This window comes from Thermobia domestica, chromosome 17 (assembly GCF_964235325.1).
Source record: "Thermobia domestica chromosome 17, izTheDome1.hap1.1, whole genome shotgun sequence".
In the NCBI taxonomy this organism is placed as follows: Eukaryota; Metazoa; Arthropoda; class Insecta; order Zygentoma; family Lepismatidae; genus Thermobia; species Thermobia domestica.
This window is the reverse complement of record NC_137470.1, coordinates 176,893,312-177,028,644: the sequence shown is the minus strand read 5'-3', so window position 1 is coordinate 177,028,644 and position 135,333 is coordinate 176,893,312. Positions and strand designations below refer to the sequence as shown.

Genomic DNA, 135,333 nt, shown 5'->3' with positions numbered 1-135,333 from the left:
TTACTTTGGAAAAAATGTAACGCGTTACTAGGAAACGTTACTTAAAAAGTAACGCGTTACAAGTAACGCGTTACTTGCGTTACGTTACTTCCCAAGACTGCTGAATACTATTTCATGTAAAGAGTCTGCAGAAAAATCCACGGCTATGATACTACTGGCACCGTAGATTTATGAGGGTTCGAAAGTTTAAGTTTGTGATTTTGATGCCATTTTTGGGGCGTAATATCTCAGGAGGGCAATGTGCTAAAAATTGCTTCTTATGCCACAAAGTAATTCTGTGTGTGAATAAACTATTGCAAAAAAAAAAAAACAAAAAAAAAAAATCAGGACTGATATTACACGGAGAAAATAGTGAGAACATGGTAAAAAGGAGAAGAAAGGACGTGCATGACGATGGTTGTAGACCGGAAAAGTTAAATGTTTGGATATGTTTCATGCACCCTATTCAGACTTAATAGTGGTGGATTACTAATGATAAAGATACATGTTACTGCTCGAGGATGCATATGGTATTTGTATACACATGCAGCTACATTAATACACTAATTGACATTTAGAACTTTATCTCTACTACAATTCTTGATACTGAGGTGGTACGGTTACAGAGAAACGTATTTTTAAAGAAAGAAAGAAAAAAAAACTCATCAAGAGCAAGAAAAGAAGTTGCTCCTTAATTTGATTTGATCTATATTTTGTGGGCTGTTCTATTAGCTATGGCCTAGCCCATCACGACTAGGAAATGGCGTCATTCAGTGACCACAGTAACCCAAAAACGATTAGTAAAGGAAACAGCCTGAGCCTAATGAAGAAGCCTGGGCTTGCAACTAAGGTTTCATCCCAGCATTTGACTAATGTTACACATAATTAAAGGACAAACTTCAATCAAGACGACTGCTTTTAAAAAGATTTACTACCTTCTGGATCGAGTGTTTTCACTAGAATTGAATTTGACAGCGAGATTGCTCTTATTAAAGTCGACAGTGTTAGTCAATCAAATTTGGAGTAACTATGAAATTATGAAGGCACGAAAACCAAATATCAACAGAATGAAGAGAACGCAAGGCCGTCACTTGATCACATACCACAAGTGTCTTAAAATCTTATTTTAAGCATAGGATTGAAAATCACGTCAATGTCAATGATTTCGAAAATTTTGCTGATTCGGAACTTCCGAATCCGGATCCGAAATTTTCTGACACGGAATTTCGGATCCGGATCTGCATTTTCGGATCCGTATCCTAGATCCGAGTTTTCGGATCAGGATCCAATATACGAAATTTCGGATCCGGAGTTTCGTATCCGGATCCAAGATCCGGATGCAATATCCGAAATTTCGGATCTGGATCCAGGTCTGGAAATATAAATACCAAAAGATCCGGATCTGGCCATCCCTACTCTTAACGCTCGTAATTCAAATACGTTTGCGATAGAGGATTTCTCCGTTTATGTAATTATTTCATATGTAAAAAGGAGTCAATTGGGCATAGTATCGAGAAGTCAGAGTAACAACCCGCGCCCTTTCTTAGTTAGCCCTGAAAACTCATACCACAAAATTAATGAGCAGCTGTGGTCACTTCTAGACTTCAGAATCACGAGCAGATATATTTCAGATTCCTTGCTGATGTAATTGAATGCTGAACTGTGATACAGTATTCCTCTAGAAATCTGTCACGATTTTCATACCTTCATTCCGTGACAAATCAAAGTTTTTCTGTAGGCTGACGTTGGCCTCATGCAGTGTTAAGCAGGTAAATTTGATTTTCTTCATACGCATGTCTCCATTATGTTGATAGTGTCGCGTAGTACACAAGGAAAGCAAACCATAAATCATTTTACTCTTAATGAAACCATAAATCGTTTTACTGTATCAAGTGATATTGGTAACAAATTAATACGGCATTTTCAGTTCAAAATGGTAAGAAAAAAGAACTAAACACATGCATCGATAAGACGTCTTTAAAAAGTGAGTTTTTGTTACCTTTATAATAGCTATAGGTCTTCCCGTTTGAGGCAAAGTCATATTTGTTCTTCGTGGTCTTGGTTGATCTAAAAACAAACAACAAAATCACTGTTAGTACTTGTATTGAGCTCTGAAACACAGGATGGACATACATTTCGTATAGCTACAAAAATCATTAGGTAGAGGTGCATGTAAGGGGCCCACACACGCAGATACATACATGAAGAAATTTTCCAACATGCATGAAAAATTATAAAACCACAGGCAAGTTGATCGTGTATGGCCTTGTTCATGCATGTTGAAAGTTTTCAAAATCTTCTGTAAAACTCTATGATGGTTTTGCTGTTCTTCAAGCATGTTTACCGTGTATGTGCTCGTTCATGCAATTTGGTTGTTTTATATTTAGGTCCGTCAATCACGACAGCGGAAGAAATCACGAGTCTATTTCCTCCGATTCATTCTTCTACTAAGTTGGTACGTGTGTGGGCAAAACAATTCTTCCAACACACACAATGAAACAAATTTTTCATGCATGTTGGTCATCCAAGTGTGTGCATATATGGCCCTCTTAAACTTGCCATTTAAATGAAATCATAACCCGCTTGTGTGTTGCAAGATGCTGACTGAGGGAAAAAGCAAGAGTACTAAATACATATAATTGAGAATAAATATATTTTTAACATGAAATAAACTGTATTCAAGCGATATACAGATACTTACCAAGTTTATGGAGACATCTCGACTTGGAAACACCACATATGTCTGCGTTGAGAACAATCAGGTGGCGATCATAGCATCTGGTGTTGATGTGTTAGACTTGGAAATAACATTGTGCTACGTGATAGTCCCACGGTTATGCCGGCTGGGCTAAAGGAGACGGTGAAATGAATGCATTGGTAGAATGAATAAAATGGGAGGAAACGGGAAAACCCTGTAAAAACTCACGGACACGGTATTTCTCCACCACAAAGTCGACTTGGCGCCAGCTGGGATCGAACCAGGGATACCAAACACCAGAAGTGAACGCTCTACGACTGAGCTACTGCCTTCCCCTACAAAATTTAAAGTGAACTCTTTGCTAAATATTTTTATTAATTGGAAAAATTGCAAGACACACTTGAAGATGACTAACAAAACCAAGAGATGTAATTGAACTATTTGACCGATCGGGCTTATACTGCACATTATAATTAAGCATAGTGGTGCCATCTTACAGCAGAAAAATATACAGAATATGTTTGGCGATTTTTTTAAATGAGAAATTCCGGATTGTTTTAGGCAGAATGTATACTTCTGTATAACCGCACTTTTCTTAATAAGTTTATGGGATCAGTCAACTTTGAACTAATATTTCTCGGCAAGCAGATGTACGAATTATTCTGCTATGATTTTTACCCATTTACATTTCACTTTGTCTTGTATGTACGGTATAGAGTGGGCTTTTAAGCCTTACACTCACTAGTCAGTAGTATGTATTGCATATTACATTTACATATATTTGTTACAATCATATTTGTTCAATACTGTTTGTGTACACTTATTTAACACTTCGCTTACCTTTTCAACACAGCTTAGCAATTTTTTTAGTGCTAAATTTGACCTCCTTCAAATTTCCATAACATCGTCACTCCCAGTAAGAAACAAAACCTTATCCACCTAAATTTCAGTAAATGCTTCCGAAATATATTCTTTCAATTTATCCACTGTGTGCGTATTTCTCTCGTAAACTTACTATTTACTATACCTCTCCAAAAAGAAACCCACAGACTTAGTTAAGGTGAAAGTGGTGGCCAATCCATGCTGATTCTTCTCCTGAAACAACGCTGTAAAATGTTTTGTTAAGATAGTTCCTTATTACCAAAGCACAATGCACAGGTGCTCTTTCTCGTTGAAAGAACAGATGGACAAAATTAGCTCTGGTGCCGGGTTGTAGCGCTACCAGGTCTTGAAACGTTTCTAGATAATCTGTCCCATCCACATTTCCATCAGAGAAAACTACTGTTGTCATGAAACGAGACCAGATTCTTTCGCCTCGTCTTGTATATACAAAGCACGTATAGTCTTGCGTCTCGTCTCGAAAAGGTATACTCGTCTCGTGTCGTATCTCATCTCGAATGGTTCTCTCTCGTCTCGTAAACGATACGAGACACGAGAGAAATATCTCGTGTCGTGGCAAAACAAGAGCGACTGAGGCCCACAAAAACAGATGTTATGCCAAGTTTTTAAAATTACAACTTTTAACAAAGTTTGGTTTGGTTAACAGAGCACCACACAAAACACGACTACAGCATTCCAACAACGACTGCTTACTTTCGAGTGAACCAGTAATGAATTACTACGACAGGAATATTTGTCAATATCGTCGGTACAGTCGGAAGGTAAGCCTTCTCCACTTATTCTGAAATCCTTTTCTCAGAACCACTTCAACAAACAAGGAGGCCCATGTAACTTTCCAATTTCAAAAATGGCTTAGGTTCGAATAACACCATAAAACTATATATATATATATATATATATATATATATATATATATATATATATATATATTGTTGTCAAACCAGCATCCTTTCTAAACTCAGTACCCCGAAAAGGGCTGACGTTCCTGTCTTTGTTCGGAACGAGAAAGACCATGAAACAACGGTTAAAATTGCCATTAAGAGAACTTATGCTTCTATAACAGGACTTTTATACATAAATATCTCCATCTGCCTCCGGACTGAAATCTTCTGAAACATTGATTGATCTTGATGAATGCTTTAACATTGTACTTTAATCTGGGGTAGTCTCACGAAATAATTAAACTTGAAAGGATTGAAAATGGAAACGAAAGCTGTTTGTAAGAACCATATATATATATATATATATATATATATATATATATATATATATATATATATATATATATATATATATATTCAGGGTGTTAAAGAATTATACCGACAAACTGTAAGAGCTCATACCTCAAATCAAGATAAGATAAAAAGTTCATATGGACCTATGGCGAAAAGTGCATAGTTTCATAGCTAGGGCTGTCCAAAATCGTGAAAAGATCAAATTTCGAGAGACCATATTTCGAATTCCAGACACTGTGGAGGGTGGTGATTATCAGCGTAAAGGGTGGTGATGATTATCAATGCATACTCAATTCAAAAGTGCGTATTCCGTCAATTTTCAATAGGTGTACAGGGTATTCCCTACAGGGTGTAATTCTCAGGTATGTTCTCAATAGAGGTTTCACATATACCCTGATTTCAAAGAGGGTCCAAAGCAGGCAGGAGGTAAGCCTTAACAACAATTGACATCCAGTGATTCGGAGGAAAGTCGAAAGTGTTAGGCACCGGCAACTTAATGATTTTTTGTGTGTGTGTGTGTGTGTGTTCGGAATAATGTGTGATGTGATGTATTTCTTCACGTTATATTTCACGTTTTCTTCATTTATAAGCGTAAAAGAAAACATCGCAGTATGCGTTTTCCAGAGTACGAGAGACCGACATCATTAACGCTTCCAACATTTCGCCAAAGAATTCCGTGTTCACTGCTATCAATGCTTATTGCTTTTCTACTTTAGAACAATCATAAAGTCAGAGCATATCTCAAAATTCGGTTGATGGCATGTCTGAGAATTTTTCCCTGCATATAATACTCTGTACACCCATTGAACTTTAATGAAATATGCATTTTTGGATTGCGTATGCGTGACTTCCTTTACGCTGATAAGGACCACCATACACAGTTTCTCGAATTCGAAATAGAGCTACTTGGAATTTGGCTATTTCGCGATTTTGGACAGCCCTAGCTCTGAAACTATGCACTTTTGCCCACAGGTATATATGAACTTTTTCTCTCATTTCGATGTGAGGAATCACCTCTTACAATTTGCTGTTATAGTACATTAGCATCCTATATATATATATATATCCAGTGGCGGATCCAGAATATGATCAAGGGAGGGGCTAAACCATAGTTTGCAGTTTTATCCAATGTAAAGTCCAATTTATTCCGAGTTAATAAATTTTTAAACAAATTGAAAAACTGTTTTTGCATTTTCGAGACACGGGAGGAAACGAAACATTTCACGAGACGTATCCTTTCGCGTCTCGTCCCAAAAACAAGACAAGTAGTCTGTCTCGTCTCGTGTCTTGTCTCAAAGGGTTCTGTTTCTTCTCGTTTACGAGACTAGACGAGACGAGGAGTGTCTCGTCTCGTGGAAACACTAGAGAAAACTATGAGAAACACCAGAGTATGACTGCAGGAGACCCAGGTTCGATTCCCGGCGCGAGTCTGTGTGGTTCGGATTCCACTTTAATCAGTAGGTCCACGTCTCATATAGCCTCGCTGCTGAACAGGTCGTTAAATCCTAAATCAAATCAAAATCAAATCAACTAGAGTAACACTTCCGGCAACACCTCCACTGGACCGTACACCTCACACTATGATGCCTAGGTTGTTAAGGTGGAAAATGATGGTAACATGAGAATTGTCATCAGTCCAATACACACAGTTATGCCCGTACACCTGACCTAACAATTTGAAAGAAACCTCATCTGGCTATATGATCTTATTCAGAAGGCTCCACACCAATTTGATTAAGCATCAAGAAATGTAATAGAATTCAAAACCAATACATGAGTAAATAGTATTACTACAACCTAGGTAAAGAATATAGAATAATGGTTTGGAACTATTATTTGGAAGTGTTACATCTAAGACGTGATTACTTTTGGTCCTCTCAATAATAGGTGTAATAAAAAAAATGTGGAGTTACTAGGAAACAATACATCACAGCAGGCGTTATTCCGAAGATGAGTAACCATTCAGGTCGCACATCCTAACATTTTCGACTTTTGTCGACGTGTTATGTATTACTGTTGTCAAGGATTATATTTTCCCACTTAGTATCCACCTTTAACCCTTCGAACAAGGAGTTAAATACCCAACAACCGTTGCGAAAGGCGGCAATTTTAAATCACCAAAACAGCAATTTTTACGTAATGTCATAAAATTAAACATATATTAAAGACCATTCGCTCAATTACAATGAAGTTTTCAGAACTTGTAAACGAAACTTTACGCTACATAAAAATGTGTAAATAGTCACATTTACAATAGTAACAAAAATATTAATACAAATAAAACCATGCATGTTGCCTACAAAATATTCCTTCTGTTTCGTGCTCTTGTTAGTTTAGAAGTCCTACTTTGAATTATACAGATTGAGAAACCAACACATGGCAACACATTGCACTGTACTCTTGAGTGACATACGTTTCCGTTCATGGGGAAAAGCAACGGGTGCAGAATATGCATCATTTGTTCACTACTACACGAGACGTATACGAGTACGGCGAACCGCCTCTAGAGGCGTTATGAGAGTCCGTACACGTGTATGTCGAACCCGCTTGAAGAGTTAATTCAGAGCACATCCGAGAATTTTGTTGGGAACATGTCTGGGAATTATTTTGTATAGGGAATCCTTTTCGTGCTCATTAAACATTGATGAAAAGTTACATTTGCATCCATTCCTTCCTTTACGATGATATGGACGACCCTCCACGTTGAAATAAAATATGTTGAACTGTTCAATTCAACAAACATCGCAAATCAGAAGATATTACAATGACTTGTGACGTCGTAAATAAAATAGCGCGATACTTGAAATCACCTTTGAAATCAGATTTATTGATATTCGAGTCTTGATGTGCATAGTTTTCGCATTGATGTAGATTAACTGTCTTGGAACAACGATCTAGTTATTAAGAAATATTGACATTTTCATTGTTAGCATAGCACCAATATTGTAACGCGCTGAGGCTAAGATGACAATGTGATGGGTGACAGCGGAAAACGGAAAACCCGAAGTACCCTCCTCCACACATAAAATATTTGTCCATCATAAACTTTACTTCGCGAGGGCGGATCAAGCTAGGGATCCCATACATCAGACGTGAGAGCTTTTCCACTGAGCTACCGAGCAGACCAACATAGCACCAGAGCGAAGCAAAGTCAGCACGCTATGCTTCTTTCTAACCAAGATAGACCGAAAAACCTGATGAACTTTCAAAGATTATGAGCTTTCTAGGGTACAACCACTTACTGTCAATACAACGGTGACAGCAATAATGACATTGAATTTTGCACCTGTAATTGTGACGGCCGCAGCAGTCAAAGGGTGAAAGAAATATGCAATGAATAGTCTTACCTGGACATATGGACGTCTCCAGAAGTGAAAGACGATTTGATTTTTCTTCTTTTTGTTATCCTAAGTGACTTGTTTTGCGCACACTTGAAGAAATAGATGTAAATTAATAAATATTTCAGATTGCTCCACACAAATTTTATATTTAAAAAAAGAATCAGTGTTCAAGCTTAGCGATTGTTTTGAAACCTGTTTTAACAGAGATGCCCGTTTTAGATTCACACACGTCCATAACTTATCTCCAGCAATTCCAAAAGCAATTAAAATATGCATTTTACCTACGACTAGCAAAAATGGTCATTCCAACACTTGGTGAGGATTGAGCACTGGTTACGGGTCAATTATTGCTCAATAAAAAAATGAATGGATTTCTTATCTTGAACGTTTATAGAAAGTGCGTCAGCCAAACAAGCATTTACTGTAGAAGTAATATTAAAATATCGTTGTATGCTCCGCGAAGACTACTGTTCATTTTGAATTCACGCTTCCGGAATTAGATTTTAAGTGGTAATGTTATGTTCAAGTGCGAGTGTTTTAGCTGCATTGTTTAGTGTCACTCTCTTTGGACTCACAAACCAAAAAGTATATTTTAATGGTAAGTGTTCTGCCTGCAAAAGGATTTAAGTATATTCATTATTATATGCATCAAACATTAATTAATGAAATAGGGCACGATCAGTGCACAAAGTGTTAAGTCTACGACTTCATCTTGTACATAATTCATCTTAAGAATCTTTATCTGAAACTCCTTTCAGAGCTGAAAAACATTCATCTCCAGACATTGTAAATAACTCAATTAATCTGGGCCAGTATGCCGCCCCATGTAGTGGCATCATTTGCCGCATCTTCCTTCAGAAAGAACAAATCTTAAAAGCCAGGATTTTAAATATGCTACCCCATAATTAATAACGAAGGAGAAAAGTGCACCCGCACTCAGAAAGGTCTAAACACTGCCAAACAATCTCGTTGTGTCTGTTTATTTTGCTTTCAATAATAAGCTATTATGTTAGTGAAAATATACCCGCAGATCAAAGAGGTAATTCCTTTTATAGAATTCAATATCGAGCTTCAATCTCAATATATCAGTTTGCAGTTCCAGTGCAACTAGTTCTTTTATCCTTATTTGTTGATCTTTCTGCCACATCTGTTATTTTTTTTAAAGTTTCCCCTTTAATGATAAGGAACTTGTTTGTGACAAAGACAAGACTAGTTTTCATATCAAAACTGTGATAACTAACTAAATGGAACAGGTGTTCGCTACTGTTGGAGAACTGAGTTCTTGTATTTGACAACAATTAAGCAATTCATGCTGCGATATGTTTGACAAATTTGCTTTAGCATTGTCCATTTGACCATAAAATGACTAAAGGTCTCAAAACGACTAATATTTTAGCGTCTGACTTGTAAAACCAAGAAAGAGTCCGGTGTTGCAGTTCACACAGGTTAGGTGTTACAAGTTTGACACAGAGCCAGTGAGGAAATGACGGTGTTAAAGGAATAAATGAATGAGCGATGGAATGCGGAAATAGGAACTGCATCATGGTGTATAACTCTGTAATGTTCATAATAGCGGGACCACATGATAACCGCTAGCCGTTAAAGTAATAATATTGATAGCAATATTATCATCAAAAATGAAGCAAGGGGGCTCAGTGGTAGGGTATTTATGTCTGATGCGTGGAGTCCCTGATACGATCCCCCAACCAAATAAGGTTGTGGTGGACAACTTCGTGTCCGTGTGTTTTCTCTAAGAAAGTCTAAGAAATACTAAATTAAATTTCTAGTACTACAGCCAAAAGCTACGGACTGCAAGACCTTTCATGTTCAACTGGGTGAAGAGTGGCCAGCTCATTGGTTCCTAGGCGCCGTTATCTCTGGCTTTCTGAATCGGAGAGTGGCCAGCTCATTGGTTCCTATGCGCCGTTATCTCTGGCTTTCTGAATCGGAGAGTGGCCAGCTCATTGGTTCCTAGGCGCCGTTATCTCTGGCTTTCTGAATCGGAGAGTGGCCAGCTCATTGGTTCCTAGGCGCCGTTATCTCTGGCTTTCTGAATCGGAGAGTGGCCAGCTCATTGGTTCCTAGACGCCGTTATCTCTGGCTTTCTGAATCGGAGAGTGGCCAGCTCATTGGTTTCTAGGCGCCGTTATCTCTGGCTTTCTGAATCGGAGGGTGGCCAGCTCATTGGTTCCTAGGCGCCGTTATCTCTGGCTTTCTGAATCGGAGAGTGGCCAGCTCATTGGTTCCTAGGCGCCGTTGTCTCTGGCTTTCTGAATCGGAGAGTGGCCAGCTCATTGGTTCCTAGGCGCCGTTATCTCTGGCTTTCTGAATCGGAGAGTGGCCAGCTCATTGGTTCCTAGGCGCCGTTATCTCTGGCTTTCTGAATCGGAAAGTGGCCAGCTCATTGGTTCCTAGGCGCCGTTATCTCTGGCTTTCTGAATCGGAGAGTGGCCAGCTCATTGGTTCCTAGGCGCCGTTATCTCTGGCTTTCTGAATCGGTGGGTGGCCAGCTCATTGGTTCCTAGGCGCCGTTATCTCTGGCTTTCTGAATCGGAGGGTGGCCAGCTCATTGGTTCCTAGGCGCCGTTATCTCTGGCTTTCTGAATCGGAGAGTGGCCAGCTCATTGGTTCCTAGGCGCCGTTATCTCTGGCTTTCTGAATCGGAGAGTGGCCAGCTCATTGGTTCCTAGGCGCCGTTATCTCTGGCTTTCTGAATTGGAGAGTGGCCAGCTCATTGGTTCCTAGGCGCCATTATATCTGGCCTTCTGAATCGGAGAGTGGCCAGCTCATTGGTTCCTAGGCGCCGTTATCTCTGGCTTTCTGAATCGGAGAGTGGCCAGCTCATTCGTTCCTAGGCGCCATTATATCTGGCCTTCTGAATCGGAGAGTGGCCAGCTCATTGGTTCCTAGGCGCCGTTATCTCTGGCTTTCTGAATCGGAGAGTGACCAGCTCATTGGTTCCTAGGCGCCATTATATCTGGCCTTCTGAATCGGAGAGTGGCCAGCTCATTGGTTCCTAGGCGCCGTTATCTCTGGCTTTCTGAATCGGAGAGTGACCAGCTCATTCGTTCCTAGGCGCCGTTATCTCTGGCTTTCTGAATCGGAGAGTGACCAGCTCATTGGTTCCTAGGCGCCATTATATCTGGCCTTCTGAATCGGAGAGTGGCCAGCTCATTGGTTCCTAGGCGCCGTTATCTCTGGCTTTCTGAATCGGAGAGTGGTCCAGCTCATTGGTTCCTAGGCGCCGTTATCTCTGTTCTCTATTCACGCCCACAGATCGTAAATTTTGATACATATGGTGAAGAAAAGGAGGTGAAAAAGATGAAAAATAAAATCTTTAAGTTTTACATCCCACGTTATGTTTTACGTCCCAATTTTCGGCGTCCACCCAGTGTCGTGAGGTAAACTGCGGAGTCACGTGAATAAAACACGTGACTGCCACCAGGTCTAGAAAACTCCTGATGCGTCTGTTTGGGACGGAGTCGCAGCGCACTGACCACGTGCTCGCCGGCCGCTAGGCGAGACGTAGTTCAGCCAGTCGCTAGCAGATGGCGCTGGAGTAGGCTTAGGTTCACCAGGGGGCTGTTATGCCTAGTGGTTTGGTTTTTACTATACTATTGCATAACAATATCTGAAAGTGAACTTATTTTTCTTCATTTTTTCTCCATTTTTTACGTATATAAAAGTTATCAAACAAATGGGTTTCCCAAAACATTTTTTCTTGTGAATAGTTTATTGGCACTATCTATGATTCCTGTGATTCTACAACCTGTGATTCTAAGTTTGCAGTGAGTTTAGGACTTGATGAGTGTGCAATAGCAATCCATGTTTCAACTACTACTACTACTACTACTACTAATAATAATAATAATAATAATAATTTGCTTTTGATAGATAGTTTAGACATCATGCGCTATTAATTACAATCTCTGTTCACAAAGTTCGGTGAATGTGTCTACATTTGGAATGGATTGTTGTTATACCTGAAACGGCAGTTACTGTCCTTCGAAGTAGTTTCTGTTGATGGTAACGCACTTGTAGAAATGACTGTACAAGCAGTGGCGTATACTGAAAGTTTATTCTTGTATCTTCTTAACTGTACAGATAATATCTTAACTGTACAGTCAGAAATAATATTAAGTATAGCTTGAAGCTATCATTTCTTATACCTCCAACCTATACTTAATATTGTGGCTGACTGTAGAACATCATTTCTCACTGTATTCCATATTTCTGAGCATCTTAAGTATATACTTACACAAGAACTGTATTCGCAATGTACAGTATATGCTAGTTATAACTTAGTTTATGTTAGGCCCGGTATCAAATAAATAAAGAGCCGCGGCGAATCAGTGGTAGAGCGCTCCCCTCTGGTGTGTGGAGTTCTTGGTTCAATCCCGCCCGATAAGTTGGCTATGTGCTGGACCAGCATTGTGTGTTTTTTTTCAGGGATTTCACGTTTCCTCCCACTTTCTTCATTCCATCATTTGTTTATTATCAGCTTCACTATCTCTTTTAGCCTCGGTGCATAAACATTCGACATGAAATACAAAAGTAAGTACAGTCATGACCAAAATTATTATCGCATATCTATAACTGTCTTGCTGCAGAAATATAATTTGATAATGATTTTGTAAGGTACTCTTAATATTGTTCCTATGTGTATAGTCAGGAAAATGTATATTTGTGGTAAATTGCATAGGAAAAGAATTATAAATACGAAGATTACAATGAGTAAAACAAAATGTTACTAAATGGACAAGCAAGTTTTACTTTCGTTTTATTGTTCTTATTTACTGCTATTTTCACATGAAATTTATCAAATACGTGTCTTAGCTGATTATAGGCTACATATACTACACAGAGAAAAATTCCGTTCTCCGGACAGCGGAATATTGTACAAATATACGGTATCCTGTTGCTTACTATAGAAATCAGTACGAAGCATACGTTATCTGTATGCTACATATGCGGTGCCCTTAGATGTTGCATCATGCCGTTGCAGGATGTCTGACATCTAACAGTTTTCCGTATATCACATGCATATACTTATGTTATATTCCTCAGTTATATGTTATATACGTCCATTTGTATCTGAGATCCTGACCGCCTACATTGTTTCATACGGAAAGTACGTATAGATGGAACACTTACACAGAAAGTATTATAAAACATGCGTTTTCAGTTATACGTCTGCTGTACGTTAAGTCCAAAAATTACAGGAATTACGCATGTAACCTATCTTTTTAAGTACGTCACCTACAATTTTTTCTCAGTGTAACACTATAAGAAATGCCGGACGAAATAGTTATCAAATTATATTCCAACAACAACATATTTATAGACATGCGACAATCATTTTGGACATGACTGTACATAAAATGAAATACTGGTTATTTACTGGTAGACATAATAAAACAGTTAATAACTTACCATTCAACTATGAAGTCTGTTTCCCCTTACTTTCGTGTAATCACTTGCAATTGAACACAAACTCTAATCTCCTGGTGGGGGATCGCGCTGGCTCAGTGGTAGAGCATTCACCTCTGGTGCATGGAGTCCTTAGTTCGATCCCAGCTCGCGCCAAGTGAGCTTTGAGATGGACAAACACCATGGGCGTGGGCTTTCTCCGGGTTCTCCTGTTTCCTTCCACTTTCTCTATTCTTGCATTTCATTAACTTATCATCACAGTCTTCTTTAGCGTAGTCGGCATAAGCGTGGGACGTAAAACTCAAAGATTTCATTTCATTTTTCCCATCTCCTGCTCTTTTTTCTAAAGATTGACGTCCCTTTCAGCAGCGAGACTACATGTAAAGTCCGTAATAATACCATCGTAAATTTCGAAGCGTACGTTTTGTCTCATTCCACACAGCATTCTATTTGTTTTTCGATGAAAATCAAAGCTAAGAAATTGAGTTTTTTCCTGTCCTTGCGGATCGACAACAAGTCTTGGTTCTTTATAGTGAGGAGAAGGAACGTTCTACAGAGGCTGTCGTGAATCAGAATCACAATCTACGATGCACTTCGAAGATCTACAGTTTTGTTTAGGACAAAAAAAGGACGAGCATAGTTAAATTTACATCGAAGTTACACCATCCGGTCGTGACGTAATGTCACGTAGTAATTAGGAAACTTTCTACACACAAATTTATTTATTTATTTTCTTTAATAAAGAGTGATTTTCGTACGCTACGGAACATACCTGAGCGAGCGTGAGAGAACGAACGGGGTTATCAGAAGCCTCGCAAGGCTCGTTTTATTCCACCTTTGCTCCCATGATAATACCACGTGACATTACGTCACGCTCGGGGGCTGCAACTTCGATGTAAATCTAACCTCACCCACCACGCAATCATCACCGAAGCTTACAATCAACAAAATGCTACTCTACTGTAGTTTCTTTTGTTGCTTTTTCTTCTTTTCGCACCTTGATCCTTCCGTCCCACCTGTTCTATTTTGAAGGAGGCTAATGCCCCAGGAGGAACCCAGAGTAATATAGAAAAAATATATGAGTGAGTTTATAAAAACAATTTGGTTGACAGTTTTCTTATTTATTTGTTTTATATATTTTTCATTTTAACTGTTTATTTTTGCAGCTTTCAAAATACACATAACGGAAAACATGAGGGGAAATGTCCGCTCCAATCTTGGAACTGGGGGGACTGTCTCCCCCAATAATCCGATTTGAAGTGTGGTTTTTGGGGAGAAATGTGTGATGATTTGTGTCCGATTGCCACAAAGGAAAGTAGATGGAATTGATGTCATCCCAGAATAAGCTTCAAATCTGTCCGCCTCCCAATGTTGAAAGCAACTATGCTTCCTTCCTTGATCCTCTACAGCATTGTTTTACAACTTCATAAATATTTTGAACATCGCTTATATATATATATATATATATATATATATATATATATATATATATATATATATATATATATATATATAATATGGGAAAGGTCTTACCCGTCCCCGTCCCCCAATGTTCAAGACAGATTTGCGCCGCTGGTGCTAAATACTCTTATAATTATTTGCTTTGTGTAGAAGGAAGGAGCGGATTTGTCGTCGTCTGCTGCTAAGTACAAGTGTATTCATGAGATGTCGTGACAATCACTGAAACCTCTTCCCCCCCCCCCCCCCGCAAGGATTGCAGCAGAAGCCTTAGGTTCTCGCAAGTTTCAGTGATTAACTTCATCGCCAATCCCAGGGCAGCCCCATGCGCCAAGATGTTGCTTTCCGTTCTGCTTACAAGGGACATCACCCAATTGTCCGGCTCCGATTTCAATGAAATTTTTCTAGCTGATAGAGGACATATATACAGAGTGTTTAATAAGTAATGGTCATAAATTAAACCGTAGATAGTACACGCCAAAACTAACAAAAAAGTCTTAGTAAACATGTGTCCGCAAACGCTTCGTAAAGGAGATAGGGGGTGTTGAAAGTATGGGAAAATGAAGTTTAGAGACGAATATCTCAAAAAGTATGAATCGGACAGAGGGCGGTCGAATGAATGACTATCGAAATCAGACCTGCGCTATGCAGAAATGCATGGTTGATAACTCTGCAATGCGCGCGAAAGGGATTCCCCAAAGAAACGGAGGAATTCCCGGAAAATTGTCCAAGGAAAGGGTGCTCGAGATGAACATCGAGGGCGAGTCTATCCACCAGTAATTCATAAGTCGTGTTACCAGGTCGAAAGCTTGAAACGATACAAAATGGCGGACAACGTTTACGTGCCGTGTGTGGTTGCATAACCAGCAGAAAATGAGAGAGGCAATCGAAGAAAGGTGGTGGTGCCTGTTGTGAACTACTTCAGAGCACATTCCTAAGACGAGTTATCAACGATGCATTTCTGCATAGCGCAGGTCTGACTTCGATAGTCATTCATTGGACCGCCCCCTGTCCGATTCATACTTTTTGAGATATTCATCTCTAAACTTCATTTTTCCACACTTTCGACAGCCCCTATCTCCGTTACGAAGCGTTTGCGGACACATGTTTACTAAGACTTTTTTGTTAGTTTTGGCGTGTACTATCTACGGTTTAATTTATGACCATTACTTATTAAACACCCTATATATATATATTATTTGTGATGACAGAAATTTTTGCCATGGTGCATGCTTTCCATTTTTTTATAATTTTTAAAAGTTGTGATGTGGTTATTAGAGATTACTGCAGAAGTCCCTTACTAACCTTTGTAAACGTAGCGTTAATGAAAGAACAACCATGTAGATACATATAAGGCCTAGGGTGAAGTTGTATGGTAGGTATGACCTTGACGGTAGCCATCTTGAAATCCGAAATTTTGAATTAAGGTCAAGTTTTTAAAATAGGAATAGGGAAATGTGAGACATAATTTCGGGCTAGAATTTAATCAGAAAGACAATGGTGAAGCTGGTTTTGAGATATACTCATTTGGGGAAAAGTTACAGGCATTTAATTGTTCACTTATCACGTGCGAAAGTCCCTTACATCCGCTTCTAACCCGCGTATTATTGATAATAAGTAGATAAAAGCTTCGGTAATACATATTATGCCTAGAGGGAAGTGATACGGTAAGGGCATCCTTGACGGCAGCCATCTTGAAATCCGCCAGTTTGAATTAAAGTAAAGTTTGAAAAATGAAAACCATAGAATGTGACATTAATTTTAATAGCAAATTTTCCCAAAAAAGCAATGGTATGCTTATTTTTGTTCTATAATTAACCAGTGTGTATTTAGGACTGCTTCTAATGTGCACGAAACGTCCATTATTCGATCTTTCAAATTAACAACACTCCTAATTTTCACCGTATGTTTTAAGATTCCAACTATCACTCTGCAATTGTTGCCATGGTTCATGTTTTCTAAATTTATTACATTTTTAAGAGTTGCGATTTGTCAGTTCGATAAACAAATAAATAAATATACAATAAAGAAATAACTTTAAAACAAAACAAAAGACCCTTGATTTACACAACAATCATATTTCGTTTTCCTTTTCGTAGTGAATTTTCATTTGATTTTTCGTCTCATCTACTACACAAGCTACGTCTTCGGTATTACCTGAATGCAAAGTTGGAGTTGTTTCGTTATGCGATGATTCATGTTAGTAAACGCGTTTTTGAAGGGCATGTTTAGGAAATAAATAATTACATGGCAAGTCTTCAAAATTCAGAAAGATTGCTGGATACTTATCCCAACACTGTTCATGAACTTACAAATCATAACTCTTAAAAAATGTAATAAATTTAGAAAACACGAGCTATGGCAACAACTGCAAAGTGACAGTTGAAATCTTAAAACATGCGGTGAAAGTTAGGAGTGTTGCCAATTTGAAAGATCGAATAATGGACGTTTGGTGCTCATTAGAAGCAGTCCTAAATTCACACTGGTTAATTATAGAACAAAAATAAGCATCCCATTGCTTTTTTGGGAAAATTTACTATTAAAATGAGGTGTCACATGCTATGGTTTTCATTTTTCAAACTTTACTTTAATTCAAAATGACGGATTTGAAGATGGTTGCCGTCAAGGATACCCTTACCGTATCACTTCCCTTTAGGTATAATATGTATTACCGGAGCTTTTATCCACTTATTATCATTAATATGCGAGTTAGATGCGAAGGTAAGGGATTTTCGCACGTAGTAAGTGAACAATTAAATGCCTGTATCTTTTCCCCAAATGAGTATATCTCAAAACCAGCTTCACCATTGTCTTTCTGATTAAGTTCTAGCCCGAAATTATGTCTCACATTACCCTATTCCCGTTTTAAAAACTTGACCTTAATTCAAAATGGCGGATTTCAAGATGGCTACCGTCAAGGTCATACCTACCATACAACTTCTCCCTGGGCCTTATATGTATCTACATTGTTGTTCTTCATTAACGCTACGTTTACAAAGGTTAGTAAGGGACTTCTGCAGTAATCTCTAATAACCACATCACAACTCTTAAAAATTATAACAAAATAGAAAACATGCACCATGGCAAAAATTTCTGTCATCGCAAATAATACATATATGTCCTCTATCAGCTAGAAAAATTTCATTGAAATCGGAGCCTGACAATTGGGTGATGTCCCTTGTCAGTGTGATGTATGCTGACAAGTAGGTGTTCGTTGCTCTCTACTTCCTCTGGTAAACTCAACAGTTTTTTGTTGTATCCACTACGGTGCGCTCGTGTTTCATCTAGTACTAAAGTTCAGTGAAAAGACATATAGTTAATGCCACGAGACACTTGGAGTGAACCAAAATTAAAACCACTAACATTACGCTGATTGTCCGAAAACCACTGGGTCTTCAGGACTGATTTGAATTTGGAGAACAAGAAAAGTCCGGGGTGGATGACTAAGTAACACAACTCCCCTGTTTCCAAAAACTGCTGCACTAGAAAGGCAGTCTGTGGCCGGGCATTGTTGTGAAGGAGAGGAGGTGATAAAGTAGGATAATCAGTTGTTGACAGTGCATGAGTTGTCAAGTATCCAGGAGTAGTATGCCTACAAAACGGTCGGCTACGCTATCGATATTCTTGTTTATCTCTCATCACTGTACCTAATGGAACGTCAGGCGACATCCCAGCACCTTCTCTTCTTCATGTCGCTTACTACGAAGGGAAGCAGCAAACTGTGACGTCTCAGAGTATTTACTTAGAAATTACTGTTTTAGGTCTTAGTTGAATTTAGATAGTGCTTCTCCAACCAATACAATCTTTGGAAATAGTTCTTTTGTTTCTTTCATTCATTTCTTTTGTTCTTAGTTTGCAAATTACACTACATTTATCATAGACAAAAGTATGTACAGGATGGTGCAGAGAAACGGGAAATTTTGAACTTTAGAGTTGGCAACAGTGTAGAATCGGCAGTTGTTCGGAACCGATGAATCCCTGTTGCGAACGCATTGCCATTAAGTAATCATGCAGCATTGGAATGGTGCGGAACACACTATCGCTGTGAGAGAGTTTTACAAGCAGGGTGATAGTGTCACTGCTGCGTAAAGGGTATTTCGACAGCATTACCTGCTAGGATGTCATGGACGTGTCCCATCTGCTCATGAAATTACAACGTGGGTGCATAATTTTCAAGGAATTGGTTCAGCCTTGAACAAGAAGTCTCCAAGGTGGAGTTTGAACGGTACGAACCCCAGAGAACATCGCAGCTTATCGAGTTTCTATCGAGAGGAGCCCTCGCCGCTCCGTTCGACAACATGCATCTGCACTAGAGATTGGGCGACGAAGCGTACAAAGAATACCGCATGAATTAAAGTTCCATTTCTATAAGTTACAGATTGTGCAAAAATTGCATCTACGAGATCCTGTGTCACGTAGGAAGTTTAGAAGTTGTCAAGTAGGGTGTTGGCTAAAATCAATGAGGATGCCTATTTCCTTAACAACATATGAATGTGAGACGAAGTCCACTTCCACCTTAACGGATACGTCAACAAACAGAATTTCCGTTACTAGGCACAGGGAAATCCTTGTAAGCTTCACGAGTGTCCATTACATAGCGCCAATGTTACAGTATAATGTGCTGTGTCATCCCATGCTATCACTGGTCCTTACTTTTTTAAACGTGAGAAAGGGATTGTAACAACAGTAACATGCACTCGGTATGTCGATATGTTTGAAACATTCTTTACACGGAGACTCCACGTTCTTTATCTTAACATAGAAAACATATGGTTTCAGCAGGACGAAGAAACGTCACATACGGCACAACAATCGTTGAAAGACATCCGTCAATTGTTTGGAAGGTGCGTCATTTCATGTAATGGTGACTTTCCAAGGTCTGCAAAATCCCCTCATCTTAGTGTGTACGATTTCTTCCTGTAGGGATATCTGAAAGGCAAGGTGTACCACACACGTCTTGCAACTATCCATGAACTGAAACAGAAAACTGTTGACATCACTGACATCCCCGAGACATGCTACACCGAGCATTCCGGAGTGTCCATAACAGGCTATTAGAATGTGAACGCCAAAAGGGAGCATATTTTTTCGATGTAATTTTTAAGAAATAAAATGGCAGTTTTTGACGTTTAGAATGAAAACATAAATGGCATACTGTATACATGCACTTCCGTCAATAAAATAAGTTTCTCCTGTGTATATTGGTACAAATTACGTTACTTTAAAATAAAGTTTCACGTTTTCCTGCGTCATCTTATATTTATTATATTTCCCTTAGAGCCTATTTTAGGTGTGCCCTCGGAAAATATGCGAAACACACTTCGGCACAACCTCGCAACCCTCTGGCGGATGAAACCCTCTCTTTGCTTAGCGAAAAGAAGTGATTGATATCAGCTGAGTTGCCAATTTGCGATTCAGTCGTTTGGTCTCGACGAGTGAAGATCGTAGGCTACTTACAATGGCTAACAAGAAAGAGCACAACCAAGTCCGTGAAGTAATTCATTGTGACATCGCTTCCGCATCCAGCTATTGAAAGATCTCAGACTGAGCAATTTGTCCCCCTTCTTTCGAGGGAGGTACGGGAAATCAAACATTGACAGCAGTACCAGCAGGGGTATACTTGAAACACAAACGCTCTGGAATGTAAAATTTGTGTAAGAGCAAAGTCAAATGTTTTATTACTGTATAAGGGAATATATTTTTGTTTCAAAAGCTCAAGAAACAACTTTATTCATCTTTCTAACTGATTCATTTCAAAATTACGACTATTGTTATGTTAAAATGAAACTAGTTTTGGGTTTTGATATAACAATTTGTTATGGGATCATACTTAACATTACAAAGAAAAGTCTTTACTCAAAAAAAAAGTAACACTAAGAGAAATGTTCTCCATAAACTCATCAATAATTATAAAAAAAGAAAATAATAAAGTAAACCAAAAGAAATATGCATACTTTGAATGTACGTGCTACAGAAGAATATGATTATTTATTCTAAATAATAAGATTTTACTATTGTAAAACATATAGCATCAGAAACAAATTATAGATTGCAGTCAAAAAACTGTATCATAATTTTAAACAGCTGTATTTATATATGTTTCAAAACAACACTGACATAGTAGTTAAAGTCAGATTTAAGTCTATTAAAAGTAAAGCTTGTGCAATGGAAAATATTAAGCTAGTATGCCCCTTTACAAGGATCTTGCAGTTGTCATAAAAATAATCTTGTAACCCTTCAATATTTCTCCATGTAAACATAGTCTTGAAAGGGACATACAACATTTTTTCATCTTGCAAGGAATAAAAGCATGTGCAACTTTTAGGGCTGTCTTGCTTGCTAGGTGATATCGAACCCCCCACTGACATAAAAAAAAGTTTCGCCGCTTCCGAAACAACGGATTATTTTGGACGGGGAGGGAAATAGACGTTCCTAATGAGAAGGCTCACTATTTGTCCACTGGGGTGTAGTGCTGCATAGGTGAAGATATATTTCTTGCTTTCAGAAAGTTGTAATGTGTAAACAGTACATAGAAAGATCGGGTTACAAGATCTTTTAATGACAGGTGCAAGATTCGGCAACCTAGCTTTACAGTTGGTATAGTTCTAATACTGAAAAGGAGTATAAACAAATAGAAGGCCAGAAGAAGGACGACGGTTACCATGCTGCAAGAAATCTTTCAGCATTCATTAAAAACAAAATCTTGCAGCCATACAATATTTCTGCATATAAACATAGTCTTTAAAGGGACATGTGACATTTTTTTTATCTTGCAAGGAGTCAAACCATGTACCACTTTCTGGGTCGTCTTGCTTGCTAAGAAGACATAAAGAAAAGCAGTTTCGCTTTTTCCGAAACGATGGATTCTTTTGGACAGGGAAGTGCGCCGAAATACACATTTTTAATGAGGAGATTCACTATTTGTCCACTAGAGTGCAGTGCTGCATGGGTGGAAATATCTTTCTTGCTTTCAGAAAATTGTAATATGTAAACAGTAAATAGAAGGATGGAATCGCAAGATTTTTTAATGGCAGCTACGAGATTCTTGCAACATAGCAACCTAGTTTTAGAGACAGAAAGTGTGGTTCCTGAGGAAGTTTTTTAATGGAAGAGATTACTCTGGGAGGTGGACAAGAGTGTCTGATGTAGCGAAGTGGATAGTTGGTGAAAATGTTACAATGCTTACTGAGTAGTATCAATCAGGTTTAAATCTATTAAAAGCAAATCTTACAATGGAAAAATATTACAGATGGCTAGACAATTAAGAATTAAAATATATATAAAAGGAAAAGAAATGAATGAAAAAATAAAAAAAGAAAATTAAAAAAAAATGCTTTCATTGCCCTTGTGCATACAAAATAATGCCTTTTTAAGATACTTTAGAAATTGTCAGGTACTTCTGCTGAATACATTTATTTACATTCTAGACCTAATATCCATAAAAAAAAAGACTTAGTATAAAATTATTAAAATACTATCAAAATATTTCTCTCGTTGGCATGCGTATACAAAATGTATTTCTATACTTTTACAAAACACTATTTGTTTTTCTTAACTCCAGCACACACATACAGTGTGTGTGTGTGTGTGTGTGTGTGTGTGTAGGGCATTTCAAAACAACTCCGACAATGTTTGGGAGATGATTTTTGACACCAAGATAAGACAAAAAGTATAGATCAACCTGAGTGCAGAAATCCGTTATTTTGGAGTTATAGGCTGCCGAAAGTATGAAAAAAATTAACTTTACATGTCCATAGCTCCGAAATTATGGGACCTACCATAGTCGGGTCAAAACTTCAGTTATGAACTAGTATGTTCCCTATCCAAATATCCAAGTTTCAGAATCCTGCTGTACTTCCGCAACAATTTTTATGGAGGTAATTGGCGAGTACTTCAAATTATATGCCCGTACCCAAACTCTATCTATAAAAATTGTTGCGTGAGTACCTTAGAATTCTAAAATATGTATTTTTTAAATTGGGCTCATACTCATTTCTGAGTGAAGTCTTCACTCGACAACGGTAGGTCCACAGTTTTGGAGCTGTGGACCTATAAAATTCATTTTTCTTCTTGGTTTCGGCACTCTATAACTCCGAAATGTCGGATTTCGGCACTCAGGTTGATGTATACCTTTTTTTGTTATCTTGGTGACAGGAATCACCCGTCAAACGTTGTCAGGGTTGTTTTGAAACACAATAATTAAAGTGCCAAAAACCTTACTAGTTTTTTTTACTTTATCACAGCTTTATCACAGCTGGTAAAAGTACAGCTGACATGTTTTTATGCCTTAACAATTTTTACTTTCTTTTTCCCGGAAGCGTTTCTGAGAATCTTCGGAGTGCTCGTAGTGTTTGGTTTCATAGCCTCCGTGTTTTTCTCACAATACTTCAGGGTATGAGCATTGTCACCCGTGGCAGAACAGAGTGGGCAAGTGTACGCACGCAGCACTGGGCACAACACAATGCCATTCTGGTCTTTCAGTGAATGACTCTTGTAGTATGATACACGTTCTCCATTACTTCGGCAAAACGAGCACTCTATATTTGGTGTAGGCCCGACTGAAGGAGAAGGTTGAGCCAAGATAATGGGCTTCAATTCCTTTTCCTCATATTCCACATCTCTTCCATTCCTCTTGAATTCATCTCTAGCGGCTTCTGCAATGAAGAAAAATATGAAAAAGCATTATTAAGCCGCGTCAGGTACCATGGGGTCAATTTTGACCCCAAACACTTATACTAACAAATATCCTTCATTAGGTAAACCCGAGCACAAGTCTGTAGTAAGCATAATTCCTGTCTGAAACCAAAGTGAAAATACAAAAAGAAAACAAAAAAGGCTAGAAGCAATTTCGAATGTATTAAAAGTTACAGCACTGTGAAGAACGTGAAGAACACTGGGGTCAATTTTGACCCCATGGTACCTGACGCGAGTTAAATTATTTACATTGCTGAAAAAAGACTTGCACTGAGAAAAATTCGTTATCCAGACTATGGTATATTGTACAAATATACGAAATCCATATGTTTACTACGGAAATCTGTACGAAGCATGCGTTATCCATATGCTACATATGTACTGCATTTTCCCCGCTTATATATTACACCATACCGCTGGAAGATGTTTGACATCTAAGTCTTCCGTATATTATGTACGTATACTTATGTCACTTACGTCAGCTATAAGTTGTATACGTTTATCTGTATGTGAGATCCTGACTGCTTATATATGCAGTTATTTATTTCATACGGAAAGTACGTGTAGATGGAATATTCATACGGAAAGTATTATAAAACATACATTTGCTGCAGGATGTTACATATAGTCGTACGTTAAGTTTATAAGCTAAAGGATTTACGCATGTAACATACGAAAACCATATACGTTTTTAATCTGTATATGAAATTGAAATATGAGAAAGTCAAAAAATAGATCAATACGGAACTAACTAGAAGCGGAAAATGACTTACTGGAGGGCTTTCGATTCTATGGCGATGAATCTTCACGTTAGTTAAAATATACATATATTTATAGCAGTTAGCCCACTTGAACGTGGCCTCAATAATATTTTACTGTTACAGCTATTTCAATAATTTTCTTTCTGTTTTACGCAGTTTTCGAAGTGGAAAAAAAAGCAGAGGCAGTATCTCTTTTTTTTTTTCAATTTTGACTTGACATACCGGCTATCTAAATGTTGAGATTCAGTGAGGGTATATTGGTATATTGCATTTCAATTTACACAATGACTAAAAAACCACTGGAGAGTTTCTCTGTAGTTACGGGAGGGAGTGACATGGAGACACTTCGATCACCTGCCAACAATTCTTTGAAAAAAATATCCCTTATGTTGGAGAATTATTCTCAAAAGTGATCAAAAACTGAGTTTTTATATTAACAATTTCCTGTGGAAAAATTGCCGTACCCCCCACTCGACTGAGGGGTATTCCAAACCCCTGGAAGATTCGGTCATGCTCAAGCCACGACTAAGAGAAGCTATTGTAAACCGAATGATCATCCTCATCGCGAAAGGGGTTATGGTGGTTCTTTGGGAGAGCATTCAATTCTATTAGGTGGAGTCCCTGGTTTGATCCTGCATCACGCCAAGTGATCTTGTGGTAGACAAACACCTTGTGCTTGGGTTTCCTCCGATCTTCATTCCATCATTTCATTCATTCTCATAATCACTGTCTCCTTTAGCCTATACGAGATAACCGCGGACGTAAAACTGAAATATTTAATTTCAGTTTAGATCGCAGAAATAATTTATTTCACTGACTTTTAACGAATCTCCACTGTAAGTAGTCGGTGCATTTACTTAAGATGTAACAGATTAACCTTCCCTGTTTCACCTTAACCTTTCTAGGCCATTTTAATAGCCCTGCTCAAGTCTTCAAGGCTAAGCATAGGCTTGCAGAAGCTCATATTTTGTAAACATAACTAAGGTCATAGCAAACCTGATAGTTATTCAATTGCAAGCTTGCTTCAGACTTACCAACAATACGTAATAGAAGACTTGCCTTAAAATAACTTTAAATTGCCACACCTGTCAAGCATGACTTAAAAGGACCCCGTATAGTACTTATAAAAATTGGATTTCGGTGGAATTGATTGAAATCATGATATGTTGTAGCTATTATGACCTGAAAAAAAAGTGCCAATGGTCACAATAAAAAATTACTGATCGTTTGGCCACTATGAGGCCATATTTTGAAAACAGCAGAAGGTAACGTTATTCTGGGGTTTTGGTGGAATTGCATGAAACTGTGAGAAGGTTTAGATCTTTTCATCCAATCCCACAACCCGGAAAAGGGATGGGGAGAGTAGCTGTCAAAGCCATTTAAGCATAGGTAATATTCTGATATTCATCTTGCGGGACAAAGGAAAGCACCGGAAAACCCTAGACATGATGACCGGCCTGGGCCGAACCTCTTGAGTAGGAACAAATGATCTTCCAACTGAACTATAGTTGCTCGGTACCATAAATTAATACTTTTTCTCAGGATCACTACTTCTACAACATATCACTGTTTCTGTCATTTTCACTGAAATTCAGAATACCGTTACCTTCTGCTATCTACCATTTTTTAAATAAGAGACCCTGTACCGGCCAAATGGTGAGTGATTGATGGTTGTGCCCATTGATACTTTTTCTCAGGGTCATAATATCTACAACATATTACGGTTTCAGTCATTTGCAACGAAATCCAGAATACAATTACCTTCTGTTATCTGCCTTTTTTTTATAAGATATACTGTACCGGCCAAATGGTGAGTGATTGATGGTTGTGCCCATTGATGCTTTTCCTAAGGATCATAATATTTACAACATATCACGGTTTCAGTCATTTTCACCGAAATCCAGAATACCTTTACCTTCTGCTGTTCTTTTAAAGGAGGTCCTGTACCGGCCAAATGGTCAGCGATTTATGGCTGTACCCATTGAGACCTTTTCTCAGGATCACAATATCTACAACATATCACGGTTTCAGTGATTTTCACCGAAATCCAGAATACAATTACCTTGTGATATCTTCTGTTTTTTAAAAAATAGGTCCTGTACCGGCCAAATAATCAGTGATTGATTGTTGTGCCCATTGAGACCTTTTCTCAGGATTATAATATCTACAACATATCATGGTTTCAGTCATTTTCACTGAAATCCAAAATATTTATTTATTTATTTACTAACTTTCATACAGCACAAGGCCATTTGGCTGAAACTGAATATCAACTATCTTCAGTTGTGTTCTAAAGTTTCGTTCAGCAGTAAAAATGTTGAAATCTGTTGAAACTGTGTTATAATCTTGTGCTAGTCTGTAAGACAAGGAGTGCTTAACATAAATATTGGTGGATAAGTATCGTTATTTTCGGCTATTTTCAAAGTTGTCCTCTACTGGCCAAACGGCCACTGGTTGGTGGTTGTGCTCATAAAGACATTTTCTCACGATGACACGATCTACAACAGATTACAGTTTTATTTATTTCCATCGAAATCCAGAACATCGTTTACTCGGCTGTTTTCAAGAAAGTGGCCATACGGTTAGGGATTGGTAGTTGCGCACAGTTTCAGTCATTTTAACCGAAATCCAGAATCCAGGTTACCTTCTGCTGTTTTCAAAAAAGTGGCCGTGTAGTGGCCAAACGGTTAGTAGTTGGTGGTTGTTCCCATTGAGTTTTTTTTTTCTCAGAATCACAATATTTTTCTATCTACAACATATCATAGTTTAAAGCAACTCCACAGAAATAAAATTTCCATAAGGATTGTGTACGGTTCTTTACACATGGGAAAGTCCAAAACGTACACGTTTCTGTGCAGCCTTCATTCTTCCATCTGGTTTAACCGTATACACGGTTTTTAAAACAACACCGACAACGAATGAGAGGTGATTCCTGACACTAAGGTAAGACAAAAATATAGACCAACCTGGGAGCACAAATGCTTCCTTTCAAAGTTATGGACTGCCGAAAACATAAAAAAGGTCTATAGCTCCAAAACTATGGGATCTAAAGTAGTCGGGTCAAGACTTCGCTTAGTAGCATAACATTGGAAACCTATTGGTAAATGAAAGAAGACGGAACAAGTCGTGACTCTTTAAATTACCCTGTACAAAATGGCGGCCGGTTAAAATATAAGCAAAACGTCATTGTAAAGTCTATGACCATCCTCATAAATTTGAAACGGTGAGACCTGTGTCAAAACAGGAAAACACTTGCATCATCATTTCAATGATACAATGATTGAAAGTAAAAAATTTTTGTCCGGGGTTCTTCATGGGGTCCTACTCAAAATGTTCAAATTACAAGGCAAGTCAAGTAGTATATTGTTGGAAAGCTGTTGAGAAATGAAAGAAGGTGGAGCAAGTCTCGACTCTCTAAAATTACCCTGTGACAATGGCGGCCGATCAAAATGTACATCCTCATTTCGATTCTCCAAGCTCATTCGCTTTCCAGTTTGAAATCGGCACTTGTTGTCATTGCAAGACACTTGCACGCATTCGCTGTTCCTGGTGCAAGAAAATTTTTTGCTTGAATAATTTTTTACTTGATAATCCAGACAACGAGAATAAGTACCACTATTGTATATACATTATATGTCAGCATAAGGGATACGTACCACTATTGTCTGTTCTATATTCAAAGATTTCAAATGTTATTTCTTTTCTTTTCTTTTCTTTTCTTTTCTTTTCTTTTCTTTTCTTTTCTTTTCTTTATTTTTTAATTTTATTTTACTATATTTCTTTATTTCTTCATTTATTTAGACATTACTGGGTTCAAATAGCAAAATCTTACAGTAAGGGCATTTCTTTTCTTTCCGTTGAGTAAGAATTGAAGTCAAAACAAATTAAAACACGACTACAGAAAGAAGTACTTAAACGTAAGATGTGTGCACAGTGCTATCGTAGAGCGTCCACACTTCTTCCATCTGCTTCCATTGAACAACAGCTTTCAAAGGATATAATACTTGAGCCCCTTGACATTTGAAAATTTTGAGTACGACCCCGTTTTGGACCCTGTGGAGAACCCTGAGAATTTTTTTTTTTTTTTTGTTTTTTACTTTCAACCATTGTACTTTTGAAATGATGACACACATGTTTTCCTGTTTTGACATTCGTTTCACCGTTTCAGTTTTTTTTTTTTTTGTTTTTGTTTTTGTTTTTTTGGTAGGATGGCCATAAACTTTACAATGACGTTTTTGTTTATATTTTGACCGGCCTCCATTTTGTACAAGGTAATTTTATAGAGTCGCGACTCGTCCCATTTCCTTTCATTTCCCAAAAGGTTATCAACGATATGCTACCTGACCCCCTTACCATTTGCAATTTTTGAGTTGGACCCCGCCTGGAACCCTGCGGGGTGACCCTGGGAGGACAACACTTCTTGCTTTAATACGTTGTACTTTTAAAATGATCAAACACGTGTTTCCCTGTTTGGCATCTGTCTCATTGTTTGCGATTTCTAGAGGTGGAAACGGATGTTTTGGACACCCTGTATATTCATATAACTCACACAGTATGTGCACACGGGAATTTTTTATTACCGTATCGTAATAGTCATCATTAGTGCTTTCTATTGGTGTATAAACCATCTTCCACTTCGATATATAATTTCGCTCTCTTCCCTTCTCAAAGGAAGGTAGGAAGGTTTATCTTAGTACGAAGTTCGGTCAGGGTGGGATTAGCTATGGAGATCGCTTACAAAACATATTGATTTTTTTTTTCTAGAAAAATCAATTGGATGATGATAAAATCGGTACTCCTTACCGGTACTCCTTTTTCTACAACTTTGACTATGTAAACATACTATTTTCGAACTACTTGAGAGAAGCTCGGTGGCTCAGTGGTAGAGCGTTTACCTTTGCTGCATTGGGTCCTTGGTTTGATCCCAGTTCGCGCCAAGTGACTTTGTGATGGACAAACACAGTGTGCGTGGGTTTTCTCGCGATTCTCCCGTTTCCTCCCACTTTTTTCATTCCACCGTTTCATTCATTACTCATCATCACCGCCTGCTTTACCTTAGCCAGCATGACCGTGGAACATAAAACCTAAAATTCACTCACTCACTTCATTTCATTTCGAACTATCTGGGCATCTTGGTGGTCCTAGAGGTCATTACGTTACTAGGAGACGCAAAGAGGTGAGGTGGCTCAGTGGTAAAGTGCTTGCCTATGGTCCGTGGGATTCCTGGTTTGATTCCTAGTAGGGATGGCCAAATCCGGATATCCGGACACTGGATCCGGATCCGAAAAAACGGATCTTGGATCCGGATCCGAAAATCCCGATCTTGGATCCGGATCCGAAAAAAAGGATCTTGAATCCGGATCCGAAATTTCGGATCTTGGATCCAGACCTGAAAAACCGGATCTTGGATCCGGTTTCGTGTCAGAAAATTCGGGTGTTCCGAATCAGCAAAATTTTCGAAATTATTGACAAAGTGATTTTCATTCCTATGCTTAAAATAAGATTTTAAGACACTTTTGGTATCTGATCGTGTGACAGCCTTGCGTTCTCTTCATTCTGTTGATATTTAGTTTTCGTGCCTTAATATGTCACAATTACTCCAAATTTCATTGAGTAAAACTGTCGACTTAGGTGAGAGCAATCTCATTGTCAGATTCGATTCTAGTGGAAATACTTGACCGAAAAGGTAGTTAATCTTTTTTAAAGCGGTCGTCCTGATGGAAATTTGTCCTTTGTTTTCTGTAACACTAGTCAAATGCTGGGATGAAACCTTAGTCTCAAGCCCAAGCTTCTTCATTAGACTCAGGCTGCTTACTTTTCTAATTCTTTCTGAGTTATTGTGGTCACTGAATGAGGCCATTTCCTAGTCGTGATGGGCTAGGCCATTGCTAATGGAACAGCCCATAAAATATAGATGAAATCAAATTAAGGAGCAACTTCCTTTCCTTGCTCTTGATGAGATTTTTTTCTTTCTTTAAAAATACGTTTCTCTGTGACCGTACCACTCCAGTTAGAATTAAGGATTGTAGTAGAGATTAAGTTCTAAATGGCAATTAATGTATCAAAATGAATGTATTAATGTACTGTATGTGTATACAAAATACCATATGGAGCCTCGAGCAGTAACACGTATCTTTGTAATTAATAATCCACTATTATTAACTCTGCATAGGTTGTATAAGGAGCTATATCATTCATGTAAACACATAGGCGGATGCAGGGGGAGGGCGAAAAGTCGTTCGCCTCTAAGAATCCGCCCCCTAAGAATCCATCCTTCCCCTTCAGGAGTCCGTTCTGTATTCGCCCCTGCGCAAACATAATATCCAACTCATTCAAGAGAACATTTTGGTAGCTTTTTAAAATTTTTATCTTAAAGGATTGTCATTTCTCGTGGCTACTTATGCAATTTTGTCCACAGGCATACATGCAATTTCCAGTCATTACGCAAATACATTTATATACTTAATAGACCTCGGCTAGTTGTGCGCTTCGCCACTAGACCCCCGTTACTAGGGCCTCGCACCACAAAAACCTCTAATCATAATCAATTTAAAAAGAAATGTCTGGGGATTTGCCCTTAGACCCTCTGATATCTCATTTGATCGGCCTATGACCTCGTACCTCGTAAACCTACAACCATACCGAATCTAAGTTCAAATATCAAATTGTATGTAATAACATTCCGGTATCCCGAGACATACCGAATTTCAGTGCGAGTACATGGGGGCTTTCCCCCAGCCCACACATTTGCTCGGTCTACGGCCTCGCACATCATACGCCTGCAAACATAACGAAGTTTTAAGGGGGCGCGGTGGCTCAGTGGTAGAGCGTTCACCTCCGGTGCTTGGGGTCCCTGGTTCGATCCTAGCTCGCACAGTGTGGACTTTGTGGTGGACAAACACCGTGCTCGTGGATTTTCTCGGGGTTTTCCCGTTTCCTCCCACTTTCTTCATTTCATATATTTCTCATAATCACCGTCTCCTTTAGCCTAACCGGCATAAACGTGGGACGTAAAACTCAAGGATTTCATTTCATAACGAATTTTTGTTCAAATAACAAGTTTCATTTCTCTAACATTCCAGGATTCCGAGATATAAAAGTCTTTTCTCCCCGCCCCTTTTCTTCCCCTCTAAGACATACATCAAAAAACGCTTAAGTACATACCTAATTATTTCAAATGTAAAGTCCAAATACCAAATTCTATGCTCCTAACCTTCAGAGGTTCCCAGATATCGACATGTTATTATAATAATTACAATCCCCACCCTCTTTCCTTTCCATCTCTTTTCTTTTCCTTTTTACTAAAACATCAAAAAACACTGAAACACATGTCAAATTATTTTCTATGAGAAATGCAAATACCAAATTTCAAGTCTCTAACCTTAAAGGATTGAACATATTAATACAATAATTGTAATCTCCACTTAATTTTCTTCTCGCCCTTTTTCTTTCCTTCTGGGCCACATATCAAAAAAACGTTGAAATACTTATCTAATTATTTTAAGTGAGAAGTCCAAATACTAAATTCCATGTTTCTAACCCTTTAAGTTTCCGAGATATAGGCATATTATTATACTAAGTGCAATAATTGCAATTACCACCCGTTCTTTTACTTTCTACATCTTCCCTGCCCCTTCTAATTTAAATATCAAAAAGCACTTTAACAAGTATCAAATTATTTTCAATGAGAAACCCAAATACCAAATTTGAAGTATCTAACGTCAAGAATCATCATTATTTTCCACCCCATTTCCCCCCTTACTCGTCTAATTTCCCAAAGTCCTTCCTTAGTGGTATCCTACGTCACAAAGCCTATAAACTGTCCAAATTTCAAATTTGTAGCTTAAGCGATTTGGCCTGTACGGTGATCTGTCACTCACTCACTCAGGACTTTGCCCTTTTTATATAGAGAGATTTAAGATTTTATGGGAAAGCCATGGATTTTGTCCTAAGGCCGCCAGTGTCTTAGAAATGTAATAGATTTGCTATAAACTTTAAGCAATCAACTGACTGAACTGCGTCTATATGTATTATGTAAAATGTCGCTTATGATATTTATTTTGCTCATAATAAAAAATAGAAATAATGACGAAAATTCAAAGACATCCATGATTTTAGCGTAATGTTGCAGGAGTTCAGATCATATAATTAATCATAAGAGCCGACTGTATAAGATAGACTATATTAAATTCCAATGTGGCACAAAGAAAATATGCAGCATTACTATGCAGTTTTTCAACGTTATAACTCATTCTGAAATTATTATCATAGGTCTCACAAACAATCGAGTTTTAATTCTAACTCGATTAATATATAACAAAAGGCAGATCTATACAACTACTGGCTTGAAAGTTGTATACTTGTAGTACGTTTAAAGATATACTAAAGACTAAATGATGGGGTGTGGTCTAACCCCGAAAAATGTGAAAATGAGATTTTCATGTAATCTTTTGTCATTTAAATTGAATTGTCTTCCCACTGAGTTAGATAAAATTCATCTAGTAAATTTTATACATATGGATATTTTAGTTCTGGGTCTCAATCTAAGGCCTAAAATATTCAAATCAGGAGTCCGAGTCTGAACTTCGAAATTTCGGGTGTGGATCCAGGAACCGAATATCCGGATCCAATATTCGAAACTTCGGATCCGGATCCAAGATCCGAAATTCCGGATTAGGATTCAAGATCCAAAACTTCGGATCCGAATCCGGATTCAAGATCCGAAACTTCGGATCCGGATCCAAGATCCGAAATTTCGGATCCGGATCCGAGATCCGGATCTTATAGGATACGGATGTGGATATTATAGGATCCGCATATCCGAGATCCGGATCCGTCTGGCCATCCCTAATTCCTACATTCTCATTCCACCGATTCTTTCCATCATCATTCACTTGCTTCGATGATCCGTTTCCCTCAGCTTAAAAGGCATAATCACGGAACGTTAAACTAAAAATTTTAACTTAATTCAATGTTATTTCAAACAGACGGTATTACCTATACGTACACTATTTTCGTGAGTGTTCCTTTTTTTAAAATAAATAGAAACAAGAATGTTATTAATGATCAAAAAACTGGATGAAAGATTGCGATCTTAGCCAATAATTAGTCAGGAGTCACAAAATTTTTGAACGGTCCCTAAATCAGCCTTTCGTATTGTTTACGTAATAAGCACATTATACTGAGTTAAGTGATAGTTTGGGTTTGGCTACACTATATGTAGTTCTCCAGATATAAGGTCTACAAGAAAATTTTTGATGGAGCTATATTGGATCTTTTGATCCAAAAATAGTAGTCAGACATTGTAAAGATTTTTTTTTGGTGTGGTAAAATGCAGGAAGGAAAAAGAGGGAGAAAGAAAGAAATGATACTAAAATCCAAAATCCGGTTTCATCCAGTTTTTACTATTTTTTATTCGCTTTCTATTTTCCGTCACCAAAATCCTTTGCTTTGATTGGACTTATTTCTGACGCTCTAGTATTAAGGCGCGTTTCTTGTCATTCTTCCATAGTTTTGGAGCTATGGACCTTTAAAGTTCTTTTTTTTTTTTCATGTTTTCAGCAGCATATAGCTCTGAAAGGAAGCATTTGTGCACCCAGGTTGGTCTATACTTTTTGTCTTATCTTGATGTTAGGAATCATCTCTCAAACGTTGTCAGTTTTGTTTGGAAACACCCTAAAGGGACGTCCAGTAGTTGGAGAGGATGAGGTTAGTTGGAGAGAACACTGCATGAGAGAGTCTTAATATGCATCAAGCAACCTGCCACTGAGGGTAAGATATTTTTCTTTGGTGCTGATTAAATAACATTCCTCACAGTTTATAAATTTTCCCTGAAATATGCAGCTGAAGCCGTGGAAACTTGTTACAGAGCGCCAAGCTGTTTTCACATCAATCTGAAATGACGTCAGGACTTCCAGATTTTTCATATTTTGTTGATAGATCTTCCTTCAGTCACTGTCACATCACCCTCGCTGCGACATTCTGTTCCTACGTCTTACGGAAGTTGTCGTATGTATGATTGATTACAATTTCTCAAAGAAAACGAAAAAGAAACGTTAGGAACAGTCCGTAGTTTCTCGTAAACGCTGATCGACTTGCTATTATAATAGGATATTTGTTAGGAATGAAATGCTTCAGTATTAGTAGTTGGAGACGAAACTAAAAATATTGTCTTGCTCTTGTCTGACTCTCTTCACTGAAACTCTTGTGTGACTTAACTAGAAATTTTTTCGTCTTCTTCGTCTCATTCATTTTTTAGAATAAGTCAGTTGAGAATGTTCCAAGAGCATTGTCAGAACAAACATAAAAAGAATGGAAAGATGGGGTGGGAAGGATGACTGTGATTGTTCCTACATGTGAAAGTAAATCTTTTTATTTGCACCTTCTGTTTCTCGCAAAAATTCGCAAAATATCATCCCACTATAACTTGTGATTCCCGAGATATGGATCCTTAAAACTACCGAAATTCGAACCTTTTTGGCCAATATCTGGGGAAAGGTGATCAGTTGGTTAGTGGCCAACGGATACTATTTGGTACCAAAATGTTCATCATCCTTTTAGGTATTGATCAACACCAATATCATCTCTCTATATAACTTATGGTTTCCGAGATTTGGCTCCTTAAAACTTCGGAAATTGGCCATTTTTGGGCCAATATCTCGGGAATGGTAAGAGTGACGCGAATCGTTTAATTACTTTCTCAGATAGTTTTTGATGCTCTGTCGAATGGAGGGCTCAAAATTGAAAAAAATAACACACACACACACACACACACACACACACACACACACACAGACATAGAGAATTCAGTAACGAACTTTTTAAAGTTCGTTGAAAAACAAAGTTTGTGCAATGACCACTTGTGATGAGCAAAGAACTCTGCAACTTCCTATCAAGGGAAAACCATCACTTCAAACTGCCTTTTAACTCCCGACGAAGTGCAACAAAATTTAGACAATAACCCGTGCTATTCTTATTGCTCTAGAACAGCGTTTCTCAAACTGTGATCCATAGAGCACAAGTGTTCCTCAAGGTTTGCTGTTACGGCGTTCTTAGATTAAACCTTAGATTACAATCAAACCGCAAAAAATGCAATAAACTTTCTATTGCACATGACAGTTGAAAGGAACACGGCGGCTCAACACTAGAGCGCGTACCTCCAGTGCATGCGGTCCCTAGTTCGATCTACGGCGAAGTAAGTTTGTGGTGAACAACATCGTGTCCGTGGGTTTTTCCAGGGTACTCTCATTTCCTCCTACGTTATCATTCTACCAAATATTCCGTTACCCCAAAGAGCATAAACGTGGGACGTTATACCAAAAGATTTCATTTCATTTAATTTCTTGACAGTTGATAATCCCTAACAGATAAACCTATACCACTGACGGGCACACTTTTTCTTAGAAAAGGGCCAAATAAAAAGAAAAATGGAATAAAATATTTGAGTTTAACGTCTCACGATTATGCCCTTTAGGCTAAGGGAGACGAATGATTAAGGCAAGTGAATGATGATGCAACAGTTGGTGAAATGAGAAAGTTTCAAGGAAGGGGAGTACCACGAAAATACCAACGGACATTATATTGTCCACCACAAACTTACTTGTCCGGGTTCGATCCAGGGACCCCCGCACCAGAGGTAAGCACCCTACCATCAGCCACCACGTTCCCCAAGAAAAATGAAAGGAAACAAAAGATTATTTAGCTGGGCCAATATAAGTTATTAAAAACAACAATGGTACAGTTTACAAAATTTTCGTAAGACTAAACCGTGTTAGCTATCGAAGTTTTTCATACTCTGCTTTGAACTAGAGTTCACTGATTCTCAGTAGTGAAGCTAAATTGTAATCTGTCGATTTGGTTTTAAACTCCTTTAATAAAAACACCATTAACTTAGGATTAGAGTTTTCAGGTAAAGTGACGTAATTCTATTATATGCCTAAGTAGATCAACAGTGGGTGATCTAGAACTCGTACCCGTGCTCAACGGCGGTGGATATAGAGGTAAATAGAAGCCGAAAATGTAATAAGAAATTTAAACTCTGGGACCTTGTTTCGGCGGTATACCCCAATAAAAATATGACGATATGGCAAGACGGTACGGCAGATGGCGAAACAAGTGTCTGACAGCAGGGAGAAAAGCTGACCAAACAATATTGTAATGTATTGGTAGAGAAGGTACACGGGTTTGTATCTTTACCTCACCTTTTTATTACAAAAAAGTTCCATACAAAAAATATGTTACAAATAAGTAGCTTTTCTACACAATAGTTTTTTTCTAAGAAGTTGGACCTCCTGCACGAAGCAGCGCGGAGATATTTTGAGGTTGATGGTTACTGAGCCTTCATATGCAGTCACTGAGTGACGCAACTCGGTTGATGCAACTGCTTGTGAAGCATTGCTTTAAATTATTGCGTTCGTACGAGGTAACTGCAGTTGCAGTCACTAAAACGCTTGCCGTCACAGACCACTCTCGATCAACTGTCTCGAGCAACTCTCAAGTGTCCGTCACTCGAGGAAAAGCATTGCTTTAAATTGTAGCCTTTGTACGGGGACACTGCAGTGACCGTCAGCACACAATGTTGCCAGTGTATCTTGATGCCAATGTATGTATATGCTTAAAAAAATGAAAGGAAGAATAGTGCTGATCAGACGAAACACGCACAGTTGATCTTTCCGTACCTGCCTTTATCGCTGGTTTTCTACACGTCCCCGATGGGGGAAATTTTTAACACAATAGAAATTAATAATGAAAAACTTATTTTATGCATAGGGGTGTACCTTCATTTCGTTTTAGTACAAAATATTAATGAATTTTCATTTTACAAATGCTGTGAAGAAAGACTTTAATTACTACAAATTCACGATCTTTTATTTTTTGAAATAGTTACAGAGAATGATGAGTTTGAATTTTACAATATGCGTTGGTGCAATAATGAAAGAAATTCGTTTTGAATTTTCGTCCGTATTAGTTCGAATATTCCAACACTAAGAATTTCATTAAAATGAATAAAATGATCGGATTGTTGAAATTTATCTAGATTTATATTGTGACAAGGTGTTGAGGAGCGCATGCACAGGAGGGTTGCAAGGGAAGTGCAGTATACCATAATTACCCGCCTCTTCGCTACTGTCTACTGCAAGTACAACGTTAAAATTCTATTTAGCTTCGACGACCAATGATTACAGCCAATAGACTTGCTCAATCAATTATTATTTGGAGACTGTTTAATTTGACTTCTGTTATTATTATTATTATTACGTAACAGGACTTATAATATTGTATTCTCAGTACGTCCATCCGTTACTCCCACGATAACTCTTGGACAAATGCCAAATTTTTATATGTTTTTGCAATAGATATATGGAGCGATTATGGTACCTCCTCCGAGTTCGTTAATGGACACGATTAATCAATCGGACGTGGTAAAAATCAACCAACCATTTCCGGTTTTAACGTTGCCATTATAGAGCGAAAGCCGCAAGTGATAGCGAGAAGAGGTTTCCTCAAACCGATTAAGCGTTTCAAGAATAACTGAAACGTCCATCTTTAATACAGTACTAAAACCGGAAGTGGTAGAAATCCAGTACGACTTCCGGTGTTAATATTAATCTACAAAGAACAAAATCGATAAGAGAGCAAGTTCGATTTCCTTGGAATTGACTTAGCTTTCTAAGAATAGTTCGCATCTTCTCACTTAACACTTTATTCAAACCAGTAGTGGCAGAAATCAACTATTTCCGGTTTCAGTGTTGATCGCCATAGAATAAAAACCGTAATAGATAGTGAAAAGTGTTTTTGTAATCAATTTAGCATTCCAAAAATGTGTACTATCTCCTCTCTTAATCCTCTATTCAAACCAGAAATGACATAAATCAACTACTTCCGGTTTAAATGTTGATTACTATAAGGTAAAACGGTAATAGGGAGAAGCGGTTTTCTGTAATCAATTGTGTCCCAAGAATAATACTCCATCTCGACTCTAATCTGTTCACTAATACCAAACTTGGTACGCATATACCATTTTTGGTTTCCACACTAATTTCAAAAAATATTGAAACGCTCCACTTTATTGTCTTTACAGAATTATGTATTATTATTATTATTATTATTATTATTATTATTATTATTATTATTATTATTATTATTATTATTATTATTATTATTATACCATTAAGGAAAGAAGTAAAGGATGGAAGTATGTTGTGACAAAACCAAACATATATTGATGGGATTCTTTGTGGCTAAGTGCTTAAAACTTTGCTGCCCTTGCAGGAGTCGGGTTCGATTTCCGGTGGCAGGTACTGTGGTTTGTAGATCTACGTCCCATGTAGCCTAGTAGCGTAGGTGTTGAAATGAAGTTGAACTCTAAGTAATAAAAATATATAAACAAAAATATTGGTAAGTGGAAGAGTAATACCTGCGTCTAACAAAAGAATAGAAATTGAGAAATTAATTACAAAGTTTTTGTTGACTTCGGAGCTGCAATACCTCAAAAATATGTATGGAAATAATATGCATATATAGTCCTAATGCCAGGATTCATTTCATGCAAATCCTTTTCTGCAAATCTCTTGGCAGAAAGAGATCCGTCCTGCGAATCCTCACGAACCACATTCAAACTGGTTCAGGCCAACTGTCATCCGGGAAACCTAAAATATTCCCCTTCAAGTCAGCATCAGGGAACCCAGGGAACTCACTCAATTAACCTGGCTTCGATTCCCAGCGGGAGCTCATATAGTTCGGATTCTACGTTAATCAGTTGATACCGTTTTATATAGTCTCGCTGTTGAAAGGGACGTTAAAATCAACTCAATTCAACTACTCTCTCTCTCTCTTTGTGCGTGTGTGTGTGTGTATGCAAAGTGCAGAGAACATACCCCGAGTTCGTAGAGTACAAATATCCCATTCTATTATCTAAAATTTCAATTTATTTAAAGTCATGAATATTTTCCGATTCATAAAAACACACTCCATTTATTCATTCGATTCATGAAAAATTGTTCCACTTGTTCCCATATAGTACTGAAAATTGTTTAAGCCATCAAAATTTTCAGATTCTTTAAACGATCTTTCACTTTTTAACATTTCTATATATGAATTCAATCAATTTTATGAATATTGACGAATTATTACTTAATCATTGATATTTGTTAAGAACGGAAAATTATCCGAAAAAAATATAGAAGAAAATTTTCCACCTAACATCCCGGCTAAACAACGATGTAGGAATAAGTGGAGTATGTTTTTATGAATCGGAAAATTTTCTGGAAATGTTTAATCACTGTACAAGACAAAATTTTTCGATTCATGAAAAATTGTTCCACTTGTTCCTACATAGTACTGAACATTGTCTAAGCCATGAAAATTTTCAGATTCTTTAAACGATCTTTCACTTTTTAACATTTCTATATATGAATTCAATCAATTTTATGAATACTGACGAATTGTTACTTAAACACTGATATTTGTTAAGAACGGAAAATTTTCCGGAAAATATAGAAGAAAATTTTCCACCTCACATCTTGACTAAACAATGATGTAGGAATAAGTGGAGTAGGTTTCTGTGAATCGGAAAATTTTCCGGAAAATTTTCATTGTAAAGGACAGACAATTTTTCGCTTCATGAAAAATTGTTCCACTAGTTCTTCCATCCTACTGAAAATTGTCTGAGCCATAAAAATTTTCAGATTCTTTAAACGATCTTTCACTTTCTAACGTTTCTATATATGAATTCAATAAATTTTATGAATACTGACGAATTGTTACTTAATCACTGATATTTGTTAAGAACGAAAAATTTCCGGAAAAATATAGAAGAAAATTTTCCACCTCACATCTTGACTAAACAATGATGTAGGAATAAGTGGAGTAGGTTTTTGTGAATCGGAAAATTTTCCGGAAAATGTTCATCACTGATATATATATACTACCATTTAGCTAGCTGGGGACTTGCACTCCTTATGTCCCTAACATATCTCTGCTGCTCTTAAGGAACTTCGAGATATGGCTATCTCATTATAACAATTGCAACCTCAACCTTTTTTCCCTTTCCTTCTAAGGGAAACATCAACATATGCTAAGGGAAACACGTTTTTAATTAGCACGTCTCTGTTCTTGAGGGATTTCGAGATATGGTTATCTTATTTTAAGAATTAGAGTACTACCCTTTTTTCTTCCGAACCCTTTTTGTTCCCTTCTAAGGAAAACATATCAAAACGGTGAAACACGTGTCTAATTATTTTAAATGTAAAATATTAATGAAAAAAAATGTCATGTCTCTAAAGTTGTGATTTCGAGATATGGACATTTTAAGATAATTGCCACCCCTCTTGTACCCTTTTCCCCGTCTAATTCCCCTCCAAAAAAAATCATTTCTTAGTAAGACCTTACATCACAAAATCCTATACCCTGTACAGATTTTAAGCTTCTAGTTTAATCTATTTGACCTGGGCGTTGATTATTCAAACGGTGAGAAATTCTTCTTTTTTATAAATAGAGATATACAGGGTGCAGAAAATGTCCAATATATCTCGTGTTAAATAGTTTTGAAAAAGTCATCCAATGATACCAAACGCAATTCCCTATCCCCACCCACTTTCGGGGTATGGGGGTAACTTTAAAATTTTAAATGGGAACCTCATTTCTTATTGCACATTTGGATTCTTCAGAAAAAGTGACAGTGATTTGATCCAAAATTGAAAACAGTGCCTTCTCGGATCGCGCTTGAATCGAGAAAAAGTCTTGTCTCATCAAGAAGCACTTGGGAGGACAAAAGTTCCACACCGACAACGAAGGAAAAACGTATGTGATTAAATGGCTGAAAGATCGTCCCAAAGAATTATATGCCGCAAGAATACGAGCACTTCCACCCGATGGGACAGGTGTATACGGGGAGTACCTTGAAAGAGAACAGTACTTGATTCGCATGTTGTCTTCTCTATGTAACAAACAAAAAAAAAAAAAAAAAAAAAAAAATGCGGTTACAACTTAAACGTCCCTCGTATCTTAGAAATTTATGCAAACTATAACTGTCAAACAGTTTGAAGTTTTGCACATTAGTGTTACTCACAGGCTATGTTTTTGCATTATAAACAGGATATATGCAGAACAAAAGGGCCTCAACTATTTTATTTATTATTACAGAATTCACGATAAAAATAAAGTGTGTAATCTGGATTTAGAGATCTTCTGTACGGATAAAATTTACTTTTACATTCTAAAATTTCGCGACCCATCTGTTGTGAATCACTGATCTCACTAATTGCCACGGAGAATGTTACAATGCTTAAGTAGACTAGAAACAAAGAAACAAAGAAACAAAAAAAAATAATTAAGGGAGTCAATAGCGTAGGAACAGGGACCAATTTTGTTGCAGAAACTCTGCGAACTACAAACCAAAGAAGAAAGAAAAGAAAAGAAAGAAAAATAGATTACCTACATACCAGAAACAGACGAAACCAGTTTTTATAAAATACCGGAAAGAGGTTTCTAGAATAACAGGAAACCGAAAAATATACATTTAGTTTGTTTCAAAGCCGGTTCGGTTTTCACCTAAACTTTTTTTTTTTTTTTTTTTTTTTTTTTTTTTTTGCCGGAAACGTTTCCAGTTTTGTCCAATAGAGTTTTGGGTTCTTACTGAAGCCAATGCGATTTTCGCCGAAGCCAATATCCTTTCTTGCACTTATAGTACTCATTTTAAAGAAGTTAAGGAAGAGGTAAAGAGTTGCTGATAAATAAATAAATAAATAAATAAATAAATAAATGAACTAGCTTGAAAACCAGAACCGGTATTTGACATCAAAACAAACCAATTTTAAAACCAAATTTTGATACAAAAATTAACTGTTTCTGAAACTGAAACCAGTTTTTGAAAGAAAACCTAACCTGTTCTGAAAACTGGTTTACTGAAAGTTATCAGAAACCTATTTCATTTCTTCTACATACTAAAACCCAGAGAAACCGGTTTATGATAACTGGAGCAAGAACAATTAGAATCCATTAAGCACCGTGAAACGAACGAATAGCACCGTGTTGGCCGTAAATTATAACAGAGCCATGCATTGAACGCTGTGTATTAGAGTGATCTGTGCTCGTCGTAAGGTCTCATCAGAGTATTGGTTGGAGATACTGACCAGAATGAGTTGGAAACATTGACTCTGCAAATCTTTTAAGAGCGATTGACAAGAACGGGGTTCGGGGATAGGATCTGAGATTTCTTGAAAGACGAACGGAAGATACTGTTCGCGGAGGAGAAAGTGTATAAACATTACGTTGAAAAAAAAAAAAAAAAAAAAAAAAACTATGAGAGCATATCCTGAAGTACAGGTACAACGGAAACGGGACGAGAGGTGGATTATGCAACTTACAACATTTGAACTTGAAGGGAATAAAGTCAGAGTTAAATTTAAAATAAAAAAAGAAGAGAAAAGACACAAAAGAAAGAAAAAAACAAAAGAACATCGAGACACATTCATGATTGGTTCTAAGAACTTTGAGTGGCACAAGGAGTGGAGTGGAGTGGAGGGTTGACAGAAAGGATCTTTTCGGTAAATGTTGACTTCCGACTTTTATAGAATTATTCTGTCTTAGTTTTCTTTATATTTTTATTTTTCCTTGCTCTACTATCGTCTCAAGAAAAGGAACAATGAACAAAATAGATAAAATACGAAGGGAGAGATAAAATTTGGAATCGTACGCCAAAACTCTTTGTTCGTAAATCTACGTAGACCTATATTTATACCTCTCTCTCTCTCTCTCTCTATATATATATATATATATATATATATATATATATATATATATATATATATATATATATAGTTATATCATAAATACTGTCACAAGTTTGAATATGAATAACACAGAGAGTATTAACACCAAAGCAATTTATTTTGGTCATGTTTTAAGTTGATATGTTGTACATCTGACGAACGAATCATTTTTCGAAATGTCCCCCTTGGCCGTGATTCAGGCACGAAGTCTGTCCGGCCACTGGTCAAAGGTATTACGCACCACCTCCATGGGAAAACTGTTCACTGCTCGGTTCAAGGATTGTTTCAGACTGTCGACAGATGGATGCCGTTTATGGCAGACCTTTGCCTAGAGGACTGCCCAAATTTTGTAGTCCAACGGGTTTAGGTCCGGGCTGCTAGAAGGCCAATCAGCGGTAGAAATGAAGTCAGGGATGTTCAGTGCCAGCCAGTCCTGGGTTGTTTTCGCTTTAAGGCCTGGAATCTTGCTGGAAGGTCCACCTTTCTCCAGGAATCACGGTAGCAGACAGTGGTTTCACTATAGGTGTTACCACTGTGTCCTGGTACATCTTGGCAGATGTTTTAACACCTTGTTCGCAAAAATGCAGCTGGGTTGTGCCTGAGTAGCTCACTTCCCACCAAACCATCACTGAAGCAGGACGATGTGCCCTCTGAACCCTTGGAGCTGCCTCAGCAGCTGCAGTCGATGACGTGGCATACGTACGGTCATTTTCGGCTTTGTAGGGTTGCTCAATTGTGAACACATTTTCGTCAGTGAACAAAATCTTTCTTTGCAGATTGTTGGCGTAACGCCGCAACAGTCTCTTTGATTTAAGGACCCTCTGCGACATTAATGTTCGGGTCAGAAAGTGACCAGCCCGCCTCTTATACGCCCGTAGATGTAGGTCACTCCTGAGCACACGAGACATGGAATTTCTGCTGATGTTCATCCCAGCAGCCATCACACTTTGTGTTCGAACAGGATTTCTTCGAATTCTTGCTGCGACCGCTTTCTGGACCTGCAGGGTTCGTACCATTCATGGTCTGCCACTCCCTGCGCGGTCAGCTGCCGTTCAAGTCTCGGTGTTTCGCTGTATGGCGCGATACACGAATCTCTTGCTGATTTGTAGGGGTTTCAGGAGGTTGAAAATCTCACCTGCTGTCTTCCCGACCTTGTGTAGTGCAATTACTGCTACACGATTTTCGTAATCGCCCCACTCCATCAGAACTCAGTACAATATGAACGTATGTTATGAACAGTCAAACACACACTACATAAATCTTCCGTTTCATATACAGATGGCAGCACTGTGCTACTCCGGATGCCCACAGCGCCACTCCAAACTTTGTGCCAGTATTTATGATATAACTTATATATCATAAATATAACTAAATGAACTCACCGACATAAAATAACGGGTACTTCCGGTTGATGTGGAAAGCTGAAATTTAATATAAGTTTAGCTTTCTGGAACTAATCCACAGCAAAATTGCCAAAAGTGAACACTTTTAATTTTTAGGGGGTCTAAGAGGGGTGAAGAAATTCCCCATGTTGTTTAAAATGGGCCCTTTTTGGACCTAAAATATCGTGTTTTAGGTACTTAGAATTGGAACAAAATCTTGAAATTCGGTATGCTTATATGTGTTTGGTAGCATTTCCTAAGTAAGTCACCAAAAATGAAAAAATGCAATTTTAGAGTGGCTATATGGGAAATTGAAAAATCTTTATATGGGAAATCTTCTACACACCAAAATGTTTAAGCACTTTCGGCAGGATTAGAACGATGAAATTTGGCGCGATTGTAGCTTTCTGGAACAAACCCATAGGAAAATTGCCGAAATAAATATTTTTAATTTTTTGTGGGTCTAATTCCGATGAAGAAGTTCTCCACGTTTTTTTAAAATGGACCTTATTTTTGGACTTATAATATCATGTTTTAGATATTTGAAACATATATATTGTATGTTAATATATAATATTCTTAATTGTAGAATCCCTACCGGAAAGCAATGGGTACTAGTTGAATAAAAATAATACCGATTAGAGCAGCGTTTCCCAACCGGCTTGCCGCGAGGAAATCGCAACTAAATTATTAATTCTATAGCAATCAAATTATAATATATTAATTCTATAGCAATCAATACATAGGGAAAAATGTATATTTGTATTTCACATTACTATGAACCTCTGCTATCAATCTACAATTTTAAGTTTCGTACCGTGTTACTTTTCAGTACATTTTCAAAGTTGTAAAAAGTATTTATCATTGTTATGACCATTATAGCTTCATTACTATTGCAAACTATTTCGTAACTTGAAATTTTAAAATATTATTCAACCCTTTCCACAAAGCAAACATGCATACAAATGACCTACATCTGTGTTTTAAAAGTACAAGAGATTTGTTTGTTCGTTCATTATTTAGTGATTTTCCTTCTTAATTAAATGTTGGATACAGTTTTTGAAAAAGAAAGTGTATTTTTAAAAACCTGAGTCCAAAATTTCATTGCAATTCTTTTATATTCTTATGTTAATTAAAAAAAAAAAAAAGAGCATAATGATTTACCACGGGGTAAATCAGTCATCGAGCTTTCTTCTCTCTGAGAAGGAGGTCAATAATCACAGAAAAAAGTACCACGGTATTTTATATTTACAAATAATAATATCTATGAGTGTGCCGCAAGAATTCAAGTCACACCCGTAGTGTGCCGCAAACTGAAAAAGGTTGGGAAACGCTGGATTTGAGAGAAAATTTGTTATTTTCCCTTCCTAAAGAGCCATTTTCTTTATTTAACACACACACAAAGCTCACTTTTTTCTTTGTATCTTCCGTTTCGCGTCTACTGAGTTCCGTTACCGTCGACAGTAAATTTGGATATTGTTAGCGGTGCATAGGACGAAGTCAGATACAGGTTTGGACAGACGTTCGTTCCATTGAAGTTGAGTAACACTAGCAAAATGGCAGTGTAATCAGGGCCAGCCTTGCGTAATTTGCCACCCCGTGGAATGGTATCATTTGCAGCTCTCCTCCTTTCTCCAGAAAGAATAAATAATAAAAGCCACAATTTTAAGTGTGATACCGCAACATGAACAACGAAAGGGAGGGAAAGTTCACTCTCACGCAGAAAGGTCTAAACACAACAAATACAGTCTAGTTGTGTCTGTTTTCTCTTTAAATAATGATCTATTATGTTAGTGAAAGATAAAGCAAACGCACCTGCAGAGGAAAGATGGTAATCATTTTTATAGAATTCAATATCGAGTTTCAATCTCAGTATATCAGTTCGCAATTTCAGTGCAACTAGCTCTTTCATCTTTATTTCTTGATTTTCCTTCCAGTCTGTTAAATTAAAAAAAAAATCTTGTTTTCACTTTCAATAATAAGAAATATGTTTGTAACAAAGACATGACTAGTTTTCATATCAAAACTGTGATAACTAAGTGGAACAGGTGTTTGCTACTGTTCGAGAATTGAATTCTTGTATTTGATAACAATCATGCAAATCATGCTGAGATTTGTTTTCCAGTTGCTGTAGCACTGTCCGTGTGATCTTAAACTAATGCGACCTAAACATGATTTATGAATATCGTATTCAAATAGAACTTTAGCTTAGTAAATTTAACTACAATCGTCATGAATTAGGTTTACAACAAGAAATATCTATTTTAAATAATACAGATATTGCCGCTCCTCGAAACTTCCCGCCCACTGCAAATACACGTGTTGCAAATACGGTAGAGCCGGCCCTCAGTGTAATTCCGTACATATTTAGATTTTGAAGCCAGTTAAAGTTTATTTTGTAGTAAGAAAACTTCAAGTAAAGAACACGAAAGGCAGATCAACTGATATTTTACTTTTTTTACTCCAATATATATATCATTCTGCTAGTCTGGCGTTTCTTTATCTCCCGTGTCTTTTTCCTTAAGCTGTCAATTTTGTCTCCCAGCCGACTGTTACAAATGCCAATAGATCTCTTTTCTGCTTATTGGATCCGTCCCCTCGTCCCTTCGATGGCATCTTCCGTGAAGAATATTAAACAGAGCATCTGGATGGACAGGCAGGAAATAAGGAATGGAGACATGGACTAGAAGATGAACAGACTCGATAAAAGACAGAGCTAATATTTGGTCTCAGGAAAAGACAGGGCAGAGCATATCGTTAAGAAGATTTCTTTATTTTTTTTTATTTTTTTTACATGATTTCTGCACAGCAACGCTCAATATGAAAGACCCAATATTGCCAGCTCGGTTTATACCCATATAAGGTATCTAATATTTGCGTCTTAAAATATTCCTGTGGCGTTTTCTGTAAGTTTATTCTTTTTTATAGAATGCAAATAAGAACGATATCCTCTGTTTGTAATGTTCATTGCTTAGTGGATCTTGACTGCTCTGTGTTCAAAATTTTTGAGAGTGGATTAGGTGCTTTTAGCTAATAAATGTAACGCTTTGAAAAACTAGCTAATTCTATGGCCTATGGAATCCGGAGGTTCAATGCCACGTTCACAAAATCTCTCTATTGGCTTCTGTTCTTACTCAACTGGATCCAGTTTCTACTCAACTGGATCCATGTGCCACAAAACTTTTGAATGGTCCTTAAATCGAGCTTTCGTATTTTTTTCGGAATAAACGCATCATACTGAGTAGATTGTTAGTTTTGTTTCGGCTACACTATATGTAGTTCTCAAGATATAGGGCGTAAAAGAAAATGTTTGATTGTATGAAATATGTTTTTTTTTTTTTTTTGGACAGGGGACACAAAATTTATGAATGGTCCCTAAATCGAGTTTTTGTACTTTTAGCGGAATAAGCACATCACACTGAGTTAAGTGATAGTTTGTGTCTGGGTACACTACATGTAGTTCTCAAAATATGGGGAGTACAAGAAAGTGTTTGATTGAATTAAAATATATTGAATTTTTGGATCAAGGGTCACAAAATTTTTGAACAGTTCTTAAACCAAGTTTTCGTATTTTTTCCCGAAATAAGCACATGATACTGAGTAAATTGTTGCTTTTAGTTTGGCTACACTATATGTAGTTCTCAAAATATGGGGCGCACAAGAAAATGTTTCTATGAAATATATTGAATTTTTCGGATCAGGGGCCACACAATTTTTGAACGTTTCTTAAACCGAGTTTTCGATTTTTTTTTTTTTTTTTTTTTTTTGCGAAATAAGCACTTTATACTGAGTAAATTGGTAGTTTTGGTTTGGCTACACTATATGTAGTTCTCGAGATATAAGGCCCACAAGAATTTTTTTGCCTGAAATATATTGGATATTTTGATCAAAAAAAAAAAAAAAAAAAAAGAAAAGAAAAAGAAATTTAAAGGCCCATAGCTCCAAAACTACGGAAACTATCGTAGTCGGTGAAGACCACTTAAGTACTAGTATGTGCTCTATCCAAATATCCATGTTTCAGAATCCTGCGGTACTTTTGCAACTGTTTTGACACAGAGGTAGTTGGTAAGTAATTCAAATTATATGCTCTTAGCCAAACTCGCTGTATAAAAATTGTTGATCGAGTATCGCAGGATTCTGAAACATGTATTTTTCGATAGCGCACATAATAATTCCTAAATGAAGTCTTGACCTGACTACGGTAGGTCCATTGTTTTAAAACTATGAACCTTGGAAGTTCATTTTTTTCATGTTTTCGGCACCCTATAACTCCGAAAGGAATCATTTGTGCACCCTGGTTAGTCTATACTTTTTTCTTGCCTTGGTGTCAGAAATCACTTCAAAATATTTTTATCGATGTTGTTTTGAAACACTCCGTATATTTTAAGCTTCAAATTCCTCGACAGAATTCGCGATGACAAAATATTTTGAACTGAATAATATATGACGATTCCTTCGTATGTTAAAGCAATATAGTCTACTGGAACTATTTTATATATTTACGCTGTCCATGCATCCGTCTATCCATCCGAGAGACAAAATGTCTAAAAAATTACTTAGTAGTTCGCTACCAAATTTGGTCGAAATGTAAACAGTCAAATGTAAGGAAAAATGTATGTTGACAAAGGCGATGTTCAAACCAGAAGTGGTAGTAATTAACCCTTGTGAACCTGGCCCCCCCACCTCTCGCTACAAACGATTTCAGCATATCAATAAAAAGTACTTCGTTTGTACCGGTTTGTACCGCAAATATTTTTGTTTGTACTGTACTGCAGTATGAGAAATTAAGAAAACAAAGTGGGGGGGCCAAGTTCACGCAGCCCCCCCACATTGTCCTAGGATCGATTTAATTGGCTCATTTGAAAGATTTTCGCTTGTACCGGATTGTACCGTAGTTTGTTTCGTTTGTACCGTTCTGGATTATGCAAAATTAACGAAACAAAATTGGGGCCCAGATCAAAAAGGCCCCCAAATCACTACTTTATACACTGGGTACCCATGATTTTTGTATGCGATATGAAAGTACGTGGTTAGTACCGGATTGTACCACAAAGAGTTTTATTTTAGCCATAATAGATTATGAAAAATTAAGAAAACAAAATTGGGGGGGCTGTGTGAACCTGGCCCCCCCACCACGTCGTACAAACGATTTAGTTGGTTCATTTGAAAGATTTTTGTTTGTACCGGATTGTACCGTACTTTGTTTCGTTTGTACCGTTCTGGATTATGAAAAATTAACGAAACAAAATGGGGGCCCAGATCAAACAGGCCCCCAAATCACGACTTTATACACTGGGTACACATGATTTTTGTATGCGATATGAAAGTACGTAGTTAGTACCGGATTGTACCACAAAGAGTTTTATTTTAGCCACAATAGATTATGAAAAATTAAGAAAACAAAATTGGGGGGGCTGTGTGAACCTGGCCCCCCCACCATGTCGTACAAACGATTTAGTTGGCTCATTTGAAAGATTTTCGTTTGTACCGGATTGTACCGTAGTTTGTTTCGTTTGTACCGTTCTGGATTATGAAAAATTAACGAAACAAAATGGGGGCCCAGATCAAGCAGGCCCCCAAATCACGACTTAATACACCGGGTACACATGCTTTTTGTATGTCATATGAAAGTACGTAGTTAGTACCGGATTGTACCACAATGAGTTTTAGTTTAACCATAACAGATTATGAAAAATTAAGAAAACAAAATTGGGGGGGCTGTGTGAACCTGCCCCCCCCCACCACGTCGTACAAACGATTTAGTTGGCTCATTTGAAAGATTTTCGTTCGTACCGGATTGTACCGTAGTTTGTTTCGTTTGTACCGTTCTGGATTATGAAAAATTAACGAAACAAAATGGGGGCCCAGATCAAACAGGCCCCCAATTCACGACTTAATACACAGGGTACGCATTACTTTTTATGCCACATAAAAGTACTTGGTTAGTACAGGATTGTACCACAAAGAGTTTTATTTTAGCCATAATAGATTATGAAAAATTAAGAAAACAAATTTGGGAGGCTGTGTGAACCTGGCCCCCCACCACGTTGTACAAACGATTTAGTTGGCTCATTTGAAAGATTTTCGTTTGTACCGGATTGTACCGTAGTTTGTTTCGTTTTTACCGCCGTAGATTATGTTAAATTAACGGAACAAACTGGGGTTCCAATTCAAGCAAACATTCTAATCAAGTTTTGAAACACAGGATACATATGACTTTCGAGAAACTTGAATTTGTCATGGCAGGTCAACCTGGCCCGCACATGTTTGTTTTCTTTCAATTCGAATCAAAGCGTCACCAAAAATTTGTGCCAGTATGTATCAATTTATAGCATCAAAGTTAGAATTTGTACCGCCATCAATTTCGAGAAATTTGAATTTTTGATGGCAGGTCAAACTGATCCAGAAAACATATATATTTTTTTCAATTCGAATGAAAACGGTACCAAAAATTTGTACCCAATATATGCCAATTTGTACCAGCAAAATAAGAATTTGAACTCTTACCAGGTTGTAGACGTTTGAATTTTTGTTGGTGGGTCAAGCTGGAACGCACTTTATTTTCTTTCTAATTCGAACCAAAATTTGTACTCAATATATACCAATTTTTACCACCAAAATTAAGATTTCTACCCCCACAAATTCAGTGAATTATGAATTTTTAATGGCGCGTCAGGCTGGGCTGGAGAACTTATTTTCCTTTTCAATTCGAAGCAAAAAAACTAACAAAACTTGTATCTAATATGCACCAGTCTGTACCTCAAAAATTAGAAATTGTACCCCAAATATTTTTTGAGAAAATTGAACTTTTGTTGGGAAGTCAATCTAGTCAATCTGGACAGCACAAGTCATTTTTCGTCTCAATTCCAACTAAACCGGTACCAAAATTTGTACCCAATTTGTAGCACCAAAATTAGAATCTGTACTACCACCAATTTCGACAAACATGCATTTTATTGGCGGATTAAACTGACCCGCAGAACTTCTTTTCCTTCGAATTTGAATCGAAACGGCACCAAAAATTTGTAACCAATATGTACTAATTTGTATTACGAAAATTACAATTTGATCCCCCATGAATTTCGAGAAATTTTAATTTTTGATGGCGAGTCATACAGGCCCACACAACATATTTTTCTGTTCAATTCGAATGAAAACAATATCAAAAATTTGTAAGAATTTTTACTCCCACCAATTTCTACAAATTTAAATTTTTGATGTGTCGCGCTGGCCCGCACAACTTTGTTTTTCTTCCCAATTCCAATCAAAGCGTTACCAAAAATTTATACGCAATTTGTACCACAAAATTTAGATTTGTACTCCCACCAATTTTGAGAATTGTGAATTTTTGATGGCGGATCGAAGTTACCCTTATGACTTATTTTTCTTTACAATTCGAATCAAAACGGGGCCAAAAATTTGTAGCAGATCTGTACCAATTCGTATCGCTAAAACTAGAAATAGAACCCGCATCAATATCTAGAAATTTTAATTTTTGATGGAGGGTCATGCTGGCTTGGGTAACTTATTTTTCTTTCAAATTCGAATCAACACGGTATCAAAAAAATTGTAGCCAATATTTACGAATTTGCAGTATCAAAATTAGAATATATATCCCCACCAATTTCGAGAAATACGAATTTAAATATGCGGGTTTAACTGATCCGCACAACTTATTTGATTTTAAAATTCGAATCAAAACTGTACCAAACACCTGTACCCTATATGTACCGATTTGTACCGCCAAACTTAAAATCTGTACCCTCACTAATTTCGAAAAAAAAAAGAAATTTTCACATATAACAGGTGAAGCAGAGCCGAAGAACTCTTTTCCCTTCCAATTCGAATCAAAATGGCAACAAATGTTGGTACCCAATATGTACCAATTTGTACGACGAAAATTAGAGTTATACTCCAACTAATTTCGAGAAATTTGAATTTTTGTGGTGGTAAAAGTTCTCCTCCACTGTTTTTTTTCATTCTAGTTCGAATCAAAACGGTACCAAAAATTTGTACCCTATATGTAGAAATTCGTATCAACAAAATTAGAATTTCTACCCCCACTAATTTCGAAAAATTAGAATTTTTGATGGCGGGCCAGGTTGATGACAAGCTGGCCCGGACAACACATTTTCATTGAAATTAGAATCAAAACGGTACCAAATATTTGTACCCAATATGTACCAATTTGTACCACCAAAATTAGAATTTGTACCTCCACCAATATCAAGAAATTTGAATTTATGTTGTCGGTTCAAGCTGGCCTGCACAACTTGTTTATCTTTCTAATTCGAATTAGTACAGTATCAAAATTTTGTACTCAATATGTACCAATTTGTACCACCAAAATTAAATTTGTATCCCCAGTTATTTCAAGAAATTTGAATTTTTGGCGGCAACGTCAAGCTGGCCCCCACAACTTATTCTCTTTCCAATTCGGATCGAAATGGTATCGAAAATATGTACCAATTTGTACCACAAAAATTAGAATTTGTGCAACTACCAATTTTGAGAAATTTGAATTCTCAATACTCGATCCAACTTGAGGTCGAAACCTGGCTCACCCAACACATTTCTTTTATTAATTCGAATCAAAATGTTACCAAAAATTTGTGCCAAATAGATATCAGTTTGCGCCATCTATAAACACCGAAGACAAAATTATTTTAATATTTTTCTACGGTGTACCAAATGTTAGAAAGAATAAAGGAAAGCATTATCACAAAACAAGTTGTTCGATAGGCGGCAGATTAAATGGATAGCATTGGCATTTGTACAACTTGGTTGGGGGAGAGAGAGTCAAACATCTACATATGTTGATGACTCCAAAATATTTATGAGCGAGTGATTTTTTCCCCAACCATTTGTGAAAATGGACAATATTAATTTTTATTATAGAACTCATTCAGAGGATCAGTTCTGTGAAGTCATCTCTATCCACTCATATCTCCATTTCGAAAACAGAGTCTAAATTCTAATTTTGCTTATACAAATTTTTACAAATTCAGTTACCATCAATAATACACTCCAGACTTAAAATGTTTAATGGAAATAGTAACAAATTCATTTGCGAAGTAGTGATGTCGAATTTTAAAAAAATGTGTTTCTCTGGTTTACCTTGAGATCAAATAGATAAACATATTTGAGTAAGCATTTCAGATTTATTGAATTGGTGCAGGTACAATGTAATATTTTTTTGATTACAAATTGTCTAAAAAAATTGGACAATTCTCATATGAATTCTGAATAAGCCTTTGATAAATTTTCCGTTCGTTGAATAACAATTTCTTTATTCATACATGATTTTGCTCATGCAAATCATAAGCAAATTTTCCGTTCTGCTTTTATGAATTACGGGGAAATTTGGTTGCTCGTTCTCGTTCGAATCGAATACTATTTTGATTGAATACAAAAAAAAAAAAAAAAAAAAGGATTGCCATGCCCAGGAAGACTGCAATGAAAATTTAAATTTCTAGAAATTGGTAAGGTTGGAAATTCTAATTTTGAGAGTACAAACTGGTACTTACTTGGCACAAACTTTAGGTAACATTTTAATCCGAATTCGTAAACTAAATGTGTTGCGCGAGCCAAGTTTCGACGTTAAGTTGGCTCCAGCATTGAAAATTCAAATTTCTCCAAATCGGTAAGGGTACAAATTCTAATTTTAATGGTAGAGATTGATACATATCGAGTACACATTATTGGTACCGTTTTCATTCGAATTGCAAAGAAAAATAAGTTACGCGGGCCAGTTTCACCCGCCACCAAAAATTATAATTTCTCGAAATTAGTGGGGGTACAAATTCTAATTGCGGCGGTACAAATTGGTACATATTTTGTTCAAATTTTTGGTGAGGTTTTGAGTCGAATTTGAAACAAAAATAAGTTGGCCGACCAGTTTGACCTGCAATTAAATTCATATTTCTTGAAATTGGTTGCTGTACAAATTCTAGTTTTGGTGATACAAGTTGTTACATATTGGCTACAAGTTTTTGGTACAGTTTTGATTCGAATTAGGAAGAAAAAAGTTTTGTGCTCGCCAGATTGACCTCCTAACAAAAATTCAAATTTCTCGAAATTGGTGAAGGTACAAATTCTTATTTTGGTAGTTCAAATTGGTACATAATGGGTAAAAATTTTTGTAAGGTTTTAGATTCAAATTGGAAAGAAAGTGTTTGTGAGTCAATTTGAACCGCCATCAAATATTCAAGTTCCTCGATATTGGTGGGCCTAGAAATTCTAATTTTTGTTGAAAAAGTTGTACATATCGGGTACAAATTTTTGAACAATTTTGATTCAAATTGGAAAGAAAAATAAGTTGTGTGGGCAAGTTTGACCTGCCAACAAAATTCTGTCTGACGTGACCTGCTACGCTCCACGAAATTTCTTGGGATATAAATTCTAATTTTGGTGTTACAAATTGGTACACATTGGGTACAGAGTTCTGATACCGTTTTGATTTGAATTGGGAAGAAAAAGTGTGCAAGCTTACTTGACTCGCCATTAAAAATTCAATTCTTGCGAAATTGGTGAGGGTGCAAATCATAGTTTTGGAGGTACAAATTGGTACATATTGTTTACAAAGTTTTAGTACCGTTTTCATTCGAATTGAAATAAAATGTGTTGACCACTTGACGTCATATTGATCCTCCATTACATCCCAATTTTGTCGAAATAAGTAGTGTGTACAAATTCTAATTTTCGAGGTACAAGTGGGCGCATAGTGGGTACAATTTTCTGGTACCGTTGTGATTCGAATTTGAAAGGAAAATAAGTGGTGCAATCCAGTTTGACCCGCCATCAAAACTAAAATTTCTTGAAATTGGTGGAAGTATAAGTTCTAATTTGGTGGTACAAATTGGTAAGTATGTGTACCACCAAATTATGGTGCCATTTTGATTCGAATTGGAAAGAAAAAGAGTTGTGCGGCTTTGCTCCACCCGTTACCGGTATCAAAAATCAAATCTTTTTCGAAATTGATGAGGGTACAAACTTTAATTTTGGCGTTACAAATTTGTACATATCGGGTAAAAATATTTGATATCGTTTGGATGTGAATTTTAATGAAACATAAGTTGTGCGGGCCAGTTTAACCCACAAACCTAAATCTAGATCAAACTGAAATCATTGTCTTACATTCCGCTACTAACCAAGTACTTTCATATGACATACAAAACTCATGTGTACCCGCTGTATTAAGTCGTGATTTGAGGGCCTGTTTGATTTGGGCCCCCATTTTGTTTCGTTAATTTTTCATAATCCAGAACGGTACAAACTAAACAAACTACGGTACAATCCGGTAGGAACGAAAATCTTTCAAATGAGCCAACTAAATCGTTTGTACGACGTGGTGGGAGGCCAGGTTCACACAGCACCCCCAATTTTGTTTTCTTAATTTTTCATAATCTATTATGGCTAAAATAAAACTCTTTGTGGTACAATCCGGTACTAACTACGTACTTTCATATCGCATACAAAAATCATGTGTACCCAGTGTATAAAGTCGTGATTTGGGGGCCTGTTTGATCTGTGCCCCCATTTTGTTTCGTTAATTTTTCATAATCCAGAACGGTACAAACTAAACAAACTACGGTACAATCCGGTAGGAACGAAAATCTTTCAAATGAGCCAACTAAATCGTTTGTACGACGTGGTCGGGGGGCCAGGTTCACACAGCCCCCCCAATTTTGTTTTCTTAATTTTTCATAATCTATTATGGCTAAAATAAAGCTCTTTGTGGTACAATCCGGTACTAACTACGTACTTTCATATCGCATACAAAAATCATGTGTACCCAGTGTATAAAGTCGTGATTTGGGGGCCTGTTTGATCTGTGCCCCCATTTTGTTTCGTTAATTTTTCATAATCCAGAACGGTACAAACTAAACAAACTACGGTACAATCCGGTAGGAACGAAAATCTTTCAAATGAGCCAACTAAATCGTTTGTACGACGTGGTCGGGGGGCCAGGTTCACACAGCCCCCCCAATTTTGTTTTCTTAATTTTTCATAATCTATTATGGCTAAAATAAAGCTCTTTGTGGTACAATCCGGTACTAACTACGTACTTTCATATCGCATACAAAAATCATGTGTACCCAGTGTATAAAGTAGTGATTTGGGGGCCTGTTTGATCTGGGCTCCCATTTTGTTTCGTTAATTTTTCATAATCGGGAACGGTACAAACGAAACAAACTACGGTACAATCCGGTAGGAACGAAAATCTTTCAAATGAGCCAACTAAATCGTTTGTACGACGTGGTGGGGGGGCCAGGTTCACACAGCCCCCCAATTTTGTTTTCTTAATTTTTCATAATCTATCATGGCTAAAATAAAACTCTTTGTGGTACAATCCGGTACTAACCACGTACTTTCATATCGCATACAAAAATCATGTGTACCCAGTGTATAAAGTCGTGATTTGGGGGCCTTTTTGATCTGGGCCCCCATTTTGTTTCGTTAATTTTTCATAATCCAGAACGGTACAAACGAAACAAACTACGGTACAATCCGGTACAAACGAAAATCTTTCAAATGAGCCAATTAAATCGATCCTAGGACAATGTGGGGGGGCTGCGTGAATTTGGCCCCCCCACTTTGTTTTCTTAATTTCTCATACTGCAGTACAGTACAAACAAAAATACTTGCGGTACAAACCGGTACAAACGAAGTACTTTTTATTGATATGCGGAAATCGTTTGTAGCGAGAGGTGGGGGGGCCAGGTTCACAAGGGTTAGAAATTAACCGTTTTCGGTTTTTACGTTGATCACAATGGAGCTTAAACGGTAACAGATAGCGAGAAGCAGTTTCCTGCCCCATCAGGAAGTCGCGGTCGGAAACAGGGATTACCGCCGTCGACGGTGGCTGATCGTCCTCGGCGGCACGACAGTTGCTGACCTTTTGCCGAGGCAGCAAACGGTCGAAAATCGTAAACTAAAATGCCCTTTGCCGACTCCTTGTCGACTGTTGCCGACCATCAGAGTCGGCTAAATAGTCGGAAAGGCCTCTTTCCGACCCTCTGCCGACTCCTTACGCCGGCCTCATTTCGTCGGCGGCGCATTTAATGCTCATTTCTAGCTTTTGCCGACTGCTCAGTAAGGTAACGATTCGTCGCGGTCGAAAATCGCGCGAAAAGACGCCGGTGTCCGGCGCCGGCAATCCGGCCGCGGCATCTGGTCGGCATGGACAAATTGTCCGACTGTAGGCGGCAGGATCCTGATGGGGTGTAATCGATTAAGCGTCCCAAGAATACATTTCACATCTATTCGTATCTACTAAAACTGCAAGGGATAAAAATCAACTACAACTTCCGGTTCAATAGGCTAGATAGAAACGAAATTGAATCTTTCAGTTTAACGTCCCACACCAATGTCTGTTTTGCAAAGGGAGATAATGATTAAAGTAAGTGAATAATGATGGGAGATTTCGTGAAATGAGAATGTGTCAGGAAACGGGAGTACCCCGAGTAAGCCCACTGACACGATGTTGTCCACCACAAACTTACTTGTTCGGGGATCGAACAATGGATCCCACCCAACAGATATAAGTGTTATATCGCAGAGTCAGAATGCCCCCGTTAGTTTACATAGAGCAGGAAAGACATGAGATAGGATCAAAAGATCCAATATATTTTAGGCAAAAATTTTCTTGTAGGCCTTATATCTCGAGAACTACTTATAGTGTAGCCAAATCAAAACTAACAGTGTACGCGCCTTTGGCTTGGGAGATCCGGGTTCGATTCCCGGCGGGAGCTCATGTGGTTCGCATTCCACGTTAATGAGTAGGTCCACGTCTCATATAGCCTCGCTGCTGAACGGGACGTTAAACCCAAAATCAACTCAACTCAAACTAACAATTTACTCAGTATGATGTACTTATTCCGTTAAAAGCACGAAAACTCGATTTAGGAGCCGTTCAAAAATTTCATGACCGCTGATCCAAAAATATTAATATATTTCATTGAATCAAACATTTTCCTGTACGCCTTATATGTGGAGAACTACATATAGTGCAGCCAAACCCAAACTATCAGTCAACTCAGTATGATGTACGTATTCCGTAAAATATACGAAAACTCGACTTAGGAGCCGTTCCAAAATTTATGGCCCCTGATCCAAAAACTAATTCTTGGTCAAGATCGCAATCTTTTCATCCATTTTTGGGATCATTCCTAAAATTATTGTTGATTGCGTTAGTAAGACAGTTACATATCTCAAGAGGTCTGGATTGGTAACCCGGCTGCCACACACTGTTAACCAAGACACTGCTGTAAGATGAAACACTAAACTCATCATGTTGAAATCTGTGGATTCGCAGATCATCGACATTCGGCGGATACTGGAGGATCACAAAGAAGATCAGCGCTTAGATTGCATTGATGTATCCTTAACGTAAGAAATCACTGCAATTTTAGATTTCTACGATGCCACCAAAGCACTAGAGGTAAAGAAAACTGTAACAATGCATTTGATACTCCCTTGGTTTGAAAGACTAAACAAACTTCGCAAAATTAACAGTGAAGTTGATTCCAGTGATACTTCGCAGCTTGAGGTACGGGTGGAATAGTTTCGCAATGAGAAAGAAGGTCGACATTAGTGTGGATCATAAAGTGGAGACATTCAGCCCCAACTACCATCTCCGAGTAATGTCTGTAGATGAGGAATTATCTGTCCACACGGAAGTACATCACACAGTGGTCGGAAACTTGAAAAAAAAAAAAAAAAAAACGTCAAAAATAGTTTATTCCGAAACAATGGAAGTCGATGGTCGTCCCTCTATTATTCTATACGTAATTGTCCATTCTAAATCGATTGCAACAACTGTGAAAGTGATTCGGAAAACCCCTGCTGCAATACGTGCACTTATATATATACACAGGGTGTCCAAAAGTGTGGAAACCCTTCGCAAAAATATCAAATACTGCAAAATATAACCGAAAAACAATGTAGAGGATTAACAAAGATGAGGAGAAATTGGGGAGGACACAGAACAATGAAAGCCAAAATCCTGAAATCCACCATCATGAATCATATATACAGTTTATAAATTGAAAACATAACATGTTGACGCCTTACGTGAATTGGACATCGCTAGCCAGTACGAAGTTATGATAGGTGTTAATATGCACCCAAGTAGCTGTTACAGGTTCAGTGTGTTCTCCCTCTAATTGTATGTGCAGCTAATAAAAAGACGGTGTAAAACAAATGTGTATTTGGCCTTAGGGTACAAAATTAAAGTTCGCGGTTTTGCACTCGCACCGTCTTCGAAAAAACGCCAATACTTACTGGAATGTAATTTAGTTCAGGATTACGTTGTTTCGGTAAGATTAAAATATTCAGTATAGAATCTTATATACTGCACTGACGTGTAATATACAGCAGCTCCACATGACTGATAGTTTATCACTGCAATATGTATGAGGCTTTCACTACAACTTTGATTCAGGGATGATGAAGGGCAATCCAAATTACCTACAAGACAGTATGCCTTTTCCATTTGTAAGGCTCAAATAGCGGATCTCGATTGCGACCACAACAGCATTACTCATCACGCATTTCTAGTTAGATGGGGCTGAGTCCCCAAGCTGCACTTGGCTGCAGCTACTTCTAGTGCTCAACCTTTGTACTACTAATGGTCAACTAAATAAACCTTATTTTGCAGATAAAAAAACGATAAGCTTAGACTGCAGAACTACTAACATCAGCGTATATGTAACTTTTCGGTAACACTAACAAATCTATCATAGAAATGATATGGCAATGGATAACAAATAAAATTCTTCACTAAACACACAGTATTTGAGTCCAATGTACTATCCAACCGCTTTCATCGACCTCAGAAATGATATACATTTTTTAAACATATCATATTGTTTGGTTCATTTTTTGCTAATTTTTCGGCTTTTTTATTTGTTCATGTTTACATGCATTTTATGAAAATATTCCTATGATCTGAAACTCTGGGTTTTGAAGCAGGAGAGATACTTATAATCAAATATCAATACCGACTTCATAGGCGACGAAGTTGACAAAATCGATTTTTGATCGCTTTTTTTCCAGTTTCCGACCACTGTGCGTCGTCTCATTTCGTCAGAGTCATATACTGCAGTTAGCTTATTTGATTCCTTTGCGAAGGATAGTAACTCAAGCAGACACGGTTTGAAGCCACCTACCAAGAAGAATAAATTAATGGAATGGGAAGATTGACCTTCAATTTCTGGTGAATTTGACGATTAAGTAGACATCTACTTCAACACGCCATCATGTCCAAGAGAACTAGATGGTGGAAGCAACAAAAGGAAATATTGCCAAAATTGTGCAAATTAGCGCGTCAGTATCTGGCCATCCCTGCTTCTAGTGCGTCTATTGAAAGAGCTTTCCGCACTACAGACATAGTTCAGCAATGGAGAAGTGCTCGAAATCCCGAGACTGTTGACTTTATTTAAGTGCTATTCGATGAGTACGAGAACATACAGTAAAGCGATGTTGATTCTGCACTATTAGTTTCGTAGGAAAACTTATATTTTTATTCTGTTACTATCAACTATCCCTTCTATTATATGTGACGTTAAGAGGCAGTTCCGGTAGCTGCTATTTATACATTCCTAAGGGAACGTTTGTGGTATATTTCGTTCAACAATGTTATGTGTTGATTTTGTTTGATTTACTTCCTCGCATTCCGCCATAGAGCTGTTTTACTTTCTTGTTATATTTAACATTGTGTTACAACCGTTCCAGGAACACCTAATCGACCCTGGAGTCTTGGTGATTAATTTGATCATTATATTTCTTATCATAGTTGTAGTAACATACTATAAACAATACAGAATCATGTAACACCATTTGGTATCTGCCTTGCTAATTGAACATTACTATAAATTGCGCTAATCTTGTGAACACGACAGTTCACGGTATCGGCCTCTGTGGTCTAATGGTAGCGTGCTAAATTCTACTTGTAGTAGGTCAAAAATTTGACATTATTATACGTCCTTTAGGAAACTACGGCTCAGGCCGTATGGATGATGATGAGACGAATTGGTGGAATGAAAACAGTGGGAGGAAACGGGACCGCACCGAAAACTCCCACACACATGGTGTTTGTCCACCACAAATCTCACATAGCACCAGCAGGTATCGATCCGACGACTTCTAGCACTAGATGAGTGCTTTACCTACTTAACCACCGTCGCCCCTCGTAGATCAAGCATTGGTTCATATTCTACGCAGACCGGCCATAGTAACTAACATTTCTCCGATTTTGTTATACTTAAAAGGTAAATTCTGTACCACCAGACATGTCAAATCTGACGCGAAGTCATAGCAGTTGTAGTAGTATTCGCAGTGGTCATAGTAGTAGTAATACTAGGAGCGGCAGTAGCAGTAGTAGTAGTAGTAATAATAATAATAGTAGAAGTAGTACGCTACTTTACAGTCTTGACTAAAGAGTCAGTTTCTCAAACACATTACGACTAACGTAGTCCGACAGTATTAGTTTCCGATCCGTGTATTACAGTGGCCGGCGCAACTCGACCCGGAAATACATGTGCCCGGTTCGACCCTACAGCATTTATGTGCCCGGCCCAGTTCGCGCCCGGTCCAGCTTGATATTCTTAAAACGGGCCGGGCCGAACGGACACGCCCAGCCCGTGCAGGGTTCTGGATTCTAGGTACGAAAATTTATAGATATGAAATTGAGACATACATTCCGTATCCACTGGTACATTAATTGTATCGAAATACACAACGGTTACTATATAAATTTAATAGAACTTTATGCTACGCTCATTCTCGAGCTATAATCTGTTTTATATCGCTCTGACGAAATTTTCGATGGCTGCAGTTACGAAATAATGCATTTTTGGGCCTGTGTTGTCGCCCATAACACAGGCACAAAAATAAATAAATAAATAAAAGCTCTGTGCATCGGACTCCACGGTATGGATCCGATGTATTTTGTTATACAGAATTCAAATTTCGAAACCCCAGAACAATTGACCAGAGGGCGAAAAATTGATCAATTCTGGATAGAGAGGATACACGAACACAGCCAAACAAGAAAGAAAAAAAAATGTTCTGTTCAGCAACCCCAAAGTACGGATTCCATGTATTTTGTTGCACTGAACCCAAATTTCGAAACCTCAGAACGACTGACCGTGGGACAAAACTTGAGCAATTTTGGATAAAGAGGAAACATGTAACACGGTCATAAAAGTTATGTGCATTGAATCCTAGGGTATGGATTCGATGCATTTTGATACACAGAAATATTTCAAAACCCTAGGATGATTGGCCGTGTCAATTTTGTTTTATGGGCGAGAAACATGTGTCCTCCCTATCCAAAATCACTCAATGTTCTTGCCCACAAAAGAATTGACACTGTTAATCGTCCTGGGGTTTCAAAATTTGGATTCCATATAGCAAAATACATCGAATCTATCCCGTGAGGTGCAGTGCACAAACTTTTCTGTGTGTGTGGGTGGTTGGCTGTGTAATCTTTTCCACGTTTTTATTTGAGGATTCGTCTCCTCAAGTCTTGTCGTGTAATTTGTGAACTCCCTGTATAATATTATATGTAATATTAACATGGTAACATTGCGAACAGGCAATATCCTGTCATTTAAACAAAAAAAGCAGAAAAATAAGTATATACAAATGTTCAGAGTTATACTGTTTTAAATTCTCGTCTCTTAGTGAGACGGAAGTGGGTTGGAGTGGCCTCCAATGAAGTCGTTATAGAGTGAGTCAAAGAACTCATTTCGCTTCCTGATTTTCAAATGTTCTCCAGTCCACTCCTCCCCTCACCGCATACACACTTTTCTTCCAGCTTTTGTTAGTACTTCAGTTTATCTCTGCCTCTTCAATTTCGCTCTTTCTACCTCCTCCCCGCAGCTCTCTCAACAAATCCCTCAGAAATTACTTCCTTTTGGCTTCCTTTTGTTCGTCTGGAATTCAGTTTGTATTATTCTTTCATTAAGTTCTCTTCCCTGCTAAAATAGGCACTAAGATAACGAGGTATATCAAACAATTGGAAGGAGAACGAAGAAGTATCCTTGTGCTTATACTCACATGGATACACGGGTGGTTTCACCCTCTATCTAAATACACTCATTCTCGTTCAGCCTAATGGAACAAGAACACACAAGTAGATTTTTTTTAATGAAGTAAAGAGCTTTGTCTTTCTGTTTTGTTTCTGTATATATATAAAATGTGCTTTTGTGTGTAAATTTGAAGTTGATACTCAAGCATGCGTGGGTGTATTTGTTATTTTCCTTCATTCAGAGAAGCAAACACAAAAGCTGTGTAATTTAAATATAATATTGGAATCTAGTGGTAATTTATGTTAAGTCGATCTTGAAATATTGCAAACTTCTCGCTCGGTTTTAAGGAACTCTGCAGATGCAAACCAAATAGTGGTACAAAAATCTCTGAATAAATCGTATATACAAAGTGTGATCGAAAAGTACAGCTTTCAGAAACAGAAAGTAAGATTTTTTTGCTAGCCACATGGGACTATCTAAGGTACAGTCTTGTTAAAAAGATCTGGCTAGCCACCAGAGATGGTGTAGGCCAATGAGAACTTGACCCATGACCCACTGACCCACCACCCACTTAAACTCATCGTCATCAACTCTCATCCGTGATTCACGACCTACTTTCCACTCACTAAAGAGTTTATACTTGTAATAAAATAAGGATGTAAAATTATCACTAATCCGAGTTTGAATTTCTCAAGCACCGCTTTGGCGTGGGAGACCCGGGTTCGATTCCCGGCGGGAGCTCATGTGGTTCGGATTCCACGTTAATCAGTAGGTCCACGTCTCATATAGCCTCGCTGCTGAACGGGACGTTAAACTCAAAATCAACTCAACTCTCAAGCATCGCTCTGCTGCAGTACCGATTGGTTCTAATCTTTACGATATAAAATGGTAAAGTGTCTGTCATGGGCCAAATTACGATGAATTTCAATTTAATTATCATATATACTTATCTCCTCCAGTGGAAAATAGGGTAAAATTTTAAAGTTTTAAATCAAGGTAAAGTAGACCAACACAATGGGGGGGGGGGGGGGGATAGTGCAAAGTTGGACTGTATCTCGAAAGTCAAGTAGTAAGTTCTATTGTTATTATTGTAATTACAATATCAATATTCAAAAGATTCTGATTTTTTTCACTTATTTATACTCATCTCAGGAATAGAAACAAAATTAAAAAGGAAGACAAATGGAGGCCTTCAAAGTAAAACGTAGACAAATTCACCAATACTCAGAATATGCTGTCTACAATGCACTAAATGCAGTGAGTCGGTAGGTTGTATTGGGTCAGAGTAGGTCACGGTGAGTAGGGGATTGCAGTGGGTCACGTCATATTTACCCACTAACCCACTCACAAATCTTGACCAATTGACCCACTCCATCTATGCTAGCCACCACTCTTCTGAAAGTCTTGCACTATTATCTAAAAATATAATCAGAAGTAAATGAATTAATTGCGAATTATCTTTAACTCTCAAAGAATCCACTTTAATTCAAAACTGTGAATTGGTCTACACACAATTCAGACGCTTTATTCTTTTAAAAGACGTAGATGTCCAAGATTCTTTTTAAAAGGCTGTACATATTCCTGTATTGAAGATAAGGACTTGTAAGGAAAAGTGAAATCTGAGATTGCAAGCTTTAATCAGTTTTCAAAAATTATAATTCTCAAAAATTGTGACTACAACAAGAATTTTAGGAAAACCAAAAACTGATCAAAATATTGCGACCTTGGCCAATAATTCGTTTTTAAATCAGGGGCTACAAACGGTCCCTAAATCAAGTTTTCGTGTTTTGTACGGAATAAGCAGATCATGTTAAGTTAAAGTGATAGTTTGGGTTTGGCTACACTATATGTAGTTCTCCAGATATAAGGCCTACAAGAAAGTTTTTGATTGAAATATATTGGATCTTTTGACCCTTATCCGGGCAAGGCATTTTTGTAACGTAAACGGACAACCGGGGCCTGTGAGGCCCAGTATATATTTTAAGTGCAGAATACACAAAATCAATGCCTATTGTCACTTACTGTTTAGACTAGTCTAGAATGTAGTCTAGAATGTACCGGTATATATTTTTGTCAAGTAGCGAAACTTCGTGTCACGCTTTTGTAAGCCAAGCAGAATAGCAAATCCGGTCCAGACATTTTTGTAACGTAAACGGGCAACCGGGGCCTGTCAGGCCCAGTATATATTTTAAGTGCAGAACAATCAAAATTCAATGTCTGTTGCCGCATACTGTTCCGACTAAAGGTTACAATAGTCACGTGTTCAATATATAATAATGTGACAATTTGATCTAATATTTGACAGGAATTTCACTAAAGTTATACGGGGCCTCCTAGGCCCCGGTTGCCCGGTCACGTCAGGAAAAGATTTTCAAATTAAAAAAAAAAAAAAAAAAAAAAAACATTAGCTTTACCAACTCGATATGTTCATGATTTTAACTTCGACGAAATATAGAAGAATTCAGTATTTTATGTCTTCGAAATATGTATGGTTATTGAGAAATTTTAGAAAAATGAAGCTACTGGGCCTGGTAGGCCCCGGTTGCCCGGATAAGGATTAATCCAAAAAATATATAATTAATGAAGAAATCTTTTAAGAGTTGATTAAATATTGAGTGTTATCGATCATAAGAGATCATTTAAACAATAAAAACAATTGCGGGTTCAGTGCCAAAAAAAAAAAAAAAAAAAAAAAGAGCCAAAATTTGTCCTGAAACAGAAAGAAGAACTTTAGGTTTCCGAAATTTAACTGTTGTACATAGAAATTAAACATAATCATCATAAAATTGTTTTGTTATTGACTTACCAAGCTCTTCCCGTGTTTTCATTTCATCCAACATCCATAGATAACTGCAAAAAACTGATTGTCTTTGTTCATCTTCGTATGTGGAAGCTGAAAAAGTGTTTTCTAATATAAATACAAAGTGCTTCGATTACAAAAAATTAAATATACATCATTATTATTAATAATAACACTAGTCAACAAATTTGAACTTTTTTTCTGCCACATGAGAGAAAACACCTGATCTTAAAGGAACTTTGGCCGCTGAATTCGAATCTGCAATCCGTTTTTCCTTTTAAACGCACAGTTTTCCCGTGACAGAGGGATTTTCGGGAAATTTCCCCCCAAATTTTCCTTTTTCTTCATTTTTGTACCTCTAACTCGGGTACCCTTAGGCATATAAACATACAAATTATATTCTAGGTTAGCTTGATCTATACTTAGTAAACCCCGTAAGTTTCATCTGAGTCGCGTCATTCTTCATTGAGAAATAAATATATTTCTATAAATATATGCTATGTGTACTGTCCATTTTACCATATACAATAGGTGGAGAAAAATCACATGTAACTTCCACGGGAATTACAATATAAGCAAGGTTTATACTTCATTGAATTTGTAATGAAACATACTTTACAATGATGTATACACCATGTCCGCCATTTTTATAAGAGGGAAATTCTAGAGGGATTTTTCGGGAAATTCCCTAAAAAAGTAGATTTTTTGTCTTATGTCACTGTTGATATTGTGCCGGTGCTGTGTCATCAGTTATAACTCAGAATATGAAATAAATAAATGCAATTAAATGGGGATGGAACTGATGCACAACACGGTACTTATCTGTAAAATTATGGTTGAATTTAAATAAGATTTAAATGTTTCTAATTTAGAAAATGACTAGTTGGGGAAAAGGGTGAGAGAAAGAGTAAGGTTATGATTAAAAGATAGGAATGAGCACTAGCCTGATAGATTCATCGAGACTGGCGTCGTCCTGGTCATTTGGAATGATGAATATCTGGAGAAGTCTGGATTAGCTGAAGACAGTCAACATTTGAATCTTAATAGTGATACAGAAACGGGAATTGCGCCAGATTAATCCTATTAAAAAACTGATCTTTAACTCCAAAAGTATACAACAAAATTCTTAGTTTCCACGCCTTTTAAACGTTATTCAAGATAGTAAACAAAAAAATAATAATGACCTTCAAAAACAAATATCAATAACTCACAATGGATCAAATGCACAACTGCTTTACAAAGTATGAAAATAAAACATTTGTACTTACAATTAATTCTTTCTTTTGTAGTGACAGTCACTTTCTCTAACTAAAAACCAGCAGTAGTCGCCCATCATATGAGGATCCCATTTACCTTGATAACGTTGCTCCATTTTTTGAATGTCCTGATGGAAACGTTCCCCTTGTTCGTCACTTACAGCCCCTATATTCTCGGGGAAAAATTCCAAGTGGGAATGAAGAAAGTGAATTTTCAGGGACATTCTACATCCTAACCTTTGATAGCTATCCAAAAGCTCTTGAACCAATTGACGGTAATTTTCTGCCTTATGATTCCCAAAAATCCATACACCACTTTACTGAAAGCTCTCCAGGCGGATAGTTCATCATTATTTAACTTTGTCTCAAAGATGTTGTCCTTTAATAGTTTCCAAATTTTGGGCCCGACGAATATCCCCTCTTTTACTTTTGGAAACTGACTTCTAAGGTACGCAAAACCTTCTCCATTCTTGTCCATAGCCTTAACAAAGTTTTTCATTAAGCCTAATTTTATATGTAAAGGCGGCAGCAGAATTTTTTCTGAATTAACTAAGGGAGAATACTTAACATTGTGTTTCCCTGGCATATATGTTTCTCTTGGGGACCATTCTTTTTTAATGTAGTGTGATTCAGTTGCCCTACTGTCCCACAAGCAAAGAAAAGAACAGTATTTTGTAAATCCTTCCTGAAGCCCCAGTAATATAGCAATGACCTTTAAATCACCACAAATTTGCCAAAAGTACTTGTTATAATGTATCACAGCTAAAAACACAGACAAACTTTCGTAAGTTTCCTTCATCTGTACGGAATATGCCATTGGAATTGATGGTTTAGTGTTCCCATTATGTAGCAAAACAGCCTTTAGTGTAAACAACCTCCATTCTTCAGGGATGTGTTGGAAACCTAGTGCATCCATTAAACCATCTATATTTGTACATGTACAGAGGGAATTTTGCATTATATAGTAACCTGAAAATTGTTCATGTCGGTTTCTGAAAATTGAAATTCTGGTGGTAGGAGCCAGTAAATTCCATTCTTGAAGTCTCGATCCGTGCAACTCAGCTTGTTGCTTACTCAGATTTAGATCCCTCACTAAGTCATTCAGTCTGGACTGGTTAACAAGAAGAGGTGTGTTTTTGGTTGGGCTATAGTTTGGATCAAAGGAAGTTGATGGTTCGGGCAACTCATCCACTTGCTCTTCTGCTGGAGAAGATTCTTTTGACTGTGCGTATGGATCAGGGATTGGGAGTTCAGGTCCATGTTGTATGGGTTTTAGAGCGGATGGAACATTTCGGTACTCAATATTAGATTTTGTTCGTTTAGAATGACCCCAAATTTTTGTTAGACAGAAATAACAGTCTTCAGCATGACTGGTTGGTTCTCGCCAAACCATTGGCACCGCAAAAGGCATAGCTCGAGTTTTATCGCCACTTTTCCACTTAATAAGAGTAGAATAGCATGTTACACAGCACACATGGGGAGCCCACACTTTGTCTTGATCACCCACATGACACCTAAAATAGCTATAATAAGCTTGTTTTAACATTTCTGTTAATGCACGGCGCTGACTTTTCACAGTATATTTTCCACACACGTAACAGAAAGTGTTCGGTGAGTTTATACACGCACGCCATGATCTTTTCATAGCGGAGAAAGAAAACAAACACGCACACGCACTTACGACCACTTGTCACAGGTAAATCCAAATTAAAACTAAACCTACAATATGCATGCAGTTATACAACACTTCCTTATCTATTTGCCATGGACCTGACAATTTATCAGTAGAGTCCGATTTTGCGCAGCTTTATTGCATCAGCTAAACACGTGTTGTTGTACAGCTGTATCAATGCAATCACATGCCAGGTTGTAGAAAACCACAGACCTCTTACTCCATGTAGTATACTCTCATTTTTCGTATTTGTGCCTGTATGGGTAAATGAAATTGTTTTTTTTTTCTTTCGGTGCAAAGAACGCAACATCACATCTTAAAATAAGTAGTACAAACAACATACATGCAGCTATATTTATTTCTCTAGAAATAATAATGCTATTGTTCTGAAACTTGCGAGGTTTCTTAAGTATAAATCAAAGTTTTATATGGTGTCATTTTTGTATTTATATTTCAAGGGCCAGTGGTACGAAAATTTGGAAAAAAAAGTATATTTTGAGAGAATTACTCAGCCCTCTCCCCTTGTCATGCAAAAAACTGTGGGTGATGGAGAAAAACGGATTGTACTTTCGAATTCAGCGACTAAAGTTCCTTTAGGATCAGATCTTTTCTTATCTATCTTTTCTTTCATGTGGCAAAAACCTTGTTTACTAGTGAGCTGTTGATTTATTGAATTGATATAAATCTAGGCGCAATTCTCGCTTCTGTATCACTATATGAACAGTGACATGAGATAAAAATCAACTTTTATAGGGAATTTCCCGAAAAATCCCTCTAGAATTTCCCTCTTATAAAAATGGCGGACATGGTGTATACATCATTGTAAAGTATGTTTCATTGCAAATCCAATGAAGTATAAACCTTGCTTATATTGTAATTCCCGTGGAAGTTACATGCGATTTTCTGCACCTATTGTATATGGTAAAATGGACAGTACACATAGCATATATTTATAGAAATATATTTATTTCTCAATGAAGAATGTTGCGACTCAGATGAAACTTACAGGGTTTACTAAGTATAAATCAAGCTAACCTAAAATATAATTTGTATGTTTATATGCCTAAGGGTACCCGAGCTAGAGGTACAAAAATGAAGAAAAAGGGAAATTTTGGGGGAAATTTCCCGAAAATCCCTCTGTCACGGGAAAACTGTGCGTGATAGAGAAAAACGGATTGCAGATTCGAATTCAGCGACCAAAGTTCCTTAAAGATCAGCATTCTTCTTTCATGTGGCAGAAACCTTGTTGACTAGTGTAATAATCCAGGAAGGTATACCGAGAATTGATCGAAAAGTTACATAAATATATTTCTGGGGTCTCACATATACTCACCACCCGGTAGTTTTTCAACAAAATCGTTGGGCTGACGTAAGAGTCGTAGGGCACAACAAAACCACCCGCCAAACGGTCACAGGGATCTCACTCGATTAGTCAGTGTGATGTTCATGCGTGGAATGGGGAACGCCGTCAATATGTATCAGAGTTTGATAGGGGCCAGATTGTGATGACAATATGGCGGGGAATATGCATCTCGGAAATAGCACACACTGCCGCAGTTATTGTCTTGAAAACATACGAAAACGAGGGTGATACCAGTCAACAAATAAGCCATAAGTAGGGACGTGAAGTTTTCGTTTTAACGATAACATCGGAAACTTGGAAAAGGCAAAGTAAAGTATGTATATATACCTAAACATATGATAGAAGGCCGTTTTTGGTGTTTTTAAATCGAGAAATAATGCAAATTTAGTACTTTTTTTTTTTCAAAATAATACTGAAATGCACCGCATAAAGCGATTGATTCGCGAAATCGCCATGCTAACCGGTAATACTAATAAAATAACACAAGTTTCCATTGCAACAAAATGTGATTCACAGGAGATAATCAATCCTGTTATTTTTTGACCGGTTGGTTAGTGAAAGTTTACCCCCAAGATTTTGCTGTCTGTGCTCTTGAAGCAATATCTTTCCCAGTTTGCAACGTTGATTCTGAAAGATATTTTTCAGAATACAACTCGATAGTCATGATAAGGAAGCAACACCTTAAGAAGAAAATGTGGAAATATTGACAAGTTTGTCCTTTAAAAAATAAGAAACATTGAATAAACTATAAATTCGCTGTTAAGTGAAGATGCGTGTTGATAATGATATAAATTGCGTTTTAAATAAGTATACTGTGAATTGATTTTTTTGAAGTGAAGAAAATGTTAAGAAACACTATGCTATGATTGCGTTTTAGATAAGTGTATTGTGAATTGATTTTTTTTTTTTTTTTTTTTTTTTTTTTGAGGTGCAGAAAATGTCAAGAAACTTCAGTGTTGTTTTTAGTCGATATATGTATTCAAATCATACATTAAATAAATCCAAGTATAGGAAGGATATCGAACCAATTTTTAAATAAATCCAAGTTTAGGAAGGATATCGAGCCAATTTTTCTCACAAGGGACGTATGCGAACCGTGACAGCTAGATATTTATGAAAATTGGTACTCTGACTAATTTTGGATCGCTAATCATTGTAATGATAGTCACTCGGTGCGGAAATGCCTTGTTTGCCCGCTACGTATAATACGGTTTGGGTACAAAACCTCGCGGCCAGAACCTCGCGGCGACAACCTCGCGGACCAAAACCTCGCCTGGCCAAAACCTCGCCTCCCAAAACCTCGCGGCCCAAAATCTCGCCAGGCCGAAACCTCGCCTGGCCAAAACCTCGCCACCCAAAACCTCGCGGGACAAAATCTCGCCGGGCCAAAACCCCGCGCCTGGCCAAAACCTCGCCGCCCAAAACGTCGCGGACCAAAATCTAGCGGGGCGAAAACCTCGCCTGGCCAAAACCTCGCCACCCAAAACCTCGCGGGCCAAAATCTCGCCGGGCCAAAACCTCGCGCCCCAAAATCTCTCCTGACCAAAATGTAAATGTTCCAACAGATGATAAGGATGACGGTATAAAAGACGCTGTTTCAGAAGAAGTATCACGGGTATTTGACCAAGTCCCGCGATACCATATGAAAATTCTATTTCTGTATTAGAGGATTTCAATGTGAAGGTAGGGCGACAGGATGTTTTTAAACTGGTTATAGGGAAAGAAAGTCTGCATAAGGAAAGTAATGACAACTAACGAGGTTAGTTTCGTGAACTTTGGAACATCCAAAAACTTAAAATTTTAACAAAAATCTAATAATATTTATGAAAATATGAAACAATATATGAGTTTTTACGACGTCCCTTGATTATGTGCTATAGGTTAAAGGAGACGTAGATGACCAGGATGAAGGAAATGATCGAATAAAGAAAGTGGGAGGAAACGGGAATAACCCGAGAAAGCCCACGCACACGATGTTTTGTATCTTATTATTATTATTATTATTATTATTATTATTATTATTATTATTATTATTATTATTATTATTATTATTATTATTATTATTTGTAATGTGGAATTGCATATTAGGAAACACATTGGGTAAATTTTAAAGAAAAGTTTCATTCGCAGCGAGGTTTTGGCACGGCGAGATTTTGGGCGGCGAGGTTTTGGCCCGGCGAGATTTTGTCCCGCGACGTTTTCGGCGGCGAGGTTTTGGCCACGCGAGGTTTTGGGCGGCGAGGTTTTGGCCACGCGAGGTTTCGGCCCGGCGAGATTTTGTCCCGCGAGGTTTTGGCCACGCGAGGTTTTGGCCCGGCGAGATTTTGTCCCGCGAGGTTTTGGGCGGCGAGGTTTTGGCCACGCGAGGTTTTGGCCCGGCGAGATTTTGTCCCGCGAGGTTTTGGCCGGCGAGATTTTGGGCGGCGATGTTTCGGCCGCGAGATTTTGTCCGTATACCGTATAATACATATACCAAGCAGTTACCAGGTAAATCTGTGCCGAATTATATCCCAAAAACGCAGTAAAAACGCAGAAAATGAAAAAAAAAATGTATGCATGTTACCTGATATCTACAGAAAAGTGACACGTGATCAAGAACATAGTAGAAGTGTCGCACAAGCAGTGTAGCCATCCCAACACAAACTTATAGTTTTTCAAATAGAAAGTATACCATTTTATGGCATTAAAACATTTGGCATAAAACGTGAAAGAAAATAAGCAAGAGATGGTTTATCAGTGTTCCAAATAAGGGAGAAAAAATGAAATGAAATCTTTAACGTCTCGAACCGTTCCCGAGAGCTATAGTGTCCCGAGAGCTCTAGTGTCAAAATTTGGTAGAATTGTCTGCTCGAATAATGTTCAAGTTAGTACAAAAATATGCATCAACCTGTGCTAACTAGAACCTAGTTTTGCATTATAATTGCATAATTATGAACCGTACTTCTTAACACTGTTTCCATAATCACAGGTACATGTGAACCGATGCTCACTTTGAGCAATTACAGCGCAACACAGGAGGTTGATGTTTCTCACACTTGTCTTTCATCATGCACACACCACCATCGCTAATATGCCTGCTTCCGCGGACAAAATGACGCGTGACCCCTCAAATTGTGCCCAGCTTGGAATCAGAAAAATGCAAACTTAACTTGTGTTGGGCGCTTAGCACATATTTGTGCATGGTTTTCGCACTTATTTATTTATAACATATAACTTGGCAAGCATATTATGAATGTGCACGTAGCATATTATGAATGGACAGGTAAGAAACCAAGAATGCAGGAGACGTCAGATCATAAGTGAAAAAAAAAAATGGATTTTAGCGCTCCTCAACTTTACCTATGCTAACTGGGAAATGTAGGCAAACACTAACAGGGGAAAGGATGTAAAAGACATTAGGATAGCATTTTCACGATGAAATACGTATAATTGTTGAATTAATTTTCCCCATCAGTGATGATTCCAGAAGTTTTTTTTTTCTTTTTTCTGATGGTGGCGAATTCCAATATACTGAGGATGAAATATATTAGTAAAGAAAATACTGGGAATCCACATTGAGTACCATAGATTTTGTGATCCCGAGGGAATGTTATGGTTATCGGGGAGAAATGCCATCGACTCATCAATGAAATCATCACTGGTCCCCTGAAATCAATTCTTAAGCTAATCTAAAATCTACTACCAATATGGTAACACCAAGTACCACTCGCTTATTTTATTTGAGGTAGAATTTGTTAGTCCACTCTTTAATCTCGTATTCAATATTTGTACTAGCGGAAGCAAAATATCCTGCAATCTTCTTCCAGGAATTGGTATATATTTTTAAAATTGGTTGCCATTTAATATGTCATTTAGTATCGCTTAATCAGCTCAACGGATTCGGTAAACTCATTAACATACTCAAATATTTTGTCAGCACGGAGCGTATGCATTTTATACAACATAAATTGCTACTGGCTAGCAAAGGGTGCGTTGAAGCATCCCTAGCCATCCTCTTGACTTACGGGGAGGTTGCGGGCTTGTTATATCCTGCGGGAGAACTCTGCAACGCAAATTATCACGTGTCCCGTATGTCCCGTACGTAGACCCTAAGTGGCATGCAGAATAACTATGCATACGGCCCTAAATCTCTTGAACCGTCCTACCGATCTCGATCAAATTTGTAACATGGATGAGGTTCAAGGCTGGACTGGTTTTAGGCTATTCACTTTGATGCTAGAACTGAGGAGAGGGGGAGGAAGTATAAAAAATAAATAAAACTTAATAACTCATGGACCACTCGACCGAACTTAATCAAATTTTCAACATAGATGAGGTTCAGGCCTGGTATCGTTTCTATGATTTAAATTTGACGTAGCAACGTAGGGGAATAGAAGGAGGAGATATACAAATATCAATTTATATTAGACTGAAAGTGACTATTTTTGTAACTTAATAATTCTTGAACTATCCGACCGATCTCAATCAAAGTTTCAAGATACATGAGGTTTGGATCTGGAAACATTTTTGTAATTTCACTTTAACGGTAGATCCTAGGGAGGGGGAGTGGAGGGGGACGAATAAATAAAACCTAATAACTTTTGAACCACCCAACCAATTTCGATCAAATTTTCAACATATATGAGGGTCGGGCCTTGGGTGTTTTTATTGTTTGACTTTGACGAGCCAACCTAGGGTTGGAGGAGGAGGCAAATATATGTAAAATAAATAAATAAATAAATAAATTAATTAATAAAATAACATGACTGCCTTTGTGACTTCATCACTCTTGAACCACCCGACCGATCTCAATCAAATTTTCAACATACATGAGCTTAGGTGCAGGAATTGCTTTAGGCTAATCACTTTGACGATGCAACGTGGGGGAGGGGGAGAGAAATTCAAAAAATGATCGATATTAGTGTTTTAACCATAGTTTTCGGGGTCGACTAAAGAAACAGTGACACTTCTGATTCTGTTTCAATCCAAGTTCAGCCCTGACAGCTGAGGAAGGGTGAGGATACAACGTAGGGGAGGGGATAAACATTTTAAATGATCGAAAATGACTAATATTAGTGTCGAATCCATAGTTTCAGGAGTAGCTGAGATTAACAGTGACAATCTGATGCTGTGTGCCACAGCACGGAGGAGGAGAGGGGAGCTATATATTAGGGATGGCCAAAATTTTCCGGAATCCGGAATCCGGAAATTTTGTTTTCCGGAATCGGAAAATTTACTTTCCGGAATTCGGAAAAATTCCGGATTTCGGAAAAATTCCGGAATTCGGAAAAATTCCGGAATTCAGAAAAATTCCGGAATTCGGAAAAATTCCGGAATTCGGAAAAAATCCGGAATTCGGAAAAATTCCGGATTTCGGAAAAATTCCGGAATTCGGAAAAATTCCGGAATTCAGAAAAATTCCGGAATTCGGAAAAATTCCGGAATTCGGAAAAAATCCGGAATTCGGAAAAATTCCGGATTTCGGAAAAATTCCGGAATTCGGAAAAATTCCGGAATTCAGAAAAATTCCGGATTTCGGAAAAATTCCGGATTTCGGAAAAATTCCGGAATTCAGAAAAATTCCGGATTTCGGAAAAAATCCGGAATTCGGAAAAATTCCGGATTTCGGAAAAATTCCGGAATTCAGAAAAATTCCGGATTTCGGAAAAATTCCGGATTTCGGAAAAATTCCGGATTTCGGAAAAAATCCGGATTTCGGAAAAATTCCGGATTTCGGAAAATATCCGGATTTTGGAAAAATTCCGACATTCGGAAAAAATCCGGAATTTTTCCGATTTTACTGGATAAAAATTCTGGAATTGGCCATCCCTAGCTAGTAGCTGTTAAAAGAAAAACACAATAATGAATATATATACTGTATTAGTTTCTTGTAGTTGGATATGTCTTTATCACTTACGTAGACAATTGCTGCTGCAGTTATTTACTGCTTTATGAGGAAGGTCTTATTTTCACACACAAAAAAGTCGCCGGTATGTCTGAAACATTATCGCGTTCCCACCTGCAGCTGCTCCAAAGCACTGCAAACTACTTTTTAACCAGACGAAAGGCAGTGAAGGAAAAGAAATATCAACAAATATTGTAATAACATTCGCTTATTGTCAACATACCTATGTACAGTAAATACAAATTTATAATTTTTCACTTTACGAAGTATACAATGTAACTGTTCAATAATTAACATAAGTAGACATTCATTAATTTATATTAATATAATAATTAATAAAACTAATAAGCGGGTGATTGATGACTCAGTGGTAGAGTTTTCATCTATGGTATTCTAACCCAGGACATGTGGGTTTTGGATGGCTAATTTTGTGTTCGAAAATTTTCCCGGTGGTACTCTTGGTTCCCTTTCTTGTATTTGTTCCATCATCACTCCTTAAAGAATTTAGTTTATCGAAACTCTATAGCCATATATTCATTCTGTCCGTCAGTGAAACAAACAGTCTCAAGAACTATCTGATGGATTACCATCAATTTTGCCCACGATGTACAGAGTCAATAGTTAAGAATCGAGTTCCCTGAAGAATGTAATATTCAAACCGGAAGCGGTACAAATCAACCATTTCCTGTTTTAACGTTAATCATTATATAGTAAATATGGTAATAGATAGCGAGAAGCGGTTTCCAGTAATCGACATATATAACATTCATGTAGATAGAATGTTACCCAATTTGTGCATCTGCTGAAAATAATGAGCTTATGTTAGGTATTTACAGAACACTTTCCGCTTTAGAAAATGCGTGCTTGGTAAAGAATGTAGAGAATTAGCTGAGTCAGGCACGTAGCTAGAATATGGTAATACGAAGGGGGGTCTGTCACGAAATACTGTGGTTAATTACCTGGGGCTCAATCATTCTAAAATATTTTATTGACAACATATATTGGTTCGTTTAGAGAAGATTTCTAATGAGGGGATGATATGAAATACTGTGGTTACACACCAGGGGCTCGATCAATCTAAATATTTACTGACAACATGCCCATATTGATTGGTTAGGACAATAAAATGAGGATATGTTAGTAAGTATTTTAATAAGAAGCTATGAAGAAATCTCGAGCAAAAGAATATAAAAAAGTATTGAAAAAGATATAGTCTTCCGAGGTCATTCGAACGGTGTCGAGAATTTTGCGCCTGGGAAATTTGCGCCCTACCTCAAGAACAGGGAAAATTGCGCCTGCGATGTACCTCCACCGGGAAGTTTGAGCCCTGCGAAATAAAAGAACCTATTCGAGCTTACGCATTTGCTCGGAGGGGCTGACATTACAGCATAAACAATCCTCCCCCCCCCCCACAGCCATGCCATTTGTGATTTATTTTCATTGTGGCTATATAAGGGGAGAATAAACTTCAATATAAGCCAAAATAACACAACGGATCAACGCAATCACTGCTTCTTCCAGAGATGATTTTGGGGGAACCCTGGCCTCCCCAGAGCTCTCAGAGTGCCCCCTCAGAGACCAAAATAATACGTTTATAATATAATAATAAATAGAATAGTACCAGCACTGACCCCCCTCCGGAATACTAAGTGTGCCCCCCGGAACATTTTTTCTGAAAGAACGACTGAACGCAATTGTGTGTTTGAAGTGTAATTCCAGCAAGTAAACACATTGTACATAATTTTCTTGATAATATTACTGAACTGATTTTACATTCACTTTACATTTTCTTTTCTATATTTTGTGTCCTGAAAAGCCAAACAACTCGCAAGAATTGTGAACAGAAATATCTGGGTAGAGCCAAACAGCCTTTTGTAGATTAAATTATACTCTTTGATTATATTAATAAATAATTATATATCAGTCATTTATACTTTTATTGTAAATTTTGTAGTATAATGAAAAATTGTATTTGTATGGATTGCCCTTTAGTGAACTAAAATTGTATTTTTTTGATTTGTTCGGAATATTATAACGGATGGAGTAATTCACTGAGACGATGAGAGACAAGCCTAATTCAAGTGTGAGTGGAAGTTACTTTTCACAATACAGAAATAAGTTGAATTGTAGGGCGCAAACATCCCAGTGCAAATATATAGCCGGCGCATTTCCCCCTCTTTTTGGGGTAGGACGCAAACATCCCAGAGCAAATATATTGCGGGCGCATTTTTCCCTATTTTTGTGGTAGAGCGCAAATTTCCCGGGCGCAAAATTCTCGCATTCAAGGAAAATATAATGTCCGTGAAGTTGACAAGCCACTTATGTCAGACCCCAATTTCGACTTTAAACGTCGCTAGTGCTACGTTAGTGTTCGATAGTGACGCAAATTGTTAGTACTCCACAGATAAAGTGTGCTTTTTAAATCATGGATATAGGTCTTCTAACTGCATGCCAACACGCCCACTTCTAAGAATCATCTCAAAAATAAGGTTAACCATTAGAGTAAGTAAGTGCTCATTAGTGCCATTAATATTAACGTTAATACCTCCATCGTACGGCCCTTGGAGTAATAATATGACTTTAACAACTTTATACATCAGGCTCACCTTATTAAAATTAGCCAAATGAACATGATAACACCACGCGAACATAATGCGCAATGTGGATGTCCCCTGACGTGCCCAAGTTAGTTACTTTTTTTTTTGCAACTATTGTTTATCTGTTATTTATTGCTAGTCTGCAGAGTAGTCCTTACATTAATATGCCATTGTCCTTGATAATCATTGCGTACAGTATTTACAAGCAGTTTGTTATCACTGTTAGAAGATATCAAAAAACAACAGATAAAATCTACCACTTAACGGTTCATATTTTTCTTTTACAGTACATCAACGATTGATAATAATAATAATAATAATAATAATAATAATAATAATAATAATAATAATAATAATAATAATAATAATAATAATAAGACTATTCCAGCATAAAAGTTATCAATTGCATCACACTGGCAACAAGCGACGCATATTTTAACTTCATAAAAATTCGTTTCTCACGGTTTTCTGGAGAACTACATATGATAACATCTTCATTATGTCAAGTTGTTTATCTCAGTGTGATATATGTCTTACCTCTGGACAATATCATAGTAAAACAAAAATTAAATATTAGGAGTACATCGTACTTTTGGACTACATCTCATTAACCATGGGAAGATTGAGTAGTGTATACTTTAGGATGTAAGTTTCAGCTTAACTTGCATCATACATTCTTAGGATTACAAAAAGGAAATTTGTTCGTTTGCATTTGAACAAAATTCTTAGGATTACAAAAAGAAAAAAATATTTTTTCCGAATTCCGGAATTTTTCCGAATTACGGAATTTCCCCGATTTTACTTTCCGGATTCCGGAAAGTAAAAATTCCGGAATTGGCCATCCCTAATTGAGATTGAAAGTTGTTTATTTATTGTATTCCTTAAACTTCAGCTCCCGGCACGAATAAGCAATCCAAAGAATTACTTGCAGACCCGAGTAAGCAGTAGAAGTATGAAACAATAACGTTAGAGGCTTATGCTAGTGATGGTATAAAGCAGTGATCCGCAACCGGGTTATATGCCGGTTAGGCTAAAGGAGACGGTGAGTATGAGAAATGAATGAAGAAAGTGGGAGGAAACGGGATAACCCCGAGAAAACCCACGAGCACGGTGTTTGTCCACCACAAAGTCCACACGGCGCGAGCTGGGATCGAACCAGGGACCGCAAGCACCGGAGGTGAAGCTCTACCACTGAGCCACCGCGCCCCCATTTAGTAATTTAGTAATTTATGTTGTGCCGCGAGGAGCAAAAGGTTGCGGATCACTGGTGAAAATAACTCGCAACAACTAATCAGTTTTAATGTCAAGGAACGAAAGGAAAACAAACAAGATTGAAAATTGCTTGAAACAAAATAGATTGAAGAACTAATAATAATATATGTGGATTTTACATCTTTGGGTATACATTGTCGCTGGATAAAGGTTTGTTGAACGTTACAGCTTTCGACCCGGGTGCTCAACGGTTTGAGTACATGGGGCCAGTTGTGGAGCTGGGCATCAATTTAGGGGAAAAAATGAAAATACAGCGGCGTTTGGAAGCTTCAGATTTTACAAATGTGTTAACTTTTTTTCACTAAAATTAGATACCAAAAAAATAAGTTTTCTAGTCGGAAATACACAGTAATAAGTAGTTGTAATATAAATTCAAAATTTTATTGCTTTTCCATTTATATGGAAATTTTGAGAATATCCTTGTGGCCCGTGCACTAGGATTTGGGCATGTCTGGCTTATCATTAAATTAAATGTCTCTGTTGTATTAAGCGTAGTTCGGGACATGTATAAGGGATCAACGAATTTAAGAAAGGCTATCAACCTCGTGCCTATATATTAAAGAAAGCTGACGGAACAGTTCTCACGGACACAGATAGCATCTTAAATAGATGGAAAGATTTCTTTGACGAATTGCTTAACACGCAGCCAAAAACTAATGTGCATGGAGAAAGGGAAATACACACCGCAGAACCATATATCCCAGAACCTAGCCGAATAGAAGTAGAAATCGCTATAAAGAAATTAAAGAAACACAATCTCCGGGTGTAGAGGAAATTCCGTCTGAGCTATTTTTAGCTGGAGGCGAAAAGTTGTGGAACAAGATACACAAACTCATTCTCCTTAACTGGAACAAGGAAGAATTGCCACGAGAATGGAAAGAATCAATCATTGTTCCAATTCACAAGAAAGGCGACAAACCCGACTGTAACAATTATCGAGGCATTTCTCTTCTGTCAACATCCTATAAAATCCTCTCAAACATTCTATTAGCAAGATTGACCCCATACGCAGATTAAATTATTGGAGATTATCAGTGCAGATTTAGACGAAATCGATCAACTATCGACCAAATATTTATCATTCGCCAAATTCTCGAAAAAAAAGTGGGAATACAATACCCCGGCACATCAACTCTTTATTGATTTTAGAAAGGCTGACGACTGGGTTAGGAGAGAAACATTGCACAACATTCTTACAGAATTTGGAATACCAAAGAAGCTAATTAGATTAATTAAGATATGTTTAAATGAATCCCAAAGTAAAGTACGGATAGGAAAATTTTTGTACACGAGCTTTCACGTCGAGAATGGCCTGAAACAAGGAGATGTGTTGTCGCCCTTATTATTCAACTTTGTCCTGAAATACGCTATAAGGAAAATCAAAGATAGCAACCAGGGCCTAGAGTTGAATGGGATTCAACAGGTTATGGCGTATGCTGATGATGTAAATTTAATAGGGGATGATAGGAGAACAATAGAAAGAAATGCAGAGGTCTTATTAAACCCTTGTAGGGACATGGGTTGGAAGTAAATGTAGAGAAAACTACATGGAAGAAGGAAAAATACGTGGAAGTTCGTCGGAATCGTAATACGGCAAATTATGGATGCGTTAAAATATCAAATAATACTTTTGATAAAGTGGATACTTTCAAATACCTGGGATCAATATTAACAGGCGAAAACCATATTCACGAAGAAATTAAATGTCGACTAAAAGCAGAGAATTCGTGTTATTATTCAGTACAATATATCCTGTCGTCGCGAATTCTATCGAGGAATTTGAAGCTTAAAATATATAAAACGATAATCATGCCTGTTGTTCTGTATGGCTGTGAAACATGGTCGCTGCTCGGAAGAAAGAACATAGATTGAAAGTATTTGAGAACAAAATCCTAAGACGAATATTCCAAGAGAAACGCGAATGGGGAATGGCGGAAACTTCATAACGAGGAAGTACATAATTTATACGGTTTACCCAACATTCTTACGGTCATCAAGTATAGGAGGCTCAGGTGGGCAGGTCATGTAGCCAGGATGGAAGAAAATAGGAACGTTTTCAAAATCTTAACTGGAAGACCAACCGGAAAACGACCATTAGGAAGACCTAGGCGCAGATGGGAGGACAATATTAAGATGGATCTCTCAGAGATTGGATTGATTGATTGATTGATTTTTTGAGTTTATCGTCCAGTTCAGCAGCGAGGCTATATGAGACGTGGACCTACTGATTAACGTGGAATCCGAACCACATGAGCTCCCGCCGGGAATCGAACCCGGGTCTCCCGCGCCAAAGGCGCGTACGCTAACCGCTTAGCCACGGAGGAGCTCTCTCAGAGATTGGAATACAAAGTAGAAACTGGATGCAGTTAGCTAAGGATAGAAGTCAGTGGAGAGCTTTTATGAACGCGGCATTGAACCTCCGGGTTCCATAGGCCATAGAGTTAGTTAGTTATATGTATTTCCGTAATCACGAACTCGTCTTTAGAAAAGATGTCCTCGATTGGGTAAATAAAAATCTGGTAACCCTACCACTAGATATTTTTTTTCCGCATGAAATGAAAACAAGTTGTTTAATATATTCAATCTAGGAGCTTACATATCGATTGAAAGAGAAATGTAGAGTCATATCAATATAGTTAACAGCAGACGGAACGTTCAGTCGCCAAGTAACGAGATAAGACAAATAAGAAACAAACTTTACTAGCAAATTTCAGCGTGAGAAATTGTCTACGAATAAAAAGATGTTTGTCATATATTGTAGTATTTCACGATTTTTTTTTTTTTATTTGCAATGATTTGACGATGAATTTCACGTAAATTGGTTTTCCTTATCATGTGAACGCCTAAAGAAATTCTTTCACACAGAAGGAAGCAATGGTCCCAAAATGTTGCCATGTTATACTTCCGAAGGCTTCGAACCAAGGAAAGTCACATGACACACACTGCTAATAGAAAGAAGATAAGATGTTAACATATTTTTATCTTTTTCTCTCTATAAATGTCCACAATACGTGAATAAAATTACAAATAAAACGGAGATTTTATTTTGTCAGAAGTGTGGGAAAGAACTAAAGTTATTGTTTATTACCACACTTCGGTGGGAAATTTAAAAATTGCCTATCGCCCCCAAACTTTGCAAGAATTTAAATTAATGAATTTTGGTACAACTTGTTTTGTTATCTTTCAATGAAAGTATAAGAGTTTGCTTTCCCATGGGACGGTTCTCTATCGGGAATTTACCTTGAAGAGTTTCTTACCAGAACATTATGTGAAATTTGCGCCAGACTGGATCACACGACGTCTTGAAAACACCCTGTTCTCACGTTTAGGGAATATATATGAATTGGAAGAAAAAGTTTAACTCAATCGTGCAGCTAATTTTGACCAATTATAAAGAGCAGGCTCTTGGTTAGAGTTGAAAGAACAGTAGTTCTAATAGTGTATACTCGCTTTGACATGTATAGTTGCGTCCGCGGCAAAGTGTCGACTAGTCGTTGATTTGTTCTCGACAAAAACACGAATTTTCAATGCTGAAGATTTAATTTGGTTACTGGCATAGTCGTAATGGGTCGATCTGAAGTGTGGAAATATTTTAAAAAAACACATAATGGTGCCCAATGTAAATATTGTGGAAGAGTGATGAGAAGCGGAAGTAGTACAGGAGGTTTGTGGCATCATGTAAATAGCAAACACCCAACAATCCCGACAGCTCGTGGAGAGCAAGAGGAAAGTAATAATACCGATGAACCTGGACCAACTGCAATCCCAGGACCATCATCTACCAATCTACAAGAAAATCAACAAGAAGACAGTTTGAGGTAAGAATTTCATTTTCTAGTAGGCCTTAGTATACTCATGTCCAAAATGATTGTCGTGAAAGAATATAATTTGATAATGATTTTGCAGGGTACTTTTAATACTGATACTATGTGTATAATCGAGAATTGTAGATTTGTGGTAAATTTCATAGGAAAAGAATTATAAAAACGAAAATTAGAATGAGAAAACAAAATGTTATAACGATAACCCTTTTTTGGTTTCGTTTTTAGTACTGATTCTAATATTACATTATCTTATCGAGCCACAATGAATAAACTAAATTGACATAATATACAAATGTCGTTTATTCTTATATTCTTTTTATATAATAATCTTCGCGATCCTTTTAGAAAATAGTATGGATTGAGTATAGCCCGCTCCCCCCAGTGATTTTTAACGAATCATAGTGATTCTAACGATTCATATTAGTTCATAATGAATCGGAATCGCATGTTATAAAGATTTAAGATGTAAATCTTGTGGTAAGGTAGATTTAGTATAATTAGTAGTAGTAGTAGTAGTAGTAGTAGTAGTAGTAGTAGTAGTAGCAGTAGTAGTAGTGGTAGTTAGTACCAATAATAGTAGTAGTAGTGGTAGTTAGTACCAATAATAGTAGTAGTAGTAGTAGGAACGGGTTAGAAGCCCCGCAGGGGTTGGTTGGGTTCTGTTCTCGATATAAGTAGTAGTAGTAGTAATAGTAATAGTAGTAATAGTAATAGTAGTAATAGTAATAGTAGTAGCAGTAGTAGTAGTAGTAGTGACTCTTCCAGTTCCGGTGACAAAGAACTGGGGGAGCGGGCTATACACAAGCCAGTAGTATTTATCATGTCTTACCTTGCTTATGTTTTTTTTTTATAGTAACCTATAAATACAACGTCATGGTGATTTATTTTTTTAAAAAATAAACAACAAAACATACATTGATTTACAATAAGATAGCTTTCTCTCCTTTTTTTCTTCTTTCTAACCTAGCTGGCCAGTGCATATTTACAGAAAGATCACACATTTTGCTCAAAAATAATACAATTAAGAATAGAATACAATATATCGTTGTAATGTTGCTGAATGGACACGAAAGTTTTATTTTCGCTTTATTGTTCTTATTTACTGCTCTTTTGACATAAAATTCTCCACATACCAGTCTTTGCCGATTATACACACAGTAACATTATAAGAAATATCGGGCAAATTCGTTATCAAATTATATTCCTACAACATATTTATAGACATGCGACAATAATTTTGGACATGAGTGTACATAATTACGAACAAAATTAACATCCTATTGAATACAAGACACTCCTTACTTTTGTTAGAATAAATTTTAAGAAATAAAGATGTAAGTGAATATTTGCTTTGTCTCGTTGTAATTCTGAGAATATACAAAGTACGTACTGAGTAAAAAAATAAACAAATAAATATAACCCTTCCTGACCAAAGCAAAGCAAAACACATATATTAATAATAAGTTGTATTAAAGTTATGGTAATTAGTGTTTTATATGTGAATTTTCTTGAGGGGGTAAAAGACCAACTGAGTCCTTAACGAATACTTTTTTCGTGAATCATATATAAATCCTTCAAATTCTGATTTGTAAATTATTATTATTATTATTATTATTATTATTATTATTATTATTATTATTATTATTATTATTATTATTATTATTTTGACATTCAAACGATATTTTTAGAATTTTTAGTAGGATTATTTACACCGGTTTTAATGAGATTTCATCTCTTTTTTGATCTCACCATTTTTGGATCCTACATGATGTCGAATCTACGGATCGTTATAGCTAAACCTAGAATTTCTAGGATGGTGAGTGGAATATTATTCCCAGACTGGGAAAACAGTAATTAAGTTAGTGCTAGGGAAGAGAAACCAGGAAAGGAGAAATTTACCTGGGTTTCCCATATAACTAAATCATTGCCTTTAATGTGTGAGACAACATATCCAAAATATAATACAAGTTATTAGTGAACATGTTTTGCTCTGCTTCAGTCAGAAAGTTTTATTTTATGCAGTTCATATGTGCTGTAGTTACTTACGTGGTTTATTTAGTACTGTAATTTAACTGTTATTCTTCTATATAATAGTATCTTTATTAACCTGCTTTCTATTCTTCTTTATGAAAATACTGTATTACAATATACTATCAAATTTTAGAATAGAAATTAGCAAATATAGGGGTTCTTATTTTTGAATATGAGGTATACGACCGTATGTGCTCGCGTTTAGTCGAGAAACTTAGTCGAGTAGGGTCAGAATCACTCGCTCTAAGTATCATGGGTTCCAATCACACTTCGGGCATGTTTGTTTTCAACTGTCCTCATTTTACTTGTGTGTGTTGTGTTGTAAAAGTTCCGATATAATCCATGAAAAGCATTCAATTGGTTAAAATTGGAACTTTAATGTGATAAGGGTGGTTTCCTTTGAAAAACAAGAATGGTTGTCGTGCATACCTATGGTATGTTCAATCTCTGGTGCCAAGTTCGATTCCTGGCGAGGCCTAACTTTCGATATTGACTCATCATTGTGAAAGAAAATGGTTAGCTAGTTAAATAAAAAGCTAGAGGATTCTCGTCAAGAAAGCCGGTGTTAAGGACGTTCGTTGTTTTCGAGCTGTCCACGCATGGTCCTGGCTAAGGAAAGTTCGCCGTAGGCTCAAACTTTCACAGGTTGTCGAACCAGAAGTTAAGTTTAGATTTTCTATTTATTTATTTATTTATTTATTTTTTTATTTTTTTTACTACCTTGGCTTGTAAAGTAATGTTCGTAATAGAAATCACTCATGAATAATGCGTTTATTGAGATTTCTTTCTCACAGTTAAAAGAAATAATTGACCTCTAAATATAAAGTACTCTATGAATACGATATGTATTATGTTATATAAAAGTAATAAACCGAAGACTTGAAAGTGCATATTACACACTAGTAGATTTGTTCATTTTCAAATACAAGGTAATTATTCTAAATGAAAAAAACTATGATCCAGTCAGTCCTATATGATGATATTTTTCACTGTTTGAGAACTTGAAAGAAAAACATCACAATTTCAAAGTATTACCGTGGTTATGAGTTACTGAAGTACGAGAAATTCTGATATGACTCTATAATAGTAAAATTATCCATTTTTGTTGTGCCCGACTCCCAGTTATGTGTACTGGTTTCCCCTTTGACGTGTGGTTTTAGTGTAATTCCAAAACCTCAGTTGTATCTGAAAAATTAATAAGAATACGTTTTATCTCTTGGAATGAAGAGAGCTTCGTACCGTCATTGTTGCATAAAGTTATAGTGCATAGCAACAAATTCTATCTAGTTGCAGCACATTAAATTCTAAATTGTCGTGTAGTTTGTAAAAATAGGAATAATAATGAATTATAACATTAAGTATTCTTAGATTTTGAATAACTTCGGTAGACATATCGAGGGCACAGTGGCTCAGTGGTAGAGTGCTTACCTCTGGTGCTTGGGGTCAATGCTCGGGGTTGTCTCACCCGTTTCCTCCCTCTTTCTCATTCTATCAATTCTTCGATCATCATTCACTTGCTTTAATCATCGTCTCCCATAGCCTAAAGAGTATAATCGTGGGACGTTACACTCAAAGATTTCATTTATTTTTTTCATTTTTTTTACACATGTCATTCTTTTTCACTACATAATTATACTTACCGTATGCTACTTTCCTGACTGTGTACCCTTTCTACATGTTATGCACGTATTTTGTATTATACAACAGAAAATCGTAAATGCTGTTTGGTAAAATATATAGATGGTTGGTTGGGAACATCTATATCGGTGGTGAAAAACTAGTTAACTATATAGCTGAAGGAGTTCAATGGTTCATCGCCACAGAAACAAAGAATTACATTAGATTCCATACAATACGAACTATTAAAACTTAGTGCCCAAGCGTCTGTTTCCACAGCCTTACTCACTAGAAGACTGGCCACGCCACGACTTTATTTATGTGATCAACATAATATCTCTTTTTTTTATTAGTATGAAATTCAGTAATAAATAGATTCTGTAAAGTTCCGTTTTGCGTTATTCCTATATTCACTTGTATTTTCGTCTTTTTAGTACTCAATATTTTCCCAGAAGTTTTTCCTGAAACTCTTTAGTATTTGTTCTATGTTCGTCAATAACAAACTTTTCATATAATACTATAAGTAGATAGGGCTTTCATAAATTTTAAATTATAATCAATGAAATGAAATGAAATCTTTGAGTTTTACGTCCCACGGTTACGCCAGTTAGGCTAAAGGAGACGGTGATGATGAAAAATGAATGAAATGGTGGAATGAAGAAAGTGAGAGAAAACGGGAGAACCCTGAGGAAACCCACACACATGGTGTTTGTCCACCATAAATTTCACTTGGCGTATATAAAACTAAGTTCTAGAGCGACTGTATATTCATATGCGACGTATAGAAATATAACATGCCACACATCAGCAGGTCACAAATACAAAATTTCAAATTAATAGTTTTGGTATTCACATCCAGATCATGGAGTGCTTTACCTTCAGTATTAAGAGAAATTAAATAATTTAATATATTCAAAAAAGAGCTGAAAGCGTATTAAGTACATATACGTACAGGAGTTAAGCTCAAGCACATTTGATACCTTATGCATTGCGTAGTTTAAACTACCGCATCACAGAATTAGATATCTCATTGTCTGTATTTTATGTGTGCGTTCTTTTGTTTTATACGTTGAACCTATAAGATTATTTTCAATTCAGTTCAATTCAATAAAATGAGTACCATCTGCAGCAGATAGAATAGGCAATTCCTTAAAGAAAAAAGTGGTAGGAAGCAGTGTTGGGTAAGTTACTTGTAAAAATGTAACGCGTTACAAGTTACTTTACTTTCTCTTAAAATGTAACCCGTTAGTAACGCGTTACTTGCCCCAAAAAAGTAACTGTCACTTTACCTCGAAAGTAACGCGTTACTTTTAGGTCCGAAATTTTAAAAATGTGAAAAAAATTATGACTTCAATTTTCCGTGCTAATATTACTACCGCTATTATTATTATTATTATTATTATTATTATTATTATTATTATTATTATTATTATTATTATTATTATTATTATTATTATTGCACGTCCTGAATCGCTTTATGTAAATGCAAGGACAAATTTTTACTTGATATATGAACATTTTCATATAATATTTGATAAAATGCCATACTGCGTTACTCGTAGGGATGGACACGAGCAAGTTTACTTTGAAACTCGATTCGACAAGAAACAAACATCTTTGAGCTCGACCCGAGAACTCGTCTCGAAAAATTTCCCCCAACTCGACTCGAATTAGGGTCGAGTTTCGAGTCGAGTCAAGCCAAATCCGGTGTGTAGTTTCGAGTACTCTCTTCAAGTATATTACATTGACAATATAAGTATTATCAGTGACACTACTACTACTACTACTACTACAACTTATTATTATTATTATTATTATTATTATTATTATTATTATTATTATTATTATTATTATTATTATTATTATTATTATTATTATTATTATTATTATTATTATAACAACACTACATATAAAAATAAAAGATAGGCGTTTTGTATTTGAATACTAAAAAACTAGTTGATTGCCAACATCGGTAGTGTGAAGTCTAAGAGTCAAGGACATTGATCACGAGCTTCTAAATTCGGGTTGAGGGTCTAGGTTGAGTATTCGGGCTCGAGCCAAACACTGTTAAAAGTTATAGGGCACTGGCCAAATATCTTCAAAACTGCTTGTCCCGGGTTTAGAATTGTCAACGACTGGAGCAGCTCGGCTCACAGCTCATTCACTATCGACCCGAACCGAGAAGTGAGCCGAGCCAACAGCTCACCCAACCGACTCAGCTAGAGCCCTCGGCTCAGTTGAGCCGAACAGAGGAGATGGCTCATCCCTACCAAGCTAGCTCGAGCCGATGGTTCACCCCAAGTTAGCCGGCTCGAGCCATCTTCTCAGTTGAGCCGAGCCGAGCTGAGCTTGTTATAAAAAAATCTCTTGTGGTCTCGCTATCGAGACGAGACGAGATGCGAGCAGTGTCCCCTCTCGTTAGCAACACTAAAAGTATTCCATATTACTGTTTAGCTTTCATTTCTCATGGCTTTCGTTTTCCAGTGTAATCAGGCCATGATTTCAAGATGAGTTAAAACGAACGAGCCATTTATCAAACTCGACTGGACTCGAAACTCGACGCGAAAAGTTGAATTGGCTCGGAACTCGACACGAGGATATTACCTTTGACTTGACTCGAAACTCGACTTGAATTCGGGTCGAGTCGAGTTTTAGCTTGACTCGTGCTCATCCCTCCGCGTTAGAAAAAATGGTTGCTTATTATTATTCTGCTAAACTAATTATATAATAATAACAATGTTATGTAAAATTAAAAATACAGAATATAGAGAAACATTACACTGCAACTAATAAAATGAGAACACATGAACTGGGAGTGAATCAAAATTTGCGAGTAACTCTAAAATCGATACATGCTTTTTAAAGCTAGTTTCAAACTCTATAATCAACGGGACTCAGGATAAGCAAACTGAACTGAAAGAACTCCAATTTACATACCATCAGCAAACTATTTTCTAGTAATAACGTAGGCCTGCTCATTAGAACACAGTTTATTCATATTAACCCCTTACTGTAAATCGTTAATTATGGCACCCTAGTTGCTGATAAATACTGTCCGCCGGGGCACTTCAGACACTTTACTTTTAAATTCTGTCCACCATCATCCTCAGCTTTTAAGTAAAAAGTACTCTTTCAAATGTTCGAACGGTAAAATATTTTCGTTCTCCATCTTTATAAAAACAACACCAATCAAAATAAAATAAACTACCGGTATCATTGCACTCCTTGTTCACTCACTGGGTGTATTGATTTGGAGCTGTCAAAATCTACGACAAAATCTTCCAGGTGCTTGCCATCAATTCACGTGATTTCCCTAAAGCTGTCCTCATCTTCAAAACACAGCAAGTGGCACTATGAACTTATCTCTTTCTTTGTGTGTCTGTGACTGTAGATCACTGACATACGTAGTTCATGCTCGATAGTTTTATTCTGATAAATTCACTTACAGGAAAGAAATATTTGTTTCCGAAAAAACATACGGTACATATTTTGTAGATACTCATCCGAAATGTAACGCGAAAAAAGTAACGCAAACTAGGTACGTTACTAAAAAATTTGTAACGCGTTAGCGTTACAGTTACTTTGGAAAAAATGTAACGCGTTACTAGGAAACGTTACTTAAAAAGTAACGCGTTACTTGCGTTACGTTACTTCCCAAGACTGGTAAGAAGTTCTATCTCATAAATTGCATATTTGCTTTCTGTTGGTGTTTGTGTATGAGATGCAGAAGATTTCTCACAGTGTCGTCAACACATTTCTTGAAAAGAGTACCGTGAGATTGGTTGATCACATTCTTTACAACCTAATTGAAAACGTTGGTATGGAAATGGATAGTACTGTGTAGCTCAAATAATGCCTTCAAGTGTATTATTATTATTATTATTATTATTATTATTATTATTATTATTATTATTATTATTATTATTATTATTATTATTATTATTATTATTATTATTATTATTTTGCTTAAATGCTTCTCCTAGCTGATAGTGGAGTACCCTTTTTAGCAAGTGAATACCTTATCTCCGTTATTATCTTGTATAGAATATCCTATTAAGAAAATTAGAAGTAACAACAAAAGACTATCATTAAATGCTCACAATAGTTACTTAAATATACGGACGATATAGACTTAGTAGGGGATACAAAATAAATACTACAGTGTTAGCAAATAGGAATGAAATTAACAAAAAAGTAAATAGTAAATTAATAACAGGTAGAGGCGTAGCGTGATCGAAGGTTTTTTTTTGGAGGGATGGGATAACCATATACGTATATACGAATGAAAAATTTTTAGGTATTAGAAATAATCTTGAAATCACTATACACACAACATTGCGATAATATTTAGATTAAGAGATATGTGCTTCTGCCAAGACATAAAATTTGCATTTATTTAGGGAACATACTTTTTTGCATTAATAGCTTCTACCTATTTACTCAGTCCTGGGTAGTCCTACTTATTATAATTTAATACGTTTGAAATACGTTCAGCATATTACTGTAAGACCATTCATTTTAATTACGAAAAGTAACTGTGATGTTATTTGATTTTTTTAAAAAAATCATTCTTTTGAGATAGTATATAGCAATCTTTTATTTGTTGTGGTTTCCTCCTTCCAGGCTGTTTCGGCTGTCTAAGGGCATTCAATCTCAATTAAACAACAATCAAATATTTAAATTTACCATCAAATATATGGGTTGTCATATTTTCAAATGAAAACTACTAGACTTATCAGGGTAGATAAATATTTATTCAGATAATAAAGTAAATCGTAGTAATTCGACGAAATTCTTTAAGGCCAAAAAAAAAAAAAAAAAAAGATTCGGAATTCTTTCACTTCAGAGCCCTGTCCCTTAAGTTAGATGATCATCACTCAGACTACAGACTCCTATAACTTTACTTAGTTAGACTCCACCGATCCGTCATTCCCTCACAGTTTCATCTGAGGCCTACCTCTATCAGGAAAGCCTGACTACAACTTTCCGTCTTTAAACGTAAGAGATCTGTTTGTCAATGGACATCACTTAGCTCAACGACAGATTCTCTTTCTCTAAAGAGAAAACCATCACTTAGGTTTCTCTGGCGGTAAAAAAAAAAACTAAAGAAAAAACTTTAAAATGTTTTCTGCTTCCGAGGTTAAAAAAAATTATAACCTACTTCTCCTAACTAGAAGATAATGGGAATCACTTATCCCAATAAGCTATCATTTAAGCTTATAACCTGGCTAGCTAAATGTCATCAAAACTTGGTCATCACTCAGACTGAAGGAAGTCACTTATTCCTTGCTCTGACCATCACTTAGGCCAGTCCCTACTTATTTCATTAAAATATCAGAAAATTCTAATGCCATCACTCAGGCTCCAAAGAAATAATTTATTCTCTGTCATCGGCCATCATTCAGACTGTTCCCTACAAGATAGGAAAGTTAAAAAAAAAAAAAAAAAAAACCGAGGCAGGACCTTAATAACGCAGGTCGGCTCTAACAGCCATAGTCATCCAGCAGTATATCCCTATGCGGCAAGAGACTTCCTTTTATATGGTCGATGACTCTTCCCCTTTTTAGTTTACTTAATTTTATTTTCGCTTAAAAATCTGCAAAAAAAATCTTTTGAAAAACGAGCAACCGTCACAAGCCTCTGGAAAATTCCATCGATCACTATAAGAAAACCTATATAGAAAAAACTTGAATATTGAGTTCGTTAAATAAAGCTGAAAAGAAATCCAAGCTAGAGTACACAGCTTAAGCAGATATACACATATAAATAAGCAATAACAAAGATGAAATTATAAATATATATAACACATAATACGTGTATATGTAATTAAATATATGTCTGGCCAGACTTACCTTTATCAATAACAACATTATATACACTTGTACACTAATTCTTTATTCACAAAAAATTAAACACAGTAAGGGCAAATCCTCGTCCTTACATATTTTAGGTGTTTTATAAATATTTATTTATTTTAATTCTGAAATGCTGATCAAGATTTTTAAAGCAAAGGTCAAATGTGAAATATACTTACTACAAAAGTCTTGCTACAAAAGTTTTATTGGGTTTCCAGTATTTAAAAAATGTTATTTCAATAAAGGGAAGAATTACAGATAACATTTTAGATGCTTTAGAGTTAAAGAAAGAAATATTAATCATTTTATTACGCTGCGTCTATGATTCTGTGCCTTGAATTTTGTCCGTTTTGGCAGAATTTTCCTTGGGCTTTGTCCTCTTGGATTCTCTTCTGCATTCCTAAATCTGTTTAGTGTTTCTAACAGATTATGTATGAAAAATAACTCTATCTTTAAGTTTCATCATATATTTTGGCTGTTATTCTACTTGTTCTTCTCGGAAAAATGATTAGGATACAATTCTGTTATTAGCTGTGTTATTTGCACTTACTTTATTAATGATGAATGTGATTTAAAAAAAAATACCTGCAGGGAAATTGAAAACTGATTGTTATTAGAAAGCCTTTTGATATTATAACTGAAACGAACACAAAACAAACTTACTTCAGTCTAACATCAAGTCATTCTACAACAAAAATTCATTCGGATTTAAAGAAATTTATTTTCTGCGTGATAAGTACTATACACATCCTATACATACATACACTAACTACATACTATAGCTTACATCCTCAAGATATGTTTGGTCATATGTTAAACAAACAATGCAAGAGGATACATAAGACGGCCCTTAAGAAAGAGTCTTAGTCTTCTACATCATAACTCCTTTTCCGGCATCACCTTGTCAGCTGATTTGTATTCTGTATATAGCAGCAATACAAAATATCAATATCACATGTTGAAATACTTCTATGTTTTTGTAAAGTTGCAATCAAATCAAAAGGTCTAATAATCGAGGAAGAAAGGGATTTATAAGATTTTGTTTCAGTTCGGCACTTTTGAAGGTGAATGGTTGCTGGGTTCACTCTTTTTCTTTTTCCAGATAGATGTGGAACTATTATGACAATGTTGAGGGAAGAACAACTAATATTGTCATGGGGTGACACTCTAAATTAAACAGAAAACTGACAAAAGAAATCCAAATATTTTTACATTTGTGCAACTTTTACAAGAACAAAGAGAAAATAAAGCTACTATGTTAATGTTGGAAGTAGGAAACAAGGAATTAAAGCTTAAATATAGGCGAGTTGAACAGAAAATCACAACACTGAGAAGAAGTCTGGAATTATGTGTAAGATTTGGTGGCTTACGTATATGCAGTTGCATACTGTTCACATTTAGAACAGTGATGATTCTAAATTGTATTGGCTATATTGGTGATATGTGATATTTAGTATTCCTAGTATATGCATTGACAATATAAGTAGCTGGCGTATGACATATTGCATGTAATATAGAATCAGGTATAGAAGACAAATCACCTCATCAGGTTATGCCGAAAAAGGAGTTGTCATGTAGAAGGCCAAGGCTTCTTTTCTTAAAGGGCCGTCTTATGCATCCTCTTGCATTGTTTGTTTAACATGTGGTGAAACATGTTTTGAAAATGTGTACTGTGACACCTTTTAAGTACTGCAGGCCTTAGCATGCTGGATATAAACTACTGGAAATCCGAATAAATTTTGTTTTAAAATGACTTGATATTAAACCGAGGTAAGTCTGGTTCGTGTTCCTTTCAGTTGCAATGTCAAACGGCTTTCTTGCAACTGAGTTAATCAACTCAAAAAAGATGTGATGTAGAAGACAAACGCTCTTTTTTAAGGATCGTCTTATGCATTCTCTTGCATGGTTTGTTTAGTATATGGCCAAACATGTCTTGAGGGTGTGAATTGTGACACCTTTTTACGTACTGCGAGACTTTTAAAGTGCTGAAGATGAACTGCTGGAAAACTGAATAAAATTTTGTTGTGGAATGGCTTGATATTAGACCGAAGTTTGTTTTACGTTCGTTTCAGTTACAATGTCAAACGACTTTCTTGCAACTGACAAAGGAAGTTCGGGAAAAAGCACTTGCCTGCAGAGAAATTAATCATACCACATGAAAGACCAATTCATGCTGATTACAACAAGGTAATCAAATGCATGTACGGTTGAGAACTTTTCAAGAGATTCAATGTTAAACGCAGGATTGCACCTCCTAGCAACATACCGTAATTATACAGTTTTGATGGTTTAAACTTACTACTGCTTGATCACTGTGGTCCATTCACAGACAAATTGTCCATTGTAAGTAGAATGACGGATGGCAAAGACGTAATGATTGAGAATGTACCAAAGAACTGCACATGATTTGTACAACCATTTGATGTGTTTGGATTCCGATCAATTAAAGATTATGGCAGGAGATTTGTACATAGTATGAAACTTCTTCATCCAGACGTTATGATGTACCAACGAAACAATCAAACGAAGTTCGTATCCATGGTAATGAATTAGTTCCGATCACCGCGATACATTGGATTGTTTCAGTTTGCGTTCCACAAGGCATGTTACCGAACAATCACTTGTCGTATCACCTATCGAATTTGTTTTTTGCTTTGATTGTGCGAACTGCTCCCTTGACGGATGCAACGCAATTGCACATATAAAGTGTTCATGATGCAAGGCAGTATTTTGCCCGTGTCATTTCTTTACAGAACAGAAGAGCAGCAGTGATCAATTTTCAACTCTAACCTATGATTATTATGAACATATAATGACTAATTTTAAGTAACAAACACGTTAGTTATTGCAAAACAGTTTCTTCTGTTACCTCCGATAGATTTCAATTCGTATGTTAATATTCGTTGCTAATAATGTTGTACTTAACGCGTTTAAATGCGCATAGACTCATTTTTTATATGAATTTCCAAGTCCAGTCTCTCGAACAGTTCTCAACCGTACAGGAATTTTATTAACTTGTAGTAGTCAGAATGGATTGGTCCTTCAAGTAGTATGCTTAGTTTCTCTGCAGCCGAGTGCTTTCTCCAGAACTTTCCTTGTGAGTCAATCAATTTTCCATTACCCTGCTGGTATATATATATGTTAAAAAATCACATGTATCTTTAGATGTGAATATTAAAAGTAGATGTGAATAACACTGCTAATAACAGAACTATATCCTAGTCATTTTTCCGAGAGGAACAAGTAGAATAACATCTAAAATTTACGATGAAACTTGAAGAAATAGTTATACTTCATACAGAATCTGTTGGAATTACTGAAGAAAAATCCTTCCCTGCACAAAATTCTCCGTCTCTAAAGATTAGGCAGAACGGGAATTGCTATTCCGTATAAAGATAAGATTTTTAAAAATATTTTCAATAATGTGCTGGAGGGCGTTTAGGCAGAACGGGAGATATCATTTTTCCCTTACCTCAGAATGAAAAGCAAAGTCCTGTATGTAGGTTTTGTGACAAATTAAAGCACTAGTACCAAGTTTTATTTTGCTTAAAATGCCTATTTCAACGTTAGTTTCTATTTTAGCTTATTTTGCGACTTACATTGTGGATTGTGGATAGACCGGGAGTTGAACCCTGGGACTTTGTCTTTCCATGTCAGTTCTCAGTTTGTAAAGCACTTACACGGAAAGCCAAGACTAGGATACTCGGTTGTCGTAATTTTTCAAGACTTCATTTCTTTTTTCTTTGTGTCACAGATATTGCTACTTCAAATATTTGATAGTTCGGCAAATGAATGGTGTATCCATATCGGTAAGATAGGTTTATAAGGCAACGCTGGATAGCATGCAGAAAAATCGGGAGAAAGCCGTGAACAGTAACAGGGAAAGCCATAAATTCAGGTTCAATTTGCGGTCAGTTCAAATTTTTTCCTAGCTTTTACACTATTAAGTTTTTAAATAAAGAAATATTATTAAAAAACCCTAAAATAAAAATTCTAGTGCAAAAATAATTAAACGTTCAACGCTTTTTAATCCTTTAACTATTCAAATTGCAAGAGGAAGACTTAGATCTAATACAAAATAATATAATGCACAAATCAAAATTGTGGTTAGGGGTTGCTTTGACCGCGGCATCTGTTCAAGTGCAATACATTTACTATGAGGATAATGGAATTAGATCTCAGAGTGTCTAAGGAAGCTGTTTTACAGTATTGAAAACAGTTCTATATATATTTCTTATACTGCTTTGTTAAGGCTTTTAGTTCTCTAATTAGATGACTTACTTAGATGAAATCGAAATTTTCATGTTTCCAACGCTGTATCTTTTTTATTTTCATTATCAAAGTTTTGTAGTGTTTCTCATATTTGTTTTATTTATTTATTCAACAATCACCAGATACAGCTCAGAGGTCATTTTATACTGGATATCTAATAACAATGGAAATGATTTGGGAAGGTATCGGCCAGGGCCTGTTTAGTAGGTACCATCCCGGCATTTACCTGGTAGGACTGAGGAAAACCCTGGAAAACTCAAGTCAGGATGATCGAGAGCTGGAACCGAACCCACGACCTCGCGAATGCGAAGCCAATGTCTACCACTTGAACTAGTATTTGTTTAAAGAATACGTGTATAAATCAATTGTATCAGTTTTATAATATGTTGCTTTTTTTTTTTTAAAAAAATGTTCTTAACATTAGTATATAATTTAATTCGTTTTAGTGATAACAGTAATACATTACTGTTATTATTATTACTTTTAGGAAGTTTCTGGCGTCCCCAAGTCCTGCTTCAGGCCCTCGGGAAGAATCTGATGTATGTGAGACAAGCATTGAAACAACAGCACCATCTGGATCTGAGAACAAACATAAACGTCGTCAGCTTCCTAAATCCGAGAAGCAAACCAAAATTCAAAGTTACTTGAATCGACCCTGTTCAACCCAGAGAAGCCAACAATTGGATTCCTTAATTACTAAAATGATCGTTATGGACTTGCTACCTTTATCTCACGTAGAGGGTCAAGGTTTCAAAGAGCTTATGCTTTACGTAGAACCAAAATATAAAATACCGTCCAGGCAAACAATCATTCGTCGACTTGAAGAACTTTATGATTTTGTTCGTGAACAAGTTTTTCAAAAACTTTCAGAATCAGATTTCGTATCTTTAACTACAGATTCGTGGACATCAAGAACAACAGAATCTTACATAACAGTGACGTCCCACATACTGACAAAGGACTTGCAATTAAAAACATGTGTGTTAGAATCTATTGTGATAGAAGAAAGACATACATCCCAAAATCTTACTAATCACATTGAGAGTCTTTTAGATAAGTGGGCTATATCCGATAAGGTTATTGGCATTGTGCACGACAATGCCCCTAACATAGTAAACGCTTGTGAACAACTTCCATATAAAAGTGTTAATTGTTTTGCTCATACTCTACAACTTGCAGTAAACAAAGGTCTTTCGTTACCCTCTGTGACATTATTATTAAATGAAGCAACTGATATTGTGAAGCATTTCAAGCACAGCACTGTTGCATCCCGTGAGCTAAGAAAACGACAAACAACATTAAATTTACCTTTACATAAACTTATTCAGCACGTAAAATCAAGGTGGAACAGTGCATATGATATGCTAGAAAGGTTGCTTGAACAGAAACGGGCTGTTGTTGATATTCTAGCAGACAGGTCTGTTACGAAAGTTCAGGACTCGAAAAAATTAGCATTAACTGAGGAAAGTTGGATAGGTATCGAAGAGCTGGTAACGTGCCTCAAGCCTCTGAAAATAGCTACAGAAGTGTTGTCAGGACAAGAATATGTGTCCATATCGAGCGTCTTTCCCATTGTGTATGGACTGCTAAGTGTTCACTTAGTTCCAGATGGCGCAGATAGTGATGCAATCAAGTGTATAAAACAAACAATCGCCCAAGATCTTCGTCAACGTGTAGGTTTCGATAGAATGACTTTGGAGAACTCTACATTCATTATAGCATCATTATTAGATCCTCGTTATAAAACATTGCCATTTATAACAGACGAGAAGAGTCGTGAGGACATACACAATATGGTGAGGAACATGTTGCAGGAGACAGAGCGTATAGAAGAATGTGCAGGAGATGAATTCGTTGAAACAGGACTTCATTTCTTATTAGGATCTGCATACAAAGAAAGAACAACAGCAGCAGTTGATGAACTGACATGGTATTTAGCTGATCCTGCTCTGCGAATTTCAGAAAATCCACTCAAATGGTGGTCTGCAAATTGCCATAGGTTGCCACGCCTTTATCACATTGCTAGAAAATACTTGCTTATTCCAGCAACTTCGGTACCTTCAGAAAGAGTATTTTCAACAGCAGGACAGGTAATTAGTGCTTCAAGAAATAGGCTGACACCAGATCACTCAAACATAATAATTTTTTTGAATAAGAACATGGAAAAGTAGCATATAAAAATGTAGCATCTCTCTATATCTCTCTGAAGATCCAAGGTTCAGTATACTTTTATGATGCGAAGTAGCGTTTGATACGTCAATATATATATATATATATATATATATATATATATATATATATATATATATATATATATATATATATATATATATATATATATATATATATAAAGGATGGTTCAAAACAACACCGAATATGTTTGGGAGGAATTCCTGACACCAAGATAAGACAAAAAGTATAGACCAACCTGGGTGCAGAAATGCTTTCTTCCGGAGTTATAGGCTGTCGAAAACATGAAAAAATGAACTTTAAAGATCCATAGCTTCAATACTATGGGACCTATCGTAGTCGAGGCAAGACTTCACTGAGGAACTAATATATGTGCTATTCAAAAATACATATTTCAGAATCTTGTGGTACTCACGCAACATTTTTTATAAAGGGAGTTTGACTACGGGCATATAATTTGAAGTGCTCACCAACTACCTCCCAAAAATTGCTGCGTGAGTACCGCAGGATTCTGAAACATGAATATTTGAATAGCGCATATACTAGTTCCTAAGTGAAGTCTTGACCAGACTACGGTAGGTTCCATAGTGTTGGGGCTATGGACGTTTAAAGTTCTTTATTTTGTTTTCGTCAACCTATAACTCCGAAAGAAAGCATTTGTCCACCCAGGTTGGTCTTTACTTTTTGTCTTATCTTGGTGTCAAGAATTACCCCCCAAACGTTGTCGGTGTTGTTTTGAAACACCCTATATATATATATTCTTATTCGTTGTTGCCGTCATTTTTGTACTTTAAATATTAGAATTATGTTTGATTTTTATGGTAAAAGTTACTGATTTGTTTGTACACATTACAATTGTTTAAATCTAGGAGATAGTTAAGGTTAAAGTGTCTATATCCCCAGGTATAAATGTAGTATAACTCTTTTCGTCTATGTTGTATATTTGCAAGGGTGTGATTAGGAATAGCAATCTCCTTTATTACATAATGTGAAGTAGCCTATTATAATAAAATTTATACAGTAAAGCATTCGTCGTCACTACATTTAATCAGAGTTGAAATTTCAAATTTTGTGGAAAGAAGGTTGACAAGGTTAAAACATTTAAAAATCAAACACTTGTTTTTTAAAAGATACATTTATGGAGTTGATTAAGTTAAAATTCTACTATTATGTTTATTATAAGTAAGTAATAAAAGTTGTGTATTTCTATAACATTCACTAAAAATATGTAATTTTTCTTACAAATTTTAATAATAACAATTTCATTTACAAAATATTTTTAATGTACTTTTATAAGATTTTTTTTTTTAAACCAAGGCTTATTTAAGCAAAGCAAATTTAGTAACAGTATGATCAGTGGCGGATCTAGCCCGGGGCCGGGAGGAGGCTTGCCCCCAAGTTTTCTGAGTGACAAAAAAGAATTAAGCTATTATTTATATGGTTTGAAAGTTTATAATAAAATCATGGTATACGTATTATAGTCTGAGAACTGGTAGCCCCCTCCAGTTTATACCTTCTGGATCCGCCACTGAGTATGATTCTGTTAGAATCGATTATACATTACTTATATACATTCAATTTATAACTACAGTATTATCTTATAATTAATGTTTACTTTTGGTATAATTAACACAATAAGTATTCGTCACAAAGTTTGTATTATGGAATTTTACAGGCACTAATAAATATATTTTATTTGGAAGAACAGTTTACTTCTTATTAATTACATAATGTTAGTAAGAAATGTTTGGATCTTGTGGTTAATAGACTGGTTAGCGCACGTACTTACAGTGCCTCTGGTCCCGGGTTTAATTCCCTGTGGAAGCTCAAAGAAACATATTATTATTATTATTATTATTATTATTATTATTATTATTATTATTAGTAGTAGTAGTAGTATTAGTAGTAGTAGTAGTAGTAGTTGTTGTTGTTGCTGTTGTTGGTGGTAGTGATGTTGGTGTTGGTGTTGTTGTTGTGATGGTGGTAGTAGAAGTAAAAGAAGAAGAAGAAGAAAATAGTAATAGTATTTTCACTCATCATTTGTAAATGATTTCGTACCCTGTAAAGAACTGCCACTGAATGGAATAAACTAATTGTCAGTGCAAAAGAACTGAAGATGGAAATGAATTCGGTCTGGAACAACATAGATACTCGTAGATAATCAAAATACATTATGTGGAACCGAGACTGTATTAGTGGAAACTATACAATAATGTGAGAATACATTTTAATATCTAAGCATAGTAATAGAAACAAGTTAGCGAAAAAATAAAAAATAGTGGAAAATATATATATATGTCAATATCGAAGAAATTAATGATATATTATGAAATAATCCTGCCCATAGTATTCTTTTAACGTAATAATTGGTCGCTTACGCACCGAGAAGCGCGAAAACTAAAAATACCAAAGAACTAAGTTTGGGATAAAATATTTAGCGCGAAACGAGACAAATCGAAGAACAACTCTAGAAAAATACACAATGCTTAACTATATTGTGGTGGCTCGTTGGTAGAGCACTTACATCCGGTTCAGAGGTTTTGGTTCGATTCCAGGCCAAGTGAGTTCGTGGTGGACGATATCATCTGCATGGGTTTTCTCAGGGTACTCCCGTTTCCTCTCACTTTCTAATTCCACCAATTTTTTCATAACCATTCAATTGCAATTTCAACCTTCGAGACATTAAACTAAAGGTTTAATTTTCGCTTAACTATATTTTGTCGTAGGTCACCGAATATCATATGGATAATAAAATCGAGGTAAGATGAACAGGATACGTTGCATCCATAGAAGATTGAATGGCGTGTTTAGAGTTCTATTCGAAAATTAATTGGAAAGGAGACCTTGAGAAACACTAAGAATACGGGTGCATTATAGGCCTATAAGCAATGAACTTCGTGAATTCTGTAATGTTTATCCAGATTTCATTAGCTTATCACAGAATATTATGTAATGGAGACGTTTTGTTTCAATGGTAAGGAACCTTCGAGCTTCTTAAGCCATACAGAAATTTCGCAGTCAAACTGCTTCTGCGAACTATTTTTGCACACGGGCAATTTTAATTGTGATTTATATGACACGTAACAGGAAATTAATATCATCCAGACTGTTTTTTTATAACAACAATAACTGAGACTAACGTTTTACTCCAGAAATTGTTTTGTTAGTAAAATAAATTATGTGCATATGGTAATAACATGCCTAGTTTTCTGTAATCTCTACCTCTGATTGCAGTACTGTCTACCTAAGTATCAATCAAATAAGAGGTTCTGAAAATGTTATATTTGAAAGATTTGGGGATTTAGTTGTTCCGTAAATCTTTAAAATGATTTATACTTCATTTATCTTTCAAGCAGATGAAACGGAACTTTAATTTTTCACACTCCATGTCCTCTCCTTATACACCAAAACTTCAAGTGTTAATAGCTGTTTACCACAATGTTATTTTTTTCTTAGTTCTGGATCAGTATAGGATTGTGTTGCACAAACTGGCACAAATAACTAAATGTTCGAAGAAAAAAATGACTGATGGTTTTCCCTGTACCCTTCATTTGTTTTCAAAACAACACGACAACATTTGGAAGGTGATTCCTGACACCAAGATAAGACGAAAAGTATAGACCATCCTGGGCATAGAAATGATTCCTTTCGGCGCTATAACCAGCCGAAAACTTGTCGGAAAAATGCAAAAAACGGCCATAACTCGAGAACAAAATGTCGGATCGAAGTCGGGTGAAAGGAAATAATTAAAATCCATTATTTAAAATCGTAGTTACCATTAACACAATTAAATGTGGCATAGCAGCGGCGCAAGTGTGACCCCGAACGAAACTGGAGAATTCCTGGGGTATTTTATTAAACGTTGAAGGAGGAAAATAAACAAGAATGAAATATAATATTTCTAATCCTTTGGCTTATGGAACCCGGAGGTTCAATACCGCTCACAAAAGCTCTCCATTTACTTCCGTCCGTAGACAACTGAATCCAGTTTGTACTTTGTGTTCCTATTTCTGTTGGGTCCATCTTAATCCTCCCATCTTCACCTAGGTCTTCCTAATGGTCATTTTCTGATTAGCTTTCCAGTAAAATTTTGATCTCATTTCTATTTTCTTCCATTTTGGCTACATTATCTGCTCACCTGAGGCCTCCTAGACCTGATTACCCTTGATTTGGTAAATGGTATAAGTTATGCAGTTTCTCGTTATGAAGTTTTTGACATTATTCATTCCCATCACTCTTGGGTCCGAATATTCGCATTAGGATTTAATATTTCAACGATTATAAGAACATGATTAGAATTCAAAAGAAGCAGAGATACACATGTTTGACTGATCTACTTTGTCTCAATACAGAATAAACTCTCCGAGAACCCTTCCCGCTGGTCTAGTGGCCGCGCATGAACTTTTGGTGTATGTGGTCCCGGATTTGATTCTTGCTGAGAGCGCATAAAAAGTAATTTTACAATCATTCACTTTCATTAATCATCCGTCTCTTTTAGCCTAAAGGGCATAACTGTAAGACGTAAAACTAAACAAAGAACTCTCGGAGGTAAACTGAAATGAAATGATGCCTTTAAAGTCTTACGTTTATGTCATTTAGGCTAATGGTGATGAATGATAAATGAAAACTAATTATTGCAATATAGTTCATGAAATGAAAGTGTAAGAGGAAACAAGTAAATCCTGACAAAACTCACGGACACAATGTTATTCGCTACAAATTTTCATGGTTTGAGATCAAACAAGGAACTCCTCGCACCAGAAATGAGTGCTTTATCACTGAACTAACGTACTCCTCTTTGAGAGAAAAACTAGAACTATAGATGTATCGGTCAAGTAAAAACTATATGTGATAAATCAATGTTCAAAGACATACAGAGTAGAGTCCATTTTTCGTCCGTAAACGATAAGTACGTTTTTAGGTCATTTATTCTCAACTGGTATGAGGTTGCGACCAGATTGTAGATAGGTCGACATTAAAGTGCCTTTTAATAAATTTCACTATTTTTATGTTTGTAAGGAAGAAGGGGTCTATAGGGCTAAGGAAAAAGGGAGGTCTTAGTGTTCAAGAGCTAAGAACTCCTTTTCTTGATTAATTAAAAAAAACTAATTTGAATCAATAGCGTATAAGGACATCAAGTAGATTCGATTTATTTATTTCGACTTGTTTTACATGTCGAGGTTAAGGCTATATGAAGCCTTATCTACCATCTAAACATGACACAAAATTCAAAATTCGTATTTACGAGTCGTACCACGCATAACGAAGTAATCCAGACAGTTTTCTAATAGTGGGGGGACGGGGGAATAGAAACCAACGATGCCGAAGTAAGAAGTTAACAGCCAAATGCAAGAACGTGACATGAGACTGCCTCGAGAAATAGTATAAGCAACTTCAATTCACATTTACAAGTTCCAGTCTATGTGATATTTTCTGGGCAGAAGTTTTAAGATTAATTCTACAAGACCAACGTAGCCACCAATAGTGAACTTACTTGTATTCTCCACTTCATTGAGGCACAATAACTATTTCTTATCCCCAAAATATTCAGTTGTATTTTAAATTCGGATACAGGAACTCACTGGAGGGTTCTTAACAGTGACGTCCCCAGCTTTAATTTCTTGGAGGAGAAAAAGCGGAGAGGGAGGAAAATTTATAGGGGCAGAAAATCTTTCTATCCTGAAAAGCGTGATTTTGTATCATATTACATGATTTACACTACAACTCAACATTTCTCGAAGGAGCTGGGCGCGGGCACCTGCCTCCTGTTCTCGCCTTTGCCACGGTGCCACTGTTCTCAACTTTTCCATCATTCAGGATACCGCAAACGTAAGACATATTAAGTAGAAGGGTACCGAGAAGGAAACGTTGCTATGAAACTTCAATTAGGGAAACTTCAAGATAAGAGGAAAAAGACATTAAGGTATTAACGAAGGTAAAAACGTCGTATAATAGAAAGTTCAATAGTGCATTAGTTTAAAAATGTAAGCACACCAAAGATAAATTCTACATTAAAAAAGAGAGATCAAAGAAATTAATTAGGTATATTGTTCTTAAAATACAATACATTCTTAATAATTGCACTTAAAAAAGCTGCAAACTCCTATTTATCATAGCCCTACATATTTCAATAATTTTTGTAAATGATAAATCATACACATAAAGCATGTATCCATCGGATGCAAATATTCTTCTCCAAGAATTTATTCTGTACTGAGACAAAGTAGATCAGCCAAACATGTCTCTCTCTGCTTTTTTCGAATTCTAACAGTGATCTAACTTAAACGATGTACTACCGTTTTTGAAATATCATATTTGATAGGGCTTTATTTTCCTTATTCAGTGTTGGATAAAACACAACAAGAATTCTTCAGTCTCTTCCGGGATCACCATCACCACATTCAATTGTGTATTAGTGAAATCCATGATTTAAAATAATGGGCATTCTGTTTTACCTGATTTTGATCTGACATTTTATTCTCAAATTATAGTTATCCTTCCAATTCTTCGACAAATTTTCGGCTGGTCATAGCTCCAAAAGGAAGCTTTTCTATGCCCAAGTTGGTCTGTTGGTGTCAAGAATCACCTCCCAAATGTTGTCGTTGTTGTTTTGAAACACAATATATATATATATTCGAGATTAGACTTGGAGTGATAATTTAACCGAAATCCAGATTTTTTAAGCTCCTGATTTTTCCGAATTCCGGAATTTTTCCGAAATCCGGATTTTTTCCCGAATTCCGGACTTTTTCCGAATTCCGGAATTTTTCCGAATTTCGGATTTTTTCCGAATTCCGGAATTTTTCCGAATTTCGGATTTTTTCCGAATTCCGGAATTTTTCCGAAATCCGGAATTTTTCCGAATTCCGGAATTTTTCCGAATTCCGGAATTTTTCCGAAATCCGGATTTTTTTCAAATTCCGGAATTTTTCCGAATTCCGGAATTTTTCCGAATTCCGGAATTTTTCCGAAATCCGGAATTTTTCTGAATTCCGGAATTTTTCCGAAATCCGGAATTTTTCCGAATTCCGGATTTTTTCCGAAATCCGGAATTTTTCCGAAATCCGGATTTTTTTCAAATTCCGGAATTTTTCCGAATTCCGGAATTTTTCCGAAATCCGGAATTTTTCCGAAATCCGGAATTTATCCGAATTCCGGAATTTTTCCGAATTCCGGAATTTTTCCGAAATCCGGAATTTTTCCGAATTCCGGAATTTTTCCGAAATCCGGAATTTTTCCGAAATCCGGAATTTTCCGATTTTACTTTCCGGATTCCGGAAAGTAAAAATTCCGGAATTGGCCATCCCTACTATATATAACAATAATCGAAAATGACCAATATTAGTGTCTAATCCATAGTTTTCGGGATCATTCAGATGAACAGTGACATTTCCGATCCTGTTTAAATCGAAAATCAGCCCCGCTACTTGGGGAGGGGAAGAAAGAGAGATATAAAAAATGATCGAAAATAGCCACTATCGGTGTCGAATTTATAGTTTTCTGGGTAGCTTAGATGAACAGTGATACTTTCAATCCCGTTTAAATGCAAGTTCAACCCCACAACTTGGGGAAGGGAAGGAAGAGAGATTTAAAAATTATCGAAAATGGCCGATATTAGTACTGATTCCATATTTTTTGTGGTCGCTTAGATGAACGGTGACACTTCTAAAGCCATGGTCCTCATCATGGGGAAGAGGGAATATATCTATATACATATAAATGATGAAAAATGACCAATAATATTGTTGAATCCATGGTTTTCGGTGTCACCGAGATGATCAATGATCTTCCAGATGCCGTTTAAATCGATGGCATTAAAAACGAAAACAGCATATTTCACGGGTACTAAATACATGAGATACGGAGTTGTGCATTTAAATTTTCATTTCAATCCAACGAAGCGGGTAATATATGCTAGTAACTTCTATATTATTAAAATCACTGTAATAAAATGTTAACCATAGGTTAGGACTACGAAAGGAGCAACAAATCTTTTTGGCGAGGTGAAAATTTTGCCTTGAGCTGCTCTTGTAAAAGGCCAAATAATAATTTATTTTTGTACGTCTTGCTGCTCAAGGGTGTCGAATTCACGTACCGCGTGGAAGTAAATTTGTTCTTTACCTACAATTCAAACTATAATTAAAAAAAAAAAAAATACGTGCCAACTGATACACAGATCAATTATAACTTCAAAGTGTTACGGGTCAATGTGGTGTCCTGGCCTTCTCCAGAAGTGTCTGGCTTCTAGTTGTCCTCCAAAAGTGTTCAAAATGTAGGAGTAAATTTGGACAACAGAAACAATTAAACAAAAATGCAAATAGAACGACAGAGCAAAGCATTTCATTGATAAAGTTATTTCAACTGTATATTGTATATACCAGAAACTTGCTTTTCTTGGACATTATGTTCATTAAAATGTAATTCTAAGTAAATTGGGTCTTATATTTACGTCATTTTTTCCAGTTTTTAGATCTTCTTTTTAGATATTTTAGATCTTCTTATAGGTCCATTTAGGCAATTTTTAGGTCTTCAACTCCTGATCCATAGTGATTACGTATATTGTAAAACTGTGACTGAATATTTAAACTTCACTGTTCATTTTCGAAACTTAGTTAAAGAAACAAATTGAATAATGTTAAACCTGGAGCGTTACTAGCTGATAGCTTATAAGAACATATTTCGTCGCTTTCCCAAAAACAACCTTGTGTGGGCTTGGTAGGTTTCGGAAATGAACCTCACATTTGATCTATCATTTTTTAACGTTAGATTTCTCAGTCACTGGAGTGAACTTCTTTCGGTATTTCAAAAATAGCGAAGTATTAAAAAAAAAACATTTTCTGTCTTTATTTGTATATCAACGATACTTATTAAAAATAACCTAGGTAGTGTTTCTTCGAGGAATTTTTGTGTAAGTATCAGGACCCCAAACCAAGCTGGGCAAACCAAAACAAAAAGAAAATTTTTTTTCGCAAGAAGTGAAAAAAACTATTTTTATTTTTTTTTTCTTTCGTGAGGCATGGTATTTACTCGAAAGAGTGGTTCTTTGTGAAGAAAACAATTCATGAATCTAATGGTAATTTGGATACAAGAAGGAGCTTCTTTAGACTTTTTTCATTTTCCACTAATTTTGCTCTACATTTACGATAGTGCATTTTAAATGTTTTCGTCACACTTTTGTTTCATATACGAGGAGGTATCAAGAAGTTTGTACAATCACCTAGAAGATGACAAATTACGAACCTTCTCGGACATGTATTTTATAGCTTCTCGTATGCTAACCATGTAAATTATGAACTCGTAGAACAACTCTTTCTTTCTTTTTTGCAGGTAAATCACCGAAAGGGCGATAATTGACAAGCTTGAGGCACGAACATCGTTAAGTCCCTCCATCTTCAGGGAAAATCAACAAAGCAGATCCACAAAACGATGAAAAACGTCTATGGAGATGAAAGCCTATTCTATGAGATGGTATCCAAAAGGAAACCGTAACTCCAAACTTGACACATGACCATCGCGGACACCTCTAGATTTGGAGGACCGTCTTTCACTGATGATGCCGCCTTGACAGAGAAAGTTGAAATCATAATGGAAGACAGGAAGATAACCATTGGTAGTGTTATGTGTGCAATACGTATTAGTTATGAGTCTGCCTGGAATATCATTCACAAGCAGCTACATTTTCAGAAAGTGTCAACACGATGCGTGGCACGACTGTTCACACCTTTCCAGAAGAGAAATCACGAGGACGCTGCAAGAGAAATACTGCGTCGCTGTGAGGTAGATGAAGAGAACTTTTTCTGCAGACTAATGACAGTGGATGAAAGTTGGGTTTATCTTTATGACTTACAAACAAAGGAAATGAGCAAACAAAAAAATACCACTCATCCTCCTCCCCTTAAAAGACGTGAGTGCAGAAGTCTGCCGCCAAGGTGATGCTTTTCGTTTTCTGGTACTGTGAAGGGGTCATCTCGAGAGATTATCTACCACAGAGGCAAACCATTACTAGTACCTATTATTCCCATCCCCTGACTAAGTTACGAGAGGAATTGAATAAGAAAAGTCATGTATTGATCACAGAAGTGGTGCTACTGTTGGCAGACAATGGACCAGCTTATTCCGCCCATGCATCAATGATGAAGACAATGGAATTAGGATACGAAATATTGCTCCATCCCGATACATACCTGACATAGCAGCAAGTAACTTCTTTCTCTTCCCAGAAATACAGTGTTCACTCGAAGGATGTCACTCTGACAGTAAAGATGCTGTTATTTCTGAGGAAGAACTGTGGTTTCAAAGCCAAACTGCAGACTTTTACAAAATGGGCTTACGGAAAATGAATAACTGCTGGCAAAAATGTGTTGCTACGCACTGTGACTACGTAGAAAAGGACTAATATCATCATTATGTCAGAGTTCTCCAGAATGATTTCTTCTAGGTGATTACACGAACTTTTTTACACTCCCTCGTATCTCCAATTCAAATACATTTATTTATTCTCTTACCTCCCATTGTATTAACTATCATCTAATGAAACAGAAAAATCATAAAGGAGAAAGTGGCTGCAGTGAATCTCCTTCCCGTGATAAGTTCGAAATATTAAACATCCCAGGTTGTCTACACGTAATGTGAGAAGACAAATTCATTGAACAGGGTGTAGTTAAAAAAAGTCCCACTCCCCCAGACGACGTTTTCACAGTGCTGTCTTGCATAAAGCAAAACAAAAAAAAAAAAGGTAAATCCTCAATCATTTATCAGGTCTTAGATTTCTACTTACCTGCATTAAATCCATTGGAGCGGCCAAGAACGTTCATTTGACTAAGACCAAGAGCAATTCCATCCACTAGACTTTGGCCATTCTCCATTCCTACAAAATAATTTAAGAAATGTTTAGAATTATGACAAACTGGTAACGTAAAATATCATGGAAACGGAATATTATTTGTGTCGGCCTATATACCAATTGATCCACTATTATGTCAATATTTTTATTTTACTACTATTTTATCATAAACGATGTAATATAAATAACTCTACCGTTATATTATGCTCTATTCTATGCCATTACGTACTATTATGCAATGGTTACGTTACTGTTGTTTGTTCCAGGTCTAACCAGTAATAAAGTAAACATGGAGCAGAGACTGAACATTGCTGATCGTGCTCGGATTGCAGCGAGGATGGAAGTATGGTGGTAATGGTGCAAAGATGGTGGAGACGAGAGAAAGGGAGGCACTCATAAAAACAATATTGAGACTGCATGCGAATTTGGGGCCACGGTGGCTCAGTTGTAGAGCGATCACCTCTGCTGCTGGGGGTCCCGGGTTCAAAACCTGCTCCCGCCAAGCGAACTTTGTGGTGGACAAACACCGTGTGCGTAGGTTTTCTCGGGGTTCTCCCGTTTTCCCCATTTTCGTCATTCATTTCTCATCGTCGCCGTCTCCTTTAGCCTAGCCGCATAATCGTGGGACGTAAAACACACACATTTTATTTCATTTCATGCATGCGAATTTGTTCCGCACGGGTTCGGATACTCACCAAAAGAGTGCTGGGCTCCTAAAGAGAGTTCTCACTGAAGAGGCTAAAGCCAAGGCTGCTGCGGCGTTTGCACAAAGTCCCACTAAGTCCTTCAGACAATATCATAGTGAGTTCGGTTTATTGTATGGTTCGGTCCAACGACTAATGCAGGAGAATAGTAGAAAAAACGGGTAAAAGATCCCAGAACGGGACATGTTATCATCTCCATGATCTTCAAATACACTCTCAATAATTAGTCAGGTTTCTAGCCTCAGCAAGCTATTATCGCACTTCACATCTCTCAACAACTGGCGTTTCACGGTTGAATGAACTTTCTCTTTTTCCTGAAATCAGCATTGCAACCTTCTTTCTTAAGATAAAAAAAAAAAAATTAAATCTAAATGTTTAACAGAATAAGGAGATATCACTAATAAATTTAATTTCGAGAGTACACTAAGTAATACGAAGTACATCACACATAATATTATTAACTTCCTAGTAATGATAGGAGACAAGACTTGAAACTTAAGGCTTTTATAAGATTCAGGAGTAGTAGTTAACTCTTGCGAGTGACATCTTTCTGGACTATCTTTTCAAACGTGAATCAGTTTTATCAAAAACGACTCAGGAGATTCTGCTTATATTTCATAAATAAATATTTAAATCTAATAACCCAAGAATAATGTGTAAAACAAATTCTTATATAAAAAATATGCAGGAAAGGTAATTTCCTGTTACGGCTGTTTCTCTCTCTCTCTCTCTCTCTCTCTCTCTCTCTAATACGGCATGCGATTTTATTGATACTTCCTTCAACTTGCAGAAATAACTCTGTTTGGGATAGCGATACATCAAGTTTACATGAGGTAAAAGGAGTAAATTCTACCCGATGTTGCACGTTTGAACATGCTCATACAAAATAATTTTCCAGTGAAACCTACCGAATAAATTATTCGATTTTATTAAAATATGTTTACAGTTATCTTCTTTATCGCATTCAAACAATCCTCACTTGTTGCGATTGAAAATAGTAGGGTAAACGGGAACAAATACCCGACTTTGAGATTTCCATATTTTAAATAATATAGTAAGAAAATAATTTTCTATGAAGACGTTCGCCAAAATTGATAGATTTTGACATAATAAAGAGTATAGTTTGTTTATGGCTTAACAAACATTCCAATGCATGTAGTTAAAATAGATCAAGACCCCCTTATTCTCCCGATAGTCTGAAAGTTATTTCCACGATAACTTTCGTGAAAAGTATTCGCTTTTGAACAACGTAGTGTATATACATATTGCTTGCGATTTAAATTAGTGAAGAATGGGGATAATCCTAGGTAGATCATTCCGCTGGCACTTGAAAGTCTCTTCAATGGTAACTTTCGTTAGAAAAAAAAATGCAATATCTGCATTGTAGTATATTATTTCTGATGCCTCAAATTTCCACAATTTCCTTGAGTTTAAAATTTTCAAGCCATCTTTCAAGCTTTTTTTTCTTTTTCCGTAGCGAGCCTATATGAGACTTGGACTTACAGTTTAGTGTGGAATTCGAACCACTATCATTCAATAATCTCCTACCGGGAATCGAACCCGGGGCCTCGTCCACCTAAAGGGTGCGTGCTACACATAGACCAGCTGGGAGGGCTTTCCATCTATAGACGTAGCCAGAACTTTTCGTATGGGTATGCACAAAGGTAATTAATTCCCATTCTCCATCTTACTATAACGTTCTTACGTGCTCATTTGATCTAGCTTTAAGTGGATTTCGAAAACATAAAATGTTATTTTAAGGAATCACTCCGTCTCCTTTGGCCTAGCCGGCATAATGTGGGACGTTAAACTGAAAAATTTCATTTCATTTCATTTTAAAGAATCACAGATTTTAGAAAGCATGACAAATGAAGAGGAGAAAAGAATGTATTTTATTAGGGTGTGCTCATGCACATCATATTGCGACGACTATGAATCCATCTCCGTAGAAGAATCATTACCATTTCTTTTAACCTCAAAGCATAATCTTGGATATTAAACTTTAAAAAAAAAAAACGTATCAAAACAAACTCGCCGATGCTTCTTCTTCTTATTATTATTATTAGTATTATTATTATTATTATTATTATTATTATTATTATTATTATTATTATTATTATTATTATTATTATTATTATTATTATTATTATTATTATTACAAGCATCGCCGATTTTCTTCTGACACGGTCTTTTTTGTAGTTTAATATTCCATGATTATGCTTTGAGGCAGTGGCATAGAGAGGGAGGCTCACCCAGCTCGACCCTCCCACTTAGTGCCGTAATATCAAATATGATTTTGAATTCTTATTTGTGATTCCGATGTTTTGATTTTTTTTAAATATAATTTATCATCACAAAATGTATTTTAAAGTCATGTTCAAAAGAATAACTTCTTCATTCTTGACTTATTTTAAACTCAAGGAAATTGTGGAAATTTGAGGCATCAGAAATAATATACTGCAATGCAGATATTGCATTTTTTTTTTCTAACGAAAGTTACCATTGAAGAGACTTTCAAGTGCCAGCGGAATGATCTACCTAGGATTATCCCCATTCTCCACTAATTTTAATCGCAAGCAATATGTATATACACTACGTTGTTCAAAAGCGAATACTTTTCACGAAAGTTATCGGGGAAATAACTTTCAGACTATCGGGAGATTAAGGGGGTCTTGATCTATTTTAACTACATGCATTGGAATGTTTGTTAAGCCATAAACAAACTATACTCTTTATTATGTCAAAATCTATCAATTTTGGCGAACGTCTTCATAGAAAATTATTTTCTTATTATATTATTTAAAATATGGAAATCTCAAAGTCGGGTATTTGTTCCCGTTTACCCTACTATTTTCAATCGCAACAAGTGAGGATTGTTTGAATGCGATAAAGAAGATAACTGTAAACATATTTTAATAAAATCGAATAATTTATTCGGTAGGTTTCACTGGAAAATTATTTTGTATGAGCATGTTCAAACGTGCAACATCGGGTAGAATTTACTCCTTTTACCTCACGTAAACTTGATGTATCGCTATCCCAAACAGAGTTATTTCTGCAAGTTGAAGGAAGTATCAATAAAATCGCATGCCGTATTAGAGAGAGAGAGAGAGAGAGAGAGAGAGAGAGAAACAGCCGTAACAGGAAATTACCTTTCCTGCATATTTTTTATATAAGAATTTTGTTTTACACATTATTCTTGGGTTATTAGATTTAAATATTTATTTATGAAATATAAGCAGAATCTCCTGAGTCGTTTTTGATAAAACTGATTCACGTTTGAAAAGATAGTCCAGAAAGATGTCACTCGCAAGAGTTAACTACTACTCCTGAATCTTATAAAAGCCTTAAGTTTCAAGTCTTGTCTCCTATCATTACTAGGAAGTTAATAATATTATGTGTGATGTACTTCGTATTACTTAGTGTACTCTCGAAATTAAATTTATTAGTGATATCTCCTTATTCTGTTAAACATTTAGATTTAAATTTTTTTTATCTTAAGAAAGAAGGTTGCAATGCTGATTTCAGGAAAAAGAGAAAGTTCATTCAACCATGAAACGCCAGTTGTTGAGAGATGTGAAGTGCGATAATGGCTTGCTGAGGCTAGAAACCTGACTAATTATTGAGAGTGTATTTGAAGATCATGGAGATGATAACATGTCCCGTTCAGGGACCGTTTACCCGAAAAAACAGAGTTCTGTACCACTGAGCTCACACCCATTTCGCCAGTCCCGCCTGATGCAGAGAACGACTTTTCCAGTGCCGCCTGATACGCGATGTCAGACGACCGAGGTACGAGTCGAGAAATTGAAATTAAATATGTGAACACCAATTACATAATAATGTTCACGAAGCAAAGAGTGAATATCCTACTTGGGTTTAGAACTATCGCTACTACACTTTTAATTAACAACAAATAGTTTATGTTCATTATTTCTGTCGATTTTCTACAAATTACTTGCAGAGACTATTCAGAGTAAACGTTTTATTTTAGTAATGCTTCATTAAAGTATAGTCATATGTTAATTACCATTTCAAATATTTATAAGTTTCCCTTTCATGTTAGGATAATGATTAGATGAAGTTTTCTCTTTTAATAAAATTCTAGATAATTGTAATACTTTATTTAAAGGACGTAATCCTGGATTATATGGAAATATTTAAATAAACTAGAATGAAGATGATAATACAAAGAAACGTTATTAGAACAAAACATTGCTATTTAAGAAATTGACAGAATCAAGCTTTTCTAAAAAAAAAAGGCTGCGTAGGTTATGGGATTCGAACTGATGATCATGGGTAAAAACAAAATACTTGGGGAACATGCGCTAACCGTCTACTCCACGAAAGTACGTCAAGGTTCAGTCTCTAAGTAAACTCATATTAGAAAATCACTACCACAAACTGCCTGATGGTATCGCATATTTTTGGGCTTACTTCCTTTTATTCAGTTCTGTAAAAAAATACAGAATAAAATGTTAGAAAAAATGAGAAAGGGCTTTGAAGAATATGGGATGAAAATAAATGTTAGAAAGACAAAAACCATGGTGACTGGAACGAAGGTGTCTGTGTCAAATATATAAGTAGGAGGGGAGAAAATAAAACACACACAGGCAACTATATATTTCAGACCAAACCATCCATTACCTGAGTAATTCGTACAATATATCTCCAAAACTTTCAATAGATGTATTATTATGGCTGACTTCAATATGCATAGCCGCAGTGATGGCGACAGGACCAATTTTGTTAACTTCATAACGACTCACACTACTGGAATCATTCTTGATCTTCCGCAAGCTACACGCCCCAAATCAAACACCAAGCCTGACATAGTCATCGCCTCAGCAAATCTTGTCTCACACTGCAATGTCGAAATCCTTGATCTTCTGGGCAGCGATCATGCACCCATCAAACTAGTCTATAAACCATATTTAGCTGCAACTAGTTCTTCATTACCATTGCGAGTGAGCTTGCGTTATGATAGAGCTAAATGGGATCAATATCATACACATATTTCAGACCTCACCAGAGATCTAACCGACCCCACCACAAGCGACGATTTATATCAGACTGTAGACACCATTTCCTCTGCAATCCAGGAAGCCAGCAACTTATACATTCCAACCACATAATCCGTTCCCTATCAACCCAAGCTTCCGCCTCAATACATCATTATGATCAAACGTTCACGCCAGTTCTATCGAGACTATCTTCACACTCACAATCCAGAAGCACTCCGACATCACAAACAACTGCAACGTACAGTTCACAACTACGTCAAAGTATATAAGCTTCGCTCCTGGGTGAAGACATGCAACAATCTTTCCCAAACATCTCATTCTACAAAATTCTGGACTCGCTTTAATGCATTGTGTGGGAAATTCACTACTACGCCCTACCCTTTTTTATTAGGCGACACACCTTTTTCTACCGATCGAGATAAAGCGAATGCATTTGCAGATCACTTACAAGAAATTTTCACACCGTCATCTAACAACGCACCTCACGCTGCAGACAGGCTTAATACCTCATCGCCGCAACTTCAACCAAATATTACTCATACCTTACCTACTAATGCTGCTGTTTCTGCTACCATCACTGTTAACGAAATCACTCAAGTTCTTAATAATAAACGAAATACTGCACCTGGTCTCGATAACGTAACAATCGCCATATCAAAGAATGCCCTATCTCGCTACTCCTTCTTGCGAATGTTTACACATTCATTGTGCGCACTGGCTTTTTTCCGTTAGCTTGGAAAACATCTAAGACGCTTATGTTTCCTAAACCACACAAACCTCCGCAGAATATTACATCCTATAGACCTATCCAACTTACTTCCACCTTCAGTAAGATCTTAGAGCGTATTCTGGTTAAGCGATTACATCTATTCATCGCCGATCATAACTTACTTCCAGTCACACAGGCAGGCTTTCGACCAGGCTTCTCTATCAATGATCAGCTACTCCGACTCACAACGCTCATTACACAACATTATAATTCAGCTCAACCTTCCTGCTTAGTGTTATTTGACTTGGAGAAAGCATTCGATAAGGTCTAGCATCTTGGGCTCATATACAAACTTCTCAAATTCCATCTCCCTATCTCATATATTCGCCTCATATACAACTTCATTACCAATCGTATCACCTATATCTCAGTACGAGGCAGTTTATCACATCCTATCTTTCTCTTCTCTGGAGTACCGCAAGGGTCGGCTTTATCCCCTTTATTATATCTTCTATACGTAGCTGATATGCCTCGATTACCAGAAAAAGTCCATCTCTTCCAGTACGCGGACGACACGGCCCTGCTACCACTTGGAACAACTATTCAGCAGATCAGCACGTTCTTACAGACTGCTATCGATCACTTCTACACCTGGTGTACTTCATGGAGGGTTACTATAAACGCAGCTAAAACTCAAGCGATAGTTTTCTTACCACCCAGACGAACTTCCAAATTTCGTAGAAATCCACGTAAACTCTCTCTACACGTTGATGGGGTGCCTATTCAACTCAGTAATACTGTTACATATCTTGGAATTACATATGACCGTCATCTTACCTGGTTGCAACATCTAAAAACCGTTACTACTAAAGCCTATAATAGACTTAATCTATTGAAACGCTTGACTGGTACCACTTGGGGCCTTAAACCACACACAATACTAAATACGTACAAGTATTCTTACGACCAGTCCACGCATACAGATTTACTGCTTGGTTAGCTGCCCCGACAAAATTCTACAATAAGCTTTTCATCCTAGAACGCCATGCTTTCCGTATAGCATTCCGTATTAAGCTACCTAGTCCCAAACAAGATCTGTATAATCTGATTACCTTTCCGACCTTACAGTACTACATTGAAAAACTGCGGCTCACATATATATCACAAAGCGCTTCGAAACTCGTCATCCTTTACTTCAGGATCCAATGCGTTACTTAGAACTTCATCCAACACCTCACCGTTACTATCATCCTCCACTTTTGCTTCTCTTCACATTATATCATTATACTCTACCACCACTAGATCCCGCTTTACTTATCATCACCGATTACGTCATTCATGAACATCTTCCTCCCATTCACCCATCATTCCCAGCACAGTGATTACCACTATTTACTAACATGGGCCTCATTCGTTTTCATCGTTGCCTAGAGCCACCCCTAGGCTGAAGATAAGCTCATTTGTCTAACTAATATCAGCCACGTGTTGTCCTGTGTATGCACCTCGCCACATCATTCACGCCCATTACTATATCATACTATTGTGCATGCTATACCTAATCCTTTGTTATGATCATTAATGTTCTTTGCTTATAATATACTGTCTAATTATTTCCTTATTTATTTTCCTATTAATAACAATCATATATATGTAGTGTTTCTTTTTATCTACTTATATAATCTATCTCATCTTAACTTTCGCACTTCTATTGTTCTCATGTTTTGTCTTGTTTTCTCACTTATATATATTCTATAATTACCATATTTATATTTATGTTGTGTTCAATTATACTTGTTATTATGTTACAGCTCTTATGCTATTAAAACTACACCTACCATTCAAGTATGATTATGATCGAAAAGATCATAATGCCCTAGTTCTAGTAATAAACAAATAAACAAATAAATAAATTAATAAACTACTCTTAGCCCATCCATGCCTTACTCTTTACCATAATATCTTCACTTCTCCCACCTAAGAGAGGGTGTAGCCCTCTAAAAGGGAGCTAGCCTATGGCTAGCACTTCACTAAAAAAATAAAAAAATAGAACAAGTGAATAGTTTTTGATACTTCGGTAGTATTCTTAGTAATAACATGAAGTGCGAACATGGAATAAAAGCAAGGATAGGAATGGTGAAAGAAACCTTTAGGAGGAAGAAAAGTCTGTTTTGTGGGACCTTGAATAAAGAGTTGATAAAAAACTCATTAAATTCTTCGTGTGGAGTGTTGTATTGTATGGGGCGGAAACGTGGACATTACGTAAAGATGACGAAAATCGACCTGAAGCCTTCGAAATGTGGGTGTGGAGAAGAATGGAAAGAATTAGTTGGGTTAAGCGCAAAACGAATGAGAGAGTGTTGGAAATGGAGGGTGAGAAAAGAACACTTTTAGATATTATTAGGAAGAAGAAGAGAAACTGGGTGGGACATTGCCTAAGAAGAGATTGTATCATGAGAGACTCCTAGAGTGTATGGTGGCGGGAAAGAGAGGGAGGGGGCGAAGGAGACTACACGCGAAGACGAAGAGGTTAGCGGAGGACCGTGGAGCATAGAAGCTTCTCAGCTGCGGCAAGTGACCAGCCAATAAAGGCAGAATACCTATGATAACGACTTCCTTTTATTTGTTTCGTTATGTATAAAATGTTTAATATCTATTATTACTAGAGCTGTGCAATATGTAAGGTAACTAACATTATGAAAAATTTAAGTTGTATTTCTAATAAAGCATAAAATTCCCCCCTCTCTCTCTGTAAATTTCGCCGCGCGTTTTCCACGCTTATGAAAATAGAACTTAGAATTTGGCAATGAGTTTCGGAGATTTCTTTTATTAATTATAACTTCTTTATTTCTTAATTTTTTTACAGATTTTTTTAGAAGTGTCCAGAATTTCTGTTTCCTTTCTCCGCATATTTTTAAGAAGATATTTAACGTTTTCTATCATAAGAGAGAGAGTTATTTCTATTTTCAAACAAATGCAACAGAAATTCTGGACAGAATTGTAGTTTCTTCTTTTATTTATATTCCATTCCTAGACACAGACAAAACAACTTTCTTCCATTTTATTGTTTCTTTAAATAAATCACGTAATGACGCATACCCTTGGTTCGGTCTTACTTGTTAGCTCTAAACCTCATGCGTCTCAATTTGTTTTCTCTGACCTTTCTACTTGCGCTCAAGAAATAAAAATGTTTCTGTGTGAGCGGAAATCGATCTGTGGACTACAAGATGTTCAGACCACCTTGCTATTGAATACTCTACGAGGGAGAATTACCAGAGCAGAGAAACTGATTTCTTTGTTCAAGAGACTTACGCACATTACTCTGGCTTCGTTACCTCAATCAGTGTGCGAATTTACACAAGTAACTCGGTCTTCAAATTGTACACGTGATTTCGCTAACAAATTATTATTAACTTTCACGCTACATGCAACGTTGATAAAGCATTAAAGGAATAACACAAATTACAAATAGTGATTGAACTTACAACTCCAGTCACAAGAACGATTCTATTCAAAATGTCACCTCACCTTCCTACCTAGAAAAAGTCCCGGGTTCGATTCCCGGCAGGAGCTCATCTGGTTCGGATTCCACGTTAATCAGTAGGTCCCGTCTCATATAGTCTTGCTGCAGAAAGGGACGTTAAACTCAAAATGAATTTAACATATCTAGAAGAAGGGAGAAACAAAATTCATTACTATTACTAGCTAACAAATATTTATAGTCCATTTCTTCTTCTCATAAAATAATAATTCTATCTGTCAATCCATAAATGTAATAATATTATTACGTTCATGTGTAAACCTAAAAAGAATCTGACTAAAGTATATCTCTTCTGCTCCTATCAATAGCTTCGACTATGTGTCTTTTTCTTTCCTTCTTTTGTCATTCTAGTAATAATAATAATAATAATAATAATAATAATAATAATAATAATAATAATAATAATAATAATAATAATAATAATAATAATAAATGGATACTGTTTTCCTCAGAAACTTGTGACTTTAAGTTCTACATTGTAGAGCTCTGCCGACGACAACACACTGGACATTGTTTTTTAAAAGATCGAAAAACATTATTCACTAACTTATTGTCTACGGTCTTATTGTCTACGGTCCAGTGAATATATTAACGGATTGACTACTTAAATTTGTTCAGGATAATTGCTAAAAACAGAATTCAAAAATTCGCTTTTGTTCAAGAGTGTTAAATAACGGGCATATTAACATCACAATATTGTAAGTCACATTTGCGTGATCCTATAGTGACTACAAGGACTCGTGAAGCCTGGGATATACACCAATGATAGAAATGCTTTGCCTCAAGTATGGCGTATCGGAAGAACTCAGTACGATTCGTGTACTGCCTTCCGAACGTACATTTGAGAAAATGTAAAATAATAGAAGTGCACCAACAATGTTGCCAAACTTATAAGACATGGCGAACGAGCGACAAAGAAACAACACTTAACAACTGCAATACGTAAAATAACGATTACTCGAATTAAACGGTAACAATAATAGCAAAAATATAAAACAGCAACACAAACAATAACAAGAAAACAAAATTTACAACAAATCTGACAACACTGCACCCTCAAGAGATGCTCTAGTTATAGCAAGATAGACAACACTGAAAATTACATGGATGGAGGTGACGACTGGCACGCATCCTGGCTTTCTATTGGATGCTGAAATTAGTAGATCTAGATCAAGCTTCACGACTCCGTGCGATCACTATGGTAACTTTTATTAAAAGTACAAACAAAAATATAATTCCAATTTAAAATACGTTCTCTACAAACAAATATCAAATGTTTCTTGATTATTTGAGCTATATTTATTATTTAACTGCAGTATTTCATGTCATTGAAAGAATTTCGGAATTTCGAACTAGATCTTAGTAACTGTTTCTTGAATTGTAACTGCTTTTGGTAATTGATCTTCACAGTTTCGAATTCTACTTACCTGTTTGACAATGAGCGGTGTACAGTGACTCATCAGGGAATTCGAAGTCACTATCAGGACACTTAAAAGTTCTTGTAGTTTCCATCACTGCATCAAAATATTGAAACTTCTGATTATCCACCGCTACAAAGTTAGAAAAAAAAATATTAATAATCCTATTACAAAGTTTAACATTTCAAGTTCAACCGTTCACTGTACACCACGGAAAGCAGTTTGTTTTGGATCGCATGATATTTTCTCAGTACTAAAACCCCTTTTGTGCTTCATACTAAGTGTCACCACCGTAGTTTTAGGGGGAATGGGGTGTGTTTGACTGTCAAAACTGATTGCTCATATAATGTGTTTCAAAGCAACACCGACAACGTTTGGGATATGATTCCTGACACCAAGATAAGACAAACGTATAGAAAAATCTTGGTGCAGACATCTGTCATTCGGAGTCATAGACTCCAGGAAACACGAAAAAAAGTGAACTTTAAAAGCCCATAGTTCCAAAACTATGGGGCCTAATGTTGTCAGGTCAAGACTTGACTTAGGAACTAGTATGTGCGCTATCCAAAAATCCATGTTTCAGAATCCTAAGGTACTCACACAACAAGTTTTATACAGGGGGTTTGACCACAGGCGTACAATTTGAATTACTCACCTACTACTTCTGCAAAAATTGTTGCGGAAGTACCGCAGGATTCTAAAATATTGATATTGGATAGGAAGCATACTAGTTTATAAGTGAAGGCTTGACCTGACTACGGTAGGTTCAATAGTACTGGAGCTATGGACCTTTAAAGCTAATTTTTTTATGTTTTCTGCAGCCTATATAACTATGAAAGGAAACATTTTGCAACCAGGTTGGTCTATACTTTTTTCGATCAAAAGATCCAATATATTTTAGGCAAAAAGTTTCTTGTAGGCCTAATATCTCGAGAACTACATATAGTGTAGCCAAACCAAAACTATCACTTTAACTCAGTATGATGTACTTATTCCGCAAAAAAATAAAAAATAAAAAATAAAAATAAAAAAAAACTCGATTTAGGAACCGTTTAAAATTTTTCTAGCCCCTGATCCAAAAAAGTGCAATGTATTTCATTCAATCAAAAATTTTCTTATACGCCTTATATCTGGAGAACTTCATATAGTGTAGCCGAAGAGGAACTATCATTTATCTCAATATGATGTGCTTATTCGGTTAAAAAAGAAACTCGATTTATGGGCCGTTCAAAATTTTTGTGGCTCCTGATTCACAAACTAAAATTCGGCCAAGTTCGCAAACTTTTGATGCATTTTTTGTATCATTCCTAAAATTTTTGTTGTCTTCTCTTGGTGTCAGGAATCACTTGCCAAACGTTGTGGGTGTTGTTTTGAAACACCCTGTATATATTAATTTATTTGGGTTCAGAGATAGAGGTAGTGCAAAATGGAGATCTTTAGTTAGTTTTGATGTATTATTTAACTTACTGCAAATTCTATACAATGGAGAGTCTTTAAAAATTTTAGTTATGGGAGTATCTAAGGTAAACGGGGGGCGCGGTGGCTCAGTGGTAGAGCGTTCATCTCCGGTGCTTGGGGTCCCAGGTTCGATCCCAGCTTGCGCCGTGTGGATTTTGTGGTGGACAAACACCGTGCTCGTGGGTTTTCTCGGGGTTCTCCCACTTTCTTCATTCCACCATTTCACTCGTCTCTCATTATCACCGTCTCCTTTAGCCTAAGCGGCATAACCGTCGGACGTTAAATAAATATTTCATTTCATTTTTTTCTAAGGTAAACAGCTGTCGTGTACATAAGTAGCCTGGTCTAGCATTGAGTCCGATGTTTTGTAAGAAATAACTATTGTAAACATGAAAATTCATAATTTTATAAAGAAATAATTGTTTAACAAATTCACGTCTGTTACTCAAATTAACATAATTTGATCTCGAAGAGTCTTGAACGATATTTTGTTTCTTACAGCGGAAACTCCCAGTAACTTAAAATGGATATAGGCCCATCTAAAGGCTTTCTTTTGAATACTTTGTGATCTTTTTCTGATGGGATTTGTACACAGTCATGTTCGAAACAGCTTACTTCGCAAAATTTTTAACTTTAATCTTACAAGGAAATCGATTCAATTGTGACACGAAATTGTGGACGAGTTTATACGCAATCGAAGTGCTTCTGTACACAATGATTTCCATTATAAGGAAAAACCCTCGATCTCAACCGTTCGGGAGATATAGAGGGGAAAGCTGATGCTCTGATAATTTTTGGATTTTCAGCTGTGTTGCGGGCGAATATGTTTGAAAATTATACTTAAACGTTAAGAAAGATGCACCAGATCGAATAATATTGATGAATGTTGAGGTGAGTGACGTAGATCTTACCCGGGGCCGGAAAAAGAAGGGGCTATGAGGAATGACAAACGCCATTAAGAAAAACAAAATTGTATGATATTTCTTGGTAATATATCATGTCTTTAGTTCGTAGAAAATGAGAAAAGTGACATGAAAATGTATTAATTATATTGCCAAAGAAACAGAGACGTTATTATGTGTACAAAAATACAAGGTCATATTCTGTAAAAAAGCGCTTTAGAAAAAATCAAGTAATATGAAACATAAACACATATTGTTGCAAACGTAAGTACGGCAGTGTGTAGCTGTGTGCCTTATATTAAAACGCAGTGTGAATCAATAAACTTAAAAAATGAAAACCTGTACGCTTGATATACTGTATAACACATAAAGTTGTTGCATATAAACAACACTGAGTGTATCTAGTTCCTCATACTGTCCTGCGTAAGAACATACCTTGTGAAACGATACAACGTTGTAAGCGCTAGATCAATGAAAAGTTCGGACGGCCATCATTCTTTTACATTTTTCATCCTATTTGACCCGATGATGCTCTTATTCGATTCAGCGTACCAAAAAACCTATACATCGACACCTAACACGCCTACTTTAGACAACAATGGAACTCCGTTAATTTCGCCTTCCTCCTCTAAAACCTTCTTCTCTTAGTATTTTTATGGATTCTTGGGTTTTGTGAAACTCATGTCTTTTGTTCAGCAGTGTGTTTATTTTTCTAAAGCGTCGTACTACTAAAGTTTCGTGGATGAAGGAATTTTTCATTTTAAAAAGTCTCTTTTGCTTGTATTATCGCAACATATTCAAAAAAAATCGCAAAATACCGGAGCACTAACCTCACTCTTATTCCTCTATATCTCTGGAACTGTTGAGATCGAGGACTTTTCCCTTCAATGGGTTTAATTGTACACAAAAACACTATGTTTGCGCATAAACTCGTCCAAAATTTCGTGTCACACTTGAAACGGTTTCCTCGTTAGATAAAATTTGAGCAAATTAATTTTATATTGCACTCATATGTTTGAGCGCGATTTTTTTTTTTTTTTAGCATACACTTCAAAATTTACCATCTACAGGCCGATTCTCGTGTTTTGTTACAACTATACTGTGCTCTTGGTTAACCGAAACGTCAATGTACGCGACTTCGTTAAGTGTGGTTGTTAAGTTCCTGCTGAGTACACTAAAATTTTCCGATGTGGAACCAACATCATGTGGCAACTGGAAAACTACACACAGAGCCCGAAGACATTTATATAGCATAAAAATATATGTCTGTCCGTAATAGGGGACACACGCATGTCGTAATGATACTAAACACACTACCAACAATGTGAATAACATTGTCCCTAAACACACTACAAGAAGACGCTAGAAATACTAATTTTAGTGGAAATAATGCTAGTTTAGTCACTAGACAACATTTAAAAGGTGCTAAATTTATATTCTAACAATGATAAATGAACCAATTGTTTTTGATAAAAAAATATCCTTAAAATTTCTAGATCAAGTGACAAAGTGCTACATTGGTAACACTGAAAACAAGATACAAACGACAACCGCCTCACGTTTCCGCGCATGTGTATAAATTTTTCACGTACAATTATATAATCTCAAACAATGATATAATTACCCCAATGATCAAAACATAACATACTAATCCGTCAAAACTAATGAAAAAAAAAAGCAGTAGATCATTTTGACATACTATAGTTGCTCATATTTTTTATGTTCATGGCGGACATATCCGTAATGTCAAAAAATCGACATATTTCCTTATGTCCACTATTAGAAGGCAATTCATTTGTACAGATTAAATTATGTGCAAATTTGATACATGTGAATTTTTGTGTCGTTTTGAGTAGTTTTGGGCTCTGTGTGTACCTGAATTAAGGGGTAGTATATTCTGGTCCATAAAGTCAGAAATGCTGGCACCTGGGGTGCGATGCGCTCGCCACGCATCACACTGTTGAATATGTGCCACTGTTGAATATGAATAACCTAAACCCTGCATGAGCTGTAGCGGCAGGAAGTTTAATTTAGTATTTCTTCCTGTTATCTACTTTCATCAGTAGTTCTAAACTGTAAAAGTGAAGAAAACTATATAAAAAAGAATGTGATTTTTTAGGGACCCGGACAAATCCGCCAAATGACAAATCCGCCAATTACCAAATCTGCCAATTACCAAATGCGCCAAACGCGAAAATGACCAAATGCGCCAATTGTGAAAATGGACAAATCAGCCAATGGACAAATCTGCCAATTACCAAATCTGCCAATGACCAAATCTGCCAATTACCAAATCTGCCAATTACCAAATCTGCCAAACGCGAAAATGACTAAATGCGCCAATGACGAGAATGGACAAATCTGCCAATTGACAAATCCGCCAATTACCAAATCTGCCAATTACCAAATCTGCCAAACGCGAAAATGACCAAATGCGCCAATCGTGAAAATGGACAAATCAGCCAATTGACAAATCTGCCAATTACCAAATCTGCCAATGACCAAATCTGCCAATGACCAAATCCGCCAATTACCAAATCTGCCAATTACCAAATCTGCCAATTGACAAATCTGCCAAACGGAAAACACCGAACTATGTTTGTATTATCATCAAATAACTGGATAGTCTAGTAAAAAGCATACAGAAAGAAAGTATTTATGAATATCAAGCAAGAAACTAAAAGTTATTAATAGAAAGCAATCAAATCAAATATTTGAGGATTTGAACGAGGTAACCATTTAAAATAACATTAACGTTTACTGTAAAAAAAAAAAAAAAAAGAAGAAGAAGAAGTTGGTTATTTTATGAAGACCGAAGAGACATGATGTAAAAGTTCAATAAATCGTACATGCTCTAACGCAATGAGATAATTTGTTTGTTCTTATATTTTAATTTTGATGAATTTATAACTGTTAAAAATGAATGTTTTTGTTATTTGCTGGAGTGATTGCCCCCTTTCTGCATTGAGGTTATATTTTTGGGTGCCCGACCTCTTGGACATTATACTATACTTGCTACAGTTGGCAATACTTCTTAAAATGACGTAGTTGCGAGAAATTTTTAAAACGATCGTTGTTTGTTTTCGTACTTTTGACACTTGACCAACAGTTTTTGGGAGTCGCGATTACTACATATTCTCCTAATTTCACGACTTTTAGCAGTATTGCCAACATTAACATTCATTATCACATCTCCTAAACCATGTAAAATATCAAATTGCTATTACGTGTTGTTTGCCATGACTCCATTTTCGTGTTGTTTGCCACGGTATTGTTCTCTCTAGCTTATCTTATACCACAATCGTGAAGACTTATACAAAATCGACTTATAAGCTAAGGGTTGCCAGATGAGCATATTATAATGATCAAATCTATTATATTATAAACAGAATGCATACAATACGAATTGTCCCAAGCACGTTATTGGGTTACTACGCTATCGGCTGTTAACGCCACAGTTAAATTTATTCAAGGTGAGTTCAAGCACTCAATATAATACTTTGTTTGCTTAGAAACTCTCCAAGTGCATTTTCAAAATTGATATTGCCTACAATTTGTTTTTGTTCGACTATGTAGCCAACGTTAAATCTAGGCATATCATCAGGACTAACAATAAGGGGGTATAGGAATCCCGATAAATGGGGACCCAAACCTTCCAGAGGGGGCGCGATATATATATATACGTATATATTTCATATCCTTTCTAGAGATCAAATTAAAATTAGATTTAAAAATCTGGATTTAGCGATCTTTTAAACACCTTTGGTGAAAGGAGAAAAATTTAGTCTATTGGTAATACAAAAATTTAGTGACTTATGTATAGTTACTGGGGTATTTTCAAGTCCACACAAAGAGCTCCCTAGTGGATGAGCGGTTAGCGGAGGGACCCAGGTTCTATTCTTGGCGGGAGCTTATTTGGTTCGGATTCCACGTTAAATTGTAGGTCCACGTCTCATATAGCCTCGATGCTGAACGGGACGATAAGACTGAAAATCAAATCTGTCCCACAGAGATTATTAAAATACAAGGGTCGGCAATCCCTCCATAGCATTTCTGAAACAAGATGGAATGTACACGAATTGGAATGGATTTGAGTTAAGCATCCCATTCAGCAGAAGACTATGAGCCTTGGGCTTACAACTTAACATAGTTTCCGATACACATGAGTTTTTTCCGATAATCGAACCCGGGTCTTCCATACCAAAGGCGCGTACGCTGTTCACATAGCCACAAGGGAGCCCTGTGTACGATTTAAGACTATAAAACCTATGGCAGAAGAAACGGGTAGGTTACATTTCTGTAAGTTACAACCATTAATTCTTCCGGACGTTTGAAGATAAAATCTAGATCATATCAATGTAAGAAATTGAATCCCGCATTTGATACTGAACCACTCCGAGAAGAAATCAGAGAAGAACAATTTAAAATATTGGCTTTTTGATGTAATCGTACACAAGATCGTATCTCAGGTGGATTCTCGGTGTACAGAAATGAGATATATTTACTTGACTTTTCAAGCAATTCTCAGAGTAAACACTTTGGATGACAGTGTCACAATCAAGAAATTAATTACAATCTACTCTGATGACTTCAGTTGTAATTTTGTCAAAGAGAAACAAGTATATAAGTCAGTCTCTGTGCAGCTACTTTCTCGGATCTTCACAATAAAAATTATAAATTGATGTTATATTTGTGTTTCCTGAACTTCAGAATTTCTTCGCGCGAAGTGGATTTTGTGGTGGACAAACACAGTGTGTCTGAGGTTTCTCGGGGTTCTTCTTCCTCCCATTTTCTTCATTACACTATTTTTCATTCATTCTTATCATTACCATATCCTTTAGCTTACACGGCATAAGGGTAGGACGCATCGGCGCAAATCTGTCTTCAACATGGGGGGGGGGGGACGAGTAAGACCGTTCTCATATATATATATATATATATATATATATATATATATACAGGGTGAGTCAAAATAAGTGTTACAAGCCAATATCTCGCGAACTATACATCATATAAGAAAAATATTAAGAGACAATGTACAATACAGAGGGGCCTAAGAAATGAGTCAAACATTAGATTTCCTCCGCCCCCCATTTTGGAGGGAGGGGGGTGAACGTGAAATTTTCAAATGGGAACATAGGTCGAGTGATACCTCGTTCGAAAGAGCTTGAAAAATTGAACAATTCTTGTAGGAAACAATTTTTGATATGGGGCACCGTTTTCAAGATGGACCCCAAAAATGGTCCTGTATCCGATAAAATTTCCAGTACTTATAAATAAGTGTTACAAGCCAATATCTCGCGAACTATACATCATATACGAAAAATATTAAGAGACAATGTACAATATAGAGGGACCTAAGAAATGAGTCAAACACTAGGTTTCCCCCGCCCCCCATTTTGGGAGGAGGGGGTGAACGTGAAATTTTCAAATGGGAAGATAGGTCGAGTGATACCTCGTTCGAAAGAGCTTGAAAAATTGAACAATTTTTGTAGGGAACAATTTTTGATATGGGGCACCGTTTTCAAGATGGGCCCCAAAAATGGTCCTGTATCCGATAAAATTTCCAGTACTTATAAATAAGTGTTACAATCCAATATCTCGCGAACTATACATCATATACGAAAAATATTAAGAGACAATGTACAATACAGAGGGGCCTAAGAAATGAGTCAAACACTGGGTTTTCCTCGCCCCCCAATTTGGGAGGAGGGGGGTGAACGTGAAATTTTTAAATGAGAACATAGGTCGAGTGATACCTCGTTCGAAAGAGCTTGAAAAATTGAACAAATCTTGTAGGAAACAATTTTTGATATGGGGCACCGTTTTCAAGATGGGCCCCAAAAATAGTCTTGTATCCGATAAAATTTCCAGTACTTATAAATAAGTGTTACAAGCCAATATTTCGCGAACTATACATCATGTACGAAAAATATTAAGAGACAATGTACAATACAGAGGGGCCTAAGAAATGAGTCAAACATTAGGTTTCCCCCGCCCCCATTTTTGGGGGGAGGGGGTGAACGTGAAATTTTCAAATGGGAACATATTGTAGGTCGAGTGATACCTCGTTCGAAAGAGCTTGAAAAATTGAACAATTTTTGTAGGAAACAATTTTTGAAAATGGGCACCGTTTTCAAGATAGACCCCAAAATTGGTCCTGTAAGAGATAAAATTTCCAGTACTTATAAATCGGAAACGGCTAAGTAGAAAAACATGAAACAAAAAATGAAAAAGGTAAACGCCGTGGTGCCAAACGGAATGGTGTTGTCGTGGTGCCCCAGGACCCCATCATGGGGTCCCGGGAACAATTTTAAAATTTCAAATCTGAATATAGGTCGAGTGATACCTTGTTTGATAGATTATGGAAAACCAAACAGCTTAGAAAAAAAAATGTTTTGATTTCGGGCAAGCCTGTTACAAAATGGCCGCCGGAAATGGTTCCACATTCAGATAGAAAGTGCAGTGTTCAAACTGAGTGTTACAAGCCAATATCACGCGAATTATTGCATCAAATAAAAAGTGTTAAGAGTCCATGTACAATACAAACAGGCCTAAAAATATGTCGAACACGAGGTTCCATCATCATACTGTAAGTGAATAACAAGTAAAATTTTCGGAGGCAAAATCGACCTATAACGTAATAATAATAATAATAATAATAATAATAATAATAATAATAATAAGAAGAAGAAGAAGAAGAAGAAGAAGAAGAAGAATAAGAAGAAGAAGAAGAAAAATACACAAAATAATAATAAAACTAGTAATAATAATAATAATATGAATGAAAATAATAAGACAATGAATAATACTAATACGTATGCGCAAAAAGACGTCGTTCCTCAATCACTACAATCCTATGAGAAAGGGATAGGAAGGTACCTATTAGGCCCTACTTGTAGGCAACATCTCAGCATGTGCCCAGTTAGAGTAAGGAAAGCCCGTCAATGTCATTGCCTGGGGAATGGAACCGATGGCCTTCGGAACATAGTACAACGATAACGTTGTATATTGCATTAACAATCTGTACCATCTTATAAAAAAAAAGGATCAGAGGCGAATTATTTGAGCCGTTTTATACAAAGAAAAGAAAGTTGCAAAGAAATATCTTTAGATTATTTTTGATCGTCAACTATTAATGTAATCGCTATGGAAACGTAATAAATGTAAGTGTAAGTGTGCAGACGTAGAAAGAACGGGATATAAACTTTGGTGATAAGTTTTCCGTATAAGTAAACGAACACTATCGTATTGATATTATTAGTTTGGGTAGCGTTTGAATAGAGCAATGGCAGTGTTTGATCATTGTGTAGATATGTTGCTGGTGTTGGGGGAATGTAGAAGAAACTATCGTAGCGCGGCACGAATGTATGCAATGCGCTATCCCCAACGCCAACAAACATCTCACATGGCATTTCTGCGATTGGAGAGACGTTTGCGGCAACATGGTAGTCTTGTCCGGGGACGAGGTAGGGGTCGTTACCGCTCTGCAACCAATGAAGAACGTGCAACAGGAATATTGGCAGCAATGCACGTAGACCCACATGTTACCACGAGATATCTCGCTCAGGCCAGTGGAGTTAGCCAAAGATCTGTAGTGCGTATTTTGCACGAGTACATTTTTCATCCGTATCATATCATCTTACATCAGGAACTATCTGGCAATGATTTTCATGCCAGATTGCAATTTTGTCTATGGTTGGAAGGTATGGAAAACAGACAGCGCAACTTCATATCCACCATCTTGTTTAGCGATGAAGCTACATTTACAAACACAGGACACGTAAATCGACATAATATGCATTATTGGGCTAGGGAAAATCCACTATGGCAGAGAGAAGTTGCTCATCAGCATCGGTGGTCTCTTAATGTATGGTGTGGCATCCTTGGTAACCATATCATTGGGCCATATTTTTTTGATGGACGTCTTACTGGTGATACCTATGCCGCATTTATCAGTGATGTACTATACCCGGAGTTGTTAGAGAATATTCCTTTCGCTGAACGTATAAGAATGTGGTATCAACATGATGGTGCTCCAGCACACAACGCACGTCAGGTCAGAGCCTTATTGGACCACCGTATGGCGAATAAATGGATTGGGCGTCGAGGTCCTATTCACTGGCCTCCACGATCTCCTGACCTAACCCCACTTGATTTTTTCCTCTGGGGTTATGTTAATAATCGGGTAAAGTCCAACGTACCAACAACTACTGATGATATGAAGGCGCGTATCCAAGGTGTGTGTGCATCTATCACTCCAGAGATGCTACATGATGTACGAACATCCCTATGCCGCCGCTTACGGAGGTGTGTGGAGCAGGATGGAGGACATATCGAGCATCATTTGTAACATGGTAAGTGTTGAAATTATTTGCTTTACAGTGATTGAAATTACAATTTTTAACATCGCACATACCCGTAGAATTACTAAACGTTATCCTACTACTTTACAGGATATTAGGTTGTGGTAATGCTGTTGTGACAGGCTTGTCTGAAATCAAAACAACTTTTGTTTTAAGCTCTTTGGTATTTCACGATCTATCAAAGAGGTATCACTCGCCCTATGTTGCGATTTGAAAATTCCATGTACACCCCTCCATACAAAAGCGGGACGAGGGAACTTCTTTAACACAAATTTCAGGCTTTCTGTATTGTACATTGACTCTTAACACTTTTCTTATTTGATGCGTAGTTCGTTGCGTTGATATTGGCGTGTAATACTCAAATTGAACACTGCACTTTCTATCTGAATGTGAAACCATTTTTGGCGGCCATTTTGAAACAGGCTTGCCCAAAATGAAAACAAATTTCGTACGAAGCTGTTTGGCTTTCCACGATCTATAAAACAAGGTATCACTCAACCTACAGGTATATTCCCATTAATAATTTTGAAATTGGTCCCGGAGCCCCATTATTAGGGCCCTGCGGACACCACGACAACATCATTCCACATTGCCTATGATGTTTCCGTTTTTTATTTTTTGTTTAATCGTTTCCTACTCATACCTTTCCGATTTATAAGTACTGGAAATTTTATCGGATACCGGACCATTTTTGGGGCCCATCTTGAAAACGGTGCCCCATATCAAAAATTGTTTCCTACAAAAAATGTTCAATTTTTCAAGCTCTTTCGAACGAGGTATCACTCGACCTATGTTCTCATTTGAAAATTTCACGTTTACCTCCCTCCCCCCAAAATGGGGGGCGGGGGAAACCTAATGTTTGACTCATTTCTTAGGCCCCTCTGTATTGTACATTGTTTCTTAATATTTTTCTTATATGATGTATAGTTCGCGAGATATTGGCTTGTAACACTTATTTATAGGTACTGGAAATTTTATCGGATACAGGACCATTTTTGGGGCCCATCTTGAAAACGGTGCCCCATATCAAAAATTGTTTCCTACAAAAAATGTTCAATTTTTCAAGCTCTTTCGAACGAGGTATCACTCGACCTATGTTCTCATTTGAAAATTTCACGTTTACCTCCCTGCCCCCAAAATGGGGGGCGGGAGAAACCTAATGTTTGACTCATTTCTTAGGCCCCTCTGTATTGTACATTGTCTCTTAGTATTTTTCTTATATGATGTATAGTTCGCAAGATATTGGATTGTAACACTTATTTATAAGTACTGGAAATTTTATCGGATACAGGACCATTTTTGGGGCCCATTTTGAAAACGGTGCCCCATATCAAAAATTGTTTCCTACAAAAATTGTTCAATTTTTCAAGCTCTTTCGAACGAGGTATCACTCGACCTATGTTCCCATTTGAAAATTTCACGTTCACCCCCCTCCCCCCAAAATGGGGGGCGGGGGAAACCTAATGTTTGACTCATTTCTTAGGCCCCTCTATATTGTACATTCTCTCTTAATATTTTTCTTATATGATGTATAGTTCGCGAGATATTGGCTTGTAACACTTATTTTGACTCACCCTATATATATATATATATATATATATATATATATATATATAAGCGATGTTCAAAATATTTATGAAGTTGAAAAACAATGCTGTGAAGGATCAGAGGAGCACAATTGTCTTCAGTGGTGTATTTAGGAGGCTATCGGGCTCAAGTCCCCCCCCCCCCCGAAATAAATTTGTTAGTTTTTCGCATTCCACGTACAACAATAATCCTTCTTACCATTTCTAAGAATGCAATTGACTTTCCATTTTCTTATGCTCTTTGTTTAGAAATAATACTGTATTTGTCAAATTTCATTCCATGTAAGAACCACGTCCTTTCGTTCTTTCTTTCGTCCTTTCTACTTTTCTGTTTCTTTTTCTTGACGTTACTACTTTCATTTTGCCTGTCATACTTTATCGACCGTTGTCAGTTGTGATTCAAGTGGGCCGTCGTCAGTAGCACCAAAACTAAGAGGAGTTGATAAGAGAAACTGGTGTTCCACACC

The 135,333-nt window shown here is 36.7% G+C and overlaps 2 protein-coding genes across 2 annotated transcripts; one reads left to right on the top strand and one right to left on the bottom strand.

Moving 5' to 3' along the window:
- Positions 1–20,707: 20,707 nt before the first annotated feature.
- On the bottom strand, positions 20,708–122,682 carry LOC145673828 (uncharacterized). The gene is made up of 4 exons (XM_081743600.1): positions 122,564–122,682; positions 111,096–111,185; positions 66,492–66,578; positions 20,708–23,695 (listed from the first exon to the last, which is right to left on the bottom strand). Exons 1-4 carry the CDS (start codon positions 122,646–122,648, stop codon positions 23,322–23,324), a joined length of 636 nt encoding a protein of 211 aa, XP_081599726.1. The 5' UTR covers positions 122,649–122,682; the 3' UTR covers positions 20,708–23,321.
- LOC145673827 (E3 SUMO-protein ligase ZBED1-like) lies at positions 82,868–100,440 on the top strand. Its single transcript, XM_081743599.1, has 2 exons — positions 82,868–84,347; positions 98,616–100,440. The coding sequence occupies exons 1-2, from the start codon at positions 84,094–84,096 to the stop codon at positions 100,297–100,299; spliced, it is 1,938 nt and encodes a 645-aa protein (XP_081599725.1). The 5' UTR covers positions 82,868–84,093; the 3' UTR covers positions 100,300–100,440.
- Positions 122,683–135,333: the final 12,651 nt, after the last annotated feature.

Bases quoted from the DNA above. Each gene is read 5' to 3' on its own strand.
- LOC145673827 (XM_081743599.1), top strand. From the start codon at position 84,094: ATGGGTCGATCTGAAGTGTGGAAATATTTTAAAAAAACACATAATGGT. The intron at 84,348-98,615 runs GTAAGAATTTCA...TATTACTTTTAG, and splicing joins CAACAAGAAGACAGTTTGAG to GAAGTTTCTGGCGTCCCCAA.
- LOC145673828 (XM_081743600.1), bottom strand. From the start codon at position 122,648: ATGGAAACTACAAGAACTTTTAAGTGTCCTGATAGTGACTTCGAATTC. The intron at 66,579-111,095 runs GTAAGTAGAAAT...ACACTTTTTCAG, and splicing joins CTCCAATGGATTTAATGCAG to CTTCCACATACGAAGATGAA. The intron at 23,696-66,491 runs GTAAGTCAATAA...TCTTCATTGCAG, and splicing joins GAAAACACGGGAAGAGCTTG to AAGCCGCTAGAGATGAATTC.